The sequence below is a fragment of the Dama dama genome, chromosome X (genome assembly GCF_033118175.1).
Source record: "Dama dama isolate Ldn47 chromosome X, ASM3311817v1, whole genome shotgun sequence".
Classification (NCBI taxonomy): Eukaryota; Metazoa; Chordata; class Mammalia; order Artiodactyla; family Cervidae; genus Dama; species Dama dama.
The window spans coordinates 161,212,658-161,356,836 of NC_083714.1; positions in this window are offsets into that span (position 1 = coordinate 161,212,658).

Genomic DNA, 144,179 nt, shown 5'->3' on the forward strand with positions numbered 1-144,179 from the left:
TCTCATTTTATTACGTGCAGAGTGGGGGCCCTGGGGGTGACGTGATCCCTGGCCGTGCAGAATGGATTTAGATCGTTCTCTGTGATTGAGGGTAAGTGTGACATGCCCTTAGGTTTTCAATTAGAAAAGGCCTTTTCCACCTAGTCAGATATTCAATAGGCACTTTGCACCGTGAAACTGACCGTGGAAAATTATTTTCAAGATCCTCACGCCTCGACATTCATTACCGTCGCTCCAAGTTCTTGAGATGCCCTGACGAGAGAGAGGGCTGTGACTGAACCAAGAATCAGACCTTTGAGTGACAGCAGTGAGGATTTGGACATTGCCTTGGGCTTCCCTGATGGCTCAGTTGGTAAAGAATCCGCCTGCAATGCAGGAGACCCCGGTTCGATTCCTGGGTCAGGAAGATCCGCTGGAGAAGGGACAGGCTACCCACTCCAGTATTCTTCGCCTTCCCTGGTGGCTCAGCTGGTAAAGAATCCGCCTGCAATGTGGGAGACTTGGGTTCAATCCCTGGGTTGGGAAGATGCCCTGGAGAAGGGAAAAGCTACCCACTCCAGTATTCTGGCCTGGAGAATTCCTTGGACTGTATAGCCCACGGGGTTGCAAAGAGTCGGACACGACTGAGCGACTTTCAGTTATTGAGTGATTTAATGCAAAAGGGCCCCTTGATCTTTAATGAAAAGCGTAAGCTCCAACCCCCTGGAGGTTAAATAGAGTCTCTTGTCTCTACCCGACAGCTCTTTGAACTCTTGGAAGCAGGCCTGGGCCGCTACTTGTGATAGCTGATTTAAATTATATCTGATGGAACCTTAATTAAAACCCAGGCAGCTCATCCTGCTGAAAAGATTTCTAGCCTCCTCCATCAAGACAAGCCGTGAAAGGCAGGTAAACGTACAACAGAGGGTTTAGATGGTACTTGAGGGGTGGAAGTTCCACACTCTTCATGATAATGGAAGATGGACAGACTTAGGGAGGCACTAATGTGTTCTGTCATTTACACAACAACACCGCTCTTTTATTGAAACTGGAGCCATGCAAAATAATACATGCCTGGGGAAGGATATGGCAGAATCAAGGCAAAGCAATAATGGGAAGTCCTATTGTGGTTAGGTTGTCTAAGACTGTAGTGGAAGCAGTAGTTTATCAGTTATTCCACTGTTTTTATTTTTATTTTTTTATTAGTTGGAGGCCAATCAGTTATTCCATGCAATAACTTGGAGTTTGAAATCTAACACTCTGGTTCAGTTCACTCACTGAGTCAAGTCTGACTCTTTGTGATTCCCCTGGACTCCAGCACGCCAGGCCTCCCTGTCCCTCACCAACTCCCGGAGTTTACCCAAACTCCTGTCCATTGAGTTGGTGATGCCATCCAGCCATCTCATCCTCTGTCATTTCCTTCTCCTCCCGCCCTCAATCTTCCCCAGCATCAGGGTCTTTTCCAATGAGTCAGCTCTTCGCATCAGGTGGCCAAAGTATTGGAGTTTCCACTTCAGCATCAGTCCTTCCAGTGAATATTCTGGACTGATTTTCTTTAGGATGGACTGGTTGGATCTCCTTGCAGTCCAAGGGACCCTCAAGAGTCTTCTCCAACACCACAGTTCAAAATCATCAATTCTTTGGTGCCCAGCTTTCTTTATGATCCAAGTCTCACATCCATACATGACTACTGGAAGAACCAGAGCTTTAAACCAGGGACAGATAACACTCTAATTTATCTAAGTTAGTTAGAGTTAACACTCTAAGCCAGGGGCAGGTAATGCCTTTTTTTGCCACAGTCGACTCAACTGTGCTTTCTCTCCTACAGAAAAAGTTTGAAACCAGATAGGGGTCTCTTGTCCCCTTTGCGTGGAGTTTAATTGCTTCCCCCCGCCCCTGACATCCTTCTCCCATGATGTTGTTTGATTTCCCTTCTGTAGATGCTGAGACCATTTTCCTCAGCATCACTTGGAAGCTGGGGGGCGGGTCTTCGAGTGGATGCCCAGGCTTTTGGAGCATCGGGGCTTGAAAACCCTTGACAAGCTGCTTTTATCAAGGAGCTTTGGCCGCACCCTGAAGGCTGGGCTAAGGAATTCATTTGCCACTTTCAGCCCCTGGGAGGGGCCAGTCTATTAGGGGCTTCATGATGGATGCCCGTGGATCTGGCTTATTGCACCCGGCACATCAGTGGCCCTCATCAATTGCCTGCGGAGACCTCATTGTCCCCTTCGGCCTCAAAGCCTGCTTCCAGGGCCATATTCTCCTTCCCCAGTGACCCCACGGGAAAGCTCTTCGCATCGTGAGCCCTCCTCCACCCCAGCACTGCAGACACCCCTTCCATGTTGGGAACCCTAAGATGTGCTTCAGAGACCATTTTTGGTGCTCTAGGCTTTTCAAAAAGAAATAGCTTCATGTTCTTTGTGTGTGTGTGTGTGTGTGTGTGTGTGTGTGTGTGTGAGTGAATCATTTAGTGTCTTGACATCTGAGAGAATACCCAAAGGGACGGGAGTTCAAGTAAATATATGATTGTGTCGGGACTTCACTGCACAACTCTGCCCTCTTAAGTACAACTCAGCTTAGAGGGCCGCCCAATTAGAATTATCACGGATTTCAGAACAAGTGGAGAAGGGCATGGCAACCCACTCCAGTATTCTTGCCTGGAGAATCCCATGGACAGAGGAGCCTGGCGGACTACAGTCCATGGGGTTGCAAGGATGCACCTGCGCAACACACAAAGGCATACCCACAGCAGAGTCAACGACTCACTTAGCCACAGGCTGTTGAGAAGACAGTGCACATTTTTGTAGAGAATAGGCCAGAACACATAGGTACATGGGAGGGTAAGGTTAAGTGGCAGTGAAAGTGTTAGTCACTCGGTCCTGACCCTCTGAGACCCCATGTACGATATAGCCCACCAGGCTCTGTCAATGGGATTCTCAGCATCCATTCAGATCCTTCAATATGCCTTCCCAAGGGCTTCCCTGGTGGCTCAGAAGGTAAAGAGTCTGCCTGCAATGCAGGAGACCTGGGTTTGATCCCTGGGTTGGGAAGATCCCCTGGAGAAAGAAATGGCAACCCACTCCAGTATTCTTGCCTGGAGAATCCCACGGATAGAGGAGCCTGGCGGGCTACAGTCCACGGGGTCGAAGGGAGTCTGACATGACTGAGGTACTTCACTATACGCCTTCCCATACTGCAAGCTTATGGCCAACCTAGATAGCATATTAAAAAGCAGAGACATCACTTTGCCAACAAAGGTCTGTCTAGTCAAAGCTATGGTTTTTCCAGTGGTCATGTATGGATATGAGAATTGGACTCTAAAGAAAGCTGAGCACTGAAGAATTGATGCTTTTGAACTGTGGTTTTGGAGAAGACTCTTGTGAGTCCCTTGGACTGCAAGGAGATCAAACCAGTCCATCCTAAAGGAGATCAGCCCTGAATATTCATTGGAAGGCCTGATGCTGAAGCTGAAACTCCAATCCTTTGGCCACCTGATGTGAAGAACGAACTCGTTGGAAAAGACCCTGATGCTGGGAAAGATTGAGGGCAGGAGGAGACGGGGACAGCAAAGGATGAGATGGTTAGATGGCATCATCTAGTCAATGGACATGAGTTTGAGTAAACTCCGGGAGTGGGTGATGGACAGGGAAGCCTGGTGTGCTGCAGTCCATGGAGTCTCAAAGAGTCAGACATGAATGAGCGATTGAACTGATACTGCAAAGCCTGAACTGTCAAAAACTACATTTCCCAGACTCCCCTGCAGCTTGGTTTGGGGCACATGACTTCAGTCCACCAATCAGAGGCATCCTCTTAAAGACAGTTAGGAACTGAGACAGGTGGGGAGAAAAATGGTTGTGTCAGGGTGGTCCAGCGGGTGAAGTAGGTTCCAGGGTGCAGTCACACAGGCAGACAGACGCCTGGTCCCCCATTTGTGGCAGAGTCCACAGCTCCAGGTTCAAGGGCTGCTTTTGTATTTTGGTCTGGGAGGCCTTTGTGGTGGCCTGACTGGTGATTTGTTAACACTTGTTCTGTATTAATTGTTTGCAGCACAAAAGACCAAGAATGCTGCCTATTATCTGCAGCTGAATTCAGCGGACGCATGTACTCAAAATCAAGGTTGCATTAATATGTACTGATATGTAGGGGATGGAGTTTGGGGAAGGGTTACAATTGGTGAACGTCATTTCTTGCCTCATTTTTATATTGGATTTGAAGTTGCAGTGCTCAAACTCTAGTTCAATGAAGAGTAGCTGCTGGGAAGTAAAGAAAGAAAAAAATAAAAAAACTCCAACAATGTATGTTTTCTTATTTTCCTCCAAGTCTCAGAGTCATAACAGGTATTTGACAAGAGAAGCTGTTCTCAGATTTGGGAGATTTTAGTTTTGGTATTGACATTCCGTGTGGTTGCTCAGAGGAAAGGATGCTACAGAATCTTCCGGACAGAAGGAAAGTGAAAGTGAAGTTGCTCAGTCATGTCCGACTCTTTGCAACCCCATGGATGTCCATGGGATTTTTCCAGGCAAGAATGGGCTGGCATTTCCTTCTCCAGGGGAGCTTCTCAACCCAGGGATCGAACCCGGCTCTCCTGCATTGCAGACAGACCCTTTACTGTCTGAGCCAAACGTGGTGATTATTTCAGCCTCCTGGAAGGAGTTTAGTCACTGGTACCAGCGTACCAAGTGAGGAGACACAGTGGGGGAAAGCCGCCGCATAAAAGGCAACTTATGCATGCTAGGAAGAGATGATGGGGCTTGTCTTCCCATTCAGAATATTCGATTGGCATCTAGATGCATCACCGGGTTACAACTTCACACTTCATTGGCCGCATGTAAACACAGCCTATAGTTTCCTACTTTGAGCATCCCTCCCGGCAGCTGGCTTTTTTTACCCCCACACAGTCATTTGATTGACATCTATACTGATAACACAAATCTCTGCCAGACAACCTCTCATCTTCTCACAATATTTACCTATCTATGGATGGTCTGTTTCCTCTATACTTAGCCTGAAACAATTTATGGGGAATTTAGCAGCCAATGATCAGTGTACGCTATTAATACCATCAGATAAGCCTCTTGGTTTCTATGTCTGCTAGGCACACATCAGGTAGTTAACACAACTGGCTTCCATGTCAAGCACATAAGATATTTTTAAAACCTTTAATACAATGGACCCTCCCCCCCCCCCAAAAAAAAAAAAAAAAGAAAATTGAGGGAGAAAGCAATGGCAATTTTTTTGTGGTTAAAAAAATGCTCAGCGTGAGGGGGGGAAGAATCCTAACCATCAAACATTTGAAACGTCGTTGAGCCCAAGGTGTTTAAATGTTGATTTTCTTCTGATTAGTGTTTCACTTAATGCAGAAACAGCCATATATTCTTAGGTGATGTCAGGATTTAATGGAATTTGATGTAATGGCAAGGTACAAGAACAAATTGGTTGCTCCATCTATCTGAGTGACAAGCAGTTTTTGCGGTGCCACTACAAAGAACATAATTGCCTGTTGCCCATGGGTGTTGACAGATTTCTAGTACAGGGTAAGTGTAATAGATGCACGAATTTTTCAGCTCTCAGCACCCTTTTAACATACATAGGATATGACATTATATAATTGCCAATTCATTATTTGATTCCTTTAATGGACTTACTTTGTAAAAAAAAAAAAAAAAAACCTATGAGCCACTGGAACGTAGACTTAATGCAATGCTGCTCATGAACTGGGGGTGAACTGCTCATATTTTTGATGATAAATACATGGTTTTAGGCCATCAGAGTGTCAGCATTTATTGAAGCAAATGTTTACTTGATGGCAATCTGCTAAGCTGAAAGGATTAATTTTCCTTAAAAATAAACACTATTGCCATTTACCTTTTTGCCACGTTATCTTGGAACTAAAGAAGAACAATTGATCCCCTTGCTATCTGTTTTTTAATGAGGAAAACTCAAGAGAAGATGGTATGATGAAACCTACTTAATATGATATATTAGGGATTCCCTGGTGGCTCAGACAGTGAAGCATCTACTTGCAGTGCAGGAGACCTGGGTTCAATCCCTGGGTCGGGAAGATCCCATGGAGAAGGACACAGCAACCCACTCCAGTACCCTTGCCTAGAAAATTCCATGGATGGAGGAGCCTGGCAGGCTACAGTCCATCGGGGTCACAAAGACTCGGACATGACTGAGTGACTTCACTTTCACTTTTTCATGCTGCTAAGTCATTTCAGTTGTGTCCAACTCTGTGCGACCCCATAGACGGCAGCCCACCAGGCTCCCCCATCCCTGGGATTCTCCAGGTGAGAACGCTGGAGTGGGTTGCCATTTCCTTCTCCAATGCATGAAGGTGAAAAATGAAAGTGAAGTCGCTTAGTCGTGTCCAACTCTTAGCGACCCCGTGGACTGCAGCCTACCAGGCTCCTCTGTCCATGGGATTTTTCCAGGCAAAAATACTGGAGTTTTCATGCTACTATATATAAAATTGGAGAAGGAACGAAGTCATGGCTACAGAACTGTGTGATCGTGAGGGTTACAAAATCTTAGGCCTCCTGGAGGGCTGAGTGCAAGCCGACTGTCAGTCAGTCACCCAGCTCAGCCTGCTTTGTGTGTGACTTTCCTGGGATTGATGTTGCAAATCTCGTGTCTGGGAAAAGGTCTTACTCCTGAGATAACGAGGACAGTTGGTCACTCTGAGCTGGCATACAAACTTCCCTCAATGGTTCACCAACTGCGAGGGAGCCGCTAAGTCCTCTAAAAGCGAAAGCGTTAATCACTCAGTCATGTCTGGCTCTCTGTGACCCCATGGACTGTAGCCCCGCCAGGCTCCTCTGTCCGTGGGAGTCTCCAGGCAAGAATACTGGAGTGGGTGGCCATGCCCTCCTCCAGGGGATCTTCCCAACTTGGGGACCGACCTACGTCTTCTGCATTGGCAGGTGGGTTCTCTACCATCTGAGCCACCAGGGAAGCCTCCTAAGGCATCAGATCAGCTCATCAAAGGGGAGAGCCGCTGACCTGGCCTTTGGCGACATGCTGCTAAGTGATCGGGACAGGTCCTGTGAGTGGCTGGCATCCTTCAGGGCTTACTGCAGAGAGGTGCTAAAAAGACTTCCTGTTTCGAAAATGTGTTCCCCCTGGCCCAGCAGAAACCTTAAGGTTCCACTGCCCTTCTGAGCTTTCATAGATTTTCCGTCTCAGAGACCGTTTTAGCTCAGATTCCCTAGGAGCCAGAGCCTGGTCTGAGGAGTCAAGCACCAGTGATTTATTGATGATGTCTCTGGGGAGGAACTTCCCGGGAAATGAGGGGAGCCAGAGGGGCAGGGGGACAAGGTGGAGGGGGGTGATGGCCGCCGAAGTCGCCTCTGCTTGACCCTTTGTGGAGCTCTGCAGCACACGTTTCTACGGACTCGCCCACCTTATTCCACAGGGTAGACCCTAGGACAAAATGCTATTGTTGATATTTTTTAGTTAGAGTATGGTTGACTTCCCTGGAGGAGGGCATGGCAACCCACCCCAGTATTCCTGCCCGGGGCGTCCCATGGACAGAGGCGCCTGGCGGGCTATCGTCCATGGGGTCGCTAAGAGTCAGACACAGCTGAGCGACTTAGCACACACGCATGGTTTCCCTAACAATGTTGCTTGAGTTTCAGGTTTCCAGCAAAGTGACTCAGTTACACGAACACACGCATGCACTCTCTTTTAGACTCCTTTCCCCTAGAGGGCATGAGAAGGGTATTGAGTAGGGCTCCCTGTGCTATAGCGTGCGTCCTCATTAGTTACTTATTTTGTATGTAGCAGTGTGTATATGTCGATCTGAATCTCCTAATTTATCCCTCCCATCCTATCCCCGATCTCAGTCTCCTAATTTATCCCTCCCATCCTATCCCCCTTGATGTTCATGCTTGTTCTCTACATCTCTGACTCAATTTCTGTTTTGTAGAGCCGTTCGTTCCTTTATCCCCCTTGTTTTAGATGTCACATGTAAGTTCTGTCGTACGATACTTGTCTTTCTCTTTCTGACTTCACTTAGTATGATAATCTCTAGGCCTATCCATGTTCCTGCAAAATGGCATTACTTTAATCTTTTATTATGGCCGAGGTATATTCCATTGTGTGTACATATCACATCTTCTTTCTCCATTGCTCTGTCAATGGACATTTAGGTTGCTTCCCAGTCTTGGCTATTGTAAACATTTCCGCAGTGAATGCTGGGGTGTGTGTGTCCTTTCAAACAGTTGTATATGTCATGGTAGAAGTGAAAGTCACTCAGTCGTGTCCGACTCTTTGCCACCCCATGGGCTATACAGTCCTTGGAATTCTGCAGGCCAGAATACCGGAGTGGGTAGCCTTTCCCTCCTCCAGGGGATCTTCCCAACCCAGGGATCGAACCCAGGTCTCCCGTGCTGTGGGCAGATTCTTTACCAGCTGAGCCAGAGTCATGGTAACACCCTCCTTATCAAGAGGTGGGTCTGCCTCCCCTCCCCTTGAATATCGGCAGAACAGTGGTTGTTGCAGCAAATAGACTGTGGTGAAAGTGACAATATAGGACTCAAGAAAATTTTTATTTGTGGTCAGATACACGGAACAGAACATTTACCATCTTAACAGTTCTTAAATGTGCAGTTCAGTGACTTCAGGTACATTCTTATTGTTTTGGATCCATCACCACCATCTTTCTACAGACCTGTTTTCATGTCACAAAACTGAAACTCTCTGTCCATTCAGCATTAACTCAGCAGTACCCTCCCCAAGTCTCTGGCACCCACCACTCTGCTTTCTGACTTTATGAACCTGATTGCTCTGAGTGTCTCATATAAGTGGAACCGCACAGTATGTTTTTGCCTTTTGTGGCCGGCTCACGTCACTGACCCCAGTGTCTTGAAGGCTCGGCACGTTCAAGCCTGTGTCAGAATGTCTTTGCTGGACAAGACTCTGATGTGTGTGCAGACCACACTTTTGCTTCTCTGAGTCTGCTCTCTGCATCAGGGGGCCAGAGTATTGGAACGTCTGCATCGGTCCTTCCAGTGAACAGTCACTGGGCCAGTGTTCCAATGGATGCTCGCTATGCCGAGTCCAAACTCCCATCTGCACAGGTCACAAGCTTCACATGATGGCTTTCGTTTTAGGTTTGTGACTCTGGGGTGGTTTGCTATGTGATAACACAGAGCTGGAACTCACATCAGCCGTTGGTTTGAGCTGTCCCTGGGGAGGAGTGTAACCTCCTGGGTTTGTCCCACATGGCAGAGAGCGGTTGGGGTAGCTAATAGCTGCTAGGATCCAGTGTTTTCAACTGGGGAGTTCAGACCCCAGAGTGGGAGAGAGGGTACCTGGGTGTCACCAAGAGTATCTAATCTGGAACACCTCAGTGACTCCTCGTCCCTGGGTTAGGGAATACCATTTGGCCAGAAAATTAGTGTCGACTTGAAAAAACCTGGGAAAAGTGACCGAGGACTAAGACAAAGAGAAAAAATAAGAGTGCCTGACATGCTGTGCTTCAGTCGTGTCTGACTCTGTGTGACCCCACGGACAAGAGCCCAGCAGGCTCTTCTGTCCATGGGACTCTCCAGGCGAGAATACTGGAGTGGGTTGCCATGCCCTCTCTGCGAGTGAGATGCTAAGTCTGTATTTTTTCTTCCCCCATTTGTCAGTTTTCTCCAGGAGTAAGATTCTGGTTCCTCGTTTAAACACGAAGAGAGCCAAATCAGTAGTTCAAAAATTGCTAGAAAAAGACTGACTGTTGCAGATGCCATAGATTTTTACAGAGATGTTCTTAAGACTACAGACATATGAGAAGACATGAAGTAGGCTTCCTATTTAAAGCAAGCTAATAGGAACAAAAACGCTTTCTGGAGGCCTAAGAAAAGACTGGAGTAGAGAGACAAAGCGAACTTTAACACAAGTCTAAACGCTAGTCTGAATCTCTTGCCTTCCTTAGGGTTTCGGTGATATAGATGATGGGAAAAAAACTGTTATGAGAAATCCTCTAATGTGTGTGTGTGTTAGTCTGTCAGTTGTGTCTGACTCTTTGCGACCCCATGGACTATTGCTCATCAGGCCCCAGTCGCCTCTGTCCGTGGGATTCTCTGGGCAACGATACTGGAGTAGGTTGCTGTTCCCTTCTCCAGGGGATTTTTCTGACCTAGGGATCGAACCTGGGTCTCTTCTATTACAGGTAGATTCTTTACCATCTGAGCTACCAGGGATGCCTAATGTTTGTAGTGTATTAGAATAAGAGGATAGGAAAGACAGCCCATTCATTAAAAATATATATATATATATATATATATATATATATTTATCTATTTATTTGTCTGCCTTGAGTCTTAGTTGAATCACCCAGAATCTTTCTTGTGTCATGCAAGCTCGGTAGTTGTGGCTCTCAGGCTTAATTGCACGTGAGATCTTACTTCACCGGCCAGGGATTGAACCCTTGTCCCCTGCATTGCAAGGCATATTCTTAACCACTGGACCACCAGGGATGTCCCCGAGAGCCTGTTCATATTCTGACCGTAAACGCTGTTTCTAAAAGTCTCTGCTCTGTTGCTGATACCCCTGGGCCTCTGCACATGTTCAGTGAAACCTCACGCATGAATATGGAGCATGGGGTGCCCTTTGCCAGGCCCCTTGGCTTTGAGATATGGGTACAGGTCACTGCTTCTAAGAGGTCTCTCCTGAGTGTTTGTCCAGAATAGGTACGGGGTCCAGGGCATCAGAGCGGGCATATGCCACTTGCTGTGCAGTGCTTAACTGCCTCTGTTCCTTTCCTTGGCACATTTATTTCTTTATTTGTTGCCCTCCTCCACGAACAGTACCACTGCAGTGACCTTCAGCACCTCCTCCATCTCCCCCGACTTTGCCTTCACCAGCGCTTACCTCCCCCTTCATCTCCTTCACCTCCGACACCGCCTCTGGTTCCCCCACGTCCACCAGCAGCACCTCGTCCTTTGTGCCTGCCGCCTCCAACACCGCCTCCAACACCTCCGCCACGCAATTGTCCGCCGCCTCAAACAGAAATCAAAAACACGCCACGCTCTCGTCCGCCGCTTCCAACAGAAATCAGAAACACGCCACGCTCTCGTCCGCCACCTCCAACGGAAATCAGAAACACGCCACGCTCTCGTCCGCCACCTCCAACGGAAATCAGAAACACGCCACGCTCTCGTCCGCCACCTCCAACGGAAATCAGAAACACGCCACGCTCTCGTCCGCCACCTCCAACAGAAATAAAAAACACGCCACGCTCTCGTCCGCCGCATCCAACAGAAATCAGAAACACGCCACGCTCTCGTCCGCCGCCTCCAACAGAAATCAGAAACACGCCACGCTCTCGTCCGCCACCTCCAACAGAAATAACAAACACGCCACGCTCTCGTCCGCCGCCTCCAACAGAAATCAGAAACACGCCACACTCTCGTCCGCCACCTCCAACAGAAATAAAAAACACGCCACGCTCTCGTCCGCCGCCTCCAACAGAAATCAGAAACACGCCATGCTCTCGTCCGCCGCCTCCAACAGAAATCAAAAACACGCCACACTCTCGTCCGCCACCTCTAACAGAAATCAGAAACACGCCACGCTCTCGTCCGCCACATCCAACAGAAATAAAAAACACGCCACGCTCTCGTCCGCCACCTCCAACAGAAATAAAAAACACGCTACGCTCTCGTCCACCACCTCCAAAGGAAATCAGAAACACGCCACGCTCTCGTCCGCCACCTCCAAAGGAAATCAGAAACACGCCACGCTCTCGTCCGCCACCTCCAACAGAAATCAGAAACACACCACGCTCTCGGCCGCGACCTCCAACAGAAATCAGAAACACGCCACGCTCTGGGCCGCCACCTCCAAGAGAAATAAAAAACACGCCACGCTCTCGTCCGCCACCTCCAACAGAAATCAGAAACACGCCACGCTCTCGTACGCCACCTCCAACAGAAATAACAAACACGCCACGCTCTCGTCCGCCACCTCCAACAGAAATAAAAAATACGCCACGCTCTCAGCCGCCACCTCCAACAGAAATCAGAAACACGCCACGCTCTCGTCCGCCACCTCCAACAGAAATAACAAACACGCCACGCTCTCGTCCGCCGCCTCCAACAGAAATCAGAAACACGCCACACTCTCGTCCGCCACCTCCAACAGAAATCAAAAACACGCCACGCTCTCGTCCGCCACCTCCAACAGAAATCAGAAACACGCCACGCTCTCGTCCGCCACATCCAACAGAAATAAAAAACACGCCACGCTCTCGTCCGCCACCTCCAACAGAAATAAAAAACACGCCACGCTCTCGTCCGCCACCTCCAACAGAAATCAGAAACACGCCACGCTCTCGGCCGCCGCCTCGAACAGAAATAAAAAACACGCCACGCTCTCGTCCGCCACCTCCAACAGAAATAAAAAACACGCCACACTCTCGTCCGCCGCCTCCAACAGAAATCAGAAACACGCCACGCTCTCGTCCACCGCCTCCAACAGAAATCAGAAACACGCCACACTCTCGGCCGCCAACTCCAACAGAAATAAAAAACACGCCACGCTGTCGTCCGCCCCCTCCAACAGAAATAAAAAATATGCCACGCTCTCGTCCGCCACCTCCAACAGAAATAAAAAACACGCCACGCTCTCGTCCGCCACCTCCAACAGAAATCAGAAGCACACCACACTCTCGTCCGCCACCTCCACAGAAATCAGAAACACGCCACGCTCTCGTCCGCCACCTCCAACAGAAATAAAAAACACACCACGCTCTCGTCCGCCACCTCCAACAGAAATCAGAAACACGCCACGCTCTCGTCCGCCACCTCCAACAGAAATAAAAAACACACCACGCTCTCGTCCGCATCTCCAACAGAAATCAGAAACACGTCACGCTCTCGTCCGCCACCTCCAACAGAAATAAAAAACACACCACGCTCTCGTCCGCATCTCCAACAGAAATCAGAAACACGCCACGCTCTCGTCCGCCACCTCCAACAGAAATAAAAAACACACCACGCTCTCGTCCGCCACGTCCAACAGAAATAAAAAACACACCACGCTCTCGTCCGCATCTCCAACAGAAATCAGAAACACGTCACGCTCTCGTCCGCCACCTCCAACAGAAATAAAAAACACGCCATGCTCTCGTCCGCCACCTCCAACAGAAATAAAAAACACGCCACGCTCTCGTCCGCCACCTCCAAAGGAAATCAGAAACACGCCACACTCTCGTCCGCCACCTCCAAAGGAAATCAGAAACACGCCACGCTCTCGTCCGCCACCTCCAACAGAAATCAGAAGCACGCCACACTCTCGTTCGCCGCCTCCACAGAAATCAGAAACACGCCACGCTCTCGTCCGCCACCTCCAACAGAAATCAGAAACACGCCACGCTCTCGTCCGCCACCTCCAACAGAAATCAGAAACACGCTACGCTCTTGTTCGCCGCCTCCAACAGAAAGCAAAAACACGCTACGCTTCGTCCGCCACCTCCAACAGAAATCAGAAACACGCCACGCTCTCGTCCGCCACATCCACAGAAATCAGAAACACGCCACGCTCTCGGACGTCGCCTCCAACAGAAATAAAAAACACACCACGCTCTCGTCCGCCATCTCCAACAGAAATCAGAAACACGCCACGCTCTCGTCCGCCACCTCCAACAGAAATCAGAAACATGCCACGCTCTCGTCCACCACCTCCAAAGGAAATCAGAAACACGCCACGCTCTCGTCCGCCACCTCCAACAGAAATCAGAAACACGCCACGCTCTCACCCAACAGAAATCAGAAACACGCCACGCTCTCAGCCGCCACCTCCAACAGAAATCAAAAACACGCCACGCTCTCGTCCGCCACCTCCAACAGAAATCAAAAACACGCCACGCTCTCGTCCGCCGCCTCCAACAGAAATCAGAAACACGCCACGCTCTCGTCCGCCGCCTCCAACAGAAATCAAAAACACGCCACACTCTCGTCCGCCACCTCTAACAGAAATCAGAAACACGCCACGCTCTCGTCCGCCACATCCAACAGAAATAAAAAACACGCCACGCTCTCGTCCGCCACCTCCAACAGAAATAAAAACCACGCCACGCTCTCGTCCGCCACCTCCAACAGAAATCAGAAACACGCCACGCTCTCGGCCGCCGCCTCGAACAGAAATAAAAAACACGCCACGCTCTCGTCCGCCACCTCCAACAGAAATAAAAAACACGCCACACTCTCGTCTGCCGCCTCCAACAGAAATAAAAAACATGCCACGCTCTCGTCCACCGCCTCCAACAGAAATCAGAAACACGCCACGCTCTCGGCCGCCACCTCCAACAGAAATCAGAAACACGCCACGCTCTCGGCCGCCAAGTCCAACAGAAATAAAAAACACGCCACGCTCTCGTCCGCCCCCTCCAACAGAAATAAAAAATATGCCACGCTCTCGTCCGCCACCTCCAAAGGAAATCAGAAACATGCCACGCTCTCGTCCGCCACCTCCAACAGAAATCAGAATCACACCACACTCTCGTCCGCCACCTCCACAGAAATCAGAAACACGCCACACTCTGGTCCGCCACCTCCAACAGAAATCAAAAACACGCCACACTCTCGTCCGCCACCTCTAACAGAAATCAGAAACACGCCACGCTCTCGTCCGCCACATCCAACAGAAATCAGAAACACGCCATGCTCTCGTCCGCCGCCTCGACAGAAATCAGAAACACGCCATGCTCTCGTCCGCCACCTCCAACAGAAATCAGAAACACGCCACACTCTCGTCCGCCGCCTCCAACAGAAATCAAAAACCCGCCACACTCTCGTCCGCCACCTCTAACAGAAATCAGAAACACGCCACGCTCTCGTCCGCCACATCCAAAAGAAATAAAAAACACGCCACGCTCTCGTCCGCCACCTCCAACAGAAATAAAAAACACGCCACGCTCTCGTCCGCCACCTCCAACGGAAATCAGAAACACACCACGCTCTCGTCCGCCGCCTCCACAGAAATCAGAAATACGCCACGCTCTCGTCCGCCACCTCCAACAGAAATCAGAAACACGCCACACTCTCGTCCGCCGCCTCCAACAGAAATCAGAAACACGCCACACTCTCGTCCGCCACCTCTAACAGAAATCAGAAACACGCCACGCTCTCGTCCGCCACATCCAACAGAAATAAAAAACACGCCACGCTCTCGTCCGCCGCCTCCAACAGAAATCAAAAACACGCCACACTCTCGTCCGCCACCTCTAACAGAAATCAGAAACACGCCACGCTCTCTTCCGCCACATCCAACAGAAATAAAAAACACGCCACGCTCTCGTCCGCCACCTCCAACAGAAATAAAAAACACGCCAGGCTCTCGTCCGCCACCTCCAACAGAAATCAGAAACACGCCACGCTCTCGGCCGCCGCCTCGAACAGAAATAAAAAACACGCCACGCTCTCGTCCGCCACCTCCAACAGAAATCAAAAACACGCCACACTCTCGTCTGCCACCTCCAACAGAAATAAAAAACAAGCCACGCTCTCGTCCACCGCCTCCAACAGAAATCAGAAACACGCCACGCTCTCGGCCGCCACCTCCAACAGAAATCAGAAACACGCCACGCTCTCGGCCGCCAACTCCAACAGAAATAAAAAACACGCCACGCTCTCGTCCGCCACCTCCAACAGAAATAAAAAATATGCCACGCTCTCGTCCGCCACCTCCAAAGGAAATCAGAAACACGCCACGCTCTCGTCCGCCACCTCCAACAGAAATCAGAATCACACCACACTCTCGTCCGCCACCTCCACAGAAATCAGAAACACGCCACGCTCTCGTCCGCCACCTCCAACAGAAATAAAAAACACACCACGTTCTCGTCCGCCACCTCCAACAGAAATCAAAAACACACCACGCTCTCGTACGCCACCTCCAACAGAAATAAAAAACACGCCACGCTCTCGTCCGCCACCTCCAAAGGAAATCAGAAACACGCCACGCTCTCGTCCGCCACCTCCAACAGAAATAAAAAACACACCACGCTCTCGTCCGCCGCCTCCAACAGAAATCAGAAACACGCCACGCTCTCGTCCGCCCCCTCCAACAGAAATCTGAAACACGCCACGCTCTCGTCCGCCGCCTCCAACAGAAATCAGAAACACGCCACACTCTCGTCCGCCACCTCCAACAGAAATAAAAAACATGCCACGCTCTCGTCCGCCGCCTCCAACAGAAATCAGAAACACGCCACGCTCTCGTCCGCCGCCTCCAACAGAAATCTGAAACACGCCACGCTCTCGTCCGCCGCCTCCAACAGAAATCAGAAACACGCCACGCTCTCGTCCGCCGCCTCCAACAGAAATCAGAAACACGCCACACTCTCGTCCGCCACCTCCAACAGAAATAACAAACACGCCACGCTCTCGTCCGCCGCCTCCAACAGAAATCAGAAACACGCCACACGCTCGTCCGCCACCTCCAACAGAAATAAAAAACACGCCACGCTCTCCTCCGCCACCTCCAACAGAAATAAAAAACACGCTACGCTCTCGTCCGCCGCCTCCAACGGAAATCAGAAACACGCCACGCTCTCGTCCGCCGCCTCCAACAGAAATCAGAAACACGCCACACTCTCGTCCACCACCTCCAACAGAAATAACAAACACGCCACGCTCTCGTCCGCCGCCTCCAACAGAAATCAGAAACACGCCACACTCTCGTCCGGACCTCCAACAGAAATAAAAAACACGCCATGCTCTCGTCCGCCGCCTCCAACAGAAATCAGAAACACGCCACGCTCTCGTCCGCCGCCTCCAACAGAAATCTGAAACACGCCACGCTCTCGTCCGCCGCCTCCAACAGAAATAAAAAACACGCCATGCTCTCGTCCGCCACCTCCAACAGAAATCAGAAACACGCCACACTCTCGTCCGCCACCTCCAACAGAAATAACAAACACGCCACGCTCTCGTCCGCCGCCTCCAACAGAAATCAGAAACACGCCACACTCTCGTCCGCCACCTCCAAGAGAAATAAAAAACACGCCACGCTCTCGTCCGCCGCCTCCAACAGAAATCAGAAACACGCCACGCTCTCGTCCGCCGCCTCCAACAGAAATAAAAAACACGCCATGCTCTCGTCTGCCACCTCCAACAGAAATCAGAAACACGCCATGCTCTCGTCCGCCACCTCCAACAGAAATCAGAAACACGCCACACTCTCGTCCGCCGCCTCCAACAGAAATCAGAAACACGCCACACTCTCGTCCGCCACCTCCAACAGAAATAAAAAACATGCCACGCTCTCGTCCGCCGCCTCCAACAGAAATCAGAAACACGCCACGCTCTCGTCTGCCGCCACCAACAGAAATCAGAAACACGCCACGCTCTCGTCCGCCGCCTCCAACAGAAATCAGAAACACGCCACACTCTCGTCCGCCACCTCCAACAGAAATAACAAACACGCCACGCTCTCGTCCGCCGCCTCCAACAGAAATCAGAAACTCGCCACACTCTCGTCCGCCACCTCCAACAGAAATAAAAAACACGCCACGCTCTCGTCCGCCACCTCCAACAGAAATAAAAAACACGCTACGCTCTCGTCCGCCGCCTCCAACGGAAATCAGAAACACGCCACGCTCTCGTCCGCCGCCTCCAACAGAAATCAGAAACACGCCACGCTCTCGTCCGCCACCTCCAACAGAAATAACAAACACGCCACGCTCTCGTCCGCCGCCTCCAACAGAAATCAGAAACACGCCACACTCTCGTCCGCCACCTCCAACAGAAATAAAAAACATGACACGCTCTCGTCCGCCGCCTCCAACAGAAATCAGAAAAACGCCATGCTCTCGTCCGCCGCCTCCAACAGAAATCTGAAACACGCCACGCTCTCGTCCGCCGCCTCCAACAGAAATCAGAAACACGCCACGCTCTCGTCCGCCGCCTCCAACAGAAATCAGAAACACGCCACACTCTCGTCCGCCACCTCCTACAGAAATAACAAACACGCCACGCTCTCGTCCGCTGCCTCCAACAGAAATCAGAAACACGCCACACTCTCGTCCGCCACCTCCAACAGAAATAAAAAGCATGCCACGCTCTCGTCCGCCGCCGCCAACAGAAATCAGAAACACGCCACGCTCTCGTCCGCCGCCTCCAACAGAAATCAGAAACACGCCACACTCTCGTCCGCCACCTCCAACAGAAATAACAAACACGCCACGCTCTCGTCCGCCGCCTCCAACAGAAATCAGAAACACGCCACACTCTCGTCCGCCACCTCCAACAGAAATAAAAAACACGCCACGCTCTCGTCCGCCACCTCCAACAGAAATAAAAAACACGCTACGCTCTCGTCCGCCGCCTCCAACGGAAATCAGAAACACGCCACGCTCTCGTCCGCCGCCTCCAACAGAAATCAGAAACACGCCACACTCTCGTCCGCCACCTCCAACAGAAATAACAAACACGCCACGCTCTCGTCCGCCGCCTCCAACAGAAATCAGAAACACGCCACACTCTCGTCCGCCACCTCCAACAGAAATAAAAAACACGCCATGCTCTCGTCCGCAGCCTCCAACAGAAATCAGAAACACGCCACGCTCTCGTCCGCCGCCTCCAACAGAAATCTGAAACACGCCACGCTCTCGTCCGCCGCCTCCAACAGAAATAAAAAACACGCCATGCTCTCGTCCGCCACCTCCAACAGAAATCAGAAACACGCCATGCTCTCGTCCGCCACCTCCAACAGAAATCAGAAACACGCCACACTCTCGTCCGCCGCCTCCAACAGGAATCAGAAACACGCCACCCTCTCGTCCGCCACCTCCAACAGAAATAAAAAATATGCCACGCTCTCGTCCGCCGCCTCCAACAGAAATCAGAAACACGCCACGCTCTCGTCCGCCGCCTCCAACAGAAATCTGAAACACGCCACGCTCTCGTCCGCCGCCTCCAACAGAAATCAGAAACACGCCACGCTCTCGTCCGCCGCCTCCAACAGAAATCAGAAACACGCCACGCTCTCATCCGCCGCCTCCAACAGAAATCTGAAACACGCCACGCTCTCGTCTGCCGCCACCAACAGAAATCAGAAACACGCCACGCTCTCGTCCGCCGCCTCCAACAGAAATCAGAAACACGCCACACTCTCGTCCGCCACCTCCAACAGAAATAACAAACACGCCACGCTCTCGTCCGCCGCCTCCAACAGAAATCAGAAACTCGCCACACTCTCGTCCGCCACCTCCAACAGAAATAAAAAACACGCCACGCTCTCGTCCGCCACCTCCAACAGAAATAAAAAACACGCTACGCTCTCGTCCGCCGCCTCCAACGGAAATCAGAAACACGCCACGCTCTCGTCCGCCGCCTCCAACAGAAATCAGAAACACGCCACGCTCTCGTCCGCCACCTCCAACAGAAATAACAAACACGCCACGCTCTCGTCCGCCGCCTCCAACAGAAATAACAAACACGCCACGCTCTCGTCCGCCACCTCCAACAGAAATAACAAACACGCCACGCTCTCGTCCGCCGCCTCCAACAGAAACCAGAAACACGCCACGCTCTCGTCCGCCACCTCCAACAGAAATAACAAACACGCCACGCTCTCGTCCGCCACCTCCAACAGAAATAACAAACACGCCACGCTCTCGTCCGCCACCTCCAACAGAAATAACAAACACGCCACGCTCTCGTCCGCCGCCTCCAACAGAAATCAGAAACACGCCACGCTCTCGTCCGCCGCCTCCAACAGAAATCAGAAAGACGCCACACTCTCGTCCGCCACCTCCAACAGAAATAACAAACACGCCACGCTCTCGTCCGCCGCCTCCAACAGAAATCAGAAACACGCCACACTCTCGTCCGCCACCTCGAAGAGAAATAAAAAACACGCCACGCTCTCGTCCGCCGCCTCCAACAGAAATCAGAAACACGCCACGCTCTCGTCCGCCGCCTCCAACAGAAATCTGAAACACGCCACGCTCTCGTCCGCCGCCTCCAACAGAAATAAAAAACACGCCATGCTCTCGTCCGCCACCTCCAACAGAAATAAAAAACACGCCACGCTCTCGTCCGCCGCCTCCAACAGAAATCAGAAACACGCCACACTCTCGTCCGCCACCTCCAACAGAAATAAAAAACACACCACGCTCTCGTCCGCCACCTCCAACAGAAATCAGAAACACGCCACGCTCTCGTCCGCCGCCTCCAACCGAAATCAGAAACATGCCACGCTCTCGTCTGCCGCCTCCAACAGAAATCAAAAACACGCCACGCTCTCGTCCGCCGCCTCCAACAGAAATAAAAAACACGCCATGCTCTCGTCCGCCACCTCCAACAGAAATCAGAAACACGCCATGCTCTCGTCCGCCACCTCCAACAGAAATCAGAATCACGCCACACTCTCGTTCGCCGCCTCCAACAGAAATCAGAAACACGCCACACTCTCGTCCGCCACCTCCAACAGAAATAAAAAACATGCCACGCTCTCGTCCGCCGCCTCCAACAGAAATCAGAAACACGCCACGCTCTCGTCCGCCACCTCCAACAGAAATCTGAAACACGCCACGCTATCGTCCGCCGCCTCCAACAGAAATCAGAAACACGCCACGCTCTCGTCCGCCGCCTCCAACAGAAATCAGAAACACGCCACACTCTCGTCCGCCACCTCCAACAGAAATAACAAACACGCCACGCTCTCGTCCGCCGCCTCCAACAGAAATCAGAAACACGCCACACTCTCGTCCGCCACCTCCAACAGAAATAAAAACACGCCACGCTCTCGTCCGCCACCTCCAACAGAAATAAAAAACACACTACGCTCTCGTCCGCCGCCTCCAACGGAAATCAGAAACACGCCACGCTCTCGTCCGCCGCCTCCAACAGAAATCAGAAACACGCCACGCTCTCGTCCGCCACCTCCAACAGAAATAACAAACACGCCACGCTCTCGTCCGCCGCCTCCAACAGAAATCAGAAACACGCCACACTCTCGTCCGCCACCTCCAACAGAAATAAAAAACATGCCACGCTCTCGTCCGCCGCCTCCAACAGAAATCAGAAAAACGCCATGCTCTCGTCCGCCGCCTCCAACAGAAATCTGAAACACGCCACGCTCTCGTCCGCCGCCTCCAACAGAAATCAGAAACACGCCACGCTCTCGTCCGCCGCCTCCAACAGAAATCAGAAACACGCCACACTCTCGTCCGCCACCTCCTACAGAAATAACAAACACGCCACGCTCTCGTCCGCTGCCTCCAACAGAAATCAGAAACACGCCACACTCTCGTCCGCCACATCCAACAGAAATAAAAAGCATGCCCCGCTCTCGTCCGCCGCCGCCAACAGAAATCAGAAATACGCCACGCTCTCGTCCGCCGCCTCCAACAGAAATCAGAAACACGCCACACTCTCGTCCGCCACCTCCAACAGAAATAACAAACACGCCACGCTCTCGTCCGCCGCCTCCAACAGAAATCAGAAACACGCCACACTCTCGTCCGACACCTCCAACAGAAATAAAAAACACGCCACGCTCTCGTCCGCCACCTCCAACAGAAATAAAAAACACGCTACGCTCTCGTCCGCCGCCTCCAACGGAAATCAGAAACACGCCACGCTCTCGTCCGCCGCCTCCAACAGAAATCAGAAACACGCCACACTCTCGTCCGCCACCTCCAACAGAAATAACAAACACGCCACGCTCTCGTCCGCCGCCTCCAACAGAAATCAGAAACACGCCACACTCTCTTCCGCCACCTCCAACAGAAATAAAAAACACGCCATGCTCTCGTCCGCCGCCTCCAACAGAAATCAGAAACACGCCACGCTCTCGTCCGCCGCCTCCAACAGAAATCTGAAACACGCCACGCTCTCGTCCGCCGCCTCCAACAGAAATAAAAAACACGCCGTGCTCTCGTCCGCCACCTCCAACAGAAATCAGAAACACGCCATGCTCTCGTCCGCCACCTCCAACAGAAATCAGAAACACGCCACACTCTCGTCCGCCGCCTCCAACAGGAATCAGAAACACGCCACCCTCTCGTCCGCCACCTCCAACAGAAATAAAAAATATGCCACGCTCTCGTCCGCCGCCTCCGACAGAAATCAGAAACACGCCACGCTCTCGTCCGCCGCCTCCAACAGAAATCTGAAACACGCCACGCTCTCGTCCGCCGCCTCCAACAGAAATCAGAAACACGCCACGCTCTCGTCCGCCGCCTCCAACAGAAATCAGAAACACGCCACGCTCTCATCCGCCGCCTCCAACAGAAATCAGAAACACGCCACGCTCTCGTCCGCCGCCTCCAACAGAAATCAGAAACACGCCACGCTCTCGTCCGCCACCTCCAACAGAAATAAAAAACACGCCACGCTCTCGTCCGCCACCTCCAACAGAAATAAAAAACACGCCACGCTCTCGTCTGCCACCTCCAAAGGAAATCAGAAACACGCCACGCTCTCGTCCGCCACCTCCAACAGAAATAAAAAACACGCTACGCTCTCGTCCGCCGCCTCCAACAGAAATAACAAACACGCCACGCTCTCATCCGCCGCCTCCAACAGAAATCAGAAACACGCCACACTCTCGTCCGCCACCTCCAACAGAAATAACAAACACGCCACGCTCTCGTCCGCTGCTTCCAACAGAAATCAGAAACACGCCACACTCTCGTCCGCCACCTCCAACAGAAATCAGAAACACGCCACACTCTCGTCCGCCGCCTCCAACAGAAATCAGAAACACGCCACGCTCTCGTCCGCCACCTCCAACAGAAATAAAAAACACGCCACGCTCTCGTCCGCCAGCTCCAACAGAAATAAAAAACACGCCACGCTCTCGTCCGCCGCCTCCAACAGAAATCAGAAACACGCCACGCTCTCGTCCGCCACCTCCAACAGAAATAAAAAACACGCCACGCTCTCGTCCGCCGCCTCCAACAGAAATCAGAAACACGCCACGCTCTCGTCCGCCACATCCAACAGAAATAAAAAACACGCCACGCTCTCGTCCGCCACCTCCAACAGAAATAACAAACACGCCACGCTCTCGTCCGCCGCCTCCAACAGAAATCAGAAACACGCCACGCTCTCGGCCGCCGCCTCGAACAGAAATAAAAAACACGCCACGCTCTCGTCCGCCACCTCCAACAGAAATCAGAAACACGCCACGCTCTCGGCCGCCGCCTCGAACAGAAATAAAAAACACGCCACGCTCTCGTCCGCCACCGCCAACAGAAATCAAAAACACGCCACACTCTCGTCTGCCGCCTCCAACAGAAATAAAAAACACGCCACGCTCTCGTCCACCGCCTCCAACAGAAATAAAAAACACGCCACGCTCTCGTCCACCGCCTCCAACAGAAATCAGAAACACGCCACGCTCTCGGCCGCCACCTCCAACAGAAATCAGAAACACGCCACGCTCTCGGCCGCCAACTCCAACAGAAATAAAAAACACGCCACGCTCTCGTCCGCCCCCTCCAACAGAAATAAAAAATATGCCACGCTCTCGTCCGCCACCTCCAAAGGAAATCAGAAACACGCCACGCTCTCGTCCGCCACCTCCAACAGAAATCAGAATCACACCACACTCTCGTCCGCCACCTCCACAGAAATCAGAAACACGCCACGCTCTCGTCCGCCACCTCCAACAGAAATAAAAAACACACCACGCTCTCGTCCGCCACCTCCAACAGAAATCAAAAACACACCACGCTCTCGTCCGCCACCTCCAACAGAAATCAAAAACACACCACGCTCTCGTACGCCACCTCCAACAGAAATAAAAAACACACCACGCTCTCGTCCGCCACCTCCAACAGAAATCAAAAACACACCACGCTCTCGTCCGCCACCTCCAACAGAAATCAGAAACTCGCCAAGCTCTCGTCCGCCGCCTCCAACAGAAATAAAAAACACGCCACGCTCTCGTCCGCCGCCTCCAACATCAATCAGAAACACGCCACGCTCTCGTCCGCCACCTCCAACAGAAATAACAAACACGCCACGCTCTCGTCCGCCGCCTCCAACAGAAATCAGAAACACGCCACACTCTCGTCCGCCACCTCCAACAGAAATAAAAAACATGCCACGCTCTCGTCCGCCGCCTCCAACAGAAATCAGAAACACGCCACGCTCTCGTCCGCCGCCTCCAACAGAAATCTGAAACACGCCACGCTCTCGTCCGCCGCCTCCAACAGAAATCAGAAACACGCCACGCTCTCGTCCGCCGCCTCCAACAGAAATCAGAAACACGCCACACTCTCGTCCGCCACCTCCAACAGAAATAACAAACACGCCACGCTCTCGTCCGCCGCCTCCAACAGAAATCAGAAACACGCCACACTCTCGTCCGCCACCTCCAACAGAAATAAAAAACACGCCACGCTCTCGTCCGCCACCTCCAACAGAAATAAAAAACACGCTATGCTCTCGTCCGCCGCCTCCAACGGAAATCAGAAACACGCCACGCTCTCGTCCGCCGCCTCCAACAGAAATCAGAAACACGCCACACTCTCGTCCGCCACCTCCTACAGAAATATCAAACACGCCACGCTCTCGTCCGCTGCCTCCAACAGAAATCAGAAACACGCCACACTCTCGTCCGCCACCTCCAACAGAAATAAAAAACATGCCACGCTCTCGTCCGCCGCCTCCAACAGAAATCAGAAACACGCCACGCTCTCGTCCGCCGCTTCCAACAGAAATCAGAAACACGCCACACTCTCGTCCGCCACCTCCAACAGAAATAACAAACACGCCACGCTCTCGTCCGCCGCCTCCAACAGAAATCAGAAACACGCCACACTCTCGTCCGCCACCTCCAACAGAAATAAAAAACACGCCACGCTCTCGTCCGCCACCTCCAACAGAAATAAAAAACACGCTACGCTCTCGTCCGCCGCCTCCAACGGAAATCAGAAACACGCCACGCTCTCGTCCGCCGCCTCCAACAGAAATCAGAAACACGCCACGCTCTCGTCCGCCACCTCCAACAGAAATAACAAACACGCCACGCTCTCGTCCGCCGCCTCCAACAGAAATCAGAAACACGCCACATTCTCGTCCGCCACCTCCAACAGAAATAAAAAACACGACATGCTCTCGTCCGCCGCCTCCAACAGAAATCAGAAACACGCCACGCTCTCGTCCGCCGCCTCCAACAGAAATCTGAAACACGCCACGCTCTCGTCCGCCGCCTCCAACAGAAATAAAAAACACGCCATGCTCTCGTCCGCCACCTCCAACAGAAATCAGAAACACGCCATGCTCTCGTCCGCCACCTCCAACAGAAATCAGAAACACGCCACACTCTCGTCCGCCGCCTCCAACAGGAATCAGAAACACGCCACCCTCTCGTCCGCCACCTCCAACAGAAATAAAAAACATGCCACGCTCTCGTCCGCCGCCTCCAACAGAAATCAGAAACACGCCACGCTCTCGTCCGCCGCCTCCAACAGAAATCTGAAACATGCCACGCTCTCGTCCGCCGCCTCCAACAGAAATCAGAAACACGCCACGCTCACGTCCGCCGCCTCCAACAGAAATCAGAAACACGCCACGCTCTCGTCCGCCGCCTCCAACAGAAATCAGAAACACGCCACACTCTCGTCCGCCACCTCCAACAGAAATAACAAACACGCCACGCTCTCGTCCGCCGCCTCCAACAGAAATCAGAAACACGCCACACTCTCGTCCGCCACCTCCAACAGAAATAAAAAACACGCCAGGCTCTCGTCCGCCACCTCCAACAGAAATAAAAAACACGCTACGCTCTCGTCCTCCGCGTCCAACGGAAATCAGAAACACGCCACACTCTCGTCCGCCACCTCCTACAGAAATAACAAACACGCCACGCTCTCGTCCGCTGCCTCCAACAGAAATCAGAAACACGCCACACTCTCGTCCGCCACCTCCAACAGAAATAAAAAACATGCCACGCTCTCGTCCGCCGCCTCCAACAGAAATCAGAAACACGCCACGCTCTCGTCCGCCGCCTCCAACAGAAATCAGAAACACGCCACACTCTCGTCCGCCACCTCCAACAGAAATAACAAACACGCCACGCTCTCGTCCGCCGCCTCCAACAGAAATCAGAAACACGCCACACTCTCGTCCGCCACCTCCAACAGAAATAAAAAACACGCCACGCTCTCGTCCGCCACCTCCAACAGAAATAAAAAACACGCTACGCTCTCGTCCGCCGCGTCCAACGGAAATCAGAAACACGCCACGCTCTCGTCCGCCGCCTCCAACAGAAATCAGAAACACGCCACACTCTCGTCCGCCACCTCCAACAGAAATAACAAACACGCCACGCTCTCGTCCGCCGCCTCCAACAGAAATCAGAAACACGCCACACTCTCGTCCGCCACCTCCAACAGAAATAAAAAACACGCCATGCTCTCGTCCGCCGCCTCCAACAGAAATCAGAAACACGCCACGCTCTCGTCCGCCGCCTCCAACAGAAATCTGAAACACGCCACGCTCTCGTCCGCCGCCTCCAACAGAAATAAAAAACACACCATGCTCTCGTCCGCCACCTCCAACAGAAATCAGAAACACGCCATGCTCTCGTCCGCCACCTCCAACAGAAATCAGAAACACGCCACACTCTCGTCCGCCGCCTCCAACAGGAATCAGAAACACGCCACCCTCTCGTCCGCCACCTCCAACAGAAATAAAAAACATGCCACGCTCTCGTCCGCCGCCTCCAACAGAAATCAGAAACACGCCACGCGCTCGTCCGCCGCCTCCAACAGAAATCTGAAACACGCCACGCTCTCGTCCGCCGCCTCCAACAGAAATCAGAAACACGCCACGCTCTCGTCCGCCGCCTCCAACAGAAATCAGAAACACGCCACGCTCTCGTCCGCCGCCTCCAACAGAAATCAGAAACACGCCACACTCTCGTCCGCCGCCTCCAACAGAAATCAGAAAGACGCCACACTCTCGTCCGCCACCTCCAACAGAAATAAAAAACACGCCACGCTCTCGTCCGCCACCTCCAACATAAATAACAAACACGCCACGCTCTCGTCCGCCGCCTCCAACAGAAATCAGAAACACGCCACACTCTCGTCCGCCACCTCCAACAGAAATAAAAAACACGCCACGCTCTCGTCCGCCACCTCCAACAGAAATAAAAAACACGCTACGCTCTCGTCCGCCGCCTCCAACGGAAATCAGAAACACGCCACGCTCTCGTCCGCCGCCTCCAACAGAAATCAGAAACACGCCACGCTCTCGTCCGCCACCTCCAACAGAAATAACAAACACGCCACGCTCTCGTCCGCCGCCTCCAACAGAAATCAGAAACACGCCACACTCTCGTCCGCCACCTCCAACAGAAATAAAAAACATGCCACGCTCTCGTCCGCCGCCTCCAACAGAAATCAGAAACACGCCATGCTCTCGTCCGCCGCCTCCAACAGAAATCTGAAACACGCCACGCTCTCGTCCGCCGCCTCCAACAGAAATCAGAAACACGCCACGCTCTCGTCCGCCGCCTCCAACAGAAATCAGAAACACGCCACACTCTCGTCCGCCACCTCCAACAGAAATAACAAACACGCCACGCTCTCGTCCGCCGCCTCCAACAGAAATCAGAAACACGCCACACTCTCATCCGCCACCTCCAACAGAAATAAAAAACACGCCACGCTCTCGTCCGCCACCTCCAACAGAAATAAAAAACACGGTACGCTCTCGTCCGCCGCCTCCAACGGAAATCAGAAACACGCCACGCTCTCGTCCGCCGCCTCCAACAGAAATCAGATACACGCCACACTCTCGTCCACCACCTGCAACAGAAATAACAAACACACTACGCTCTCGTCCGCCGCCTCCAACAGAAATCAGAAACACGCCACACTCTCGTCCGCCACCTCCAACAGAAATAAAAAACACGCCACGCTCTCGTCCGCCGCCTCCAACAGAAATCAGAAACACGCCACGCTCTCGTCCGCCGCCTCCAACAGAAATCTGAAACACGCCACGCTCTCGTCCGCCGCCTCCAACAGAAATAAAAAACACGCCATGCTCTCGTCCGCCACCTCCAACAGAAATCAGAAACACGCCATGCTCTCGTCCGCCACCTCCAACAGAAATCAGAAACACGCCACACTCTCGTCCGCCGCCTCCAAGAGAAATCAAAAACACGCCACACTCTCGTCCGCCACCTCTAACAGAAATCAGAAACACGCCACGCTCTCGTCCGCCGCCTCCAATAGAAATCAGAAACACGCCACGCTCTCGTCCGCCGCCTCCAACAGAAATCTGAAACACGCCACGCTCTCGGCCGCCGCCTCCAACAGAAATAAAAAACACGCCACGCTCTCGTCCGCCGCCTCCAACAGAAATCAGAAACACGCCAAGCTCTCGGCCGCCACCTCCCACAGAAATCAGAAACACGCCACACTCTCGTCCTCCGCCTCCAACAGAAATAAAAAACACGCCACACTCTCGTCCGACACCTCCAACAGAAATAAAAAACACACCACGCTCTCGTCCGCCACCTCCAACAGAAATCAGAAACACGCCACGCTCTCGTCCGCCGCCTCCAACAGAAATCAAAAACACGCCACGCTCTCGTCCGCCGCCTCCAACAGAAATAAAAAACACGCCATGCTCTCGTCCGCCACCTCCAACAGAAATCAGAAACACGCCATGCTCTCGTCCGCCACCTCCAACAGAAATCAGAAACACGCCACACTCTCGTCCGCCGCCTCCAACAGAAATCAGAAACACGCCACGCTCTCGTCCGCCGCCTCCAACAGAAATCCGAAACACGCCACGCTCTCGTCCGCCGCCTCCAACAGAAATCAGAAACACGCCACGCTCTCGTCCGCCGCCTCCAACAGAAATCAGAAACACGCCACGCTCTCGTCCGCCGCCTCCAACAGAAATCAGAAACACGCCACACTCTCGTCCGCCACCTCCAACAGAAATAAAAAACACGCTACGCTCTCGTCCGCCGCCTCCAACGTAAATCAGAAACACGCCACGCTCTCGTCCGCCGCCTCCAACAGAAATCAGAAACACGCCACACTCTCGTCCGCCACCTCCAACAGAAATAACAAACACGCCACGCTCTCGTCCGCCGCCTCCAACAGAAATCAGAAACACGCCACACTCTCGTCCGCCACCTCCAACAGAAATAAAAAACATGCCACGCTCTCGTCCGCCGCCTCCAACAGAAATCAGAAACACGCCACGCTCTCGTCCGCCGCCTCCAACAGAAATCTGAAACACGCCACGCTCTCGTCCGCCGCCTCCAACAGAAATCAGAAACACGCCACGCTCTCGTCCGCCGCCTCCAACAGAAATCAGAAACACGCCACGCTCTCGTCCGCCGCCTCCAACAGAAATCAGAAAGACGCCACACTCTCGTCCGCCACCTCCAACAGAAATAACAAACACGCCACGATCTCGTCCACCGCCTCCCACAGAAATCAGAAACACGCCACACTCTCGTCCGCCACCTCCAACAGAAATCAAAAACACGCCACACTCTCGTCCGCCGCCTCCCACAGAAATCAGAAACACGCCACACTCTCGTCCGCCACCTCCAACAGAAATCAAAAACACGCCACACTCTCGTCCGCCGCCTCTAACAGAAATCAGAAACACGCCACGCTCTCGTCCGCCACATCCAACAGAAATAAAAAACACGCCACGCTCTCGTCCGCCACCTCCAACAGAAATAAAAAACACGCCACGCTCTCGTCCGCCACCTCCAACGGAAATCAGAAACACACCACGCTCTCGTCCGCCGCCTCCACAGAAATCAGAAACACGCCATGCTCTCGTCCGCCGCCTCCACAGAAATCAGAAACACGCCATGCTCTCGTCCGCCACCTCCAACAGAAATCAGAAACACGCTACACTCTCGTCCGCCGCCTCCAACAGAAATCAAAAACACGCCACACTCTCGTCCGCCACCTCTAACAGAAATCAGAAACACGCCATGCTCTCGTCCGCCACATCCTACAGAAATAAAAAACACGCCACGCTCTCGTCCGCCACCTCCAACAGAAATAAAAAACACGCCATGCTCTCGTCCGCCACCTCCAACGGAAATCAGAAACACACCACGCTCTCGTCCGCCGCCTCCACAGAAATCAGAAACACGCCACGCTCTCGTCCGCCGCCTCCAACAGAAATCAGAAACACGCCACACTCTCGTCCGCCGCCTCCAACAGAAATCAAAAACACGCCACACTCTCGTCCGCCACCTCTAACAGAAATCAGAAACACGCCACGCTCTCGTCCGCCACATCCAACAGAAATAAAAAACACGCCACGCTCTCGTCCGCCACCTCCAACAGAAATAAAAAACACGCCACGCTCTCGTCCGCCACCTCCAACGGAAATCAGAAACACACCACGCTCTCGTCCGCCGCCTCCACCGGAAATCAGAAACACGCCATGCTCTCGTCCGCCGCCTCCACAGAAATCAGAAACACGCCATGCTCTCGTCCGCCGCCTCCAACAGAAATAAAAAACACGCCACGCTCTCGTCCGCCGCCTCCAACAGAAATAAAAAAGACGCCACGCTCTCGTCCGCCGCCTACAACAGAAATAAAAAACACGCCACGCTCTCTTCCGCCACCTCCAACAGAAATCAGAAACACGCCACACTCTCGTCCGCCGCCTCCAACAGAAATCAGAAACACACCACGCTCTCGTCCGCCACCTCCAACAGAAATCAGAAACACGCCACGCTCTCGTCCGCCACCTCCACAGAAATCAGAAACACGCCACGCTCTCGGCCGCCGCCTCCAACAGAAATCAGAAACACGCCACGCTCTCGTCCGCCACCTCCACAGAAATCAGAAACACGCCACGCTCTCGTCCGCCGCCTCCAACAGAAATCTGAAACACGCCACGCTCTCGGCCGCCGCCTCCAACAGAAATAAAAAATACGCCACGCTCTCGTCCGCCGCCTCCAACAGAAATAAAAAACACGCCACGCTCTCGTCCGCCGCCTCCAACAGAAATCAGAAACACGCCAAGCTCTCGGCCGCCACCTCCCACAGAAATCAGAAACACGCCACGCTCTCGTCCGCCACCTCCAACAGAAATAAAAAACACACCACGCTCTCGTCCGCCACCTCCAACAGAAATCAGAAACACGCCACGCTCTCGTCCGCCGCCTCCAACAGAAATCAAAAACACGCCACGCTCTCGTCCGCCGCCTCCAACAGAAATCAGAAACACGCCACGCTCTCGTCCGCCGCCTCCAACAGAAATCAGAAACACACCATGATCTCGTCCGCCGCCTCCAACAGATTTCAGAAACACGCTATGCTCTCGTCCGCCGCCTCCAACAGAAATCAGAAACACGCCACGCTCTCGTCCGCCACCTCCAACAGAAAGCAAAAACACGCCACGCTCTCGTCCGCCACCTCCAACAGAAATCAGAAACACGCCACGCTCTCGTCCGCCGCCTCCAACAGAAATCTGAAACACGCCACGCTCTCGTCCGCCACCTCCAACAGAAATCAGAAACACGCCACGCTCTCGTCCACCGCCTCCAACAGAAATCAGAAACACGCCACGCTCTCGTCCGCCGCCTCCAACAGAAATCAGAAACACACCACGCTCTCGTCCGCCGCCTCCAACAGAAATCAGAAACACGCCACACTCTCGTCCGCCGCCTCCAACAGAAATCAGAAACACACCACGCTCTCGTCTGCCACCTCCAACAGAAATCAGAAACACGCCACGCTCTCGTCCACCGCCTCCAACAGAAATCAGAAACACGCCAAGCTCTCGGCCCCCACCTCCAACAGAAATAAAAAACACGCCATGCTCTCGTCCTCCACCTCCAACAGAAATCAGAAACATGCCACGCTCTCGTCTACCGCCTCCAACAGAAATAAAAAACACGCCACGCTCTCGTCCGCCACCTCCAACAGAAATAAAAAACACGCCACGCTCTCGTCCGCCACCTCCAACAGATATCAGAAACACGCCACGCTCTCGTCCGCCGCCTCCAACAGAAATCAGAAACACACCACGCTCTCGTCCGCCACCTCCAACAGAAATCAGAAACACGCCACGCTCTCGTCCGCCGCCTCCAACAGAAATCAGAAACACACCACGCTCTCGTCCGCCGCCTCCAACAGAAATCAGAAACACGCCACACTCTCGTCCGCCACCTCCAACAGAAATCAGAAACACACCACGCTCTCGGCCGCCGCCTCCAACAGAAATAAAAAACACGCCACGCTCTCGTCCGCCACCTCCAACAGAAATCAGAAACACACCACGCTCTCGTCCACCGCCTCCAACAGAAATCTGAAACACGCCACGCTCTCGGCCGCCACCTCCCACAGAAATAAAAAACACACCACGCTCTCGTCCGCCGCCTCCAACAGAAATCAGAAACACGCCACGCTCTCGGCCGCCGCCTCCAACAGAAATAAAAAACACGGCGCTCCTTCCTTGCCCCCTGCAGTCCAGCGTCGGCTCCCTTTCATCCTGCCCTCCACACCTTGCCAGCCAGCATTATTTTAGAGTTCTTTTGTGTAAGAATAGCTTCCCTGGCTCTCTTAACCTCGAAGGAATTAAGTATCTACTAGCAATGAATTTTCCTTCTTCAGTGTTTAAAATACACTTTTGTGGGACTTCCCTGGCGGTCCAGTAGTTAAGACTGTGTACTTCACTGGTTAAGACTGTATCCTTCTGCTGTGGGGGCTTCCGGTTCGATGCCTGGTCCAGGAACTAAGATGCCACATTCCTGCAAGGCGTGGCCAAAAGAGTTTTTAAAAATATGCTTTTGCAAGGGTGCTGTCCTCATTGCACATTGAATCTTTTTTTGTTTGATTCAACACTTAGGAATGTTTGAATTTAGTTTTCTACTTAATTTTTTAAAAAGTTTATTAACAATGTACTACTTCATATTCTGTGCTACTGTGTAACTAGCATGAAAAAGCAAACGTGTAAATGTTCCTTTGAAAAAATGGACTTTTCTTCCCATCGCTGTGGATATTTGTTCTGAAAGAGGGACTCACTGGTGGCTCAGTTGGTGAAGAATCCGCCTGCAACACAGAAGACCCGGGTTCAATCCCTGGGTCAGTAAGATCCCCTGGAAAAGGGCATGGCAACCCACTTCAGGATTCCTGCCTGGAGAATCCCATGGACAGAGGAGCCCGGCGGGCTCCAGTCCGTGGGGTTGCAGACAGGCAGACACGACTGAACGACTGAACCACCACCACCGCATGTGACTTCTAGTTACTGATTTACCTCTAACCCCCTCAAGGGAAAAAATTGTGGAATTCTTTCTGAGCTAAATCGACTTCATTGCTATATATATATATCTGTTTTTACTTTTGAGATATGTGTAAATTTGTTCCGTTCTTTGCATTTCTGGCATGATTGAGGTAGCTAAGGGAATTCCCAATCGAATGTCAATTAATTCTTTTCCCTAGAAGACAGGTTACACTCTTTAGTTAAAATTCAGTGACCCATTCACATAATCTTAAAAAAAAAATTATGTGCCTTTCTGATAGTGGAAGCTTCATAGAAAATGTCACTGACGCTAAGAACATTAAGTGTCGAGTGTACTGTTCTGTTCCCCAAATTGACACATTTACCAAGTGAACAAAATTGTGACAGTCTTTCTTGGCATCTCTTCTTCCATATGTCTGTGGGAAGAATCATCAGATGCAACATTTGCCTGCCTGTGAATGAGAGAGAATTTATAAAAACCTGCTGAAAATGATTTTCATGGGAGGGTTGAAGATGGTAGTGTATAGATGATTGCCATCAGCAGAAAGCTAGCTGTTTACTTTAACAATATTTTAGACTTGTAAGAAATCATACGAGTTGATGACAATAGCTATAAAACTGGGATGAGAATGAAAAAGAAATACTAGGTATTAGTTCCCAGTATATTGAAAGTATACCTGTGGTCTGGAAGGGGCTTCCCAGGTGGCGCTAGTGGTAAAGAACCCGCCTGCCAATGCAGGAGACGTGAGACTCGGGTTCGATCCCTGGGTGGGGAAGGTCCCCTGGAGGAGGGCATGGCAACCCACTCCAGTATTATTGCCTGGAGAATCCCGTGGACGGAGGAACTTGGAGGGCTACAGTTCATAGGGGTCGCAAGGAGTCAGACATGACTGAGCGACCAACACTTTGAACTTTTCAAATGTCAGAGTCACTGGGGAAGGGACAGCCTGGGGGATTCGGACCCCCCCCCCCCCAAAACTCTCGGGTGAAGATCACAGACTCGGCTCCTCCGTGCGCGTGTGTGTGTGTGTGTGTGTGCGTGCGTGCGCGTGTTCAGCTGTGTCCGACACTTTGCAAGTCTTTAGGACTCTTGGCTCCTGCAGAGAGGTGATCAGTTACGCACCAGCTGCGGGAGAAGTAGAGGCCATAACCTGAGGAATCTCTCTCATCATCTCGATACTAAAACCGACAGAGCTGGGACCCTCAGGGCTCCTGTCCCGTTGCAATGTGTCTGAGGTGTGAACAGCACTGCAGGGTTCAAGTCAGCTGCAGTTCTCTCTGTGTAAGATCCCGGGAGAAGCACTTGGCTTGTCAGCGAGGAGGATGGCCACGTGCGTGTGTCTGTTCTTTGTATGTGAGCGGCGCCATAGTTTTGTCTGCTTGCCTTTCTCTCTGGAGGGTTGAACGATTTGTGATGATAGACCGTACGCCGTTGAAGTAACAACACTATTGCCTCTATGGGAAGGTGCGGGGATAGCCCAGATAAATATACGCCCCTATATCAGCTGAAGCAGAAGCATGTGGTTACAAGGCACGCTGGATAACGGTGAGACCTGTGTGGGCTTGCCCTGATGGTCCAGTGGTTTAGACTCGATGCTACCCATGCAGGGGGTCGTGGGTTTGAGCCCTGCTCGGGGAACTAAGATCCCACACGTCATGTGACACGGCCACAAGATTAAAAACAACAAGAAGAAGAGGAACTGCCTGGGTTCCACTTCCAGGACCGACCTTGAGCTGCCATCCACCCTCTGGCTCTAACCACAGGAATTAGGGCAGGCCCCCGCGAGACCGCAAGGAGACCATCCTTTCTGTGGAGCCCCCGCACCAAGGTCATAGCGGTGGAGCCCTGTGACCAAGGCCACAGGATAAAAATCCCTGGAATGGACCAAGCCCCACAGCACGTGTTGCCGCGAACTTCTGGATCTAACACGGCCCCTCCGCTGACCCCGTATTAGGTAAAATACCCACTGTGCCTTCCACCACATGGCATCCTAACCTGTCACGTCACGCTGCCATTTCAGCAGGGATTTTCTCTGTCTCAAGGCTATAAAAATTGGCTGCTACCCCATGAAAGGGGTCTGCTCTGCTTTGAGCAGGCCCGCTGTTCTAACAGCCTCTCCTACTCTGATAAACTTTATTCTCCTCTCATTCCACCTCATGTCTGGAAATTCTGTTCCAGCCGCGCACAGACTTACCACACACGGACGCGACATCTATTTCAGACGCGAGCCACACCACGTGAGTCCACAGACCACCTGTACTTTGGACCGATTTGCTATAAATTCAGAGGTTCTCCCGAACCCCTGGTTCTCAGATTCGCTGGAAAGGCTGGTAGCACTCAGGGAAGAACCATACTTAGAGTTTTATTACAAAAGATGCACGCAGGCTGAGGTCGGGGCATGAACCCAGCGCTTCTGAGCCTCTCCCCATGGAATCAAAACGCTCATCCTGCAAAGTGTCAGCAAGGAAGGAGGCTCCTCTGAGGCCCCGTGCCCAGAACCCTCCCGGAGGGGTGTGTGTGTGTGTGTAATTATTTATTTTTAATTGAAGTGCAGTTGCTTCTCAATATTGGTTTCATGTCTGCCATCCATCAGCATGAATCAGCCACATATACATACTTACCCTCCCTCTTGAATCTCCCTCCCTCCCCATCCCACCCCTCTAGGTTGTCACAGAGACCCCGGTTTGAGTCCTCCCACCCACCCCCAGTCATATAGCAAATGGAACACTACTCACTGAGGTTTTTTATGTGGTGGGTACCCGTCAGAGACCGGACGCTTGACTGAATGCAGCCTCCACCCCCTTCTGGGTCCCTGGTGGTGGAGCGGCTGGAAGTCCCAACCTCTTTAGCACGTCAGTAGTTGGTCTTTCTGGTGAGATGCCTCCTTCCTGAATCCACCTGGCAGACTCTGCAGAGTGACCTCCTCAGAGTAAGGAAGACATCCGTATCACTCAGGAACTTCTGGGGGCTTTTCTGTCTCAGGAGCCTGGGACAAAGGCCAGGCCAGATGATTTATTAGCCTGTGTGTGTCAAGAATAAAGGCCAGCACAGGGCTGAGTATACGGCCGCCGGGGTTAGAGGAGGCGGGGGACAGACGTCAGGCGACACTTTGCCTGTCAGCTGTCAGCCTCCTGAATTTGAAGCGTGCCCAGGTGCGTGTAAGCTTTGTCATTCCCACTGTTCTCTCCCCTCAGGAGAAATTCCAGGAGAGTGACTTCAGCGCTTCCTGTGTCCCTGAATACACTTGTCTCTGAAATGAAGTTAGGGTGTTAGTCGCTCAAGCTGTGTCCCACTCTTTGCGACCCCGTGGACTGTAGCCCGCCAGGCTCCTTTGTCGTTGGGATTCCCCAGGCAAGAACACTGGAGAGGGCTGCGATGCCCTCCTCCAGGGGGATCTTCCCCACCCAGGAATCGAACCCAAGTCTCCTGCATTGTAGGTAGATTCTTTACCGTGCCTCTCTTGACTTTTCTCCAATTCACCACGTTGTTTATGTTTACTCTGTCCCTCCACCCCCTCAGCACCCATTCTTTGGGGGACATTTTTTATTCATCTTTCTCCCAGCTCAAGAATACTTCCTGTGCCCCACAGTGAATGATGGGTGGTTTGTTTTTGTTTTTGAACAAGTGAATCAACGGGTTGTTGAATTTCTGCAGGTTTTAACCTTTTGCTTTCACTCTGAGCAGACCTGTACAGAATAGGCGTGCACGTTTTATCATTTCAGATGTCTTTATCTGTAAGGCAGCCAACTGAACGTCATCTGTTTCCTAGTGACTAGGCACCGTCTCCTTCCTCCCGTTGTTTACTACGAAATGCAAGCAGATTTTCATTTCATTTCAATATGTGTCGGTGTCGGAACATCTGACTTCTTCATTGGCTTGTTTAAATCAAAATGTCAGGAATCAGGTAGAAAGTCAAAGCTGAAGCAGATACATGGGGCCCATAGTGGATATGCGTGAGCACTAGCCACTCAGTCATGTCAGACTCTTTGTGACCCCATGGACTGTAGCCCACCAGGCTCCTCTGTCCATGGAATTCTCCAGGCCAGAATACTGCAGCGGGCAGCCTTTCCCTTGTCCAGCAGATTTTCCCTACCCAGGGATCGAACCCAGGTCTCTCCCATTGCAGGCAGATTCTTTAGCAGCTGAGCTACCAGGGGAGCCCAAGAATACTGGAGTGGGTAGTCTTTCCCTTCTCCAGGGGAATCTTCCCAATCCAGGGATCAAACCCTGGTCTCTCACCTTGCGGGCAGATTCCTTACTGCCTGAGCGACCAGGGAAGCCCCTCAGTGGGTATAAATAACCTCTGTTGTGTTTCACGAGACCCCTGACCCATCTTTGCAGAATTATTCCATTTTGCAGACAGGTCTTAAATCTACAAATCGCCGAGAGATGCCACGTTCCATGTTTAGACACGGTAGTATGGTTGTTTTAAGAGGGCCCTCCCCGTGATCAGACTTAAGGTGTGAAATTTCAGATATCACGGGTTGGCGTTGCCAGCGTCTGCCAGTCACTCATTTATGAAGGCAGTTGAGGATGGCCGTGGGTTGCAGGATTAATTCAAGACCAGCACCATCTGGTGGGGTGATGAAACAGGCTGGTGTGAAGTCCTGTGCGCTGACCACCACTCTATTGCCTGTACATGTCCTTCGTGTCTGGATTTCAGAGCTGGAAGAGCTCGGGGCTGATCAGTGACGTTCCGCCAGCCTCCTGGGGGGAGCCTGGGGTGGGAGATATCTAAGGAGGTGTTGTAGGAGAAGGTGGGAGGGTGCATCACGAAGGCGGGAGGAGACCCTCGTTCAAGCTCAAAACAAGCAAGGTTTCCTCTTCCTGTTTCCTGTTGTTTTTCTGCTCCTGTCTTCAGCTGCTCACACGAGGCTCACTCACCCAGGACGGCCATGTGCTTTGTTCACTCTCCTGATAATAGACGTTTGTCTCAGCCACACGCCGCCTTCAGAGACGCGTCCAGAATCATGTTTGACCAAATGTCTCGGTGCCCCGTGGCCCAGTCAGGTTGACCCCCAAGCCTCACAGGTGGAGAGGGGGTTCCGTCCCTTCTGTAGATCGAGCAGCGTTCTCTCCACCCACCTTGCACCTCTCAGAGCTGGTTCATCTCTGCAGCATCTGTTGTGCAGACTTTGCACCTAACGGTGCTGGGACGGAATGTACAAGTTTAGTGATGTTGTTCTGCGAGACTCCAGCATGTCTTCAGCTCCAGATGGACTTTGGGAGGAGCGCAGTGGTCATTGAGCTGGATGGCTGGTCCCGTTCCTGGGGCGGCCGGGGGGTCTCCCGCCCAGCTCCTGTGTCTGCCGAGGGAGCCAGCCATGCCTCGTCCAGCCCAGAGGTCACGTCAGCAGCCCAGGAGAGGACAGCCCGGCAGATGAGGAGGTGTCCCGATCGGTTCACTCACATAGGGGCACATTGGGTACTGATTTGTGGGCTGGCACCTGCCAGGTTGCCCAGGGGGCTGGCCAGTGGGACACCCGGGTCTCCGTGGCTGTCTCTTTATCTTCCCCATCTTCCCCGCAGCGTCGTGGGGCAGGCCCTCCCGGAGTTACCCCAGCCTGTTGTTCAGGTTCAGAGGCTCAGATCGCTGTCCTCTGCGTTGTGATCTCCCCAGCCCTCCCAAGGGAGCAGAGGATGCCGGAAGCTTCCTTCGACAGAAGTGGATAAAGTGGCCTGGCTCTTAAAACGGATGTCCCACCTTCATCGTCCCACACACAGTGGCCCACACTTATCCTCCCAGCGGTTGGAAACTTGTTGTTCAGTCGCTCAGTCGTGTTTGACTCTCTGCGACCCCATGAACTTCAACACGCCAGGGCCCCCTGTCCATCACCAACTCCCCGAGCTTGCTCAAACTCATGTCCATCGGATCTGTGATGCCATCCAACCATCTCATCCTCTGCTGTCCCCTTCTCCTCCCACCTTCCATCTTTCCCAGCATCAGGGTCTTTTCCAACGAGTCAGCTCTTCGCATCAGGTGGTCAAAGTAGTGGAAAAGGTAGATGTTGCTTAAAATAAGGGCGTCGTGGACTTTGAGAGGGTCCCTGGGGGCGGTTTGCGGTTGCTCCATCATTTCACGGAGGGACTCGCTCACGGCTCGGCCAAGGTGTTTTGCGGCTTAGGAAAAAGCAGAACTGCCGTCTGCGGGCCCAGGTTTTTGGACTTGGTGATGCCGTGGATGATGCACGCCCGTGACATCTCTTGTTTCCCAGTGCCGACAGGCCAGCTACCATCTGATGTCCTCACTGTCCTGACCTGTAACCACACCATAGGAGGTCGGTACAGCAGAACTTATCATTTTGCCTGGAGCAGGCTTACAAGGGCTTCCTGGTGCTAGTGACTATGAAATAACATTTCAAGATCATGTAATTAACCAGGTTTATTTTATATGCTGTCTCTCTCTCCCCCCACTCCGCCAAGGAAACTTGGAGTAAAATTCTGCCCACACCTTATTTTCGTGTTGACAAGACACCACCTGCTCTGTGCCCCGTCACCAGCACGTCTGCCGTCTTTGGTAATGAGATTCTGAAGCCGAGAGAGAAGCAAGGATGACGCCTAATTGCTTTTGCTTCTCTGGAGACGCTGAAAGCAGTGTCAACATCTGGCATTGTATCCTTGCTCCAACGGCGATTGGCTTTTCTGAGAGCAGCTCCTCTTTCCTGATGTTGCAATTCCTGCACCCTCTTCAGAGATGCTTCGGAATTCAAGACAGGAAGTGATCGTCTTTTCATGCGAACGTGATTTTGTTTTTTTTCCCCCGATGGGTGGGGGGGGCGGTGTGAGGGTGTAGGTTCTAGGAAGTATGTTTCCTTAAAGAATGCTAATTTTCTAGGGGAAAGGATTTCAGATGCATACCTAGCTGTATGATTATAGAAAGTGAAAGTCACTCAGTCGTGTCTGATTCTTTGCGACCCTATAGACCGTACAGTCCATGGAATTCTCCAGGCTGGTGTGGGTTGCCTTTCCCTTCTCCAGGGGATCTTCCCCACCCAGGGATCGAACCCAGGTCTCCTGCGTTGCAGGCGGATTCTTTAACCAGCTGAGCCACGAGGGAAGCCCAAGAATACTGGAGGGGGTGGCCTATCCCTTCTCCAGGGGATCGTCCCAACCCAGGAATTGGACCCAGGTCTCCCTCATTGCAGGCAGATTCTTTACCAGCTAAGCCACACACATAAGTTAGATGCCTGCAAGATTTTATTAAAAATGAGTGAAAACAGATGATTGCACCTTTTTCCCCCTTTATCTTTTTCCCTAAAGAGGCTACTGCGCTTTTGTCAGATGCAGATTCACAGGGCCGTTCATTTTATTTTTCTATATGACACGTCATGTGTGCAGGCACGGGGTTGTTGGGCTCACCTCATCTTAGTGTTTTTATCTACACCTCCAGAGGGTGACGGTGGGGTGTCAGTGACTTCATTTTAATGGGCTTGTTTGGTCAGAGCTGACATAAGGGACAGGCATCTTTGGGGAGGCCCTGAAGAATTTTCTCTCCTCCAGGGACGCTGAGCAGATACTTGACGAGACTCCAAAGTGTTAGGCTGTAAATTTAGAATAATGTTGTTTATAAGGTAAATTGCTGAAACCAGCATTCTCATTTATTTGTCCTGCTCACGTGGGCCCTCCTGCTGCTAGATACTGCCCGCCTGGTCTGAGATCACAGGTAATTTATCATCTAGATTAATTAAATGCTTCGATTCCATGGTTTCCTTTAGGATCTGTGACGAACTGGTGTTGGCCTGAATTTCAATTTTCAGGCTAAAGACAGTAATCCTTTACCCTGGGACATTGTAATAGCCGCAACCGCAGGCTCCAACCTTGTATGTTAACCCTTTTTTTTTCTTTTTAATTTTATTGAACTAATAGTTGATTATGTTGTGTTTAATTGCTGCTGTATGGCAAAGTAATTCAGTTATACACACACACACATATATACATGTACATCCATGCTCAGTTCCGTTCAGTCTCTCGGTCATGTTTGATTCTTTGCGACCCCATGAATCGCAGCACGCCAGGCTTCCCTGTCCATCACCAACTCCCGGAGTCTACTCAAACTCATGTCCATTGAGTCAGTGATGCCATCCAACCATCTCATCCTCTGTCGTCCCCTTCTCCTCCTGCCCCCAATCCCTCCCAGCATCAGGGTCTTTTCAAATGAGTCAGCTCTTTGCATCAGATGGCCAAAGTATTGGAATTTCAGCTTCAGCATCAGTCCTTCTAGTGAACACCCAGGACTGCTCTCCTTCAGGATGGACTGGTTGGATCTCCTTGCAGTCCAAGGGACCCTCAAGAGTCTTCTCCAACACCACAGTTCAAAAGCATCAATTCTTTGGCGCTCAGCTTTCTTTATGGTCCAACTCTCACATCGACACATGGCTACTGGGTAAACCACAGCTTTGACGAGATGGACCTTTGTTGACAAAGTGATGTCTCTGCTTTTTAATATGCTGTCTAGGTTGGTGATAGCTTTCCTTTCAAGGAGCAAGTGTCTTTTAATCTCATGGCTGCAGTCACCATCTGCAGTGATTCTGGCGCCCCTTCCCCAAAATAAAGTCTGTATTTATATGTGAGTAGTATGCTTTTATACTCTTTTTCCATTGCCGTTTATCACATGATAGTGAATACAGTTCTCCCTGCTCTGGAGTAGGATGTTGAGACTCAGGAAACCCACATATACTGTTTTTCTTCTCCTAACTGGAAAACTCCCAGTCTTTCTCCCCACCTCCACCCCAGTTCCCTCCTCCTTGGAAACCACAAATCTGCAAACAGAACAGATATTTTTTAACGTGCGATGAAAATTCTTATCTTCTCCTTGGCCACAGTGTATTTGAATTTTAGATATTGTGGTAGTTCCTTGAAAAGACTTTCGATTTAAGCAAAACATTGTTATTGTTCTCCCCCCCCCTTTTTTTTTGGGGGGGGGAGGTGTGTGTGGCCAAGCAGAGCTTGAAAATGATTTCTGTTTCAGACCTTTCCATTACTGTTCCTTGGTCTTGAAAAATAGACTTGCATCATCCAATGTCAGCTCCCGACAACCTGCCTTTGAGAATGTTGACGGTGTTTCGGTGACATTTTCATGATTTCTGCTGAATACATTGAGCTCTTATCAGAATTTATATGCTATCCAATGATGCCTGTGAAATCATTCATTTTCCTGTTTAGCAAAGAGCCTCTGCAACTACGTACTTAGAATTCAGATGTCCACAGGTCTTCAGGAAAACTGGCCACCGAGTTTCCTGTAGAGCGTCTTTGTAGTTTCAGGTCCACATGAGTAGACTCAAGAGGGATGATGACCTCCAACTAGGGAAAGATTTAATTATCATTATTGGGTGAAACCAGACATGGTCTTTGGTGAAAATTACGAGTGGCAGAGAAGAAAGAGGGTGAGCTGGTCCCCAAGCCAGCTGGGGGCAGTTATAATCTCTTTGGATTTCATTTCCTCATCCGTAAGATGACTCACTTCCCTGGTGGTTATTAAAGGCTAAAAAAATATAATGTGTACAGAGAACTCTGTAGTGTTGGGAACCTCTCAGACATGCAGGAGGTAGGACCCTTCAGCACGTGCTTTTATCGTCTGGAATTGCAGAGCGTAATGGAGAATTTCAAGGCGAAGGTCAGCGAGTGAAGACAGCGGTGATGGAAGATGGGATGGTCTTGGGGGAGAATTCCCTGAAAGAGGGGGCGTCAGAGGGAGCAGGCATTCGAGGGACCTCAGAACTGTGTACCTGAGTCTTCCTCACCCACAGCCTTGGGGAGATATAGGTAGCACTAGGGCAACGCTTTAAAAAAAAAAGAAGAATTTCCAGTGTTTCATGGATCAACACTTGTGAACCAAGTGGATTATGAGAAGGATGAAGCTACAAAAGCTACAGAGCGTAAGCTTGCGTTTTCACCACGAGAGTCACCAGACAGACCCTTGCTGGATGCGTGGATTCCATGACTGATGGGGTGTCCTCTGGTGGGAGAGAGAGCTAGGGAAATGAAACATGTTACTCAGTATTTTTTTAAAAAATTACTTATTAATTGCTTTACAATATTGTGTCAACTTCTGCCACACACCAACATGAATCAGCTGCAGGGATACATTCGTCCCCTCCCTCTTGAACCCCCCTCCCATCTCCTGTCCCATCCCATCCCACCCATCTAGGTGGTCACAGAGCCCCGGGATGAGCTCCCTGCATCATACAGCTAACTCCCACTGGCTGTCTTTCGTATGGTAGTGTACATGTTCCCGTGTACCTTAGGGTTTAAAAGCTAGAACGTGCTCCTCGGAGAAAGAGGCAGTGAAGAAAGTGTACCGTAAACCCAAGGGTTGAAGGATGCAGTAGCTTAGGTTTTCATCATGATGAGGACGGTTCCACGTGTGCGTGGGACAGCCCCGGGGAAACACGCAAGGATCCTCTGCCCTCCTCTGCCAGGAAGGCTTGACGTACATGATGTAGCATGGATGTGACTGATAGAAAGGGAACCAGACACTTAGGGGAGAAACTCTCCTAATGGGAACCCCCGAGGGGCACAGCGTGATGAGCCATGCACTCGGCTTGGACTTCAACTTCGTCACTCTCCCGATGAAGAAATGCTCAGACCCAGACAAGGTAGAAGGTTTGACAAGCACATTTTGCTGGCAAAATAACAAACAGCTCACAAACAATCCCCAAACAGCGAACTTGCCACTTTCATGCTTCGCCTACTAGAATATTTCACCCTTCCCTAACAGACTGGTATTATTTAACTTAGATGTTGCTGTTATTCAGGTTTGTGTCCGACTCTCTGTGACCCCGTGAACTGCAGCACACCAGGCTTCCCTGTCCATCACCATCTCCTGGAGTTTGCCCAAGTTCATATCCATTGAAGCAGTGATGCCCTCCAACCATCTCATCCTCTGTCGTCCTCTTCTCCTCCCGCCCTCAGTCTTTCCCAGCATCAGGGTCTTTTCTAACAAGTCGGCAGTTCGCATCAGGTGGCCAAAGTATTGGAGCTTCAGCTTCAGCATCAGTCCTTCCAAAGAGTATTGAATCTCGAATGTACTGTACTGTACTGAGTGTAATATACTGATTTTGTGGTGGTCACAGTCAGTCACAAGATGGATTATCATGAGGGTTGAGTGAAACTAGGAAGTCTGGATGAAGAAGCTGAATGTGTCAGAGCCATCTGGAAACTCTTGAAATATACGTATCTTAACCTACACCTGTCCAACCTGGGCAGCTAGAGATGTCATCTACGCAGAGTCCTTCTACCTCATTCTCCCCTAAGTTTCTCAGAGATTGCTGGTCTGAGGTGTCCATGTGACTGTTTTAATTCTGGGAGACAGATGGCAGAGGCGGGAAGCTTTCATCCGCTTGCCTTATTTTGAGCACTTGTCCATGCTCGAAACTGCAGCGTTAAATGGGTTAAGTTGCCTGGATCTTGAAATGTTACTCTAAAGAAGGACGGTAAACATTCTTGGAGGATTTTCTCCTTCCCTACAATTCCATTTTATTTTCTTTCTAAATAATTAAAAAGGCTCTGCAAATACCATTTTGGTGAACAACTCCTCCCGGACAAGGGGTAAAGAACTAACCTCACAGGTCATTTCCATCCTTGGGCTCATGGCTTCACGTGTAACTCTGGCAGCAAAGCGGTGGACGAAACGGTCCTGTCTTTATTTTTATACAAAAGCATGGTTTAATAAGAACCTGAGTGTGTATGCATGTATTTAAATTTTGATTATGCATTTACATTTCTATTGTGTTGAGATAATTATAGAGCACATGCATATGTATGAGGTATATCAAGTCTTAACAAAGAAATATCCAGAAGGTCTTTAGCCACCCCTACTTACACCTCTCAGGTTGCTCTGCCTGCCTGGGTCAGAAGTGGATATATATACAAACAGTTTTTTTGTGCTTGAACTAGAAAAAAAAATCTAGGAGTCAAAGATCACTTTTCTAGTGTATGTCTATATACGGGTACTTAAGTAGGTAGTTGAGATAGATACATAGATTGCTGTTGTTGTTTAGTTACCAAGTCGTGTCTGATTCTTTGAGACCCCATGGACTGCATCACGCCAGGCCTCCCTGTCCATCACCATCTCCTGGAGTTTGCTCAGACTCATGTCCATCGAGTTGGTGATGCCATCCAACCATCTCATCCTCTGTCGCCCCCTTCTCCTCCTGCCTTCAATCTTTCCCAGCATCAGTGGTCCACATACTGTGTGTTGACAGAATTCCATGTTCTAGAGCTGCACGTGTCAACGGTCTGAGCCCCCATGACTTCCCCTCTGAAAGTGCCGGATTCGAGGGCAGAGGAGAAGATAAATACTGAGGCATCCAGAGGGTGAATGGTGCAGCCAGGGTTAGGAAAATGCCCTCCGTGTGTGTGTGTGTGCGCTCAGGAACCCGATCTGCTGAAAGTAGACGTCTTGAGTTTTTTCCAGTGGGACAGAGCTAGCCTCTCGCAAGGAGGAGGAGCCCCACTGTGGAGCTCTGACTCTTCTGCCGTAAAACCTAGATTCATGTTCGCGTGTCTCCACCGCAGTGGTGCCTTCTTCCCTCCATCAGAGCGTCCCTGTCACAACTCAGACAGCTGTGTTGGCAACTCACTTCTCATCGGATGCAAGCCTCTGGGGCTGGCAGAGATTTTTTTTTTTTGCTCAATCCACAGGGCGTGTTGCTTGTCCTTGACTAGAGGTGAAAGATGTAGCCAAAGGTTGGGAGGATCTCCAGGCTGATCGTCTATCCTCTTGGCCACATTTCTAACAGACTACTTGCTTAACTCAATTCACCTCCCACCATCCACAGCCTTGTTGAGACAAGGACATAGAAGCCACAGTTATACGATTGTATGAGCTTAGTGGTGCCAGGATATATGCAGACCAGCTGGGTTTGGATATTGAGATGGCTGATGCAAAGAGTTTCTGCCACCTGCATCTCTTTTCCTTCTTTACCTTGGTCTGCTCACAGACGGCGAGGATGGAAAATAGGAATTGGGGGATACATTGTCTGGTATAACTTTTTGTTTATTTTACAGTAGATCCTTGTTGGCTTTCTGTTTTAAATACAGCAGTGTCTCCATGTCCATCCCAGACTCCCTGACTATCCCTTCCCCCATCCTTCCCCCTGGTGACCATCAGGTTATTACAGAGTATTGAGCAGGGTTCCCTGTGCTGTCCAGCGGGTCCTTGCTGGTTCTCCATGGTAAATACAGCAGTGTGTCCATGTCCATCCCAGACTCCCTGACCATCCCTTCCCCCGTCCTTCCCCCTGGTGACCATCAGGTTATTACAGAGTATTGAGCAGAGTTCCCTGTGCTGTCCAGCAGGTCCTTGCTGGTTCTCCATGGTAAATACAGCAGTGTGTCCATGTCCATCCCAGACTCCCTGACTATCCCTTCCCCCATCCTTCCCCCTGGTGACCATGAGGTTATTACAGAGTATTGAGCAGAGTTCCCTGTGCTGTCCAGCAGGTCCTTGCTGGTTCTCCATGGTAAATACAGCAGTGTGTCCATGTCCATCCCAGACTCCCTGACCATCCCTTCCCCCATCCTTCCCCCCTGGTGACCATAAGGTTATTACAGAGTATTGAGCAGAGTTCCCTGTGCTGTCCAGCAGGTCCTTGCTGGTTCTCCATGGTAAATACAGCCGTGTGTCCATGTCCACCCCAAAGTCCCAATCCGTCTCCACTACCCCCGCGAAAATGTCCTCTCAGTTTGTGACTGTTTCTGTTTTGAAATAGTTTCATTTGTATCGGTGTTTTGTTTGTTTGTTTTTTTAGATTCTGTATTTGAATGGTATCATCCATACTTGTCTTTCTCTGTCTGACTCTCTTCACCGAAGTGCATGATGAGTGAAAGTTTTTTATCAGGACCAATCCGTCCTGGCTTTCTGCCCAGTGTAGACGACACGGCTGATGTCCATGACCTCACACCCAGGACCTGTGAGTATATGCTCCCCTCTCTAGAAAATGGTGCTTTCTTGATGGGCGTGAATCACAAATATTGAGGTGGGGGATATTATACCAGGTCATCCAGGGGGATCCAAACCAATCACACACGTCCTCAGACTGGAGAACCCTTCCTGCACGTGGGCAGAAGGAGAGGAGATTATGGAAAATGATCTGAAAAGATGCAGTGTTGGTGGCTTTGGCGATGACGAAAGTGGGGGCTGCAAACCAGGGAAGGCGTGTGTCCTCTCAAAGCTGGGAAAGGCAGGAAACAGACCCTTTCCTGGGCATCCACAAGGACCAAAGCCCTGCCAACATCTTGATTTTAGTGCCCCGAGACCCACGTCAGCGTTCTGACCTACAAATCTGTCAAGGAGCAAGTTTGCATGTCTCAGCCCCCGGGTTTGTGGTCATTGGATACAGCAGCAACAGAAAATTGATACAGTCAGCTGGAAGGATGGCAGTGAGCTGAGGAAGAAGTTAAAAAGCCAATTATAGATCTGTAACATATTTGGAGGTTATTATTGGATACTCAATGACCATGTGCCTGTGCAGTATAAACACAAACAGATGCAAAAAACGACATCCACAGAAAAGGCAACATTTAACATTGTATTCCTAGAATGTACAAGTTATGTTGTTATATATTGTTATAGACCCTACGCAGTTGCATTACTGTTAGTTACAGTGTTAGCCACTCACTGTATTGCAGCCCTTTGTGACCCCATGGACTGTAGCCCGCCAGGCTCCTCGGTCCATGGGATTTCCCAGGCAAGAATCCTGGAGTGGGTTGACATTCCCTTCTCCAGGGGATCTTCCCAACCCAGGGATCGAACCTGAGTCTCCTGCATTGCAGGCAGGTTCTTTACCGTCTGAATCACCAGGGAAGCCCTAGTATTATTGTTACTTAGTTATGGTTACAATTCGTGACTGGTGGAATTAGTCTGTACCGTGGTGAAGGAGACGGAATCTTGCTTTCTTCCTTGGGAGAGTCAACATGTTTGTTTCTCATGGGCAAGAGTCATATTTCTCAGGAAATAGCTGCTTCATTGTTGTCAATTCCATTTTAACTAGATTTCTCATACTTCTTCTTTTATACTTTTATTTATGTATGATTTGGCTGCACTGGGTCCTAGTTGTGGCACATGGGATCTAGTTCCCTGACCAGGGATTGAAGCCTGGCCCCCTTCATTGGGAGCTTGGAGTCTTAGCCACTGGACCATCAGGGAAGTCCCTCTCATACATCTTTACTTAGAAATATTCCATGCTATAATGTGTAACATTACCCTATTCATTTTCCTTTGCTGCCTTAACAAGGAGGCACAAGCTTTGGAGTTTGCACCAGTTTTGAATTTACTATTTAGAGTTCTCCAGGTTTTCAGTGACACGGCTGGGTTCTGTGCTCACGGGTGTCATGAGCCTAAATCAAGGTCTTTGCCAGCCAGCTGACCTCTTATACGAAGATTCTGCTGAGTTAAGAATCAGCTTCTTAACTCACTCAGCTTAAGTCCAGATTCAGTTCCACGTACCACGGGAGAGCCGTCTCTCTCTCGGTCCGTGCTGACTATCACCTGAGGTTGTTCCTGGTTTCTGGAGAGCCCAGAATTCTTGGCCTTCCAAGGTGGCCACCACAGGTAGAATGCCTTTCAGGCTTCCAGGTTGTCAGACCCCCAGTGGTCTCATGCCTTCCTATAGCTAGATCCTCTGTGTGTAACCTTTTCCCAGTAGTCAAGCGTGGATGTGAGAGTTGGACTCTAAAGAAAGCTGAGCGCCGAAGAATGGATGCTTTTGAACTGTGGTGTTGGAGAAGACTCTTGAGAGTCCCTTGGACTGCATGGAGATCCAACCAGTCCATCCTGAAGGACATCAGTCCTGGGTGTTCATTGGAAGGACTGATGCTGAAGCTGAAATTCCAATACTTTGGCCACCTCATGTGAAGAGCTGACTCATTGGAAAAGACCTTGATGCTGGGAGGGATTGAGGGCAGGCAGAGAAGGGGATGACAGAGGATGAGATGGTTGGATGGCATCACCGACTCAATGGACATGAGTCTGGGTAGACTCTGGGAGTTGGTGATGGACAGGGAGGCCTGGCGTGCTGCAGTCCATGGGATCACAAAGAGTCGGACACGACTAAGTGACTGAACTGAACTGCTTGTAACCACATGAAGCCACACAGCGAATCCACGATGAAATTCCTGTCTTCGGATTAATGCCATCTTAAGGTTGAAGCTGTTTGCAGGTCCGTCATGCCACGTGAGGTCCCAGGGTCTCACTCTGGGGGATCAAGGCATGGGCTCTTCTTGGGGACTGCAGTTTTATCGATATCATACATGAAACACAGTCTGGAGTCCCCGACGAGCCAAGCCATAGGTTGCAAAGGCAGCTTCCTCTTCAGCCTTTCCCTGCCGGATTATTTTAGAAAGCAGGAACTTAGGGCTGTTAATAAAAGGGTCTGGTTGGCTGCAGAACAAGAAGGAAGCTCTAAATTCAGCTCTAAATGAGGTGATCGTTGCAGCATTTCATGCAGCTGGTGGTTGCACCCCGCCCCCTTCAGAGGGAGTGCCTATTACTGACTGTATTGGGTCATTGTAACAAATGAAAAGTGAGCCCTGCATTTTCCCCTTGTTTTGCTTCATGCCCGGCCTTAGAAAGGTAATCTTGATCTGTTTATGGTCTAATTTTCTGCGGATTCCAGTTTTTTCTTTTCTGCGAAGATATACCCTTACGTAATACTTCTGGCTATCTCAGACAACGTTCTTAAAATATAATGCATAATTATAGGATGGGTGTATTTACAATTTGGGATTAGATTTTCCTGGGCTCCAAAATGGTCCGTGATTTAATGCTACTTTTTTTCTTTTTTTTCCCACCAGTGTCTTTCTGGGTACATGTAAGTCTAAATTGGATGAGGCAGAAACTATTATTTATTGAAAATCTTTGATAGGTCAAGTTTGTGACAGGTGATAGCATCTGATCTTTATAAGAATTTGCTGAGTATGCAGTTAATATTTCTACCTTACAGGTGAGGAGACTTGAGTTGAGAGATTCAGTTGGGTCCTTTTCTCTAGGTCACTGAGCGGTCCATTATAATTAGGTTCACAAGTGACTCCAGAGAGACACAGATACAGACGAACGTCTGTCTGTCAGTCTGTATCCATAGATTCCTCTCTCTCCCACTCTCTCTGTCCATCCATCTCTCTCTCTGGGTTTACCTGTCTATCTCTGTGTATCATCCATACAGCTGTCCATCGACATTATATCTGTCCATTAGGGATGTGCTTCTTACAGAACTGGTGTTGTGAAGATGTAGTTCTGCATTGCCCTCCCATCTTTACGTGGTTGTCAAGGCCCCTTTTTAACAGTTTGTTATCTAAATACGCCTGTGGGTGTGTGTCTGTGCATCTTTGTGTGTGTGTGTATGTGTGTGTCTGTGTATATGTGTGTGGGTGTCTGTGTGTGTGTGTGTTAGAGAGAGGAGGAGCTCCCAGCTGAGCCCATCTGCATCTGTCCTCAGCGGGACCCCGGTTCCACTCGGGTCTGTACCGGGTCCAGTGACCCACGAGCATTGGGCCATGGGCACCTGGAGAGTCGCCCCCGGGCAGACTGGGGCGCTCAGCCCCTGAGTGCTGCAGGCCGGTCCAGCCCCGAGGCCCACAGGACGGGGCCTGCGCCCCAGCACTCAGCCGCTGTGGGCTCCGCCTGGAGACGCAGGGGCGGCTCCTGCTCGGGGACAGACCCACATTTATGGATGCACGTCCTGCGGCTGTCTCTCTGCGCTTCCGGGAGTGGCCCCAAGAGACACGGTTTGCATCTGGCACAGTGAGCTCTTGGTTCCAGATCCAGGATTCTCATCACCTCCCACCCCCAATCCCCTCTTTCACCCTAAACGGGGGAGCCACAGGTTGCTGTTAATAGCCGCTTTAGAGAAACATTGTAAGCCATCACCGATTCCGCATTCCCTGTTTGACCCGTTGGCCTGCTACCCCAACCATCGGGGCTTTATTCACCTCTTGAGAAGCCCTGCCCTCTGTAGGTCCAACACATAGAACGCTGTGGGAGCTTCCCAGACCATCTTCCACGTGTTTCTCAGCGGATGGCACCTGCTTCTCGGGAGGGAGAGTGTTGAACTGCTCCTGGTTGCCTCGTGAATCCGGGCCGCGTTGCTCTCAACAGGACACACTTTGCTTGGACCAGGTGGCATTTTTTTTTTTTGCTACCCTTTGCTGCTTTGGGTATCACCACTGTTTCTCTTCTCTCTGTGTTTCCTTTGGTAACTTTCATCAGGTTCTAGAGGTTTTGTTAAATATGACTAGAGGGCTGAGTTCTCTTCTGAAGCGTTTATATTCCCCCAAATGTTTGGACTTGTTTTTTTAGCCCAATCTGAGAGAGGTGGGAGGTGAACCTTGTCTCCCTTCAGACACAATAACTTGGGTGATTGGCTCCGCTTCTGTCTCCTTGCTAATGAGGCATTGCCAGCATCTCTTGCTGTTTCCTTTGTTTTTGGTCTTTTGTCATATGATTATTGTCTTATTTGCGTGTATCTTACAGATTGGAAAGCAGATCCTCCTTTTAAAAATATGCTTGTGATTCTGTTTTCGTTTCTTTTTTTTTTTACATATTTATTTTATAGTGGAGTATACTTAATTAACAATGTAGTGATCGTTTTAGGTGTTCAGCAAAGTGATTCAGTTGATACGTATCCATGTACCCATTCTTTTCAGATTAATTTCCCATTTAGGTTATTACATAATATCCAACAGAGTTCCCTGTGCTGTCCAGCAGGTCCTTGCTGGTTCTCCATGGTAAATACAGCCGTGTGTCCATGTCCGTCCCAGACTCCCTGACTATCCCTTCCCCCATCCTTCTCCCTGGTGACCATCAGGTTATTACAGAGTATTGAGCAGAGTTCCCCGTGCTGTCCAACAGGTCCTTGCTGGTTCTCCATGGTAAATACAGCGGTGTGTCCATGTCCATCCCAGACTCCCTGACTATCCCTTCCTCCAGCCTTCCTCCTTGGTAACCATAAGTTCATTCTGTAAGTCTGTGAGTCTCTTTCTGTTTTATAAACAAGTCATTTTAGTTTCTCAAGAATATAATTGCTGTAGATGGCTCTCCCAGCCTCTCCCAAATTCACATGTTGAAATTCTCACCCACTGTGGGATGCTGTTAGGAAGTGGGGCCTTTGGGAGGTGATGAAGTCACGGGGTGGAGCTCACGTGAATGGCCTTCCTGCCTTTATAAATGACACCCAGAGAGCCCCCCGATCCCTTCCAACACAGCAAGGAGACCTCCGTCTGTGAACCAGGAAGCTGGTCCTCACCAGACATGGAACCCGCCAGCACCTTCACCTTGGACTTCCCAGCTCTGTTAACTGTGAGAAGGAGATGTCTGTTCTTTATAATCCATCTGCTCTGTGGCCTTTTGTTATAGCCGCCCAGACCGACTGAGACAGTCATCTACCCTGTATTACAAACCTGCATGAACTGTGCTGGGAAGAATGCCTGGCTCCTAACAAGTGTCTCAGAAATATCAGTTGTTTTCATTATTGTCGATACTGACATTGTTCAAGATCTCAAACGACGCAGTTGTCTTTTACCTCATACTGTATCCAGTGAGGGCAAGTTATATTTTATAGACTCGTACCTTCATATTCTTTTCTATGAAAAGATGGGATTTTGGAAGATTTTAGAAGATGGGATTTTAAGTCCAAAGTATTATCATTATTATTTTTTTGGTACTAATTGTGTTACAACAAATAGACCCATTTGCAGAAACTAAATCATAGCATTTAATTCTTTTGGGTAACCACATTTGGCACTTTTTTGGGGGCATAAAACGCTGTGCTTCTCTGGTGTTAGTAGATTTGGGCCTTGGATCCCATAATTTGGACTCCCCTGATGAGTCAGCCTGTAAAGAATCCACCTGCCAGTGATGGAGACCCGGCTTCGATCCCTGGGTCGGGAAGATCCCCTGGAGGAGAACGTGGCAACCCACCCAAGTATTCTTGCCTGGAGAATTCCCATGGACAGAGGGGCCTGGTGGGTTACAGCCCATGGGGTCAGAAAGAGCTGGATGCAACTGATCCAGTGAGCACAGCGGCGCATCTCATAATTTATACATTCCCGAGTTGTTCTTTGGGTTTCATCTCTGATGAACTAAAGTGGATTTTATTTTTGAGAGACGTGTTTGGGCTATTAGAAAACTTCGTGAATTTGTAGAAGTCTTTTCTTCTTTGCTTTTCTTTAGGACAAGACTTCTTGGTTGAATAGAAATGTCTTTGGATATCCATTTTTTTCTACTCTAAGAGGAAAAAGACATTTTGAATCCAGGCTTCCACATGAAATATCTGAGCACCCCATGATTTTGGCTGCTTAGAGATAGCCTCTTTTTTATTTTATTTTTTTCTGCCTGAATTCTTGAAGAATGCTTTCCCTTTATCCTCATACTTCAGAAACATTCCAGATTACATCTTGGTCCCAGTGAATCTTAATCTCCACATTGACACTATGCTTCCTTGTGACTGTCTTTTTTTTTTCTTTCTTCCATACATCTGTAGATTTTGACTTCTTTTCTTAAGTCTTTGAATGAAGAGAGATTTATCTAGGCCTGATTTGTGCCAACACACTGGATCCGTGGCTTTTTTTTGGCCCTGCTCTCTCCTTCTGGGGGAAGAGGTTTAATACTATTTTGGGTTGACACGACAGAGGTGTGGTTCCTGGCACCAAGAGGCGCTATCTCACACAGGTGATAATCCTGTTTTCTGTGAACATTGTCTTTACCCCATGACTAGATTTTTTTTTTTTTATTCTCCATTCTGAATTAATTTTTTTTCTGCTTCCTAAGGGTACTGATGTCAGAGCTCTACCTACCCCCACCCATGTAGCATCCTGTATCCCAGACTCATTCTTCCTAGGACCCCATGCCGCTACTGTGTGTATCTATGTAAGATTAGATGCCCTGTATCTACACTTGAGTTTTTGCTACTCTGTATGTCCATAAAGTCTATCAATATACTTGCATACATGCACATAATACCCCTGTAACTGTTCAGTGGCTATTCACCTAGAGTCTTCTTTATCCCTCCTTGCATTCCAGTTGGCCTCCCCCTGGTGATCTGGTTGCAGAGAAGGGAGTCCGGAGAGTGAGTGGTTTGAGAACCATCTTCTTGAATACAACGTTAAATCCCTCTGCAGGGATTCCCGTGGCTCCCCAGTAAAGGCAGAAATGAAGCGAGCATCCTTCCTGTCTGATATAGCTTGCATATTCGTGACAGTCTTGCGTCAGCTTCTTATAGGTATTATTTTTTTCGTGTCAACTTTGCAATAAAGATCATCTTTTGAGGTATGTTATAAAGTCAAGTACAGACTGTCCATTTGAAAGTTCACAGTAGAAATTTCTTAAGGGCCCAACGATGATCATCTTCCCTTTGGAAGTAAGTGGAGATGAAAGTGAAGTCTTTCAGTTGTGTCCGACTCCTTGTGACCCCATGGACCATACAGTCCGTGGAATTCTCCAGGCCAGAATACTGGAGTGGGTAGCCTTTCCCTTCTCCAGAGAATCTTCCCAGCCCAGGGATCGAACCCAGGGCTCCCATATAGCAGGCAGATTCTTTACCAACTGTGTCACCAGGGAAGCCCAAGAAGAATACTGGAGTGGGTAGCCTATCCCTTCTCCAGTGGATCTTCCCAACCCAGGGATCGAACCCGGGTCTTGAACACAAGAGAAGGTGCTACTCTATATATGGGAGGGTTTTCAAAGTATTGAATACTGCTTCTCATGACCTGAAGAGAATTTATATAAAAGCACTAGCAGATATTTTGGATGAGAATATGTGTTAGATCAGAAACATTTTTGTAATGACAGTGAGAATTGACTCCATGAGTTTTTTTTTCTTTTTAATTGTTAGTATTAATTGCACTTGATTTTTGTTAAGTCACATCAAGTCAGTGTGCTGATTTTGATCACGTGCCCGTAGTCCCAGCCACTACTATCTCCTTTGAGTCTTTGAGAAGGAAATAGCAACCCACTCTAGTATTCTTGCCTGGGGAATCCCATGGACAGAGGAACCTGGTGGGTTACCGTCCACGGGGTTGCAAAGAGTCGGATGCAACTGAGCTCACGCACACACTGCAAACACACGTCTCAGAAATCTGTCCTGTGTGAAGGGGTGGGAGGAGAGGGGATTCTGTGGGAAACTCCAGAACCCCTGCAGTCTCAGCCCAGGTGTTCCTCCGCTAGATGCCGCCCAGCGTGGGTGATGCTGAGAACCTACCACTCTGCCCCCCTCAACTCCTCTCCCCTCTACAGGAGTCTCAGTCCAGGAGGAGCCAGAAATGCACTCACCCCCACCCGCAGTGGCCCCTAGGAGAAGAAACTGTGGCCTCTGGTATCTCACCCCTGCAGCCCTGCCTTACTGCTCAGCACCTAACCCACCGCCCTCCCATGAGAGCCCTCGGACAGCTGCCTGGTCAATACCACGGGATCACGGAGCTGTCTCTTTCTGCCCCTATTCTCCCCGGCCACCTGGAAGCCGCTGTGCCCCAGGGGTGACGTGTGCTTTTTATTCGTCTGGGATCAGAGAAGCCTGATGGGAGTTTCCCAGGGGGCTCTGCAGCAGCTCTGAAGCATCTTGTGGGGTCAACTGCCCAGGTCTTTCCCCTGTCGCCTTCTGGGGTCCATAGACGTTCTGTGCTGTAGGGATTGTGAGTCTTGCATGCATCCTTTTACCAGGGCCTGCTTGAACCCCCTGAAGCCCCCACTCCAGGGTCCCCTTTGCAGAAACCATCCCCCACCCTCAGAACCTCCAGGGTCCCCTTTCCAGTAACCATCTCCACCCTCAGCATCTCCAGGGCCCCCTTTCCAGTAACCATCCCCCACCCTCAGCATCTCCAGGCTTCCCTTTCTAGTAACCATCTCCCATCCTCAGAATCTCCAGGATTCCCTTTCCAGTAACTGTCTCCCACCCTCAGAATATCCAGGGTCCCCTTTCCAGTAACCCGCTCCCCACCCATGGAATATCTCTTGAACCTGCAGAACTGTGGGTTTTTCAGACATGTTTGGAATCCACGTTAACGTTTAGAATTTCACATTCAGATTTATTCTCGTAACGCGTATGCCCACAGTATGCACTGCTTTATTGAAAAGAGCATGAACGTAATTGCAGACACGCTGTCCATACCATCCCTTGATTCCTCGTTTTTACATGGCGCTGACATCCCCCTGGGTTCCCTGCAACCTCCGCCACCTCAGGGAGGTCGTGCGCCTGTACTTGAACCCCACCTCCATCCCCACCTCCAACCCACTCCCTCTCTGCTCAGACCACCAGACGCTGTGTGATGACGCTGGCCCAGACCTCATCACGGTGCACACCTGGGAGACTGACCTCAAGAAGTCCTACTGGTCTAGGCAAGGGTTTTTCACCCACGGCAGCCCACTCTTGTTCTCTAACGTATCCTTCCCCGTGGGTCCTGTCTTCCCCTCTCAATGTATGATGCCAATCCCAGAGGCATCAAACGTGGTAACAAGTGCACCTCGTCTGGGACTAAACACAGACATGGGCTGAAAGCGGAAAACTCTCTTATAAAAGCGAGGAGACCACACAGTCCTCTTCCAGGGCCCAGACACAAATGATGGTCCCCGAGGGCTTGGTTTTAGAAAACAAGTGAGTCCAGTGAAACTAGCGAAATCAGTGAATCCAAGAAGCCTTTTTTTTTTTTTCCCCCCAACTGTGGTTTTGAGCAAATCCACTGTTCCTTTGCTTTATTCATTCTACGAAGGTAGAAAGAAATTACAGATGTCAGTCAGCAGCACAAATCCTTACACTAGGGATGCTGTAAATGCTTTTGGGCCGCCTCGCCCCGGATCGGCATTCAGGGTGGAGTGAGACAAGGAGGGGCGGAGTGGGAGAGACAGACAGACAGAGAGAGGTGATGGTAAGACTCAAGTTGAGGAAACACACAGCCGTGGGAGTTGAGCTTTCGTGGCAAGCGGTGAGTGCTTTTCAGAATCCTGTTTCCCTCTTGCCTAGGAGACCCATCTTCACGGTCCTAACCGACCTTAGAATGGCATCGGAATCCTTCCTTTCTTCCAAAGTATGCTGAGATTTTCATTCTCCCTTCATAATTAAGTGATGCCCTTCAAGTGTTAAACTCTTGGGGATCTGAGCACATTGGATCAATTATCTACAGTAATAGGAATGTCTTTCTGGGAGAAATTTTTTTTTTTTTTTTTACAATTTGTACTATAGTTAATTTACAGCGTTGCATTGGTTTCCGCCGTACGACAGTGTGAATCAGGCATGTGTGTGCGTAGATCTCCTCCATCTTGAGTCTCCCTCCCACCCCCATCCACCCGTCTAGGTCATCACAGAAGACCGAGCTGACATCTCTGTGTTTATTTCCTGGGGCTGTGCAGTCGTTCCTTGTTACTTGGCAGGAATTCCTTAGCAAACTCCAGAAACAGCGGAGGGAAAGGCAAGAGACAACGTTTGGATATGTTTTGTTCTTGGCTTAACTGAACTTTTGAACTCTCACCACCGCCATCATAAAAAGTCTTACATTTCTTAAATGATAACGAGATAGAGTTAGAAAGAATGAATTATTTGCACATACTTCACAAGTGCTTTATTTAAGCTCACTTACACACCCAAAACTGTGTAACTCTAAAGCACATGAATTTTTTTTAGTTAAAAAAATTTTTTTAACCATAATATCTGGGTTCTATGTTTTACCTGTGTTAGGTGATACAAGGGAAGCAAGCAAGCAGGCATCGTAAAGTCTCATACATGCCAGCTGCATTCCGGTTTATTCCCAAGGCACATTCATTGTCTAAACACCCAAAGTTAAGTCCTGTATGGATTTACCAATAAAAATGCTAATGACAGTGCTTTGTATTCCTGTTTCGGTGGGGAAGGCCGCCAGTGGACATTGATAAATTTGGTGTCGTTGGTTTTTAATACACGAACTCCCATGTGGTGTGGAGGAAATTGGAAAAGCGGAGATTTTGTTCTGTGTCCAAGGAGCCCAGCGTGGTTATAAATCCATTCTCTTCCAGGAGTTGGGAACCTACGGCTGGCAGATAAACACATCTATCGAATCTTAAATGTTTTGGCTGTATCCGTACAGCGGGAGTCTGTCTGCGACTCAAAACAGACCAAAGGAAACTAAAAATAAAATCCTCTAGCCCAGGGTCCCCGTTAAGATAATCTCTGTCGGTTCTTCGGAGAGTTACTCAGCGGCTGCATTCCAGAGAGCTGGGATTTCGAAGCGTTCCAAACAGTCTGAAGGATGCTCTGGAGGTTGGCTGTGGGATACCACGGGGTTCTGTCTGCCTCTGAAACTTCAAGGCTACTGGAGAACAAAGCCTTCTTGGCTTGAGCGGAGATGGTCCATATATAACACAGGTTTCGAGACATCAAGCGGGACCCGGGAGACCAAGAAGCATGCCAGCTCAGTGGGTGTCAGAGCACATGAGTTCACACACCTGTTCATCTCTTCTGGGTAGGCTCACCGGCTTACACCGAAAAGACCTTGATGGTTGTGGGCAGATCGAAACACACGTTCCTAAAATAAAACAACTGGGACTTGCGGGGGAAAGAAGAGACACAGAGAGACTCTGCTTGTTTTCATTCTGTAAGAGATTTATTTATGCGTTTAATTTTTTTTTTTCTCTGCTGGGTCTTCGTTGCTGAGTGGACTTCTCTGTAGTTGTGGTCCACTGGCTTCTTCATTGCAGTGGCTTCTCTTTCCCTTGGGCCGCAGCCTCTAGGCACAAAGGCTTCAGTGGTTGGGGGTTCTGAGCTCTAGGGTACTTGGGCTTAGTTGCTCCATGGCATGTGAGGTCTTCCCAGACCAGGAATAGAACCCGTGTCTCCTGCATTGTAACGGGCTAAGTTGCTTCAGTCATGTCCGGCTCTTTGCAGTCCTGTAGATCGTAGCCTGCCAGGCTCCTCTATCCATGGGGATTCTCCAGGCAAGAAGACTGGACTGGGTCACCATGCCCTCCTTCAGGGGATCTTCTGGACCCAGGGGTCGAACCCACGTTTGCTGCATTGCAGGCAGATTCTTTGCCACTAGCACCACCTGGGAAGCCCTCCTGCATTGTAAGGCAGATGCTTAACCACTGGACCACCAGGGAAGCCTTTGTTTTCATTTTGAAATGATGAATAGCCATGACCAAAGATTCAAGGGCAACGCAAAGACCAGTCCATGGGATGAAGACATGCAAACACAGCTTTTATGAGAGGTTAAGTGAAACGGGGACCTGCAGAAACAAAAGCCCAGAACCGTGTGTGTGGAAGCAGGCCGGCCGAAGGGATCCCAGTGAGTCTTGCCTCCTGATAATCACGCCCTTGTTTAAATCCTTCCATCTTTGTGTGGAAAGGCCTCCTAGGACTGCGTCTCAATGAACAGAGTCCAGAGAAAAGGTACAGAGATGAGGTTTTTTTTGGTTATAACTGCTCGGGCTGCCATAACCAAGCACCATGGATTTGGGTGGTGTAGTGGACAGACACATATTTGTCAAGGTGTTGGAGGCTGGGAAGTTCTTCACCAAGGTCCTGGACAGACCTTCTTGCTGTGTCCTCAGATGACGGAGGGAAAGTGGACTATGCTGTCTCCTCCTCTTCATGTAAGGGCACTAATCCTGTTATGGGGGCCCCACCCTCATAACCTCATCTATCCCATCATGTGCCTCCTGCCCCTTATGACTTCATCTAAACCTAAGGACCTCACAAAGCCTCCACCTCCATGAAGGCTTAGGGCTTTGGTGTGTGAATTTGTGGTGGGGAGGGGGGCAGGGTGGATGCAAACATTCAGGTCCTAACAGTTATCAAAGACCGGGACTCTCTGCTGTTAAGAGACTCTGGACTCTTTTCTGTTGCCACCCTGGCTTGATGAGTCGGACTGCCATATTGGAGGGGTCCACAGGTCAGGGAACCAAGCAAAGCCTTCGGCCAACAGGGCATGGAAGCGACAAGGCTCTCTATCCATCAATTCATGAGGAGTTGGATCCTTCCAACAGCACCGGGAAGCTTGAGGGTGAGTCCTTCCCACATGGTTTCTGGGAGGTAGCACCACAGCCCTGACTGGAAGTTTGAGTTTTATCCTGTGAGAGAGCCATCCCTGCCTCCAAAGTAGAGGACCCAGCAGAGCCTCCATCTGCAGAAAGTGGCAACAAACGTCATTGTTTCAGGTAACTGGATGATTTGGTATGCAAATTTGAGATAACGTGACAATTGGATACATGTCAGCAGATGATCAACACAACATGGTAGCCCTTTTCAGATACTTCAAGGGCTCCCAGTGATGAGAACGGTTTAGATTTGTTCCACTGATTCTCCAAGAGCATATCACTGCCAAATGAATGAACGTTGTGAGGGATTTTGCTCTTGCTGTTTAGTTGATGAGTCCTGTCTGACATTTTTCAACCCCGTGGACTGTAGCCCACTAGGCTCGCCTGTCCATGGGCTTCTCCAGGCAAGAATACTGGAGTGGGTTGTCATTCCCTTCTCCAGGGGAACTTCCTGACCCAGAGATGGAACCCAGGTCTCCTGTGTCTCCTGCAGGCAGATTCTTTACCCGCTGAGCCAACTCCTTGTGTAGTTCCCACATACATGGAAAGGCATAAAATATTCCGTTCAAGTCATCTCTTCAAGGGATATCATTCTCCGTACTCCCAGTGAAGGGGGTGTCCATAAGCTCTGAATCCACCCCCACCCCACCACCCTAGAATTAGCAGACACCTTGGGGATGGTAATATGCCCACTGATGGAAGAACACGGCTCCCCTTGTTTTAAAGAGGGGCTTACAGGCACTTTTGCTTAAGCCTCAAAAGGTTTGACAGAGTTGTCAGAACTCCCCGGGTTCAGCTCTGCAAGTGGAGCCCTTCAAAGTGATGTGTGAGACATCTGAATCTCTGGGTCTCAGGGCGGGAGATTAAAGTGTCTGTGAACACCTCTCTCACCATCATTTACAGCCGTGATGCTCACTCAGGGATGCAAGTCTGTCTCCTTGGAGGAGCCGCAGGAGGTCACAGGGTCACCCCGGTGCTGTCTCCTGGCAGGGGGGCCAAGCCCTGGAACATCTCAGGGTTACGCTTGACACTGTTAGTCTCCACCTTCTCTCCCCACTCCCATGTTCTGTTCTCTGCTCTGTCTCTCCCCGAGACCTCTTTTCCTGGAACTCCCTTCTCCTCTGTTTTAGTTCTGACTGTTGCTTGGTCACGGCAGCTCAGGGGCTCCTGGCCACTCCCCCTGCACATTCCCATGGAGAGTGTCCATGGACCCTCAGGTATGCCTTCTCCTCCTTTTTGCCTTTTCATGCTGTTCATGGGGTTCTGGCAGCAAGAATACTGGAGTGGTTTGCCGTCCCCTCGTCCAGTGGATCGCTGGATCCAGTTCTGTCAGAAGTCTCTACTGTGACCCGTCCATCTCGATTGACCCTGCATCTCGTGGGTCATTGCGTCATGGAGTTATGCAAACCCATTTGCCACTATAAGGCTGTGATCCATGAAGGGGGAAAGGACACCACTGATGAAAATGCTTATCCGCCCCACACTCCAAATTTAATTTGCATTGTTCTAATATGAAACGGTCCTGAAGGAAATCAACCCTGAATATTCATTGGAAGGGCTGATGCTGAAGCTGAAGCTCCAATACTTGGTCCACCTGACGGAAAGAGCCGACTCGTTGTAAAAGACCGTGATGCTGGGAAAGATGGAGGGCAGGAGGAGAAGGGGGCGACAGAGGATGAGATGGCTGGATGGCATCACCGACTCTATGGACATGAGTTTGAGCAAGCTCCAGGAGATGGTGATGGACAGGGACGACTGGCGTGCTGCAGTCCCTGGGGTCGCAAAGAGTCGGACATGACTGAGCATCACCAGCCTCCTCCTTTGTCTGAGCTGGAAGTGGTAACAGATGAAAACGACAGGCAGAGAGAATGGTTCTCATGGGAGAAGTTCCCTGTTTCCAGGTCCACGTGTATCTGCTCACATGGGTCAGTCCATCCTCCCCAGACTCTGAAGACGCAGAAGTAACTTCATCCATGCAAGTGTTATGTCAATCATACACAGGTAGACTCGTATTTTTCTGACTGTAAAGGCGATTGATTATTTGACCTGGGAGTAAGGCAGAGGGGCTCATAGTTTTGCTGGAAGAGCATCAAGGAGACTCACCAGCACCCTGGCTGAGAGGGGAGTCTAGTCTGGGACTGGGGGAAGCATGGTAATCCCCCTAGGGTCTAGTGTGGCCCCAGGTTATAGGGTCATCACATGTCTTCCACCCTCAGCATCCCTTCATGTCCCTAGTGCCAAACACCCGCGTCCAGCAAGTGTCCATTCACTCAGCCGCCGATGACTTGTTCTTAGGGGGCAGCCTCTGGGCAGGTTGGTTCTTTCCCAGCTGCCTGGCAGTGACTTGTTTCCTGGGGTAGCTCTGCAGCCATATTCCCTTTGTGGGTGGGGAATAGCTCTCGTTCACCTCCGTGACCTTGGGCTTGAGCTCTGGAAACGCCAAGGTGCTTCAGGCACGTTTGCAGACTCAATGCAGTATTCAAATCGTATGCATATCCCAAGGGGTAGGTAAGTTGGCGTCTCTATTTTCCTTGCCTTCAGGTGGACGAATTCTTAGTAGCCATGTCGTGCTTAACTTTAAAAAATGAACACAAACCCGCTTTGGTACCACGGTGGTTATTACAATACTCCTTTCTTTTGGTGATTCTATGTGAAAGAGAAGGAAAACAGGGAGGGACTTAGGTCAAGGCAAGCTCTGTTTCCGATCTCTGGGTGACAGCATCAGAGTGTAAGCATGATGCAGCTCTCTGCATATAAAGGGTCGTTTCCCGCAGGCACACATCATAAGCGCGGAATAGAATTTACATCCCTGCAGGCTTTAATTTCATATTTATGAAATTTTTATAGGCTCTCTAATAGAGACGACGCCTCGAGTTTTTTGCCAAGGTGTGAAAAATAGTTGATAGCAGGTGGATGTACCCACCACTGTCCTTCAGACGTGAGAGTAGAAATATAAATATTCGAGACATTTTCTGATGAAAGCCTGAACTCTCGTGGCAGGGGGGAGGGTGAATCCCATGCCCCACCAGGCTATTAGGCACTTTGATGTATATATTATCCTATTTAATGCTTATAAAACCCTCTAGATAGGACGCAGGCTAGCCTGGTGGCTCAGATGGAAAAGAATCTGCCTACAGTGCTGGAGACCCGGGTTCGATTCCTGGGTGGGGAAGTTCCCCTGGAGAAGGGAATAGCTACCCACTTCAGTATTCTTGCCTGGAGAACCCCCATGGACACAGGAGCCTGGCAGGCTACAGTCCATGGGGTTGCAAAGTGTTGGATGAGACTGAGTGACTAATGGGTTCTCAGGGTAGAACTCAATGACATTTTCATGCACAAGGGGACAGGGGCTCAGAGCTGTGGTCACAGTGCTTGTAAATGATGTGTGTGTCAGAGCCTGGTTCCCCTGACGCTGAGAACGTTTCTCTACCAGGCTCATCCCCTCACATATATATGAGAAGGAAATGGCAACCCACTCCAGTATCCTTGCCTGGAAAATTCCGTAGACAGAGGAACCTGGCAGACTACAATCCATGGGATCGCAAAGAGTCAGACATGACTGAGCACATCAACACACACACACACACACACACACACACACACACACACACACACACACACATATTTTAACCTGACTTTCTTTTCCTAAATGCACCCGATACCATCTTTTTGGCTTATGCTTGTCATGAACCTGTTTTTCCACGGTCCAATTTAGCCACTTGTACTTGTCTGCCGTGGGTAACAAATGCTTCCCGGTACCTATTATAGAGACGCATATATTTCCATCTATCTGCATACGAAGCAGGGAGACTCCAGCCAGTCAGAGGGTCGCTTCAAATAACCTACCCTCATGCATCAAGATGAGGACAGACGCCGAGCACCGGCCAGCCATGGCCAGCCTCGGAAGTCCCCACTCTGACCTTCGAGCTGGCCGCTGCCCTTCCTCTCGGACGTGACTCCCCTGTTCTTGTTGTCCTGAAGGGGAAATGTATGTGTCTACTCCCCACAAGCCCTTACACACCACACTCCCGTTCCAGTGTCATATGCGTTAAACATCCACAGACTAGAAATGCCAGGAGCCAGGACACCCAAGTTCTTGGCTTTGCCCTTTGCCTTTGTGCGAACGTATACCTGGTTTTTCCTTCTGTCTGGTCTTTTTATCTCCAGCACACCTAAAGAGGCCTTCCCTGGTGTCTCAGATGGTAAAGAATCTACCCGTGATGCAGGAGACCTGGGTTCAATCCCTGGGTCAGAAAGATCCCCTGGGGAAGGGAATGGCAACCCCCTCCAGTATTCTTGCCTTGAGAATCTCATGGACAGAGGAGCCTGGTGGACTACAGTCCAGGGGGTCACAAAGACTTGGACACGACTGAGTGACTTAACACTCAACACTCCTAAGAAAGCTAGCACAGAGTGCCAAAGAAGGGGTCACACAGCTCTTCCTATGGGTTAGTCTGCTTGGCCACCGTGAGCCATTCATGGAACGACACCGGTGAGGACTTAGAAGGACCACAAAAGACACAAAGGCAGGCCAGAAACAAACACACACAAAGGCAACATCCTTTTGAGATTCTTGAGTGGAAGTGGCACTGGGGCATAGCTGCAAAGATGACCTAGTTCAGTTCAGTGCAGTTCAGTCTCTCAGTCGTGTCTGACTCTTTGCAACCCCGTAGACTGCAGCACACCAGGCCTTCTCTGTCCTTCACCAACTCGTGGAGCTTACTCAAACTCATGTCCATCGAGTCAGTGATGCCATCCAACCATCTCATCCTCTGTCGTCCCCTTCTCCTCCTGCCTTCAATCCTTCCCAGCATCAGGGTCTTTTCAAATGAGTCAGTTCTTTGCATCAGGTGACCAAAGGATTGGAGTTTCAGCTTCAGCATCAGTCCTTCCAATGAATATTCAGGACTGATTTCCTTTCGGATGGACTGGTTGGATCTCCTTGCAGTGCAAGGGACTCTCAAGAGTCTTTTCCAATACCCCAGTTCAAAAGCATCAATTCTTCAGTGCTCAGATTTCTTTAGAGTCCAACTCTCACACCCATACATGACCACTGGAAAAATCATAGCCTTGACTAGACAGACCTTTGTTGGCAAAGTCATGTCTCTGCTTTAAGATGACCTAGGCTGTTCAAAATAAAGCAGATACGGAAACTTGCCAATGATCCCCTTTCGGCCAGCTCCTTCTCAGCCTCCGTTGCCTGTCCTGCCCAGTAACCCCCGCCATTGCCAGAGCCTGGCTCTGTGTCTGCTGGTTGGTGGTGCTTGTCCCCGTACCGTCTGCCTGTCAACAGAACCCTCCCTGCACGCGTCCCATCCAGTCTCTGTGGACAACTCCCACACGGCACATGGTCCTGCCTGACTCGCATCACCCACTTGCGTGCCTTGGGTGAATTCCAGCCTAAACGAAGTCCCCGGTAGGATTCATGAACCTCTCCCTTCTACCCATCCATCGCTCCAGGCTCACCCTGCTGCCTTTTTGTCTCCCTGAAGAAAGACGCACTCATCGATCCAGCCCTTGCGTTACCTGGGGTTCATCGCTCCCCTCCCAGCCTGAAGTCTCCAGTAAAATCTTGCCTGGTTGGCTCTCTAGATGCCCCCTGGTTTGGGGGCGAAGGCATGGCTGCAAGAAGCTTGGAGAGGGAGACGCGCATTCAACAGAAGCAGCACGGAGACTTGGGTGGTGATTAATCAGGGCCACGGCTTTCTTGTCCCGCTCCTTTCCCTTGGGAAGTGAGGCAGGCAGGAAGAAAAGTCAGTCTGTTTCTCCTCTGTCTGTTCCATGTGTGTGTGAGTTGCTCAGTCGTGTCCGACTCTTTGCAACCGCACAGACTGGGTGTGTGTGTGTATATGTATATGTGTGTGTGTGTGTGTATTTTTGTTCCTGTTTCAATTGCTCAATCGTGTCTGACTCTTTGCGACACCATGGGCTGTAGCCCTCCAGGCTCCTCTCCACAGGATTCTCCAGGCAAGAACACTGGAGTGGCTTGCCATGCCCTTCATACTGCGTGGTAAGCACCCAGGGGGATGTTCACGAAGGCTGACGGTGATGCCTGACCGATGCTGTAGTTACAGAGTCGTTGCAGGTTGAAGGCTCTTGAGCAAAGGGTCCGTAGCCGTGGCAGAACACGGGCTCAGCTGCCCTGCGGCATGTAGGGGGGGATCTTCGTGGACCAGGGTGCAAACCCGTGTTCCCAGCAGGTGGATTCTTAACCACTGAAACCGTCAGGGAAGACCTGATTCCAGCTTTGCACTCTTCCCTGGGCACCTTCCAGCAGAGACAGAACGTCCGTCCGATGGGTAAATTAAGACCAAGAAGGCCCGTGTATCGTGAGCACGCCCGATATTCAGGTTGTCTGAATACCCACTCTCCTCTGCCGCCCACCGATTACCAGCCGTGGTCTGTATCCACACGTGTGGACATCCTCCCCGGTGTGTGTGCTTAAACACTTCCTGCGGCTCACAGCATTCCCGGACCCTCCTTTATGTGTCATTACTTCTGGAGCCTCTGGAGTCACATCTCCCCTAAAGTCAAAATCATCAACGAAGAAATGCGGTATCCAGTGCCAAAGTCCTGAAGGCACTCCCCCAGAATTAGTCCTCGCACGTATCATTAAGGCATCACAGAGGAAAGAACACGAGTCTCCTCACCTCGGAGCTATGGCTCTGTGAGACAGTGTGTGGGATTGTGCAGTAATCTAGTCCACTGGTCACTGCACACGTTTATCTGAAGGTCTCAGGCCCACCTGCCCCCAGCCTATTTTTACTTACGTCCTCTTATGTACATCCTTCAGCCATGTAAAATAGGATTGTGCCTTTTTCTTGCCCAAGGAACGATGCATCAGACTCGGGAGACATGTAAATCTCTGATTAAAATTTTAGCAATCATCCCGTTCCTAAGAGAGGAGGTCAAGATAAGCCTGGCTTCCCATGGGACAGTGCTCAAGAGAGGACCACGGTTGCCCTTGTCTGGTCCTTCACCTACCTGCCTTCTCCCACTTAAACCTGGCTGATGGGCAGAGCAGCTGCCCTGGAGTGGTGAGGAGGACTTCCCTGGTGGTCCAGTTACGTAAAGAGCCAATGCAGGGGACACGGGTTTCAGTCCCTGGTCCAGGGAGACCCCACGTGCCTCGGGGCAACGAAGCCCGCTCGCCACAACCACTGAGCTTGTGCTCTGGAGCCCAGGAACCGCACCTACTGAGCCCGAGGGCCACAAGGACTGAAGCCGGAGCACCCCTGAGCCCTGGCTTCTCAACGAGAAAGCACCGCAGTGAGAAGCCGGCACACCACAACGGAAGAGTAGCCCCCGTCTCAGCACAACTAGAGAAAAGGCCGAACGCGGCAATGAAGACCCAGCGCAGCTACAAATTCTTTAATTAAAAATAAAAGAAGTGGCAATGAGGTTGGGACGCTGAGGTCCTTTCTTCCTCTCCCCACAGACGCCACCCTTCCTAAGATTCCTGCCAGCAGTGATTAGTCGTGTGTTTCTGCGGGAGCTCCGTATTTCCTGTCCCAGAGGTCATGTCTGGATGTGAGAGTTGGACTATAAAGAAAGCTGAGCGCCAAAGAATTGATGCTTTTGAGCTGTGGTGCTGGAGAAGGACTTCGAGAGTCCCTTGGACTGCAAGAAGATCCAACCAGTCCGTCCAAAAGGGATTAGTCCTGGGTTTTCATTGGAAGGACTGATGCTGAAGCTGAAACTCCAATACTTTGGCCACCTGATACAAAGAGCTGACTCACTGGAAAAGACCCTGATGCTGGGAAGGATTGAAGGTGGGAGGAGAAGGGGACGACAGAGGATGAGACGGTTGGATGGCATCACCGACTCGATGGACATGAGTTTGAATAAACTCTGGGAGTCAGTGATGGACAGGGAGGCCTGGCACGCTGCAGTCCACGGGGTCGCAAAGAGTTGGATACGACTGAGCGACTGAGCTGAGCTGAAGACAACGTTTCTTTGCATCAGCTCCCATAGAGAAAGGGGTCCTGGTGGGCTGGGCCATCGTGACAGTCTTCTGGGAGACGCCAGTGTCGGCCTTGTAACAGAGGGCTGACTTTTTAACTCCCTTAGCGTAGGTGGTATCTGGCCCTAACGGCAGTGTGTGTGTGTATGTCTGTGTGTGAGGGGGTTCTTTGTGAGAATGGCGGCCAGGAAAGAAAGGACATAAGGACATTGCATATTCTTTTCTTTCTCAGTAAGTGTGGAGTGGGGTTACATTAAATTAGGCTCCATGTCCTCATTCTTCTATGCCGTGCTGAGTCACTCGGTCGTGTCTGACTCTTTGCGACCCCATGGACCGTAGACCGCCAGGCTCTTCTGTCCATGGGATTCTCCAGGCAAGAACACTGGAGTGAATTGCCATGTCCTCCTCCAGGAGACCTTCCTGACTCAGGGATCGAACCCGGGTCTCCCACATTGCAGGCGGATTCTTTACTGTCTGAGCCACCACGGAAGCCCTCCTTCTCCTGGGGCCTCATCCAACAAGCTCACGTCTTGGGGTCAGACAGCAGGTCTGTGCTGGTTCTGTCTGCCATGTGACCTCTGCATCCATCAACTCCCAGCTTGGAAGGCAGGGGCGGCATGGAGGTGGTAGCATGGAGCACAGTTCCCTCCTCCACTTCCCCTAAACCCCCCCAACACCCCCACCCAACCCAGCTGTGGGTGGGAAACCAGGGGCAAGGTGGGCAGCGTGGGCAAGGCAAGCGTGGGCAAGGCAAGCACACGCTGTGAGTTTAGGCGCGTCTGGGCTGTTAAGGAGAAGGGCACCCTGATCCTGATCAGAAGCCCACCTAATTGCCAGACAGAGCTGCCTGAGCCGTGAGCATCGATCAGCCGCCCTTACCGGAGGGTTTGCGGTTGTGGTCCTGAGAGGCTTCGTTAACAGAGGCTGGCTTGCTGAATGAGATACAATTCAGTGCTGCCAAAATTAATGCGCTGCTGTCTGAGCATCCTTCAGCTGGTAACACAAAATCAAGTTTACAAGGTAGGAAACAGGACTCCTGTTGAGAGCTGAAACATTTCAGAGGCGAAAAGAAGAAGGCGGTTTTAAAGAGTTTGTGGGGGTGAGTCAGAGGAACAAATGCTTTGTGTCTCTCCTGATGGCTCAGAGCCACTTTTTAAATGTAACTACTGAATGTGACCCTGATGCTGGGAAAGATTGGAGGCGGGAGGAGAAGAGGTCGACCTGAGGATGAGATGGTTAGATGGCATCACCGACTCGATGGACAGGAGTTTGAGCAAGCTCCGGGAGATGGTGATGGACAGGGAAGCCTGGCGTGCTGCAGTCCATGGGGTCACGAAGAGTCAGACACGACTGAGCGACTGAACAACAAAATGTGATCTGGCAAGAGTTAAGTAGTTATGGTGGCTATTTTCTTTTCCTCCACTGAGGTTTAAGATTTTTTTCCCATTGGATAAAGTGAAAGTGTTAGTCGCTGAGTTGTGTCCAACTCTTTGCGACCCCAAGGACTGTAGCCCGCCAGGCTCTTCCATCCATGGGATTTTCCGGGCAAGAGTACTGGAGTGGGTTGCCATGCCCTTTTCCAGAGGACCTTCCGCACCCAGGGATCAAACCCAGGTCTCCCTCATTGGGAATACCAATATACCACAGTTTGGTAGCCCTGGGAAAGAAGACTCTAAGAAATGAAAGTTCAGCATTCAAGCCTTAGAGAGGCTGAGTGGGGAAGGTTGTTTCCAAGTGTTGGTTTCTATTAGAATCTGAAAGAAGAAAGTTTAATCAACTATCTCACTGTTTCAGATGCCAGACTTGCTTCTGCATCTGAGATGTGTATAGAATACACTCTTCTCCCACTCAATTCCAGCTTTTCAATGATGTGAAAGTCACTCAGTCGTGTCCGACTCTTTGCGACCCTGTGGACTATACAGCCCATGGAATTCTCCAGGCCAGAATACTGCAGTGCGTAGCCTTTCCCTTCTCCAGGGGATCTTCCTGACCCAGGAATCAAACCAGGATCTTCTGCATTGCAGGCAGATTCTTTACCAGCTGAGTCACAAGGGAAGCCCAAGAAGACTGGAGTGGGTAGCCTATCCCTTCTCCAGCAGACCTTCCTGACCCAGGAGTGGAACCAGGGTCTCCTGAATTGCAGGCAGATTCTTTACCAACTGAGTTATGAAGGAAGTCCCTTTTTGATGATAAAAGATTTTAATTAAGTAACTCCCCTCTGTTAAAATTTCAGAGGCTTTACCAAAAAGAAAAAAAGAATCCTTGATCTTCTGTATAGCACTGTTCAAATAGGTTTCTGTTTCATCTTTCTTGAGCAACTAATTAAGAAATTGTTATTCCTAAAATGATATTAGTGGATGGACTATAATTTGTGGATCTTAGTTTTAAAGCCCATTTCTCAAAAATCTTTCATGGAATAGGGATACCATTTAAAAAAAAATCAGTGTATGTATAATTTATTTCTTTCTTCTCAAGACATTTTTAGAAATGAACCACACAGAGTATTACCATGTTTATTCCAAGGCTTGTTTGATGGCCAAATATGGTACTCATCTTGTGATTTAGTAATGTCTATGAGCATCTAGAAATAAAGACCTTAAAAAAAAACTTCAGATGGTGTCTTAAATATATAGAGGTCATTAAATCTTAAAATCTGTATTTATTTATTTTGCAAGTTTATCCAGGTGTGTTTTGAACTTTTAAAGACTGAAATCTATCTGAACCACTAAAACTTATCACCTCGCAAATCTACACTTCCTCTAAGTTGTTTAGGTAAATAAAATTAAACTGTAGTAAAGAATCTTCAATGTGAACCCAAAATCTGTTCTTATAGAAACAAGAGTAAAATTTAGCAGTTAACCACATAGTATGTCTGTGGGTCATCCATTTTACATCTGATTTTAGCCACAAAAAGTGATCACTTGGAGATTGCCTTGTAATTATGCTGAGAAGCTTTACTTTTTAAATGCTTGCATGGTATTTTATCAAACGTTGTTGTTTAGTCACTAAGTCGTGTCTGACTCTTTGTGACCCCATGGATTGCAGCATGCCAGGCCTCCCAGTCCTTCACCAACTCCTGGAGCTTGCTCAAACTCATGTCCATGGAGTCAGTGACGCCATCCAACCGTCTCATCGTCTGTTGCCCCCTTCTCCTCCCACCTTCAATCTTTCCCAGCATCAAGGTCTTTTCTAGTGAGTTGGCCCTTTGCATCAGGGGGCCAAAGCATTGGAGTTTCAGCATCAGTCCTTCCAGTGAATATTCAGGGTTGATTTCCTTTGGGATTGCCTGATTTGATTTGCATATACTGCAACTTTCCTCACCATTATTCTATTGGTGGACATTTAAATTATTTCCAAGCTTTTTCTTGTTTTAGTTGCTCAGTCATGTCTGACTCTGCCACCCCATGGACTGTAGCCCATCAGGCCCCTCTGTCCATGGGATTCTCCAGGCAAGAATACTGGATTGGGTTGCCATTTCCTTCTCCATAGGATCTTCCTGACTCAGGGATTGAACCTGTGTCTGCTGCATTGGCAGGTGGATTCTTTACCAGCTGAGCCACTAAGGAGTCCCCTCCAAAGCTTTAACTGCTATAAATACACACAGAGTAAGAGTTCTTATCATATTTTATGAACCAGAACACACTGTTATGAAATCATATTTTAAAGCAATACTTATCAGTGAGGCATCATGTTCACCCTTAGTTAACTTTCTTTTCCTGAATTTTACTGGCTCTTTTGGGCATGTTTTCCCCCCCCTCTTAGAATCAGCTTGCCTCGTTCAAACAAAATCTGATTATCTTTTTCTCAAGGGCAAAGGTGAGACCTGTGAGAATGATGAAAAGATAAAATCTTTCATCCTCTGATACCCCCAGTTTGAGAGATTCCACATTGTAGTCCATTGGATACAGTATCTGTGAGAGTGGGTTTAAGCCAACTGATGACTTATACATGTGAGATTATCGTGGTAATCTCACCATCAAAGTCATTGACACCAATTTCATTGAATGCCAATATCAGGCACCGTGTGGGATACTGAAAATACTTCTCATCTCAGCCGCAGTCTTGTTGCTGAGTCAAACTCGGGTCCTCCCAGCCCCAGATAGCAAAGCCCTTCTCCTCAAACCAGGTTGTGGTGAAGGAGAGTGCAGTATTTCCTTCAGGAGCCAAGCAAGGGGTCCAGGCAGCTCGTGCTTAAAAGACCCCAATGCAAAAAAAAAAAAAAAAAAACAAAAAAACCCCAATGCCCCCAAAGACTCTAAGGGAAAGGTTTTCAAGGACAGGGTGAGGGAAGGGAGTTGTGGAATGTGCGGTCAGCTTGTGGACATCCTTCTGACTGGCTGGTGGTGAGGGAATCGGGGGATCAGCATCATTAACGTTCTGATTCCAAGGTCTGGGGTCTGTGCGCTGATGGCCAGCATTATAGTTAACTCCTTCTGTCTGGCGGCGGCTTTAGAACCTGCAAAATAGCTCAAAGGGACATTGCTCAGAATATTATCTACAGCCCTTGAGGAGGAAGTTAAGGCCTTGGCTTTGTTCAATGGATAAACTATTAAGTGTTTCATCTTGCTTGACTGTTCTCCCTTGCTTTTGCCTTCTCTCACTTCTCTGACTTAATTTGCTCTTTAGAACTTAGAGAAGGTCTAGGAGGCTCCAGGTTTCCTACAAACAAGAGGTGGTGGACATGAGGGGAGGGGGGCGGGCGTCTGTCCACAAGACCTCCCTGAAAGGTCCTCCTTGGTTTCCATCTCAGTATTTTCATCTTGTTTCTAGTGTAGAAGAAGGTGTTGGTGTTTATAGCCCTCAGTAATCTGCTGAGGTGTAACACAGCAATGCAAAGTGCAAAGGCTTACGCGGGTGCACATTCATTTTCTCAGTCTCAGTGGCTTGGTGGCCTTCAGGAGGCTGAGCTGGGTATTTCCAGCTTCAGGGTATCTCGTGATGTCAGCTAGGACTGCACGCATATGGAGGCCTGCCTGGGACTGGATGGTCAGCTTGCAAGACGGCTTACCTGCGTGGTTGTTGGGCTGGGGGTCATGGTTCTGTACTGTCTGCTAGAAGAAGGTCTCAGAACCTCACCACTCAGCCATCTCCACAGGGCTGCTTGCGTGTCCTTCCGTGATGGCTGCTGGGTATCTTCAGCACGGGAGAACCAAGACAGAAGCCAAAATGCGCTGTATGAGCTGACCTGGGGAGTCGTGCACCATCCTCGTATAAAGAGGAGTTCTCTACTGGTTATGCAAGCCCCTCTGATACAGGGTAGCGAAGGTCTGTATAAGGTCTGTATAAGGGTGTGACTAGCAGCATGCAGGGATGGTTGGGGGCCACTTAGAGCTGTTTGAATAGCTGATACTTTGAGTTCTCACTCTGCAGCCAGAGATGCTGTTGTTCAGTCGCTATGCTGTTTCCGACTCTTTACAACTCCATGGATTGTAGCACGCCAGACTCCTCTGTCCTCCACTATCTCCCAGAGCTTGCTCAGACTCATGTCAATTGAGTTGGTGATGCCATCCAACCATCCCACCCTCTGTCTTCCCCTTCTCCTGCCTTCAATCTTTCCCAGCATCAGGGTCTTTTCCAGTGAGACTCGTTGGAAAAGATTCATTGGAAAAAAAGATGATTCTTCATCTAAATTTCCACTGCATGTGGTCCGGTAAATTCTTCTTATAATTTGGTCCCATCACCAATATGTGCAATTTAGTATGTTCGATGACCACGATTTAGAAGGTGGGCACTCTAGTAACCTTCAGGGTGACTCTAACAGTGGTCTTTTCATTTATCACCTTCCTTTTATTTTAGCATAATTCTTTAAAGAATTTAAAAACTTAGTGTCTTTCCCTCCTCCATAGTGAATTCCTCATTTGGGTTGAAAATTATTTCCTGAAACCAGCAGAGTTCCAATTGTTTGCATGCAGGGCACCAGAGAGTATACCATCTGTCGTATACCCAACAGGGCTGCACAGTGAATATTTGCATCAATCTGGAGGAAATGTCCTTTTTTACTGAGCACATCTTACCCATTTACCAGATCTCTGCTTGGTTCCAGAAAACTCGGACGAGGGGAAATAACTTTGGAATGATTGAGTGATATGACCGCTTGTGCTTTTAATCTCTCTGTGTGTGTTATTTGGTCTTAGGTTACAAATATACACACATCAGTATATAATCTAGAAGGAATCGAATGTTTTACTGATTCCATCAGATATAAACTACAAAACACAACATGTTTTAAAGCAAATTCTTTACCCAACTCTGCTTGCCCTAGGTAGGATCCTTGAGATGATGAATTGGTGGAAAAAGCAACTGAGTAGAAAAATTAAAAACAGTAAGACAGAGGAAGCACTTTGGGGTGTTTTACCACATTGCCCAGGAAACTTTGGGTTTTTCTTTTTATTCATTCTTCTCTAGCCATGATTTGATTGCTCTTAAGCAGCACTTTTGGGACTTCCTTGATTGCTCAGCGGTAAAGAACCTGTCTGCCAAGGCAGGAGATACAGGAGACGTGAGTTCGATCCCTGGGTTGGGAAGATCCCCTGGAGTAGGAAACGGCAACCCATTCCAGTAGTCTTGCCTGGAGAATCCCATGGACAGAGGGGTCTGGTGGGCTACAGGACACAGGGCCACAAAGAGTCAGACACAACTTGGCGATTAAACAACAGCAAGAATTAACTGTAGTCCAAAGTATCAGTCATGATAAAGGGACCTGCTGCTAAAGACTGCTCACCAGTACGCATGCACGTGCATGCTCTCTGAACCTCAACCGTCATCAGTTTCCATTCCTCAGGCCTGTTTAGAGAGATAAAAATAATCACATTTGATAATGGCCTTCCCTTCAGGGCTCCTTAAGGTCTACAAAGCTGGCACCCACATAGACAGGAGGACATTGACTTGGGTTTGCTGTTGTCTGTCCCCAGCACTTAAAACACGTGTTTGATGCTCATTCAACATTTATCATTTGATTTTCTAAAAGATTTTTTAAATGAATGAATTAATTAAAATGTTTGGATGGCAATCGCTTTACCGTGTTCTGTTGGTATCTGCCGTACCACAGCGTGAATCCGCCAGACGTAGACGTATATGCCCTCCCTCTTGATTCACACCTCATCCCACTCGGTCATCACAGAGCCCGGAGCTGAGGTCCCTGTGCTCACCGCAGCTTCCCGCCAGCTCTCTCTTTTATGCACGGTGGTGTATATATGTCAGCGCTGCCCTCTTAATTCATCCCACCCTCTCCTTCCCCCGCTGAGTACACAAGTCTGTTCTCTGCGTCGGCATCTCTATTCCTGCCCTGCAAATAGGCTCACCAGGCATGGAGTATTTATTGAATGATGATTTGATTATTTTCCCATGAAGTAAGATATTGTAAACAAATGTAAAAAAAAAAAAAAAAAACTACATGTAAACTAGTATTTTTTTTTCATTAGCACAAGCTTTAGTGGTCAAAGTGTAACAGGCATTAGTCTCCTTCAAGAATTACAAATGCAACTTTCCCCAAGCTTTTGATAATAACTACAAAGATAAGCTGTTTGAGTCCAATGATCAAAATAAGAACAAACAGTTTACCCATATGTATATAATAAGTTCAAGTATCAAAGACAATTCGTCTTGAGAAGAAAGTCGTTAATGACCGCACTGTTCCATTCGCAGCAGATAAATGATGTTCCAACCTTGGTCTCCGGTAATTATGCTATAAATGCTAGAAAAATTGTATAAAAGGGTTTCAGGGGAAAATAGTTACCTGCAGTTGCATGAAGGATTGTGTAGAACAGGGAAAATGAATTTCACCCTGCACCTTCTTTGTTCTCTTCAGAGATGCTTGTGATAATAGAGAAATACAGAGAAGTTCATCGCCTGCCTGCCTCGTGTCTACATAGGGGGGCTACCCAGGGGCGAGCTTTTGGGGGAGGCAAAGCTCCCCAAGGCAGCTTTTGGGGGAGGCACAGTGCAATGTGGCCCTCTTTGGGGAGATGAAATTGTTTTCAGGAGAGATGACCAGGCCTCAGGAGGGTGGATGAGAAAGGGGCCTGTTTGTGATGAAGCGTGTCTGGGTGTGAAGAGGACCACACCTCAGTCTTCATGTCTCTCCTCTACACTGCAGAGGTAGGTGACTTTATCGCTAGGCGCTGCTCATGTGATGGGCGTCAAGCCTGCCTGGCTGATGACACCCCCAGTGCGGGGACGGGTGACCCCTGGGCTCCTCTGGGAGGGTGTGTCTTTAGGAGATGAAACGGGGTTAGAGAGAGCTTCGCCCTGCATTTGCTGAGTCCCACATGCCTACAGCTCAAAGTCATCATGACACTAAAGTGTGTATTTTGGGGTGACATATTCTGAACCCCTACAGCCACATCTTTGGGGTTGTGAATACCTGAGTCACATTTGGGGTGTCATGTTCTGAATCCCTGAGTCACATCTCTGGGGTAACATGTACTGAGCCCGTACAGCCACATATTTGGGGTGACAAGCCCTGAGGTCCCTAAGTCACATTTGGGGTAACATGTTCTGAGACCCCTAAGTCACATCTTGGGGTTACACGTCCTCAGCCTCCTAAGTCACATTTGCAGTGACACATCCTGAACCTACTAAGTCACATTTGGGGTTACATGTCCTCGGCCCCCTAAGTCACGTTTGGGGTGACACATTCTCCTCCACTTCAGTTACATCCTTTGGATTGGATTCTGTGCAAATGCTACAGCATCTTAGAAAGTAATATTTCACAGCACAAAAAGCAAAACACAGTATGACAGTAGAGACTCTGGCGTGAGGACCTTCTCTCCAACCAGGAGACACTTGCGGACTCAGTGCTTACTTCCCCGGCTCTCTACCTAAGTATAGACTGCCTGCAGTGGGCTTTGCTAGCTGATCCGTGCCAACACTCACAGCTGCCAACAGGAGACACAGAGATGCTTCCACTTCTGTCTAGACCCCGGCCCAAGGTCGCAAGGGCGCGCATTCGTCTGAGGCCACCGCGAGGAGCTGCATGTGCTGTCTTGTCGTAAGTCACCTTGCGTTTCCTTCTAGGTTGTTCGGGACGCTCGCGACATGTGGGTGGATTCCTGCATGGATTCGGGACCAGCCGTCAGGTCATTTCTGAGCTCTGTCTCCTGCGAGGAAGCCACCTCAACCAGGTAAACTGTGAAAATGGACCAGCGGCTTGCTGGCAGACCATTGTCATCATCTTCCAGAGTGAATCCGTGAGAGAGGGAGAGAGAGAGATCAAGAAAGAGACGGAGCGAGAGAGAGAGGGATGGGATGGAAGTAGCTGTGTTGGAAATCCCTGCATCGCAGGACAGAGGAGGAAATGGAGAAAAGCATCAGTTTTGAAATGAGTACAACAGGTTTCTCTGGACTTCAGAAGATGTGGGAAGTGGTGGTGGAGTGTTTTTTTTCTAACAAGATGAGCAACAAGTCCCAGGATGTAATTTAATGCAGGCTCCAGGGGGGAAAAAAAAACGGCAGTGATGGTGACACAGGTGGAACAGATGAGGGACGTCCAATTTTTAGTGGGTCGGGAGCCTTAATTTTGGTGTCCACAGAGTTCAGGGCACACTCCTGTCCTTCTCAGAAGGTGCTGTGTGCACCACGTGGCAAAGAATGCCTAAAATATAGAAAATCTGAGCCACATATTTTGATAGCAGGACTCCCCAGGAAGGCGGGCAATGTTACAGAGAAAAGGAGTCAACGTCTGTAGACACTAACAGAAAGGATTCATGCACAGCGTGTCTTAGTCTTTTCTTTCCTTTTGTTTCCTTTCTTTGATTCTTTCCTTCTCTCTCTGTTTCCCTTCGAGCAGCTGCAGGGAATTTCACTCCAGGAAGCCATGACAGCTTCATATAGTGTTGCTTATACAGATACCATATTCTTTATTTTTTTTGTCAATTCTGTATTTCCTCTTTCTTTTTCAAATTATGAAAGTATCATAACACATATGCAGGAGACTTGGAAAATACAAAACAGAGTTACATATAGCCCCACTGTATAGTACAATTATCTTTTTAAGTAGCTAACTTACGATTTTTAGTTGGAGTTTTAGTATCATGAACTTCCCTTGTGGCTCAGCTAGTAAAGAATCCACCAGCAATGTGGGAGACCTGGGTTTGATCCCCTGGGTTGGGAAGATCCCCTGGAGAATAGAAAGGCTACCCACTTCAGTATTCTGGCCTGGAGAATTCCATGGACTGTATAGTGCATGGGGTCGCAAAGGGTCGGACACGACTGAGCGACTTTCACTTTTCACTTTCACTTTTCAATAGCAAATCCTCAAAAATTAATAGAATGCATATATAGAAGAGTAGAAGGATATAATAGACCTGGAAAGCACCATGAACCAATTTAACATAGTGAAGATATATACAATTTTCACACAATAGCAGGATACAAATTCTATTCAAGTTCCCATACACTGTAAACCAGGAGACATTGGAACATATCCAGGGACATAAAACAACGTGCAAAAATTTCATGGTCTGATGGTATTGAAATCATAAGAGTATCTGTTCTCAGATCACTGTGGGATTATGTTAGAAATCAGTATCACAAGAAATTAGAAAAAAATAACCCACATATTTTCAAGGGCAATGTGACTTTTACCAAGAGAACTCTTTGACTGTGTCATTGAAAGTCTTAATAAAGTTAGAGGACTGAAAAAGTACAGAGCGTGATGGCAGAGAAGAGAGCATGTAAATGAGAAATTAATATCAAAATGAGAAGTTAATACCAAAATGAGAAGTTAATATCAAAACGAGAGATTAATATAAAAGATACTTTATATTTAAAAGACCCCGTGCATTTGGAAATTACACGTCCACTTTTAAACCATGGGTGTCAGATGTCACGCTCTTGACATGGGCTGTTATTAAATTGATGCCTCCTGTGTTTCTCTGCTGAGTGTCTGTTTCCACATCCAGAGTTTTAAACTCCACGACCCAGGCACTGAGCACTTCTCCTGCACTCCTCTGCCCCTCGGGCTGCGCATTGTTGGAATCATAGTAGATAGCTAATAAACAGTTACTGAGGAAGGCAGTGGAACGTGAAATGGCCTTGAGTTGACTCACCAAGGAGCCTGTGTCACGAGCGTCAAGGGGCTTTGCAACAGGAGGGGGCAGGGGGCTGTGCATTCATGGCGTTGGTTGGATCCGGTGGGGGCCTGGAAGGAGGGGTGAGATTTCTAGAGAAAGAACCTGGACAGGGGCAGGGGAAAGCTCCCCCGTCACACAGAACCAGCACATACCTCTCTTTCACTTGAAAGCGAGTATATCAGAGATCAAAGAGACTGTGAGGTATTAGAGAGCAGAACCATACAAAAACCCACATCTGTTCATTCTAGCCGCCACTGTTATTGCGTTGCTATATGTTCACCTTCTTGACATGGGACTCAGGCTCTTAATAAATTCATGCCTATATGTCATTGTGCCATATGTCATTGCTATATGTCAATGCTATAGGTCATTGTGTTGCCCTGCTAACAAACTGACTGTGGTGTTTTACTTGTTGGGAGGGGTGCGCAGTGGATCGAGTGATGGAAACAGAAAGACACAAGCATTTGACACATCGACCATGTCTTGTCCCAGGTCAATGAACTGAGGGGAAGCTAACTTAACACACAGCTTCCCTTGTGGCTCAAGGGGTTAAAGAATCTGCCTGCAACACAGGAGACCCGGGTATGATCCCTGGGTAGGGAAGGTCCCCTGGAGAAGGGAATGGCAACCCACTCCAGGATTCTTGCCTGGAGAATCCCACCGACAGAGGAGCCTGGTGGGCTGCGGTTCATGGGGTCGCAAAGAGTCGTTCACGACTGGGTGGCTAACACTAACTTAAAACACAGGTTTGTAACAGTAAAGAATGAAAATGAGATTTTTTTTAAAAAAATTGCGTTTATTTAATTATTTGGCTACACTGGGTCTCCGTGCCTGCTCAGGCTTTGCCCTAGTAGCAGCGAGCAGGATCTCCTCTCTCGTTGTGGCGTATGGGGTTCACATTGCCATGGGTTCTCTTGTTGGGAAGCGTGGGCTCTAGAGACCATGGGCTTCAGTAGCTGTGGAGCACGGGCTTATTTGCCCTGAGGCATGTGGGGTCTTCCCGGATGAGGGCTCAAACCTGTGTCTCCTGCCTTGGCAGGTGGATTCTTAACCAATGGACCACCAGGGAAGTCCATGAAAGTCAGATATATATATTTATTTTTGGACAGTCAACTTACCTAATGATTACAGTTCCATGGGAACACATATCCAGCCTATGAGATGTGTGTAAGATAGGAACTCTATCCTGGGAGATAACGCAATAGTGTGTGTTAGTCTCTCAGTCGTGTCTGACTCTTTGTGACCCTATAGACTGTAACCCACCAGGCTCCTCCGTCCATGGGATTCTCCAGACAAGAATACCAGAGTGGGGTTGCCATTTCCTTCTCCAGTGGATCTTCCCGACCCAGGGATCGAACCCAGGCCTCCCGCATTGCAGGCACAGTCTTCACTGTCTGAGCCACCAGGGAAGCCCAATGATTTGTATGAAAATGAAAAATGTTAAGAAAGGAAATATAATTTGAAGAGGCAGGTTCAAATACCAAAATGGAAAATCGCTTGGAAATGCATCCCTGGGTAGTCAGGAAATTAGCTAATGAATTTTCTTACCCATTTGCCGAGTGAAGGAACGTTAAAGGCAAAATAAAACCACGGGTAATGCAGCATCCTTTGAGTTACTAATTTAAGCAGGTGATGGTAGAGAGAAGCCTGCCTCTAAAATTGGCTAATAGTGGCTGTAAAGAGGAAAAACCCTGTTGAGTTATCACTGGTTGAATCAGCTCTCAACAGCAATAATGAATTGCTCTCTGATAAAATGTTCAAATTGGTGGAATGAGGAATGGCTGTAGCTTTGTATCCAGGAGAGGGGGATTAAATGCTATTGTTGGTGTGTGTGTTTGCTCAGTGGTGTCTGACTTTTGTGACCCCAAGGGCTGTAGCCCGCCAGGATCCTCTGTCCATGGGGTTCTCCAGGCCAGAATACTGGAGAGGGTTGCCATTTCCTCCTCCAGGGGATCTCCCCCACCCAGGGATTGAACCCAGGTCTTCTGCATTGGCAGGTGGATTCTTGACCACTGAGCAACCTGGGAAGCCCTCTATAGTCCTTGAGGAGGAGATTAATGTCTTTGAGTTTGCCTAATGAGTACGGTATTATTATTTTGTCTGTCTTGAGTGTTTTCCTTTGCTTCTGCATCTTCCCACTTCTCTGATTAGATTTATTCTTTGACTGATGTTTTTTTCTGCAGATGAGAGGCAGGAGGAGGACGTGGTGGGGGTGGGGAGGGGATGTCTGTCCTGGGAAGGTCCCATAGGGTCCTGCTCAATCACAGTAACACCGAGAGCTTTTATTAATTATGGTTCTTTCATACGATGCTTTCAGAGATGACCAGGCTGCTGTTTGCTGTCTCCTAGACTGGCTCTCGTGTTTTGCAAGATGGGGCAACAGGGAGAGGCCAGTCCTGGGGCAGAGGCCATTAGCACGTGTGCTCAGAAATCTTTGTGTCTTTCCAGATGTCCGTGGTGCCCAGGGATGGGGTTGTAATGTTCTAGGCAGGACGTGTTTCCTGCAGAGGGAAAGGGGAAAGGACTCAGGCATCTGAACTTCCCTGCCATGTACAGACCAGAAACTTCCACTAAACCTGCATTCCCAGGAATCACAGGCATGTCTCTACCACTCTGGAGAGCCTCAGTCTTGTCCTAGGTGAGGCTGACCTGGTTCAGCTTTATGGGTTTATACAGCACATTCGATCCTGGTTGGGGAAGGTCCCCTGGAGGAGGACATGGCAACCCACTCCAGTGTTCTTGCCTGGAGAACCCCAGGGACAGAGGAGCCTGGTGGGCTACGGTCGTGGGGTTGCAAAGAGTCAGACACGACTGAGCGCCTGAACAGCAACCACGCTTGCCTCTGAGATGAGACACTCGCTTGGATTCACACGTCATCCTTAACAAAGTGAACCCCACAAACACACGAACGTACCACAGAATATTAGGTCAGTGAGCCGTCCTTCCCTGAGGGTCAGGGCGACACCGCAGTAAAAAAGGTGCCTCGGTTCTGCTGGGTGGGGAGAGAGGGTCATCCACGTGGCACCCAGACTGGTCCAGGGGCCGCTGAAAGGCTTGGGACCTGAGCTTGAGTTCTGGTGGGGAGCTGAAGATGGGGCGCTGAGTGATCCCAGGGGAGGGTGCTGGAATCCACCTGCCCGACAGTCCCCGGGTTGCTGGAGTGGAAGGCAGACTTGTACCTACCCTCAGTCCCCATCATCCTGGTCTTTAGCACCCCAGTAGCCCTTCCGGGCTCCTGGCTCCTCCTCCTCCGCCTGCAGCAGGGTTTCCAGATCGGCAGGCCGAGAGCTAATTCATCTCCCCTCACCCGCGCCCCAGCACCCTGCATCACGACTGACAAGTTGGTACCCAGGCTCCAGCAAGTACCAACTGGAGGAACGTGACCTCAAGACTGACCCCACTCTTTCCACGGAAGCCTGCCTTTGTCAGCTCCTTGAAAAGCTTTGCAACTGTGTTGCAAGTTGGCTTTATTATCATTATTAGTGTTATTTTTCTCCCTCTGCCCCTCCGAGTGTGAAACCAAAGGAAGGGTTCCCCTGTCACTTCAAAAGCGTCCTGAGGGTATGTGCCTAACGGTGGGATGGCTGGGTCACATGGTGGTTTTATTCCTAGTTTTTTGAAGGAATCACCATACCATCTTCCATAGTGTTTGTATCAATTTACATTCCCACCAGCAGTGCAAGAACCTTCCATTTCCTCCACCCCAGCTTATGGGAATTAGCTGTTTGGCTCAGGAAACTCAAATAGGGGCTGTGTATCGACTGAGAGGGGTGGGATGGGGAGAGAGATGGGAGGGAGATTCAAGAGGGAGGAGACATATGTATACCTATGGCTGATGCAAAGAACTTACTCATTGGAACAGACCCTGATGCTGGGAAAGATTGAAGGTGGGAGGAGAAGGGGATGACAGAGGATGAGATGGTTGGATAGCATCACCGACTTGATGGACATGAGTTTGAGCAAACTCTGGGAGTTGATGATGGACAGGGAGGCCTGGCGTGCTGCAGTCCATGGGGTCGCAAAGAGTCGGACACGACTGAGCAACTGAACTGAACTGATGGCTGATTCACGCTGAGGTTTGACAGATAACAAAACTCTGTCAAGCAATTATCCTTCAACAAAAAAATAAATTAATTAAAAAAATAATAAGCATCCTGAGCCGAGGGAAGTAAGATGCCAAGGATGGATTCTGTTCCTCTGAGTCGTTCATCACAGCTCCTCACGGCCAATGCCACCCCCCACCCCAGGACTCCCCCTGGTCCTTCCAGGCTGACGGAGCTGCAGAGGGGAACAGGGGCCAGGTGTCGCGTCCTCAAATCCATGTGGTAGGCTGAGCCGTGAGCGCTGGACAAGGGTGCAGGTGGCCCTGCATCCGTCTTCCTCCTGGTGACTCATCTCCATCCTCCTTGAGAGGCACGTGTCTCCCCTCCTCCTGCAGGTAAAGGGGGTCTGCAGTCTTACCCAGGCTTCCCTGGCGGCTCAGACAGTAAAGAATCTCCCTGCAATGCAGGAGACTCAGGTTCGACCCCTGGGTCGGGAAGATCCCCTGGGGGAGGAAATGGCTACCCACTCCAGTGTTCTTGCCTGGAGAATCCCATGGACAGAGGAGCCTGGCCAGCTATGGTCCATAGGGTCAAAAAGAGTTGGACACAACTGAAGCGACATAGCAGACATGCACCCTCAAGATGAATACAGTGGAAACTGTGTCAGAAAATCAGTGGATGTGAAAAACATGAGGGTTAACCACCAATATCAGCTCTTCCTGTCAACTCTGGGAGTCAGGCGATAAAAAGAGAAGGCGGAGTTACCGCTATTTTTGATATCCTAGAAATTTGCAACAGAACTGGGAGTTCCTTGTCATAGCTGGGATATCTTTTGATGTTCATTGTGCCGGGACCTTGATCAGGGTTTTTGATTTTGCAAACTGGGAAGGATGTTTACCTTTAGGGTATTCCTACCTTAAAAAAAATTGCATTTATTCACTTGTTTGTGTGTTTATCTGGCTGAGCTGGGTCTTAGTTGCAGCATGCAAACTCTTGACTGTGGCCTGTGGGCTCTCGTGGCGTGTGAGAGCTAGTTCCCCTGACCAGGGAGAGAAGCCAGCCCCCTGCTTTGGGAGTGCACAGTCTTAGCCACTGGGTCACCAGAGAAGTCCCGAGCATGTTTCTCCGTTTTATGTCAGACCCAACACCATCCATGTTTCTTCATTTTGTGAGACAGCATCAAAAGATCCCCTGGAGAAGGAGCTGGCAACCCACCCCAGTATACTTGCCTGGAGAATCCCAAGGACAGAGGAGCCTGGTGGGCTACAGTCCGTGGGGTCACAAAGAGTTGGATACAACTGAACGACTTCTCTTTCACTTTTCATCAAAAGAGACGGACTTGACCCACCTCTCTAGAGTTCACATAACCCCACTTTAGGCTCCCGAGGTTTGTAGGGCTTAGCCCTCAACTGCTTGTCTCCCTACATTTTCTTATTTGTGCTTGTCCATCATATAAAGCAACGAGAGAGTAAAATTGTATTCGAATGGGAATACACAACTGGCAGACTTTTGCAGTCACTCCAGGTCCCGTCACAGGATGACTCATGTCCTTATCTATGGGTTTTTTTTTTTTTTTTTTTTTTTTTGAGAAATGGAAATAAAAGCCAGATCTTTACAAAATCTAACCGAGGTGCACCAACGCCCAGCTCTTTCAGGAGGGTGTTCAAACAGTCCCCACAATATGCACACGACAAGAGCTGGCCTCTTAAGAATTCAGAGCCAATAAGACAACATGGGTCAGGCTCATGGCAGCGTCAGCTTGAAGTGAATGAGGACATTTCCATTGGGGCACCTCTAGGAGGGAGACTTTCAAAGCAGTGAATGTAGTTATGAACACACCTCACACGTGCGCCCTGCTCTGCGATTACAGCATGCTTTCCCCCACGTGTACCTCCTCTCCTCCGCTGGTTCTGATCAGAGCCTGTGAAGGAGGCAGTGTGCATTCCCTCCACCCTTCCGTTGTGGATAGAGAGAGAGGATGGAGAATTTTAACGACTGCCTCAACCATCTTAGATGCTCAAGAAGCAGAGGGATGCTGGTAGAATCCTGGAGAATAAATCTGACTCTGCATTGATACTCAGGAAGCAGAGGGAGGCTGGAAAATTCCTGGAGAGTAAATATGACTCTGCACTGGTATTCAAGAAACAGAGAGATGCAAAAATTCCTGTAGAGTAAATCTGACTCTGCACTGATGCTCAAATAAGAGAGGGAGGCTGGAAAAATCCTGGAGAATAAATCTGACTCTGCACTGATACTCAAGAAACAGAGGGAGGCTGGAAGAATCCTGGAGAATAAATCTGACTCTGTATTGGTATTCAAAAAACAGAGTGATGCAAACATTCTTGTAGAATAAATCTGACTCTGCACTGATACTCAAATAGCAGAGGGAGGCTGGAAGAATCCTGGAGATAAATATGACTCTGTAGTGGTATTCAAATCGTGGAAAAATCCTGGAGAATGAATATGACTCTGTATTGACACTCAGGAAGCAGAAGGAGGCTGAAAAAATCCTGGAGAGTAAATATGACTCTGTATTGATACTCAGGAAGGAGAGGAAGGCTGAAAAAAATCCTTGACAGTAAATATGACTCTGTATTGATGCTCAGGAAGCAGAGTGATTCTGGAAAAATCCTGGAGAGTAAATCTGACTCTGTGTTGATACTCAAGTAGTAGAGGAAGACTGGGAAAACCCTGGCGAATAAAGATGACTGTATTGATACTCAAGTAGCAGAGGCATGCTGGAAAAATCCTGGGGAATAAATCTGACTCTACGTTGATACTCAGGAAACACAGGGAGACTGGAAAAATCCTGTACGGTAAATATGACTCTGTATTTATCCCCCACCCTCCCTAGTTTGGGAGGAGAATCAACTCATCATTCGTGACACCACAATATTTGCAACATACACAGCGTAACCGGTAATTCATCTCTTCCTCCTTGTGCGTGATGTGTGGATTTCCATTTTTGCAACACACGCAACATAACCAGTAATTCATTTCTTCCTAGTGCGTGATGTGTATGATTTCCATCCACAACGTACCCAGCCCAAATCAGGATAAAGAGGACAATGTGCAAACTCTACAATCTGCTCAGTAGAATTCTAAAGGGAACCAAAGGTACTGTTCAGAGAGGTGGGCAAAGGAATTATTATCTGGAGCATTCATTGAGTGCTTGTTTGTATTTGGGAAAAAACGGGAAAGGCCAACACCCTCCTCCTACGTGGTTAAGTGAGTCACGGTCTTGTTCTGTGTTACAGTATCATGAAGGACTGATGCTGAAGCTGAAACTCCAATACTTTGGCTGCTTAATGCGAAGAGCTGACTCATTTGAAAAGACCCTAATGCTGGGAAAGATTGAAGGCAGGAGGAGAAGGGGATGACAGAGGATGAGATGGTTGGATGGCATCATTGAGTCAATGGACATGAGTTTGAGCAAGCTCTAGGACTTGGTGATGGACAGGGAGGCCTGGAATGCTGCAGTCCATGGGGTCACAAAGAGTCGGACATGACTGAGCAACTGAACTGAACTGAACTGATTAAGAGGTACCGGATTTCTTTTGGGGGTGATGAAAATGTTCAGAAACATCTCAGTGGTGATGGTTACACTACCTGGTGAGTGTACTAGAAGCTGCTGGATGGTACATTTGAACATAGTTAAAATTTTTCATTGTTGTTCAATTGCTGAGTCATGTCCAACTATTTCCGACCCCGTGGACTGCTGCCTGCCAAGCTCCCCTGTCCTTCACCAACTCCCAGAGTTTGCTCAAACTCATGTCCATCGAGTCGGTGATGCCATCCATCCATCTCATCCTCTGTCATCCCCTTCTCATCCTGCACTCAATCCTTCCCAGCATCAGGGTCTTTTCCAATGAGTCAGTTCTTTGCATCAGGTGGCCAAAGTATTGGAGCTTTAGCTTCAGCATCAGTCCTTCCAATGAATATCCAGTGTTGATCTCCTTTATGTTCTGCTAATTGTATCTCACTTTTCAAAAGCATGTCCAGGCAGCATCCCGGAGCATCTGATTCCACCGTGCTGGGATGAGGTTTCTTGCAGAGCTTCCCGGGTGATTCTGAGGTGCAGCTGGGACTGACTGGAGACCACTGACCAGATGGGGATTCCAGCAGTGGTGACTGAGGGTGGGCAGCCCTGAGCGAGGGGAATGGAGCTTGGGAAGGGGAAGGGGCAGCTGTAGCAGGTGGACTCTGTGCCTTTGCTACTCAGCATCCATGTTCCAGCAGCATCCGTCCACCTGGGGGCTTGTCAGAAATGTTGGCACCTGTCAGCCCCACCCCAGACCTTCCAAGCTATTATCTGACTTTCAACAAGAGCCCCATGGTTTGCTACTCACTGAACCCAGAAGCATGGGAGCAATCACATGGCCTCTCCAGCATCAACTGTCATCCAATGAGTTATTGTTCCTTCCAGTGAGATGAAGGGCTTCTACCATCCATCTGGTTTCAGAATTGCTGGCGGGAAGAAAGCTGTTCACGTTCCTATCCTTCTCTCTGAGAACCTCCTGCATCTCACAGCTCTCTATGAGCGTCGTGGGGTTTCATACACATTCCTGTCTCAAATTCTTTGAAAAGTGAAAGTGAAAGTGAAGTCACTCAGTTATGTCTGACTCTTGGCGACCCTACGAACTGTAGCCCACCAGGCTCCTCCATCCATGGGATTTTCCAGGCAAGAGTACTGGTGTGGGTTGCCTTGTCCTGCTCCAAGGGAATCTTCCCACCCCAGGGATCGAACCCGGGTCCCACACTGTAGGCCGACACTTTACCATCTGAGCCATCAGGGAAGTCCCTTTGGAAAATGAAACTCCTTTAAAAGAACCTCCTTATGATGCTGACGGATGCTCGTCTTATACAAGGATGATCTGGGAACTGCTGTTCCAGGACAGTTTTGAATCTTGTGGACCTGCTCCATCCAGTAAAGCTTCAGAGACCGCCTTGAATGTTGTGAGGCTTCTAGAGTATCCCTACATTTCAGCATCCAGGGAAATGAAGAAGCAGCAGATATAGACAAGCCACAGACTTCACTGAAATGTGACTGTTTAAGACAAGAGGAGGGGACTTCCCTGGCAGCCCCATGGTTAAGACTGCACCTTCTAAAGCAGGGGGTGTGGGTTCAATCCCTGGTCAGGAACCTAAGATCCCACACAGCCAGAACAACCCAAAACACAGAACAGAAGGAATATTGCAACAGATTCCAGGAAGATTTTAAAAGCTGGGTCCACATCAAAAAAATTAAAAAAAAAAAAAAAAAAAAAAAAGAGAAGAGATGTTGCAGGTGGACAGGGTTCCTTGCCCAAGATGACTCTTTGTCATCCCAAGTCAGGAAAACTCAAATGTCAGCCCTCAGTGAGGCTAAACCAGAAAGGTCAGGTTGCTAACAGAAGTCTCAACTCCTCACTCATCTCCCAGCACCCTGACTTTTTTCTATCAAATTCCTCCAGGTGACATTCATCTCAACTAATAATGTCTAAGAAAAAGTTTAATATGTGGTTTTGAAATCCATCTAGAGATGAACTCAATTTCTATAAAGAATAAAACTCTGCAGACAGGAAAGAAAACTCATAAACTTGTGGGTGGGGGAAATGTCAACAGCCCTCTTTGTCCTACTGATAGACTTTCCCCTCCCCTCTGAGTATTTCTCTGAATATCTGATAAATCATACTCAAATTTACTTTTCTGGAAATGGCTTGAAATAGCGATGTATGTTTTAACCCGATGCGATTTCGTTCAAGAAATTGTGTGGATGGGGAACTCAGAGGGCAGACATGAGCCTGGTTCCAGGAACGAGCTGATGAAAAATGATTTTCCTGTTCTTTGCATCAATCTTTTAATATTAGCTCATAGATGGGATGAGGACTAGATTGGTAGCCCCTTCTTAAACCAAAACTTTCACTTCTGATCAACATTTCATGAATCGATGACAATAACCATGGGGAAAAAAAAGGTGGACAGTTTTCTCCCCCCATTTTAATATAGTCAAAAGAAGAATTTCCAACCCGAGCCTGCATTTCTGAATTCCGTTGATTGCCACAGGTTCAATGGTTCCATGAAACAAGTGATTCGCAAACGAGCAGTACTAATAAACAGCAGAATCAAATAAAGTGAGGGGAAATGATGTTCATTGCCTTTAGCCTCCAAGGCTAAAAAAAAATTTTTTTAAGCCGTTATTGTGAGAAAATTACCATCTGCTTATTTATTTATTTCCTGGATAGAGAACATATGTCAAGGCATCTTCTGTTCAACGTGCGTTTGGTGCTGCGTTCCTGGGAACACACACCGTTTCCCAGTTGAGTTTTTGGAAGGATATTTGAGTGCTAACCTGTGACCCAGATGCAACCACCACCTGGTTTTGTTGGGTTCTATTGGGTCAGTAGACAGATTTCCTCTTCCTGGGGTCTAAAATCACCACGGATGGTGACTGCAGCCTTGAAATCAGAAGACGATGGCTTCTTGGCAGGAAAACCATGATAAATCTAGATAGTGTGTTGAAAAGCCAGAGATGTTACTCCATCAACAAGGGTCCGTATAGTCAAGGCTACGGTCTTCGCAGTGGTCACGTATGGTTGTGAGAGTTGGACTTCCAAGAAGGCAGAACTCCACAAAATTGATGCCTGTGGTGTTGGAGAAGACTCCCAAGAGTCCCTTGGACAGCAAGGAGATCAAACCAGTCAATCTTAAGGGAAATCAACCCTGAAAGCTCATTAGAAGGACTGATGCTGAAGCTGAAGCTCCAGAACTTTGGCCGCCTGATGCAAAGAACAGACTCTTTGGAAAAGACCTTGATGTTGGGAAAGATGGAAGGCAGGAGGATAAGAGGGCATCAGAAGATGAGATGGCTGGATGGCACCACGATGCAATGGACATGAACTTGGGCAAACTTCGGGAGATAGTGAAGGACAAAGAAGTCTGGTGTGCTGCAGTCCATGGGGTCTCAATGAGTTGGACACCACTGGGCGGTTGAACAAACAACACCATTAAGTCACAGCCCCACTTGCTCACTTGCTAACTGTCTGTGGCTCCTTTCACTTCTCACAGCAGTTGTGTAGCTGTGACAGAGACCAGCAGAACGTAAAGTAGCCAGTATCTGGCCCTTTACTAGAATACTGCACATGAGGTCCTTTCTGCCTGCACTCCACGCAGGAGGAAGCATGCAGTGGGATGGAATCGGGTGGAACCACTCCCATCCACCTGTGCTTCAAGCTGGCCGTGCCCCACGCTGACTTTGGAAGGGCTTCCGGCATCATCTTAGAGCAGACCGTGCTTCCAGCATCCCTGCCTTTTGTATCACTGCCTGGGCTCTGCGGGTGCACATGGACCCCAGCAAGCGACTGAAAACTGCTGCTCCCCGGCAGAGTTTTCTTGCCATCACAATCGCCGTTTGTCTGAGAACGTCTGAGAACGCAGCTGCCAGGCTTCCTGTCCAACAGCCTCAATGAGCCCCTGATTGTTGCATAAAGCAGTTCTCCAAGCCACAAGAAGGCGTAACAGTGGTTACCCACGTCTGCCATTCCCTCCCAAGCAGCGGGAAAAACATACTCCTTGCGTGAGCCATCAGACCGAAGCCTTCCTGACAACCTCAAGGAGCGAGCAAGCCAGCGAGAAGGGGGAAACCTCTTCCTGATGTTTCTTTTCTTTCTCATCACAGGGTTGAAATTGAGGCCCCTGACAATCCCGCCTTGTTGCCAGGGGTGTCTTGGTGATGAAGAATTACCTGCCTGCCGCCTGTCCCCGGGGACTGATGAAGGCCCAGACAGGAGATGCAGAAGCATCAGGCAGAGCGACCTCGCCTAATAAGCTCGTCCTGCCTTCCCTGGTGAGGGTGAGGAAGGGCGTGCAGCGGGCGGCCCATTGTTTCCCCTGCGCCTTATTGAGAAAAATTGACCTGCTCGGGTCTCCAGCTGTCTCCGCGGTGTCTAATCCAGGCCATTTCTGCAAAGCTTGTCCTCTGCTCACACATCAGAATCAGGCCAAAGTCCCTGAGGATGGCAGGTCTCAGGCAGATGGCACAGAATCAGGCCGCAGGAGTAACAGAGCGGCCGGGACACCAGCAGGCTTTTACACCCCGGGCTCAAGACCCACTCTGAGGATGGCGAGTGTGATCTATACCATGCCTCAAGCCCTGTGCACCTTTCACCAGCCCCCTGCACACTCAGATGTGGTACTTTAGCCTTCCATGTTTGGCTCATCCTCAACGTGCGTGCTAAGTTGCTTTGGTCGTCTCTGACTCTTGGCAACATAGGGACTGTAGCCCGCCAGGCTCCTCTGTCCATGGGATTCTCCCAGGCAAGAATACTGGAGTGGGTTGTCACTTCCTCCTTCAGGGGATCTTCGAGACCCAAGGATCGAACCCATGTCTCTTACATCTCCTGCATGGGCAGAAGCGTTCTTTACCACTAACACCAACTGGGAAGCTGGACTACTCAACTACAGCCCGTGCCAGTTTCCAGAGGGTGGCCATCCATCTGGAGCAATAGTAAAGAAGGCAAATAAGACTCACGGCTTTCCTGTGACCAGCTAGCTTTCCATGTGTGAAACGTGTATAGTGATGTTCTGCCCTTGTGAACTTCCTGTTGAAAAATTATTTACCTTTTGAATATGCAGGTATGCTGGTTAAAGGGAATGACATCTACTGGGGGCGTCACAAACAAACACAAACGGGGACCCGATGTCAATGTCCACAATCTGGGTATGTCTGATGAATTTTGTGTGAATTCTGGTCCGTGCTGTTTTTATTTCAAAAATAATCCTATAGGTAATAATAGCCACTAGCTCCCCAGGTGTCTTAGTGGTAAAGAATCCGCCTGCCAATGCAGGAGACCTGGGTTCGATCCCTGGGTGGGGAAGATCCCCTGGAAAAGGGCATGGCAACCCGATCCAGTCTTCTTGCCTGGAGAATCCCAAGGACAGAGGAGCCTGGGGGGCTACAGCCCGCAGATAGCCAAGAGTCAGACAGGACTAAGCGACTGAGACGTCAGTGTTGTCAATGCCAGGAAGTTACCTGTATTTACTCACTCAGTCTTCCCTGCAACCCTGAGGCAGGAATCATTACTATTAGCATTTTAGGGGAGGCACTCAAGCAGACACCAGCAGTAAGTGGAGAGGCGGCTGCAAGCAGGCAGAGTGGCTTCAAGGCCCTGTTCTTAAATCCTCTTTGTATTCAGGACAACCCAGGCATCCTCAGCTCAGCCCTGCTGACATCCGGGGCCAGGTGACTCTCTGCTGTGGGCATCCTGTGCCCTGTTGGGTGTGGAGCAGCGTCCCCCATGTCCACCCCCTCCTTGATAGTAGCTCCTCCCTCCCCACTTGGGACACCAAAGAATATCTCCGGACACAGCCAATTGTCTACTGGTGGGGGAAGGGGAAAGGGGAATGCAGAATGGCCCATGTTTTCAAAATACTTAAGTTAAGATGCATGTGTGTGTGTGTATGTGTGTGTGTGTGTGTGTGCATGCTAAGTCACTTCAGTCATGTCAGACTCTTTGTGACCCCATGGACTGTAGCCCACCAGGCTCCTCTGTCCATGGGATTCTCCAGGCAAGAGCACTGGGGTGGGTTGCCATGCCCTTCTCCAAGGGATCTTCTTGACCCAGGAGGGCTCAAACCCACATCTCTTATGTCTCCTGCATTGGCAGGCAGATTGTTTACCACTAACACCACCTGGGAAGCCCTAAGTCACGGTATTCTTCAGAATCAGAATTGTCAACTGAGATGTGTGCAGGGGTCAAGCAGATCACATGAACAAGGGAGCAGGCTCTTAGTAACCAGGGTTTTAGTTGACTGCGCGATGATCTCTCTGGTTACCATACAGTTGAGAGCAATTATTGCATGCATGCTCGTCTGACTCTTTCTGACCCCATGGACTGTAGCCCTCCAGGCTCCTCTGTCCCTGGGCTTCTCCAGGAAAAAAGACTGGAGTGGAGAATTTCCTTCTCCTTCTACTTAGAACAATAGAGAGGGCAAACAAAGCGACTTGCAGGAATGACGTTTGGTCCACGGGTTGCCTTTTTGTGATTCCGTGAACTAAAGCAGGGTTTCTTCGCCTTGGCGTATTGACCTGTGAGTCTGGGTGAGTCTTTGCATCACTGGTGGTGGGGTGACATTCTGTGCATTGTAAACTGTTGAGCAGAAGCCATGGTCTCAACTCACCAAATTTCAGTCTCACCCCACCCCCACCCCGTCCCAGTTCTGACAACACAAAATGAGTGCAAACATTGCCCACTGTTCCCAGATAGGAGAGAATTGCCAGGATGGAGAAACCCCTGAGATGAACCATGTGAAACTGCCAACCTTTGTTTATTTCTGACCTGCAGATATGGTGACTTCGCAGCGAGCCCCTCAGCTTGCCTGATAGGTTAGCTTTTCAGGTGGGACAGTGTGGGAGTAGGTCACATATAAGCAGAAGTGGAGACCCAGGGGGCCTGGCAAGACCCAGGAATCCTGTCTGTGCAGTAGTCTCAAAGACACCCCCAGTTCTGGACAGACTCAAAGAGAACCACATGGTTTTGAAATCACAGTGTTTCGAGGCACAGATAGAGATGAAGTGTCCACCAGGAAGGCTGAAGGTGGGCCTTAACACAGGTCCCAAGCAGTTTCTTAAAGGCTAAAACCAATAATAGACTTGAGCCAGCTTGTTCCTTGCCCATCGCGACATCCAAGCTCATCACGAAAGAGACCCTCGATCTCAATAGATTCTTTTGCGTCCCTGACGAACCTCTGGGTCAGGCCATGGATGTGGGTTCTGAGACCCACCTGTGCCGCGGGGCTGGGTGTGAAGCGACCCACGTGGTCAAGGGCGCCTGTGACTCAGGGTGAAGGGGTGCAGTCCTGGGTCCTCATGAGGACAAGGCGAGCCCGTTAAAAGACGTCGCCGTTCCCATCCGGCCGCCGACAGCTAATGAGGGAAACAAAAGAGAAAGCGGCTCCCCTCCTGGGAGGTCTTCCTTGGGGACCATGCAGGGCCTCATTAGTGAGCTTGCTCTGTCACAGAGCGGGAGCTTGGACGGATGGCAGGGCTCGTCAGGGGCATGCCTCTGTGCAGCAGGTGCGTGTCACACGGCGAAAGTGTGCTAACCACAGACCCCACGCGTGTTGCTCTTGACCCCATTCTTCATGTCCCGGTAGCCTGCCTGTGCTAAGTAACAGCTCCCCACAGTTCCAGGGGAGGACCATCTTCTAATTTTATTTTTCTGTTGATGAAACTGGAGCCTATTTTACAGAAAGAAAAACACCAAATACAGTGTGTTTAAGCGTACATATGGAATTTAGAAAGATGGTAATGATGACCCTATATGCAAGGTAGCAAAAGAGACACAGATGTAAAGAACAGAGTTTTGGACTCTGTGGGAGAAGGTGAGGGTGGGATGATTTGAGAGAATAGCATCGAAACACGTGTCTGACCATATGTGCAATAGATGACCAGTCCAAGTTTGATGCATGAAAGAGGACACTCAAAGCTGGTGTTCTGGGACAACCCAGAGGGATGGGATGGGGAGGGAAGTGGGAGAGAGGTTCAGGATGGGGAACACATGTACACCCATGGCTGATTCATGTCGGTGTATGGCAAAAACCACCACAATGTTGTAAAGCTATTAGCCTCCAATGGGAGTTGGACTATAAAGAAAGCTGAGCGCTGAAGAATTGATGCTTTTGAACTGTGGTGTTGGAGAAGACTCTTGAGAGCACCCTTGGACTGCAAGGAGATCCAACCAGTCCATCCTAAAGGAAATCAGTCCTGAATATTCATTGGAAGGACTGTTGCAGAAGCTGAAATTCCAATATTTTGCTACCTGATGTGAAGAATGGACTCGTTGGAAAAGACCCTGATGCTGGGAAAGATTGAGGGCAGGAGGAGAAGGGGACGACAGAGGATGAGATGTTTGGATGGCATCACTGACTCAGTGGACATGAGTTTGGGTAAACTCTGGGAGCTGGTGATGGACAGGGAGGCCTGGTGTGCTGCAGTCCATGGGGTGGCAAAGAGTCGGACACGACTGAGCGACTGAACTGAACTTAACTATAACAAATTAATTAATTAAAATAATTTTTATTGGAGTAGAGTTGCTCTGCAATGCTTTGTTAGTTTCTGCTGTAGAGCAGAGTGAGTCAGCTTGTACATACACATATATCCCACCCCCCCTTTTTGGATTTCCTTCCTGTTTCGGTCACCACAGAGCATTGAGTAGAGTTCTCTGAGCTGTATAGTAGGTCTCATTAGTCATTTATTTTATGCACAGTATCAATATTTTGTATATGTCAGTCCCAATCTCCCAGTTCATCCCACCCCTTCCCCGCTTTCTGTCCATACATTTGTTCTGCACGTCTGCGTCACTATTTCAGCTTTGCACATACATTCATCTGTACCATGTTCCTAGATTCCACATATATGCATTAGTATACAATACATACTTTTCTCTTGCTGACTTACTTCACTCTGTGTGACAGTCTCTAGGTCCAATTACATCTCTGCAAATGACCCAGTGTTGTTCGTTTCTATGGCTGAATGTTATTCCATTGTATGTATGTACCACGTCTTCTTTATAACCTCCTCTGTTGATGGACATTTAAGTAGCTTCAGTTCAGTTCAGTCACTCAGTCGTGTCTGACTCTTTGTGACCCCATGGACTGCAGCACGCCAGGCCTCCCTGTCCATTACCAACTCCCAGAGTCCACCCAAACTCATGTCCATTGTGTAGGTAATGCCATCCAACCATCTCATCCTCTGTCGTCCCCTTCTCCTCCCGCCCTCAATCTTTCCCAGCATCAGGGTCTCTTCAAATGAGTCAGCTCTCTGCATCAGATGGCCAAAGGATTGGAGTTTCAGCTTCAACATCAGTCCTTCCAATGAACACCCAGGACTGATCTCCTTTAGGAAGCTTAGCTATTGTGAATAGTGCAGCTGTGAACATTTGGGGGTGCATGTGGTTCTTTGAATTACTGCTTTCTCAGGGTATGTGTCCAGTAGTGGGATTGTTGGGGCATATGGTTTTTAGTTCTGTTTTTGGTTTTTAAAGGGACCTCCGTACTGTTCTCCATCATTGCTGCACCAACAGTGCAGGAGGGTGCCCCTTTTCCACACCCTTTCCAGCACTTATTGTTTGTAGATGATTTGGTAATGGCCGTTATGACTGGTGGGAGGAGATAAGACATTGTAGCTTTAACCTCTTGATGGAAAGATAAGTCAGTGAAGAAGAAAATGTCACACATTTTTGGTAAAGTTTAGATGTGTTCTTCGGATAAGGCAATGGCACCCCACTCCAGTACTCTTGCCTGGAAAATCCCATGGATGGAGGAGCCTGGTGGTCTGCGGTCCATGGGGTCGCTAAGAGTCGGACACGACTGAGCGACTTCACTTTCACTTTTCACTTTCATGCGTTGGAGAAGGAAATGGCAACCCACTCCAGTGTTCTTGCCTGGAGAATCCCAGGGACTGGGGAGCCTGCTGGGCTGCCGTCTATGGGGGCTGCACAGGGTCGGACACGACTGAAGTGACTTAGCAGCAGTTGTATTCTTACAGTTCTTAAAGTCGTATATACCATTTACGTCAACATGATATGCATGTTCCTCCATCTTATTGAAAGCTCTTTTGTTGCTATTATAATGTGGACGGTAACTTTATTCTATTTATTGAACTCAATATTTTATATCAACACCATTGTACACCCAGTGTTATAAGAAATGAAAGAGACATGACATGTGCTATGTATCCGGTTTCCGGCAGCAGCGTTATTTTGCAAAGCTGTAGTATACCAGGCTATCGGTAGAATCAATATGTTGAGTGTTTCCATCACTACAGGAGTCCCTCATGTTACCCTGTGATATCAATACCAACACCTGGTTCTTTCCTGCTCCCACCCTCTCCTTCACTCCTGGAAACCACTGATTTATTCTCCATTTCCACAGTCCTGTTATTTCAGGAACATTATGCACATGGAATCATGACCTTTGGGGTTGTCTTTTTGCCTTCAGCATCCTTCTCTGGCGATTCATGAGATTGCCCTGTGTATCAGTCATTTGCTCCTTCTTATTTCTGGATGCTGTTCTGCATTTTTTTTAAGCCACTAACCCACTGAAGGAAAACTGACTTGTTTCACTTGTTGACTATTACAAATAAAGCTGCCTTAAACATGTGTACACAGGGTTTTAATGTGACCATAAGTCTTTATTTCTTTGGAATGAACGCCCAGGAATAAAATTGCTGGTTTCTAGGTTAGTTGCATCGTCAGTTATTTAACCAACTATCGATTCGTTTTCCAGAACTTCAAGGCTTTATATTTTTTACATTTTTCAGAGTTTTGAGGCTTTATATTTTTATGTTTCCAATGATAATGTACGAGGGATTCTTATTCTCTGCATCCTTGCCAGCATTTACTACGGTCAATATTTTATTTCAGCCATTTTGATAGGGGTATAGTGATAGCTTATTGTAGTTTTAATTTGCATTTCTCTGATGGCTAATAATGTTGAACATCTTTCCATGTTCTTATATGCCATTTGTAATGTCTTCTTCAGTGCAATGTCTGTTTATGACTTTTCTCCATATTCTAACTGAACTGTTTACATTTTCACTGCCATGTTTTGAAGGTTCTTTATATATTCCAGACATAAGTTTTTTTTTTTTTTTGTTAACTATATAGTTTGCAAATATTTTCTCCCACTCTATAGTTTGTTTTTTAATTCTCTAAACAGAGCTAAAGGTTTAAACTTTGATGACAAACAAATTATTTGTTATATGAATCCTGCTTCTGGTGTTAGGTCTAAGAATAGTTTTATTTCTTCCTTTCTGACCTATATGCCTTTTACTTTCTTACTGCACTGACCAGAACTTCCAGTTCCATGCTGAATAAGGGTTGTGAAAGTGGGCATCTTTGCCTTGTCCCCTATTTTATTTTATTTTTTTCATTTATTTTCTTGTCCGCTATTTTAGATGAAAGCATTCAGCTTTCAGCTTTTCACCTTTAAGTATAATGCCAGCTACAAGTAGTTTATATCTGCTCTTTATACAGGTGAGATGTTTCCTTCCGGTTCTACATTTCTGAGAGTATTTAACATGAATGGATGTCACTGTGTCTTTTAATTGGAATATTTAGACCATTTACATTTAATATGATTTTTATAAGTTAGGGCTCAGTTACGTGCTACATTTTTGTTACCTCTGCTTTTCATTTCCCTATTTTCTTTTTCGGCCTTCCTGTGGGTTACTTAAACATTATTTGAAATCCTGTTTTAGTTCATTTGTAGTGTCTTTAGAGTGTCTGTCTATATGAATTTTCAGTGGTTTCTCCATGATGTAAGTTTGTAACTATCAGTTTGCTGATGTCACCATTTACAAACATTAGTGCTCTGTAGAAGTCTTACCTCTTTTCCTTCACCCACTTATATTACAATGATCTTATGTACTTTTTCATCGGACACTTAGAACCCCATGAGACGATGTTCTAGGTTTTGCTTCAACCCTCCAATGTGATTTTTAGAAAACTCAAAAGGAGAAGAAATTGTCATTTACTGCCGGTCCCACTTCTCTGAGACATTTTAGGTCCCACCCCTTCTTGAATCACACCTGAGCAAATAGCCAAATCACCTTCACGCTGTTGTTTTAGTAGCTAAGTCATGTCTGACTCTTAGTAACCCCCTGGACTGTAGCCCACCAGGTTCCTCTGTCCGTGGAATTTTCCAGGCAAGAATTCTGCAGTGGGTTGCCATTTCTTTCTCCAGGGGATCTGCCTGACCCAGGGATTGAACATGTGTCTCCTGCATTGGCAGGCAAATTCTTTACCACTGAGCTACTAAGGAATTAATAAAAGCATAATCATCCACATGTTTGCATATTGTGTTTCTTTTTCCCTTCATGATGTTCCAGTATTTCTTCTTTTATCACTTCCCTTCTAGTTAGAGAATTTCTTGTAGCATTTTAGTGTAGATTTGCCATTGTCATGTTCTCTTCTTCAACTGAGAATGTCTTCATTTCCCTTTCATTTCAAAATGATTTTTCAGCATGCAAAAAATATTGTGCCACCTCCAGATGATATCCTTGGTTTCTGCTGAGAAGTCTGCTCTTTTCTTTTTTCCTCTTTCTAGGTAAGGTGTTGTTTTGTGGCTCCTTCCCAGACTTTTCTTTGGTTTGGCTGTCTGGAGTTATGAAGATGTATCTTGACATAGATTGCTTGAGGTTTGGTATTCTTTGCTCTTTGAATCTTGAATCTGTAGGTTTATATCTCTTGTCAGACTTGAGCAGCTTTCAATCACTGTTTCTTCAAGGACTCTTTCAGCCTTCCCCATCTGGGACTTTGTCCATCCTGTGGTCTCTAATTGGAAGCTACAGCTCGCTGAGTTTGGACAAAGAGGGATTATGTTATCTCTTCTTGGCTTCATCGGGGTGAATTTTCTATGGTCCTTTATAGATAAAATAGTTTTCTATCTCACCTTAGTCTTCTCAATAATTTTAAAACTTTCATAGATAGGATCATTTACTAATTATTTCAGATTACTTTTGGGGAATAAAAAACTTATTCTAAAGATTCTAAAAATATCCATTAAGAATGTATCTTGTCATACAAATCTGCAATTTATTTGGGAAAATGGAAATAGTCAAAATATTATATTTTAAATCCTGGAACACGCTTTTCTGTTCATTGCTACAAGTGTAATTTTAGAGTATATTGCTTGGTAAAGCTTTATGATTTAATTTCTAGCTTTTACATATTTCTCATTAAAGTTATTTCTTGATTTTTTTTTGTTTGTTTTGCTATTGGAATTCAACCTTATCAGATGATATCATGAAATTAATTGGTTTTTACACATAAGGAAACTTGTTTTGTTGTATTTATATTGTATTTAGCCATTTTATGAAGCTTCTAATTTATGCTAGTTTTTTCAGTAGGATTTTGTCTCTTTTAGAATATTTCTGATATATCTCCTGCTTCCTACCACAGATTCCCATATTTTGCCATAAAAAAGTTAAAGCGTATAATGAAAGATGGCTAATAAATACAGTTTCCCATTGTCAATAATTTTGGGAAATGTCACATCTTAATTCCCCACTTACTGATTCACAATTCACCACATCAAATTGGCCTTGAGAAGTCTGGCTTTAAACAGTCTTGTTTAACCTTGCTTAATCTGGTATTCTCCATTTGCAAGTCATACACAGCAAAAACCGGTGGAAATCCTGCATAAATTGGATTTAAGAGGAAAAAGGCAGTTATTAATCTTAAAATATACAGAGGTCTTTCAAAGTCGTACAAAAAACTATGAACTCCTTGCTAGAAAAAATGGGCAGCTAACGGGAACAACACCGATGACCAATATACCCCTTTCCTCCGACAGATTAAGAAAGCAGACCGTGATGGTATCCAGCGTTGCCTCTCTTTCACACACTCTGCAGATAGAGTGGAGAGATTCGCCTTGCACTGAAATTTAAAGTGAAAGTGAAGTCACTCAGTCGTGTCCAGCTCTTTGTGACACCATGGACTGTAACCTACCAGGCTTCTCCATCCATGGAAATTCCCAGGCAAGAGTCCTGGAGTGGGTTGCCATTTCCTTCTCCAGGGGATCTTCCCGACCCAGGGATCGAACCTGGGTCTTCCGCATTGCAGGCAGACACTTTACCCTCTGAGCCACCAGGAAGATCTTTATAATTGCTTGTCGTCCTGGCTGCCCAGCCCAGGATGGGGAAGCACCTGCCTTGCATTCTCCTCTGTGAGCAGTTGGCTGCATCAGTCTGTCTGCTCCGCCGCCTTCTCGGCGATCTCTCCGGTGTTCTTATTCTAATTCCTGATGCCTGTCTGGACGGACTGCTGGTCTCACCAGCCAGAGTGTCTGCCGGGTGTAAAGTGAAGGTTTAGCTGCACTCCTTGGGCGTGGGACAGGTGGATGCAAGCCATTTCCTGGCTACCAGCACTCTGAGAAAGAGCGGGAAGGATGCCAGACGAGAAAGACACCAGCTAATCATTTCCTAGTTCCGTGGTGTCTGGGGATGATAAACCTGTGGGGCTTCCCCCCTGATTCAGTCCTTGAAGAGCCCTCCTGCCAATGCAGGAGACATGAATTTGATGCCCGAGTCGGGAAGATTCACTGGGGAATGGAAACCCTCTCCAGTGTTCTTGCCTGGGAAATCCTATGGGCAGAGAAGCCAGGTGGAATGTAGTCCATGGGGTCACAAGAGTTGGGCACGACAGAGGATCTGAATCACCACCGCCACAAGGAGACTCTATGGCGCTGATCCAGAGCTCCCATTTCTCGGAAGCTTCCTTGGTGTAAAACAGGATGTACTCTCTGCCTTTCTGGAGAAGAGAAGATCAGGAGGTTTAAAAATACCCGTGACCTTTGGTCCATGATGAATTACCCAGAAGGATATTCAGAGACGTCACCCACGGTTCAGGTCAGGAAAAGTCACCACACTGTTATCTGAAATAGCAAGGGAAAACTCCACAGTGCTCCATAATAAGGAAACATTTAATTATCAAAGATGAAAATCTGATAAAATGTATGAATTATGATATTTGCAGAGGTTACACAATTATGTAGCTCAGCGGTCAGCAAACTTTTTCTGTAAGAAGCCAGAGAGTATGAATAAATATTTCAGGCTTTGAGGATCATAGCGTCTCCATCACAATTTTCCAACTGCCCTTATGTGGCAAAAAGCAATCACAGTCCGTGTGAAAGCAATGTGTGTGACTGTGTTCCAATAAAATTCATGTAGAGACACTGAAATCTGAATTCCATATTTTTTTAATGTGTCCTAAAAGAGTGGGTTTTTTTTTTTCAAGCATTCACTCTTAGCTTGAAAACTGCACCCGAAAAAGGTGCTGGTCAGTATTCTCATGGGTTTCTATTTGTTCTTTTCTGGTACAGCTAATAAAAGTCATGGTTTTGAATGTTACTTTACATGAGAAAACACTCACAACATAATACTGATTGGAGAGAAAGTACGGTGTAAAATCATTTTTAGAATATGCCTCCATTTTGTAAAATTCAAGGCATACAAAAAGGACTGGAAAGAAATAGCCCCAAAACATTTAAAACGCATTTCTTGTTAGAGCGGCCTCTGCATGATTTTTATTCCCTTTGTAGGCTTTTCCGTATTTGCTAAGTGTTTTACAGAGAGTGCGTGTTGTCCTTCCAATAAGTAGCATTACTTTGAAAAATGCTCTCTAAACCATTGTTCTCAAGCTGGCTCTTTCTCCTGGCATTTTAAGGATTCATTTTCCACATTCTGTAATTTATTCCCTTTCTCTGTCATTTGTTTTCTTCTTTCGGGGATGTTTGTCTTCTGTTTTGAGAACTTCCTTCATTTGTTTCCTTACTCACTCTTCTCCTGTTTCCCCCCCGCCTCTCTCTCAACGATCTTTCTCACGTGTGACATTTTTCAAAGTTATTCTGAGCCCAAAGGGGGAAAATATTAAGCATAGCCATGATACTGGAACTACGCTTTCAAACACCACAGATTTAATTTTAACATTTAGGGGATCAAGAGATTGCTCAGTGTTGTGACCCTGATGTTTTCAAGAGAAAATTAAATCTGAATTGAAAGATCTAATTAAATGATTAAAAGCAGATTTCTCCTGAATGTGCACCGACCCCCACAAAGTCCATCGGGCCACGATTCCCTTATCCGAGGTGGAAGATGAGTGGCTTTAAATGGGTCCCCCTTCTTTTATTGTGTAGTCTTCTGGTACTGCAAACCCAAGTACCCCTCAATCCTGTTCCCCCAGGGGTAGTCTTCTTAGAATAAGCTTCACATCCAATCAGAATATAGACTCACAGGCCAGGCAGGTGTACCCGGGACATTCAGAAGTTTCCTACTCAAGAGGCATAGCTGGTGGTTTCCGTGGCCAGTGGTTCCTGAGGGCCTGCTTGGGAACAGACACTGTTCCAAGGACTAGAAGTTCATGGTTGCACTCTTGGGCGTTTACCCGGACAAGGCACTAACTTGAAAAGATGTGTGCACCTCTGTGTTCCCGCTGCTGCTAAGTCGCTTCAGTCGTGTCCGACTCTGTGTGACCCCATAGACGGCAGCCCAGCAGGCTTCCCCATCCCTGGGATTCTCCAGGCAAGAACACTGGAGTGGGTTGCCATTTCCTTCTCCAGTGCATGAAAATGAAAAGGAAAAGTGAAGACACTCAGTTGTGTCTGACTCTTCGCGACCCCATGGACTGTAGCCCACCAGGCTTCTCTGTCCATGGGATTTTCCAGGCAAGAGTACTGGAGTGGGGTGCCATTGCCTTCTGTCTGTGTTCCTAGCAGCACTAATTACAGGTGCCAGACATGGGAATCACCTAGATATCCATCAGCAGAGAAATGGATACAGAAGACGTGGTACATAGATAACCACAGAATATGACTCAGTCATAAAAAGGAGCAGAATTGTACCATTGGCAACAAGGACCTAGAGATTATCACAGTGAGTGAAGTAAATCTGAAAGAGACAAATACCATATGATATCACTTCAATGAGGAATCTAAAGTATGACAAAAATGAATTTATCTGTGAAAGAGAAACAGACTCACAGACATAGAACACGGACTTGTGGTTTCCAAAGGGGAAGGAGTGGAAAGACGGATGGACTGGGAGTTTGGGATTACTAGATGCAAGGTATTCTATGTCGGATGGATAAACCACAAGGTCCTACTATAGAGCACAGAGAGCTATATTCAGTATCCTGTGATAAACCATCACTGAAAAGAACATATTAAAAAAAAGAACATATACATAATGCACACCTGAATCATTTTTCCATACAGCAGAAATTAACACAATATTGTAGATCAAGAATATGCTGTGTGTGCGCTAAGTAGCTTCAGTCACGTCCAACTCTTTGCAGCCCTATGGACTGTACCCCACCAGGCTCCTCTGTCCATGAGGATTCTCCAGGCAGGAATACTGGAGTGGGTTGCCATTTCCTTCTCCAGGGAATCTTCCCAACCCAGGGATCGAAGCTGCATCTCTTATGTCTCTGGCATTGGCAGGCGGGTTGTTTAGCAACCAGTGCCACCTGGCTATGCTTCAAGTATACCAGTGCACTTCAGATTTAGACGAAAGAAATGTAGGGATGGAGGAGGTTGGCAAGACAGCTGCCCTGTGCAAGCACGCCCTCTATTACAGCCTCCAGGGACCTACAGTCGAGAGAAACTGGGGCACAATTGCACCGTCACCATTAAGAGTCAAGGTGCGGACTTAAATAGAGGGACCATGGCATGTTCACGATGGCGCCAGAAAGCAGCGCAAAAGTGAAAAAGTGAAAGTCGCTCAGTTGTGTCCAACTCTTTGTGACCCCGTGGACTGTACAGCCCAGGGAATTCTCCAGGCCAGAATCCTGCAGTGGGTAGCCTTTCCCTTCTCCAGGTCATCTTCCCAACCCAGGGATCGAACCCAGATCTCCCTAATTGCAAGTGGATTCTTTACCAGCTGGGCCAGCAGGGAAGCCCAAGAATACTGGAGTGGGTAGCCTATCCCTTCTCCAGGGGATCTTCCCAACCCAGGAATCGAACCTGGGTCTTCTGCATTGCAGGTGGATTCTTTACCAACTGAGCCATCAGGGAAGCCCCAGCATGGAGGAAGTCACAAATAAGGAGGGATTCTGGGGATCCGTCCTCGGTGGGAGCCGGATAGTCGTCACACAGTTTGTGTGTTACTGGTCAGAAACACCATCTCCTGTAGGTCCCTACAGAGGGCCTCGGTCCCTTGTCTTACATGCCATGGTAGGGGGAAGGCCATGGAGGAGGATGGAAGAGGGCCCTGCGGGAATAATGCAGGAATTCATCCCTATCATCTGCTAGGACTTCCTATGCCCTTTAGAAGAACCATCTCCCCAGACTGTCAGAAGAACCACAGGGGGCCAGTGCTGGCTTTCCGTCATCTGTACTAGTCACGGTTCAGAGAGAGGCGGATTTACTGTAGAAATCGGCTCAGTGGTAATGGCAACCAAAAATTCCTACAGTCTGCTCCCTGCAAGTTGCAGAGCTAGGTGTCATGGCTTGAGAGTGTGTGTCCTTCCAAAATCCATACGTTGACATCCTAAGCCCCGTGTGACGGTATCAGGAGGCGAGGCCCTTGGCAGGTGCTTCGGTCATGAGGGTGGAGATCCATGAATGTATTTAGCATCTTTATAAGGGACCCCAGAGAGCTCCCCCAGCTCTCCCGCCTGTGAAGACACAGCAAGAAGACAAGGGCTCTAAACTAGGAAGAGAGCCCTCATCGGTTCTCACGCATGCTGCCATCATCTTGATCTTGAACTTCCCAGAACTAGGAGAAGGCAATTTCTATCATTCTAAACTCCCCAGTTTGCGGCAATTTGTTGCCACCACTGGAACAAGCTGAGACCCTCCCAGGAAAACCAGTGTTTCCCTCGTTCCAGTCCAGAGGCCCAGGAAACAGACTGGACAGTAGCTAAGGGCAGGAGTAGGGGGTGGCCAGGCTAAAGAGAGAGGGAGGTTCCCCTCCCGCAGCCTCCTCTTCTGTCCTTGTCAGGGGACTGGACGAAGCTCACTCACATTGGAGGAGGCATCTGCTTCACTCAGGTCTATGGGGTCAAGCACTGACTTCTTCCAAAAATCCTTCCAGAAACAGCTCTTACACTCAATAATTAGTCCATCTAGTCAAAGCTATCGTTTTTCCAGTGGTCATGTATGGATGTGAGAGTTGGACTATAAAGAAAGCTGAGCACCGAAGAATTGATGCTATTGAACTGTGGTGTTGGAGAAGACTCTTGAGAGTCCTTTGGACTGCAAGGAGACCCAACAAGTCCATCTTAAAGGAAATCAGTCCTGGGTGTTCATTGGAAGGACTGATGGTGAAACTGAAATTCTAATCCTTGGGTCAATTGATGTGAAGAACTGACTCACTGGAAAAGACCCTGATGCTGGGAAATATTGAAGGCGGGAGGAGGAGGGGAGGACAGAGGATGAGATGGTTGGATGGCATCACGGACTCAAAGGACATGAGTTTGAGCAAGCTCCAGGAGTTGGCGATGGACAGGGAGGTCTGGCGTGCTGCAGTTCATGGAGTCGCAAAGAGTCGGACAGGACTGAGCAATGGAACTGAACTGTACTGAACAGTTGGATAGGAGGAATGTGTCCACTGGAGTCCTGATAGACTGGTCATGTTGAATCTACCTTGTTCCTGGGCTGAGAGCTCTCCTTCAAGTCTCCATCAACCCACAGGGACGTCACCTTTCTTACCTTGCATCCCAGCACTTATGGCTTTTCAGGACGATTAAAAACCACAGTGGGATGGTTTGGGGCAGACCCTCCAGGACTCAGAAGAAATACAATCGCTTCATCATAGTCAACCCAGAGATTGGCTGCCAGATGGGAGTGGAATCCACTTATTTCCAGGGGTGCAGGAAGGACTGATGAGCATGTTAGACTCCAATGAGCACAATAGATTGCTCTCTCTGCCAGGAGAGAATAGTCCCTGGACGTGGAACCCATCTTGCTGGTGCTCTGAATTGAATTCACTTTGCAGAAACATCACATTGCCTGGCAGATGGATCCACCAGCCTCCAGTAATTCACCTAGGAAACATAAACGAAAATAGATGATTCAGTGGAAGGATCACTGAGACAGGAGCTTCTGTCAACACCTCACTGTGTTTCTTCTGAGTGGACGTCCAGGGGCCTTTTGGACACTGAGAGCATCCAGGACCTTGATGAGAGAGGCCCCGTGTTGCCATGGCAACCCAGGAGGCGTGCACACCATCACCCTTGCCCGCAGCACAGTTGTCTATAGCCCGGTGAAGGTCGGTAGCTATTTTAGCCGTAGTCATGCATCTGCATGTTGCACATTGAGCTCTCTTGGAGCTGGGGGGAGTGTCCGAAGCCTAGGAAAGGAATTCATCAGAAAAGGATAAAAGCAAAGGAGGAGATTATCTGTGCATTGAAATGTCAGCATACTCCATGCCTCCAGCATACTCCATTCAGGAAATCAGCTCCTGAATATTCATTGGAAGGACTGACGCTGAAGCTGAAGCTCCAATACTTTGGCCACCTGATTTAAGAACTGAATCACTGGAAAAGACCCTGATGCTGGGAAAGACTGAAGGCGGGAGGAGAAGGGGATGACAGAGGGTGAGATGGTTGGATGGCATCATGGACTCGATGGATATGAGTTTGAGCAAACTCCAGGAATTGGTGATGGACAGGGGAGCCTGGTGTGCTGCAGTCCATGGGGTTGCGAAGAGTTTGGAACAACTGAACAGCTGAGCTCAACTGATACTCCATGCTGCTGGGTCTCAGCAGGGAGTAGATTTTTCCTCGGGGGACATCTGGCAATGTCTGGATTCGTTTTTGATCGTCACAGCTGGGGAGAAGGCAGTGGAAGTGCTGGTGTCTGTTACTGGTGGGTCAGAGTTGCTAAACCTCTTAAGACAGCTCTCTCCATAAATGGGATTGTGCGTTCATCTGTGCGTGCTCAGTCTCTCCAGTCATGCCTGACTGTTTGTGACCCCACGGACTATAGCCCACCAGGCTCGTGTGTCCATGGGGTTCTCCAGGCAAGAATACTGGAGCAGGTTGCCACACCCTCCTCCAGGGGATCTTCCCCATCCAGGGATCAAAGCTGCCTCTCCTGACCAAAAAAAAGAAATGATCTGGTCCCAAATGTCAACAGTACTGACATTGATAAACCATGTTCTGTACAGGGGAGAGCTCTTTGTGCAAACCAATTATAAGTCCCTTGGAGGAGGAAATGGGAGCCCACTCCAGTATTCTTGCCTGGGAAAAATCCTGTGGACACAGGAGCCTGGTGGGCTAGAGTTCACAGGGTCACAAAGAGTCAGACACGCTGATGATGCGGGAAACCCCAAAATAAGCACTCAGCACAATGACCCATCTCATGAGTGGACAAGCGAGTCTTAGGGTCTGATCATCTGAAAACATAGGAGTATCTCTAAGGTCATGGGCTTCCCTCATAGCTCAATTGGTAAAGAATCTGCCTGCAATGCAGGAGGCTCCTGTTTGATTCCTGAGTTGGAAAGATCCCCTGGAGAAGGGATAGGCCACCCCACTCCAGTATTCTTGAGCTTCCCCGGTGGCTCAGCTGGTAAAGAATCCACCCACAATGACTGAGACCTGGGTTCCATCCCTGGGTTGGGAAGATGCCCTGGAGAAGGGAAAGGCTACCCACTCCAGTATTCTTGAGCTTCCCTGGTGGCTCAGCTGGTAAAGAATCCACCCACAATCACGGAGACCTGGGTTCCATCCCTGGGTTGGGAAGATGCCCTGGAGAAGGGAAAGGCTACCCACTCCAGTATTCTGGCCTGGAGAAGTCCATGGACTGTAGAGTCCACGGGGGAAGCAAAGAGTCGGACACGACTGAGCGACTTTTCACTTTCACAGTTACCCTCCGGAGTCAGAGCTGCTGTGTGGGCAGGATGCTTGCAGACAAGAGCACGTCCCACATCCAGGTCACCTGTCCTGCGCGGCAGCTGTGAACACCTGCCTCTGGACAGAGTTGGCTCCTTGGAGCTGCTGTGTGATGCTTGTCTCTGGGACCAGCCACTTGAGCTGGGATGGCAACTGTACAGCCTGACTCCTCCAGAGCTGTTTCCTCAGTGTGGTCCATGTCCGTGTCACCAGGCAGATGCAATTTCATTAAGCCCCTTGCCACGCCCCCCAGAGCCACCTCGATGGTGTGGCTTCCCAGTGCCTTTGCCCAGAGCCCCCGTAATCACCCGACACCTGTCTCATCCATCCTTTGACGGACTCGAAGCCGGGGCCCCCGGAGGGCTCACCGTTCACCCAGGTAGATGCATGCTGCTCTTGGATTTTGTTTGTGAGTCTCCCCTTGCTTGACGAGGATCGATTCGCAATATGGTAGAAACCCCACGGCACGTCCCTGGGTCGTGCTCATGTGGCCCATCATTTCATTTCACCTTCATCATGTGAAGGACACTCTCAGCTTTGGATGCTGGCCAAGCAGATGATGAGCCTGTTTGCGGCGTGTGCTATCGTCTGGTGACTGCTTAACCGAGATGGCTTGATGCTGTGATTTTGTTTTTAAGGATAGATATTTATCTGAGAGCTTAGTGTGTGGTCTTGGCCATCTTTAAATTGACACAATTATTTGCCAAAGCCGTTCATGTGAGAACGTGCCTCTCGGAAAATCCCTCTCGGCGGTAGAGAAAAATAGCTCTTGATTGTCCACAAAGAGTTTCTCCCAGAACGAAAAAAAAAAGGTATCCGTCTTGAGAACTGACAGCGTCTCGTTTAACTGAGACAACTCAATGGTGGAAGTGTCGGATGTCCTCGGAGACCGAGTAAATTGACTTGAGGGCTGGTCCGTGGAGCTCAGAAAAGACGGTCCTACGGCCTCACTTGTTCAGAACAGGTCCTGCCTGTCATCAGCTCAGAACTTACCGCTCCTTGAAACTCAAAACTTATACTTTGGGGATTCGTATGCATGTAGCCATCAACTGTCCCTCTCTTCCCTGTCAAGCACCGTCAGTCCCTATTATTCATCGAGAAGTCCATGTCTCCTTTTGAGGATCCACAGCTTCCTGTATCAGCTTGTTCAGATTTTATAATTCAGACATCAAAATAAAATAGCCTGGGGCTTCCCTGGCAGTCCAGTGGTTAAGACTTCACCTTTCAATGCAGGAGAAATGAATTGGGTCCCTGGTCTGGGAACTAAGATCCCAGATGTTCTAAGTTGCTGCAGGCATGTCTGACTCTGCGACCCCATGGACTATAGCCCACCAGGCTCCTCTGTCCATGGGATTCTCCAGGCAAGAATAGTGGAGTGGCTTGCCATTTCCTCCTCCAGGAGATCTTCCCAACTCAGGGATTGATCCCGAGTCTCCTGCATTGGCAGATGGATTCTTTATCCTCTGAGCCACCGGAGTTGATGCTTGACCATAATTCTTCTTCTCTAAACCTCTCTCGAGGCTTCAGAAACACCAACCCTGCTTCTGCTTAAGTGCTCACTAAATTCCTCCTCCTGTAAAAATATCTTGCATAATTTATAAGTTTTCACGGTTAAAATATGACTCACACAAACATGGGAATTTCTGGGGTAAAAAGCAACAAGAAGTACCCATCTAAGCATCTCTGATAATGAGCTTTCTGTGTCTGACACCTCTTAAAGTGAGACGAAAGGTCGCCCTTCTATCTTGAAAAATGATGGACCCTCAAAAAGCTTCTCCTTACCTAGTAAGAATTTTGGCTTCGTGCTGCGTTACTTCTTTTCCTTTTTAAAGGAAGCATTCTGTGTTTTCATTGCTAAAGTATTGATGAGCAAGCTGTTTACTAAATAAATTCGTAGGGTGGAGAGCTGGAGGAGGTAATTACGAAAACATGACGAGGGACCAAAATTTTCCTCCATCGCCAGCTTCTGTGATGTCTTTATGGGAAGCCAGAGAGCTTGCAAAGAGATTTGCAAAGTGAGTCAGGAAGAGAAATCATGAAGAACGGGGCAGGCGTGGGTTCCACTTCCTTCCTCTTCTTCCGGTGTGTGAAAGACACAGCAAGCTTTCTTGAGGTTTTTACGCTCCGGTGGTAGACCCGCTGTTGTGTCACTAACCTGGAAACTCCCCAGGGTGTCACTGAGACAGGATCTCCATCTCCCCTGCGGGTCTCCGGGTTGAAGTAGCTACTGGGTTAATTACGAAATCTCAACCGTTGTAAGTGAGTGCGCCTGCAAGGCCTGTGGCTCATCTCACGGTTGGGATGGAGACCTCCCCATGACTTCCTTGACATTTTTAATTTAGTTGTCTCTTTGAAGGAAATGTAAAAGCTCACCGCTTTCCAGCATGGCAAGGAGCAGTCACGGATTCCAACAGAGACATCCAGCTGCCTGCACTCAGCCAAGTCAGCAGCCATCACCTGGCACCTGATGTGCAGAAAATACATCTGTACCACATGCGGGAGCAGATCAGGGAAGAGACAACGTGTGTTGTCTTTGATCGTGAACAGCATACGTGTCTGCATGCACACATGCATTCACTCACACACACACACACACACACACGCACAAACACAGTGCCTTTGGTGACCAAAACTCCCCAGGAGATGCAATCACCCAGAACACCTTCAATGTGATGATGACATTCTTTCCAGGTTCCCTCCCTTTTACACGTTATGTTTGGGAAGCTCGGACCAAGCCCCGTGCTCATGGAGGGCTCTGGGCTCCAACACGACACTTGCAGTCATTCCCTGCATGTCGCCTTGACCTTGTCAAGCCCCTTGATGGAAGGAGCCACAAACATCCAAGAGGCATGCCTCCCGTCCCCTTCACATGTTCTTACTGGGCTGAGTTGTGCCTGTTTAATGTCGTGTGTGTGTTAAGTCACTTCAGTCAAGTCCGACTGCAGCCCACCAGGCTCCTCCATCCATGGGGATTCTCCAGGCAGGAATACTGGGGTGGGGTGCCATGCCCTCCTCCGGAGCTGTTTAATGTCATGACTTATTTGTCATGAGTTATACTGGACTCAGACTTCTGGTATCTGCCTATGGTTTAGTCAGTAGCCTATTTCATGATCAAATCTCATGCCTCGGGGCCAAAATTATTGCTGGAAGAAAAGGAGAAGAAAAAAATTACGTGTGTCATCTCTGTGGTCCCCAGCCAGACTGAAAGGGCAATTTTCACAGTGTGGTGAGAGGTTCCAGTGTAAGGGATGATGCTAGTAACTCATGTTGTTCATTTCCTTCCAAGATGTAGGAAGGTGATTCTTTCTTTCTTTTTTAAAAATCTTTCTTTCTTTCTTTCTTTGGTTGCTCTGGGTCTTCATGAAAACTCTTAGTTGTGGCATGTGGGATCTAGTTCCCTGACCAGGGATCAAACCCTGGTCTCCCTGCCTTGGGAGCACAGAGTCTTAGCCATTGGACCGCCAGGGAGGTCTCATGGAAGCTGATTCTTAAGTGGCTTGTTGGAGGAGATGTGTACTTGCAGAAATAGCTCATGAGAAGGATCACTTCCCACGTCATAAGCAAAGCCATCATGCAAGCAAAATATGGAACACGGACCTAAAAGTCAGCCCTCATAGAAAACTCATCATGGTTTGTTTACTGTTTCAGGGACCTCAACGCTCACCCCTTTATTAACTGTCCACCGTGAATGAGAGACTTAAGTTCTTCCTCTCTGCAGAAATTTCCCTAACAGTCCCCTTTCCATCTGACTTCAGTTGCTACCATCACCTCTCTAGACCGCCAAGGTCTAACCTCTACACCCTTCTCATTCATCCCTTGTTCTTTCACCAAATCAGCTCCATCTCACCAATCCCCAATCCCAGGTCAATCTTCTGATGAAAGGGGAAAAGAGTCATTATCAAGGAGTAACCTTCCTTGGTTTTTCGTATCCCCTGCACAATGATGTATATATCTGCCTCCTTTCTTCTCTCTAGTCCCCAGGGAACCATGGACCAAATCCATCCTTTCCCCCCTCTCTCACTGCCAACCTTTTAAAGAAGAACAAGAGCGTCTATAAACGAATGAGTTCCCCATGTGTCCCAACGTGGTTGCCAAACACCATCTGTCAGTGTTCCGCCGGTTTTAGCATCATCTACACTCACGGTCGCAACTCTCACCTCCTACTTATTTCTGAACCTACCCTACATCTATTGTTACTGTTCAGTCTCAGATATTGTCAAGGTCAGTCACCAGTGACCTTCTAAACACAAGCGTAATGACCTCTCTTAGGGCATATTTCTGGGCTTCCCTGTTGGCTCCCTGGTAAAGAATTCGCCTGCCAATATAGGAGACATAGGTTCGATCCCTGGTCTGGGAAGACACCCTGGAGAAGAAAACAGCCACCCACTCAAGTATTCTTGCCTGGAGAATCCCACAGTCAGAGGAGCCTGGTGGGCTATGGTCCATGGCTTTGCAAAGAGTCGGACACAACTGAGCTATTAAAACACCTACAAGGGCATATTGCTACCTGGTCTCCATGCATAGGCTATGTGATGATACATGATCACAGAGTGGACACTTGTTTTTCTTTTTTTCTAAGTGTCTTTCTCTTTTGGAAAGGAGTTAACACTCTTACTTGTTCAAGCAACAAGCTCTTCTAGAATTTCTTTTGTGTGCGTGTGTGTGTTTGTTCCAGCTCTGCCTGGAGAGGCAGTGTGGAGCCCCGAGAGACACAGAACAATGAGTCCATTCAGGGGTGTTTGCCAGAGTCCCGCCCGCCCTGGTCTATGAGCAGTGGGTACCCAGGATGTGACGATTTGAGATGGAGGGATTATTCTGGCAACGGTCACAGGGCCACGGTTGTGCAGCAAGGCTCTCTGCATGAAAGCTTTAGGGTTCAACATAAAAAGAAGCTTGCAGGAAACCCGAGAGTTCTTCTGATCGCACGCTGAAGATGACGGAAGCATGACTCTGATAAGGAGATGCTTCTTGTCTGACTGAAAGTGGAGTCCCTCTGCTCTCGTCTCAGAAGCCATTAGAGAGGACAGGTTGGTAGAAAGGAAGGTATATTTTGGATGCTGGCAACCAGAGGGGAAAGGGGTAAGGGTATGCTCCCATTGAGAGGCCAAGTCCCCCATCATTGATAGTCAGGGGGCAAGAGATTTTATAGGCAGAAGTGAGGGGGGTACATGCAGAAATAAAGCATTCAGCTCTGATGTTCATGTTGAAGTTGGCCGCCGGTGGCCTGATCAGCGTCATCTTGATTCTTTCAAGTACAGTTGGTCTTCCCTTCCAGAGTTGGTTTGCTCCCATTTCCTTGAGGCCAGTTCTCGGAATGACGTCCGCTTTTGTCTAGGTGTTAGTCTGGACATCGTGTAGTTAACTTCTCCAGCTGCTGGGGGTTTCAGTATCTGTGAGACAGCTCACAGGATATGGCTCAGAATATCGTCTATAGCCCTGGAGGAAGAGCTAGACGTCCTTGACTGTGCTTCATGACTAAACGCTTTAGTCTTGTTGAACTGTTTTCCTCTGCTTCTGCATTTTTTTTTTTTTTTTTCACTTCTCTCAGGTTGAAACTTACTCTTTGGCTGAAGTTTTTCTACAGACAAGATAGGCAAAAGACATGGAGGACAAACTCCATTTCAGTTTGGATCCCCAAATCTACCCTACACTCACAGACTCAGTCTGTGACCCTTGAGCTGGGTGTGCAGCTAACATGACCGGGTTTCATGTTTGTGTGTAGCCTTTTTCTGGAGGAGTCCTCCGGAGCTGTCCTCCCAGGCAGAGATCCTAGTATCTACAGGCAGCCTCTCCCATAATGGACGGCAGAGCTGTGGTTCCCTCCACAGTTTTCCCCTTCTTTGTCAGTCGGCTGAGCTGAAGGACACGTGATAACCTACCATGATTTTCATGCACCGTCTCCACACACATTTTTCTCTTATACTCTCTGCCACTCATTCTGCAGATTTTAAGATATGAGTCTAAAAATAAAGACGTGTGAAAATTCAATCACCACTATTCTTTTATTTAAAGCTCTGGACAATTACTGAGAAAAAAAAAAAAACCCAAGGGGATGAAAAATAGAGATTAGAAAAATTGAATAAGAAAGTCATTATGTACAATACATCATTTGGTATATGCTGCACTGCAATCTTGAATTTTAATAATGAGTCAGAGAATAGTTAGGATTTTTACTGAGTATTATGACCCTGTAAAATTATTCCCATAAGGGCAGTTTCCTAAGTACCTCAGAGATTAAATAGATACTTAAACATACCTTTCTAAAGCGGATATTATTTCCTATGTATTTTAAAACAATTATGGCTGTCTAATTAACATTAGCCAATGATCAATATGCTCGTCACTAATTGGATGAACCTCCAAAATGATGCATGCAGTTAATTGGACAGCAACTCCGTAATGTCTCTTTGTATTATCTAAAGAGTATTTAAATATTGACAAATGTCTCATGCATATGTATGTACCTGAAAAGGTCAAGATGACTCAGAATATGGCAGCTTACTACTTGAGAATGAGGTTGAAAAAAAATACATGTAATGCACTTCTCCAGGCCACAGGTCAGATGGACAAATGCAAGCACAGACACTGACTCCATACCCGATCCAGTGGGAAACCTAACACCCAACTTGGGGCACCCTTAAATCATTTATTCATGCATGCATTACAAAAAAGCCTGCAATACAGGAGGCCCAGGTTCGATCCCTGGGTCAGGAAGACCCCTTGGAGAAGGGAATGGCAATCCACTCCAGTATCTGCCAGGAGAATTTCATGGACAGAGAAGCCAGACGGGCTACAGTCCATGGGGTCACAAAGAGTCAGACACGACTGAGCGACTTACACTTTCACTTTTCATGTGTCAGTGAAGGTGAGGTACTGAGGAGTGAGAAAGGAGACAGTCCCTGTCTCCAGCCACTTACCGCCCACAGGAAAGCAATGGAGAACTTAAGTGTGGGCACGGGGATTGAATCTGTTGTCTGAGGTCAATGCTCTCCACTCGCAATAGAGTTTAAAGGGCTGGAGTGCAACCCTGTTCTTTTGAGATGTGTGTGTGTGTGCGCGCCCAGTCGTGTCTGACTCTTTGCGACCCCATGGACTATGATAGCCCACCAGGCTCCTCTGTCTGGGGGATTTCCCAGGCAAGAATACTGGAGTGGGTTTCCATTTCCTTCTCCAGGGGATCTTCCTGACCCAGGGACTGAACCTGCATCTTCCACGTCTCCTGTGTGGGCAGGCAGATTCTTTACCAACTGTGCCAACTGGGATACCTCAGGGCCATTAAGCTTCTATGTCCTGAGTATCTCTGCTGATTTTTGAAGGATGAGCGAGAGTCCTTCCTGATGCATGAGGTTGGGAAGGTCGTCCATGGCACAGGGACCAGCAATGTCCAGCACAGGGTCTTGAGGGAGACACTTAGTGGCCTGTGGCCACATAGGAGTCTTCAAGCTATAGACCATAGAGCTAAGAATGGTGCTCACCTTTACAAGTGATTGAAAAGGTCGGAAGAAGATGAGTGTTTTGTGACTCATGAAAATTACACAAAACTCAAATTTCAGTGTCCGTCAGTGACGTTTTACTGGAAGGCAGCCATCCGCGTCGTCTTACATTATTTGTGATGTTGACAACTGTTTTCACCCTACAGCAACCGAGGTGACTGGTAGTAATAGTGACCATGTGGTCCTGTCTGTCCCGGGACAGAAAAAGAATTTGCTGATCCCTGGACTCGACCAGCAGACCCCTCCATGGGAGTGGGCAGAGGCGAACCATAAAGGTGAGCCCCAGATGGTGGAGAGTCTTGTGTGGAGACCAGGAAATTGGATTTTATTCTTTGCTGATTGAAAGACATGGAAAGCAGGGAAGTGAGTCTATTACAGAGGATGAGCGTTTTAGGAAGCTCGCTTGGGTCAGCACACGAGTGAAGATCTGAGTAGGAAAACCAGGATGGAACTAGGGAGGTGTGGCAGTAACCTCACCAGGAGCAAAAGAAGAATCGGTGTGCAGGCAGTGACCTGGAAGGTCCAACCGCGGAGGGAGGGATAAGCAAGACAGAGTAGAATATTCCCAGAATAGTTTTGTGTGTTGGCCAGTGGCATCATTGTCTTCTGGTTACCTGGACCCTCTTGAATACTGTCTGCTATACCTGGAGGAGCAGACTCAACCTGCATGTGAACAGACTTGATGATCGGAGTGGAGACAGTCTCTGGGCCATTCCCGCCGCCTTTGCACCCACCTCTACATGCCACAAGCTCTTCACTGCTGGCTCAGATGGTAAAGAATCTGCCTGCAGTGCAGGAGACAGAGGTTCGATCCCCGGGTCGGGAAGATCCCCTGGAGGAGGGCATGGCAACCCACTCCAGGATTCTTGCCTGGAGAATCCTATGGACAGAGGAGGCTGTGGGGCTACAGTCCATGGGGTCGCAAAGAGTCAGACACGCCTGAATGAGTTTCACTCAGTCACTCATTTCATGTCACAAGTTGCTCACTGTCAATACCCCTGTTTCTCTTCTTGGAGTATCTTTCTCGCCATGGGAAGCATGCTGGGACCAAGTACAGGATAGTCAGAGGTTCTAGAGAGATGCTGGCCTCATTAGCATCCCTCAGACCATGACATATGAGGTAAGTACATACCCAGCATCCTTATCCATCCATCGGGTGGGATGAGTCTGGAGTATGTCTTTCAGATAGTTTACTAGGCTTCTGTTGTCTACATGGTTGGCTGCCCTGAGAAGCCATCCCTGTATTTGTTTTCTTTTTGCAACAAGTGATACATCCAACTGCTCAGTTCATAGTGGTCTTTGGCCAGAGGGCATGGACTAGCAAGAGGAAGTCCCAGATTTGGTATAAGGAGATGACTTACGGGGGTTCAGACAGTAAAGAATCCACCTGCAATGCAAGAGACCCGGATTCGATCCCTGGGTCGGGAAGATCCCGTGGAGGAGGAGATGGCCACCCACTCCAACATTCTTGCCTGGAGAATCCCATGGACAGAGGAGCCTGGTGGGCTACAGTCCCTGGGGTCACAGGGTCAGATGCTACAGAGTGACTAACACTTTCACTTTGTACTGCACCCACAACATAGTCCGTTTAGAACAAGAGGACATTGCTCACACATGTAGGATGTTTGCAGGAATGAATGCCTACCTGCTTAGTGATGGCATCGCCAAGGCTAAATGCATCAAAAGTCCCCATCCCCAAATCCCTCGGCCCTTCACATCCTCTCCTGGGTGAACTGAAAGACCTGGGCTCCTTAACACTGAATGACATTTTATCATCAAAAATCAATGCATCCCTCAGTCGTACAAAGTAAAAGCAGTAAGATTCAAATTCTAAGTCATGCATAGTGTGGGCATGTACACACATGTGCTGAAAGAGTGAAACACACATCCTAAGACACACGCGCGTGCGCACACACACACACACACACACACACACACACACACAGCTTGGAAAACGGTCCCATGAAAACACAGGCATCACGGTAACCATCTGTAGCTCTGATTCTCCTTAGTCATGAAGGCTGAACTGTCGTGATTCAACTCAGCTCTTGGGGACCCACGAAAGCAGCAGCCCATGGCACCCGGGAGATGGTTGTCAGCGATGTGTCTAAAAAATAAATGCACTGGCCGTTTTCAGGAAGAGAACCCTCTGAGTGACTTCCACCGAGGTGCAGGACTCGACTCGTCTTTTCCCGATTTTTGACAGCAGCCAGTTTAAGGATATCTGACTTTGCTCCTGAGTGGAAGCTATGTGTTTCAGTCTCCTTATTACTCTAAACGTTTCCTTATTATCCCTTATTCCTTAAACAGCAGAACTTGGTTCTCTTGAGTCTGTATTAGTGAAAGTGAACGTGAAGTCGCTCAGTCGTGTCCGACTCTTTGCGACCCCATGGACTGCAGCCTACCAGGCTCCTCTGTCCATGGGATTTTCCAGGCAAGAGTACTGGAGTGGGGTGCCATTGCCTTCTCCGCTACCCTACCTAGAAGCTGTCAAATTCTGCGACAAAAAATTACTAACAGCCCAGAGTCTGTATTAGGGGTAGGCAAAAGTTTTCCTGTACAGGGGCAAATAGTAAATATTTTGCCTTTTTGACCCACACAGTCTATGTCACACATACCTTTGTTCCAGACAGTATCTATGTGAACAGGTATGGTCACGCGCTAATAAAACTTTATTTATTAAAAAAAAAAAAGACAGGCAATACAGCCTGGGGACTGCAGTTTGCTGAGCCTGCTTTAAATTAACCTACCTAATATCCAAATCAGAAGAGAGATTTGCTAGTTAATTCAATAAATCCACTTATATCATCTCTCTGATACTTATCTAGAGTCTACCATACATCAACCTTAAAAATAAAAGACAGAAATATTTCTATTAGTTTGCAGAAGTCCATTTTGAAGAGAGGGGGGAAAAAAAACGGCATGAAAGCAAGCTGATATCAAGGATTTACTTGTATTTAAAAACTTCAGGATGTATCATGGGATGTAGGTATGTATACATGTATGGATATATACATGTATGGATATGTATATGTATATATGTGGGGCTTCCCGGGTGGTTTAGCAGTAAAAAATCCCGCCTGTCAATACAGGAGACACAAGTTCGGTCCCTGGGTGGGGAAGGTCCCCTGGAGAAGGAAATGGTAAACCACTCCAGTGTTCTTGCCTAGAGAATCCCCATGGACAGAGGAGCCTGGCGGGCTGCAGTCCATGGGGTCGCAGGAGTCGGACATGATTGAGTGATTAAACAGTAGCAAAAAATGCACGTATGTATCATTTCTACCTATACTGTTATACTATTAGTCGCTCAGTCGTGTCTGACTCTTTGCATCCAACCATCTCATCCTCTGTCGCCCCCTTCTCCTCCCGCCCTCAATCTTTCCCAGCATCAGGGTCTTTTCCAGTGACTCAGCTCTTCGCATCAGGCGGCCAAAGTATCGGAGCTTCAGCTTCAGCATCAGTCCTTCCTATGAATATTCAGGACTGATTTCCTGTTCTGGATGGTAGCATGCTAATCACCCAATTAGACTTTGGCAGGATATGCAGATGAAACATCCCCCCTCCCCCTCCATCTCTCCCTTCCATCCTCCCCCACCCACGAAAAAAAAAAAAGCTACTTGAAAAACCAGTTCTAAGGAATGCAGGGTGACCCCAGCATTGGGAGTGTCCCAGGACTGGAGGCTGGGGAAGCCAGGATAAAAGGGACCCCAGCTTTGGAGTTGGAAACAGTGGGGGTCTACCCTGAAAGAGCAGTCAGTGTTCAAACACGTCACAAAAATGCTGGCTTAAATCATAGCCGACTGTTGTTTTCAGGGTAACCGTTCACAGAGTCTCAATAGGCCACTTGATAAATGAGGTGAATGTTCTTCAGGTGTCCCATATGACCAAGTCATTGCTGTCTAGTTGCTCAACTGTGTCCAACTCTGAGACCCCCTGCACTGTAGCCCGCCAGGCTACACTGTCCATGGGATTCTCCAGGCAAGAATCCTGGAGTGGGTTGCCATGCCCTCCTCCAGGGGATCTTCCCGACCCAGGGATCGAACCTCTGTCTCCTGCACTGCCGGCAGATTCTTTCCTGCCTGAGCCATCTAGTGGAAGCCCCACTAGCAAGTACCAAAACACCCCCCAGAGGGTGGCTAAGTATTCCATTGCAGCCCAGCTTGACATTTTGTTGTAAAACCCACTGGTGGAGCGTGATTGTTAGGACAGCAGATAACTAGGCAGCAAGTATTTGGAGAGAGGATGTCAGTACGTAAGTAAATCACTGTTTTTTTTTTTTTTTATTGAACGATGAGGATGGGATGGTTGGATGGCATCACGGACTCGATGGACATGAGTTTGAGTAAACTCCGGGAGCTGGTGATGGACAGGGAGGCCTGGCGTGCTGCGGTCCATGGGGTCGCAAAGAGTCGGACACGACTGAGCGACTGAACTGAACTGAATGGATTTACAGGGTTTTGTTGTTTTCTGCGAAACCTCAACATGAATCAGCCATAGGTATACATAAAGATTATTAATAGGGCTGCTCATCTTTTTCTTTATCCTACCTGCTCTTTCTAGGGTTTCTCAACCTCAGCATCACTGACATTTAGGCTGGATTCTTTTTTTTTGTTTTTTTCATGTTTTACAGCTTTTTACTATGGAAAAAGAAGCCAAATTTACAAAAAAAAGTGAAAGAATACTGAAATGAGCACCATATGCACACAACTTAAATTCAGAATTGTTAATGTTTGTGTTACTTTGGTGTAGGTATCATCCATGCTCTTGGTTTTTGCTCTGCTATTTGAAATTAAGTTTTAGACATCCAGTTCTTTAATAGGTATCTCCTACAGACGAGGACTTGAGTGCGTGCTTGCTGTTGCTTTAGTCGTGTGCAACTTTTTGTGACCCTGTGGACTGTCCTCTGTCCATGGGATTCTCCAGGCAAGAATACTGGAGTGGGTTGTCATGCCCTCCTCCAGGGGATCTTCCCCACCCAGGGATCAAAGTTGCATCTCTTAAGCCTCCTGAATTGGCAGGCAGGTTTCTTTACCACTGGCATTGCCTGGGAAGCCCAGTTCAGTTCTGTCACTCAGTCATGCCCGACTCTTTGCAACCCCATGGACTGCAGCATGCCAGGCTTCCCTGTCCATCACCATCTCCTGGAGCTTGCTCAAACTCATGTCCATCGTGTCGGTGATGCCATCCAACCATTCCCTCATCTGGAAAGCCCGGATAAGGACATATTTCTACATAATCAGACTTTAATATATATCTCTGACACTCCTACATAATCACAATAGCCTTGTTATAGCTAAGATAATCACGTAATAATTCATAATGTGACCTAATAGCCATACTTCCGTAATAGGGTCTAATGCCTGGTTTCATTCTGCAGTGTCTTCACCTTGGGGGGCCGTCCTGTGCACGCTGGGACGTTGGGCAGGGTCCCTGCTGTCCCACTGCACAACAATAGTACTCCCACCCCCCAGTTTGCAAAGAGCAGAAAAGTACCCAGAGGGGCTCGGTCGCCTCCGGCCGACAACCCCTTGGGACCACTCCAGACAGTGGACCATCTGCAAACAGAGAAGCAGTCAGGAGGTCTGCTGGTCAGACCTGCACAGCCACGTGAGGACCTCCTCTTGGGTCGCCACCCAGTCATCTGCCGTTTCCAGAAGGATGCTGTGGCATCTTCGCACGTGGAGACGCCCTGTCTGCCCACGTGTGTGATTTCACTGATGAACCCACCCTTCGGTACTGATGAAGCTTGGTTCCAAACCTCGATGGAGCAAAGACCTTGGGTCCGACCTCAACACCGAGCGTGTCCTTGAAACTTAGCAGATCATTAACTCAGCTCTCACAGACACAATTCAGGCAGGAAAGGAGTATGCAAATAGTTGCTTCCCCTTGTCCTCAAAAACTGCTAATTGTCCCCCTGACGAACCTCCTAGAGGCACTTGTGTGTGTGCGGGAGGCGGTGATTCAGCCCAGGTGTTTCCACTACTCAGCACTCCCTTCCTTCCACCCACCACCTTCAGACTGTCAGTTACAGTCCAAAGTGGCAAAAAAAAAAAAAAAAGGATGTGCAAGAGTCTGGCAGTTACTCATGGACTCAGGAAGGCAGTAATAAAATTTCCCAGGGTTTGGGACAAAGTATGTCAGCCTCTGCATTGTTGATGCTTGGGGTTGGGTGGTTCTCTGTGCTGGGGACCATCCTGGGTGTTGTAGGGCATCGAGCAGCGTCCCTGGACTCGAGGGTGTGTGTGCGCTCAGTCATGTCCGACTCTTTGCAACCCCGTGGACTGTGGCCTGCCAGGCTCCTCTGTCCATGGGATTCTCCAGGCAAGAATACTGAAGTGTGTTGCCATCTCCTTCTCCAGGAGATCTTCCCTACCCAGGAGCCAGCTAGGAAGCTCATACTATAGGGTATAGTAGGATGCTAATTAGGTTATGGCAACCATGAATTGCCATCTCTGTAAGGAGATCCAACCAGTCCATCCTAAAGGAAATCAGTCCTGAGCATTCATTGGAAGGACTGATGCTGAAGCTGAAACCCCAATACTTTGGCCACCTGATGAGAAGAACTGACTCCTTGGGAAAGACCCTGATGCTGGGAAAGGTTGAAGGCGGGAAGCGAAGGGGACGACAGAGGATGAGATTGTTGGGTGGCATCAACGACTCGATGGACATGAGTTTGAGCAAGCTCCAGGAGTTGGTGATGGAGAGGGAGGCCTGGTGTGCTGCGATTCATGGGGTTGGAAACAGTCGCACGTGACTGAACTGAACCACGAAAATCTCCTGACATTGCACTGTATCCCTGGCCAGGGGAATCCCCCCAGCTGTGTATAATGGTTTGAGGCAGGGGTCCCCAGCCTCCGAGATCTCATGCCTGATGACGTGAGGTGGAGCTGATGTCATAATAATAGAAATAAAGCACACCATAAATGTGATACACTTGAATATTCAGCAACCATCCTCTCCCCGCCCTGCCCCAATCCATGGAAAAACTGTATTCCACAAAACCGGTCCCTGCTGCAAAAAAGGTTGGGGATCACTGGTTTAGGAGATAAAGACTAACAGATAAGGAAGGACACAGACATGAAACATTTGGGGAAGGGTCTGACTGGAACTTTCAAAAATACCTCCGCCTGGGTCCCACCCTTGGAGATTTGGAAATAATTGGGGTTCAGCTTGAGTACCGGGTTTTTCAAAACTTCCATGTTGATTCTAACACACAGACCAGCCTGAGAGCCTCCTGATCTAGGAAAAGATAATCGTGACCTGAGTTCAAGGGAAGCTTTGCCAACCCTCTCAGAAGTCAGTACACAGGTCTCCACCCGATCCCACTGGATGGCTTAAAATGTCGCAACATGGTTTGATAGAACTCTCGTGGTGCAGTTGGTAAAGAACCCACCTGCCAGTTCCCAGGGTGGGGTGGGGAAGATCCCCTGGAGGAGGGCATGGTGACCCTCTCCAGTATCCTTGCCTGGAGAATCCCATGGACAGAGGAGCCTGGTGGGCTACAGTCCCTGAGGTCACAAAGAGTCAGACATGACTGAGCACACACACAGAACCCTTGTTAGTTTGGGGACACACATCAGTCCTAAAGCACTGCTATGTCCACAGGTTGAAGCTGACGTTGTGGGGTGGGAGATGAAAATGCATCAGCCACCCTTTTTGCATCCACTTGCTAGAGCTGGCCAGACTTTTCCAGGCTGTCATGATGGCATGTTCATCGACTCTCCATCACATGTCCCATCTACTGAAATTTCACAGTTTACCCAGATGACCTCTTCTCCTGATGCCCACTTCTGTCCTTCTAGAAACTTCCACCATTATCTCCATTAGGATAATAAAAATGATTGCTGCTACTGTTATACGTATTATTCTATTAATGCATTCTTCGTACATAGTTAAAATATATTTATACAGTTACTTCTTCCCCTCCTCCATCTCCTTCTTTTTCTTTTTTTTTTTCTTGTTTGATTACCACTAGCATCACTACAGGGGCTTCCCAGGTGGCTTCATGGTCAAGCATCCACCTGCAAATGCAGGAGACGTGGGTTTGATCCCTGAGGCGGGAAGACCCCCTGGAGGAGGAGATGGCAACCCACTCCAGTATTCTTGCCTGGAGAGTCCCATGGACAGAGGAGCCTGGCGGGCTATAGTCCACAGGGTAGCAAAGAGTTGGGCATGACTTAGCAGCTAAAAGGCAATGCAATCAAATTGCCAGGAACTTGGGGTGTGGTGCCTTAAAACCCACAGAAATTTATTCTCTAACCTTTCAGAAGGCTCAAAGTCAGAATTCAAGGTGTCCCAGGTCTGGGCTCTAACTGGAGACCCCGAGGGAGGTTCCCTCCCCCCTCTTCTAGCTTCTGGGGGGCTCCAGGCGCCCTCGCTCTTGTGGTCGTATCTGTCGCGTCTTTGAGATCAACATCTTCAAATCCCTCGCCTCTCCGCCTTCACAGTGTCTTGCTTCCTGTCCGTGTAAATCGCTCTCTGCCTTCTTGACGCACGTGACATGTTCAGAGCCCACCTGCTTAATCCACAGTAATCTCTCCATCTCAAGACCCCAAATCACATTTTCAAAGACCTTGTTTCCATACAGAATTTGCAGGTTCCAGGGGCTTAAGAATTGATTGCTTTCTTTTTTTTTTTTTTAATTAATTTTATCAGAGTAGAGTTGATTTACAGTGTGGTGTTAGTTGCAGGCATACAGCAAATTGAATCTGTTACACACATACATATACCCACTCTTTTTTCAGTTTCTTTTGCTGTATAAATCATTACAGTGTTGAGTAGAGTTCCCTCTGGTATCCAGGAGCTTTCCATCAGTTGGAGCTGATTTCTTGAAGAGTTCCAGTTATTCTACCTACAGCTCCACTGATTTGATTTTTCATGTTTATTGTATATTTCCTCTACTATGATTTAAAATTCATTAGGGCCAAAGGCTCTTTAAAATTTCTTATTCCACTGTGTTCCCGCACCGTATTGCCTCACATAGTATTATAATAACTCCATTCCACACCCCATCTAAAATATAGAACTTCAGTAAATTTTAAAATCTTTTTTTTAGATGAAGGGATAAACAGATCTGTGTGTGTGAAATGTAGTATTACTGACCTCAAAGTACCTTCATGGATTAGATATGAATCAAAGGGAAACCTCCATGGATTACATATCACTGAGCATTGAATGATACTTCTGACAAGATGACCCAGAATGTAACACCAGCAGAAAAAAAAAAAAAAAGAGTTGTCAAATAGGAGACAGGAAGGAAGAGCCCTTAGAGGATAAATGCAGGCCTTTGCATGGGACTCACTGGGGATGCGGACGAAGAAATCAAAATAAGAGACTGAGCGAACAGGCCCAGCACTCAACAGGCGGTTCAGTCCCTAGCACTCCTTTCTGCCCTGGGCCGTCTCTCCCCTCTGGGGCTTGGCATGCCTTCTGGAGCGCAGTCCGAAAGTCAGAAGCCATCACCCTCTCTGACATGTGCATTTATGGCCAGTGCCGGCCACTGCTCCTTCCCTGGAGCTGGACCGCTCATGTAGCTTTGCAGCCAGACTGCAGTGCACGAAAGAAAAATGGTGCTCCACAACTGCTAGACTCGTTTTATAAATATATATATATATGTGTATGTATATGATTTGTGCAAATAATGCAGGACAGATTGATCAGAGCGCTCAGATTGCAACTTTATTAATTCATGACTTCAGTTATATTCCCAGCCATCCTTATTTAGAAAGTTCTCCATCCTCCCATCTCCGCCCCCTCCCCCGCCCCCGCCACTTTCTATAAAGTAACTCACCCACCCCCTCCTACTTTGCAGAAGGAACAACTTCTAACAATTAGTGGTGTGTCTTCCCTTAGCTGTTGTCTGTTTTGCTCTTTTTAAAAAATACACAATACGTGACGTTACACACGGGAATCTCTCAGTGTTATTTTGTGACATCTCTTTTATCTAGCAATCCATCTTGGGCATGTTCCACTGTCATCCCACTGAGACACTCGGAAAGTCAGAGAGTGTCAAGCACGCTAGGATTTGATTGGATAACGGTACTGATGGGCACTTACATTGTTTCCGGTTTTTTGCTACTGTAAACAGTTCAGTTCAGTTCAGTTCAATTGCTCACTCTTGTCCGACTCTCTGCAACCCCTTGGACTGCGGCACACCAGGCCTCCCTGTCAATCACCAGCTCCTGGAGTTTACCCAAACTCATGTCCATCGAGTCGGTGATGCCATCCAGCCATCTCATCGTCTGCCGTCCCCTTCTCCTCCCCACAAAAAAATCACGGTATAAATCTATTTGCATACTTGGGAGAGTATGTATGTGGCTTTTCCAATAGGCTATGCTATGATAATGGCATTATTATTTCAAAGGACATATGCATTTTGTATGTTGATTAGGAACAACCAAGCATGATATTTTCAACAGTATTTTTTAATGTCTTAATCTTTGCCATTTTGGTGAGTGACTGTTGCTATCACATTTGGAAGTGGATGATGTCAACATTAGGGGAAAGTGGAGTGAGATAGGCAGCAATGCTTTGTGATAGCTTGTCCAATTTCCTGTAATGGCAAAAATGCATTCTAGAATTAAAGACTCACGCCGTGCATTTTACCAGCTGTGTGACCTTCGGCAAGACACTTAACCTCTCTGTGGCTCAGTTTTCTCATCTGTAAAGTAGAGCTAGCATCGCTGACTGGGATTAAAGACCTTAGAACTGTTTCTGGGACATCATAAGACAAAAAATAAACATGTTTTGGTATTGTGTGATGTCATTATATATTAAAATTGTGTGACTCTAATGTATCATGTTTATTAGATCTTGACACTCAAATTCATTTACAGTAAAGATTTGTTGTTGTTCAGTCACTAAGTCATGTCCTATTCTTTGTGACCCCATGGCCTGCAAGACGCCAGGCTCCCCTGTCCTTCACCATCTCCCGGAATTTGCTCTAACTCATGTCTGTTGAGTCAGTGGTGCCATCCAACCGTCTCATCCTCTGTCGTCCCCTTCTCCTCCTGCCTTCAATCCTTCCCAGCATCAGGGTCTTTTCCAATCAGTCAGCTTTTCACAAAATGCGGCCAAAGTATTGGAGTGTCAGCTTCAGCATCAGTTCTTCCAATGAATATTCGGGACTGATCTCCCTTAGGATGGGCTGGTTGGATCTCCTTGCAGCCCAAGGGAGTCTCAAGAGTCTTCTCCAACACCACAGTTCAAAAGCATCAGTTCTTCAATGCTCAGCCTTCTTTATGGTCCAACTCTCACATCCATACATGACTACTGGAAAAACCATAGCTTTGACTAGACGGACCTTTGTTGACAGAGTAACAACAAGGGTCTCTGCCTTTTAATATGCTGTCTGGGTTGGTCATAACTTTTCTTCCAAGGAGCAAGCGTCTGTTAATTTCATGGCTGTACTCACCATCTGCAGTGATTTTGGAGCCCAAGAAAATAAAATCTGCCATGGTTCCCACTTTTTACCCATCTGTTTGCCATGAAATGATAGGACTGGAGCAAGGTTTAGTAATGTCCTTCAACGGATAAATGGGTGGATTAAATGCAAGAACAGATCAGGATCTTCAGGGATGGAGATCATAAGAATGCTAGATGTTTTATCATCAAAAAGCAACAGCAAAAAAACAAAACAAAACAAAAACAAAAACACCTAGGAAAACAAAACACCCACTCGAAGATGCTTTATAGGGGAAAGAAGTGATTTTGCTACACAATTTCCTCATTGCAGGGGCCGGATCAAGATAATTTGGAACGTTCTTATGGCAGGCTTTATCAGTAACAAACCTGGCTCTAGCAAAACTCTCTAGATAACGGTATGACATTAGTATGATTTCCAAGCAATAAATTGTGTCTCTAAACTTCCCAGAATAAATGATCAGCTAAATGGCAAGCAAATGAATTAGCTCCTGGCCACGGGTTATCAGAAATGAGTCAATTAAATCTTTCATGGCATCTGGCAAAAATGATGATGTTTATTCACAAGTACTGAGTAATAAATCATTTTTTTTTTCCCCCTGACAACTTTGAGACCGCAGGAGCAGTTATCTGTGGAGGCAACTCCTTATTTTGAATAAATAGCATGCTGTGCATGTAGGGAATCTTTCTAGAAGATTCCCAAAGTGCTTTCACACCACTAAAATAAGAAGCCAGACGGGAGAGCTTGGAGAACATTCCCTGCTTATTTGTACAACTTAACTATGACTAAGTCATCTGTTGAGAAACCATATATGCTTGCTCCATCTTACCCATGAGTGTGCGTGCTCAATCAGTTGTGTCCGACTCTCTGGGACCCCCATGGCCTACAGCCCATCAGGCTCCTCTGTCCATGGGATTCTGAGGCAAGAACCCTGGGGTCGGTTGCCATTCCCTTCTCCAGGGGATCTACCCGACCCAGGGAATGAACCTCGGTCTCTTGAATTGGCAGGCAGATTCTTTACCACCAGGAAACGCTCCCAGTTACCTAGCGGTGTTAGATTTCAGGTTTCATGGCCTTGGCAAATAGCTCACAGTCTACACCTGTTTGTTCAGCTCCAGAGTACCTTTTGCATCCTGGGTCACCTGCATCTGGGGAACACCTTCTCTGAGGACTGGGGGCTGCCTACCTCTTTTTGAGATCGGTAGCTCCAGGTAGTTCTTTAGCTTCAGGTAATTCCCACACTGAAACCATTGTACTTTGAAAACAAACAGCAGGCATCTACCTAAGGCATCTGGCTTTGGAATGAGTTTTTCTCTACCTTGACCATCTCCCTCTTTAATTTTTTTGAAAGATGTTATTGGAGCTCAGTTGATTTGCAACCGTGTGTTAGGTTTCATGTGTATAGCACAGTGAATCGGTTATCCATATACATGTGTGCTAAGTCATTTCAGTCATGTCTGACTCTTTGCGGCCCTGTGGACTGTAGCCCGCCAGCCTCCTCTGTCCTTGGGATTCTCCAGGCAAGAATACTGGGATGGATTGCCATTTCTTCCTCCAGGGGATATTCCCAACCCAGGGATCCAGCCTGTGTCTCTTCAGTTCAGTTCAGTCGCTCAATCCTGTCTGACTCTCTGCGACCCCAAGGAGTGCAGCACGCCAGTCCTCCCTGTCCATCACCAACTCCCGGAGTATACCCAAACTCATGTCCATCCAGTCCGTGATGCCATCCAGCCATCTCATCCTCTGTCATCTCCTTCTCCTCCTGCCCTCAATCTTTCCCAGCATCAGGGTCTTTTCCAATGACTCAGTTCTTCACATCAGGTGGCCAAAGCATTGGAGTTTCAGCTTCAGTGTCAGTCCTTCCAATGAATATTCAGGACTGATTTCCTTTAGGATGGACTGGTTGGATCTCCTTACCGTCCAAGGGACTCTTAAGAGTCTTCTCCAACACCACAGTTCAAAAGCATCAATTCTTCAGCGCTCAGCTTTCTTTGTGGTCCAACTCTCACATCCATACATGACCACTGGGAAAACCACAGCCTTGACTAGACGGACCTGCGTCTCTTATGTCTCCTGCATTGTTAGATGGATTATTTATGACTAGAGCCCCCGGGAAGCTCCCACATATGTATATATATATCTACTCTATGTTTAGATTCTTTTCCCATATAGCTCATTACAGAGTATTGAGTAGGGTTCCCTGTGTTATAAGCAGGTCCTTATTAGTTATCTATTTTATATTGACTATTTTCCTTTTTCTCATACTTCATTGGCCTTCCCACTAAGCCACCTGGATACAACATGACAAGAGAACACATCTCATAGAAAAGGTTACGTGGCAGCCTGGATCGGGGGGGAGTGTGGGGGAGAATGGATGCATGTACGTCTATGACTGAGTCCCTTTCCCCTCCACCTGAAACCACTGCAGCATTGTTGATTGACTATATACCCTGATACTAAATAAAAAGTTCAGAAAAAGAAAAAAAAAATGAACAGGTCATTTGTGGAAGGTAAACACTGCCTTATTTGAAGCCCAGTTGCTTGACTATACGTTGAATTTCTTCTTTGATTGAGTGGCCTTTTCGGTTTCTCTAAATTTTCTTAACGTATGAACTGCATGTTTTAATCATGAATTTTTGTAAAGATTTTCAAACTTCATAGAAGAGTATTCTGTTTAGTACTTTTAAGATTAATTCATCCTTATCTTTGGTTATAGCCCATGTCCCAATTCCAAGATTTTATATTCTAACATTTATCTCTCTCTCTCCCTCTCCCTATTCCCCCACCCCACCCCATCTCTAAGTTTTATCTATTTCTGAAATGTTTTAGGGAGAGTAACAGATTTATGTGTTGAATTTATCCATCAGTTCAACAACTGTCTCATTTTGTAATCCATTAAATTTAATCCATGTGTTATCACTGTTTCTTCTCCTTTCCAAATGATTTTGTTCCTACGTTTAAAAAATTGTTTCATCATCATTTATTCCATGACTATAAGTTGTTTCAAGAATCTAACATTTGCATGCTATTTCACGATGGTATTTGTCACCATTGGTGGGGGCCCACCAGGCTCCTCTGTCCAAGGAGTTCTCCAAGCAAGAATCCTTAGAGTGGGTTGCCACTGCATTCTCCAGGGGATCTTCCCGACCCAGGGATCAAAGCCAGTTCTCCTGCTTTGGGAGGCAGACTCTTGACCATCTGAGTCACCACGGAAGCCCTATTTGTCACCATTCCTTATACTTAATTCTATTTTTTTAATTATCATTTTTTAATACTTAATTCTATAGTTAGCTTCCTGTTTGCTGCCTTTCTTATCATGCCTTTAATGTTTAGTCGTAAATTTCGGCTTTGATTGATCTCACCTTTCACTGGAGTACGTCTGCAAATGTTTATTTATTTCCAGGAAGACTTATGGGTGATATATTTTCCATGTCTTTGCACATTAAAAAAAAAAAATCTCTTTCAGCTAGTTTTTACATGGGTGACATTTCCTGAAGTGTGTGTTTTATGACCATCTCCACTCGAGAAGAAAGGGACGTGTAAATCATGTTAGGATTTGCTTTAGAATATATATTTTTTAACATACATACCAGAGATGACGTTGTGACACGGGGCCATAGATATCTTGATTCCTAAGAGCTGTTAAGATTTGTCATCTGAAACATGATCGGGAGCAAACACCGATGATGTCTCTGTCTCCTACCTCTCTGAAGTTGGATACAGAAATAAGCCAGGCGGGCAGAAGGACTCAGCTGCGGTATTGAGAGAACGGGAAATGGAGGGCAAGCTTGCTTCTTGGGTTCAGACGCTACTGTTCAATCACCCAGTCATGCCTGACGCCTTGTGACCCCATGGACTGTAGCCCGCCAGGCTCCTCTGTCCGTGGGATTCTCCAGGCCAGAACCACTGGAGTGGATTGCCATGCCCTTCTGCAGGGGATCTCCCCGACCCAGGGATCGAACCTGCATCTCTTGCTTCTCCTGCATTGACAGGTGGGTGCTTTCCCACCAGTGCCACCTGGGAAGCCCTTAACTCCCAGTGAAAGTCACTCAGTCATGTCTCACTCTTTGCAACCCATGGACTGTAGTCGATGGAACTGTCCGGGCCAGAATACTGGAGTGGGCAGCCTTTGCCTTCTCCAGGGCATCTTCCCAACCCAGGGATGGAACCCAGGTCTCCCGCATTGCAGGCGGATTCTTGACCAGCTGAGGCACCAGGGAAGCCCAAGAATACTGGAGTGGGTAGCCTATCCCTTCTCCAGGGGATCTTCCCGACCCAGAAATCGAACAGGAGTCTCCTGCATTGCAGGCGGATTCTTTACCAGCTTAGTCACAAGGGAAGCCCAAGAATACTGGAGTGGGTAGCCTATCCCTTCTCCAGGGGATCTTCCCGACCCAGAAATCGAACAGGAGTCTCCTGCATTGCAGGCGGATTCTTTACCAGCTTAGTCACAAGGGAAGCCTCAGCAGCTAGAAAAGAACCTGAGCACCATCAGATCTTAGGGCACATCCCACCCATCTGGACAGAGCTCCCCATTCTCTCAGCTGAGCCTCGATGGCATTATTCGTGAGAGAACATACCTGTGCTGTGTGGTCCCTAACAGACCATGGCCCGGTCTCCGGGGACCAGACACTCCAGAACCCAGGAAGAAATACCTGCAGACAGTGATGAGCAGTGACGATCAGGGGCCAGGACAAGCTCTGCCATCCCTTCCCTCGTCCATTCATTTAAAAAGAAATATTTTCCCTTTTCAAGTGCCTGGTGCGTGTTCAGAATGCTCAGCTTTTGTTAGCTCGCAGAGCTGGGTCTTTAAAACAGACTGTTTGAAGTTCCTCGGATCCATGTGGAGGAGCCGTGTCTGGGGTGGTGGGTGAGGATGGAATCCTTACTGTTACAAATATTTCCCCAGGCTTTAATAGATGGGAGATCCGGTTAACCAGTTCTGCATAATGGACGGATTCTTTGTTGCATTCTGAGCCTTGTTTAACTAATGAATTATTGCAGTGTAACAACTGGAAGATCAAACTGACTTCTTTTTAAGTCCTGAAATAACAGCTTTGCTTCATCTTGCAATGAGTGCCTTTCTGGCAGGAAATTTCTTGTGTAAGAGGTGAGCTTATGTCCATATCTGGGATTCCCAGGTGGCTCAGCAGTCAAGATTCTGCCTGCTAATCAGGAGAGGCAAGAGATGTGGGTTCGATCCCTTGGTCGGGAAGATCCCCTGGAGCAGGAAATGACAACCCACTCCAGTATTCCTGCCTGGAGAATCCCATGGACAGAGGAGCCTGGTGGGCTATGGTCTAGGGAGTTGCAAAGAGTTGGACACGACTGAGCATGCACGCGTCCATTCATTCAAGCCTTTAGTTATTGCATTATTTTTTTCTGCAGATGGATCATTTCTTATTCATGACTCTGTCTTTTCAAACATCGTGAAAATGTCATGAAAAATAGAAAAGGGAAAGAAAATTGTGGAGCATACGTTTGCAAACAGCTGATGCGCGTCAGTTTTGGGGAACGCACATTCATTTCTTTGTAGTAAGCGCATAATGAGACGGTTTTATTATTCCTTGACCTTTCAAAGTTTGAGGATATCCACTTTCTTCTATAAGATATTGTAACTCTGGAAATGTCTTTTTGGCGAGAATGCTAAAATGGTCCTTTTTAAGAAAGTCTTTGCCGTGGGGTGTGACTTTTGATGTTACTGCAGATTAAATTACATGTGAAGTTACTTTTGTTTGAGGCTGTTATGTTTTAGGTCGTTTGGCTTAATGCAAGTAAAGGTATAAGGGAAAGGGATGAAAATGCAAGAAAAAAAAATAAAAATAATGCTACTCTGAGATGGGGGGAACAGCAGATTTCTTTCCCGTTTTGAGTCAAATTTGCCATCAGCATGTTTTGTTAAATCCAATCAGCGTGAGTTTTTACATTAAAAAAAAAAAAATGGATAGTGGGAAGCTGCTTTATAATACAGGGAGCTGGTGCTCTGTGATGACCTAGAGGGGTAAGATACGGGGAGAGGAGGAGGGCTGAAGAGGGAGGGGATAGATATATATAATATATAATTATGACTGATTCACGTTGTAAGGCAAAAACCAATACAACATTGTAAACCATTTTTTCACCAATTAGAAAGTAAATTTTAAAAAGTGAAATATTTCAGAATTCAGTTCAGTTCAGTCACTCAATCACGTCCAACACACCAGGCCTCCCTGTTCATCACCAACTCCTGGAGTCCACCCAAACCCATGCCCATCGAGTCGGTGATGCCATCCAGCCATCTCATCCTCTGTCATCCCCTTCTCCTCCTGCCTTCAGTCTTTCCCAGCATCAGGGTCTTTTCCAGTGACTCAGTTCTTCGCATCAGGTGGGCAAAGCATTGGAGTTTCAGCTTCAATGTCAGTCCTTCCAATGAATATTCAGGACTGATTTCCTTTAGGATGGACTGGTTGGATCTCCTTGCCGTCCAAGGGACTCTCAAGAGTCTTCTCCAACACCACAGTTCAAAAGCATCAATTCTTTGGCACTCAGCTTTCTTTATAGTCCGACTCGCACATCCATACATGACTACTGGAAAAGCCATAGCCTTGACGAGACAGACCTTTGTTGGCAAAGTAATGTCTCTGCTTTACAGACTTATGAGAGTATTAAAAATTCCATTTTCCACAACCTTAAGAGCACTTGATGTTGCCTTTTCTTATAATTTTTTGACCAGTCTATCTGGTGTCATAGGCTAGTTCCCTGACATTTCAAGGCATACTTTCTTAATTTTCAGAGTTTGAACACATTTTTACAATGCTTTTTGATATTCAGTCCCTTGGACTATAAATCACCTTCTTATACTAATTGATCCCTTTTTCCTTGAGTGCTCTCTTTCTGAGCTGTAAGACCTCTTTGCTGAGGCAGGAAGTAATCCACGTTGGGTTTGGATGTGAGAGTTGGACTATAAAGAAAGCGGAGCGCTGAAGAACTGATGCTTTTGAACTGTGGTGTTGGAGAAGACTCTTGAGAGTCCCTAGGACTGCAAGGAGATCCAGCCGGTCCATCCTTTGAAAGTCTCTCCCTCAGTCCATGGCCTGTCTCTTAAACCAGTTTTCAACGTCGTCTACAGAGCAGAAATTCTGGCTTTAATGTGACTTGACATACCAGTATCTGGGCTTCCCAGGTGGCTCAGTGATGAAGAATCTGCCTGCCAATGCAGGAGAGACAGGAGACTCTGGTTCAATCCCTGGTTCGTGAAGATCCCCTGGAGAAGGAAGGGACAACCCACTCCAGTATTCTTGCCTGGAGAATCCCGTGGACAGAGGAGCCCGGTGGGCTACAGTCCATGGGGTTGCGGAAGAGTTGGACACAACTTAGCAATTAAACAACAGGAAAATGCCAATATTTCCCTGACATAAGGTTTGTATATTGAGTGCCTTTGGGAAATTTTCTTAGTTCGAGGTCTTACACATATTTTCATTACTTTCTTCTAATTGTTGGGACACTTCCATTTTCAAGTTAGATATACTTTTTTTTTTAGTTATTCAGCATATTGGTTTTTAGTAGGGCAATGCAGGAATCTCTCTTCTCTTTCTGTCCCATCTACCCCACAGAAGTTTTCCAGCACCATTTATTGAGCAGCCTGTCTATATCTCACCCCATCAGTTTGCCCTGAATTTTTGTCATATTATGTTTCTTTTTTTTTCTTAATGTTTGTTTATTTTGGGCTGCTCTGGGTAGTCATTGCTTCAGTTCAGTCGCTCAGTCGTGTCCGACCCTCTGCGACCCCATGAACCGCAGCACGCCAGGCCTCCCTGTCCGTCACCAACTCCCGGGGTTTACCCAAACTCATGTCCATTGACGTGCGTGGGCTTTATCTAATTGCAGAGGGTGGGGACTGCTCCCTGCCTGTGGTGTATGGTCTGGTGGCTTGCCTGGTTGCAGGGCGCGGGGCACACGGGCTTAGTTGCTCTGTGGCAGGCGGGATCTTCACGGAGCAGGGATCAGACTCAGGTATCCTGCATTGGCAGGCAGATTCCTGACCACTGGACCACCAGGAAACCCTCATATTATGTTCCTATTAACACCTCCATCAACTTCTCATCTCTCTTCTCTGTTCCTTTAGTCAAGCTGAATGTCCGGCAGCACATGGATTTAATTATATAAACCTTCTAATGTGGTGTATCCTGTTGTAATGCGGTTTAGTAGGAGAATTGCCCCCAACTTTTATTATCCTTCCAAATAGCATTGGCAGTTCTTGTACACTCACTGTCCCTGTGAAAAAAATCACCACTGTTTCCAGTGTAAAGAAATACTCTATCGCGGTTATGCTAGCTGATTTGCGTTGAACTGATGGCTTACTCCGAGGATAATAAACATCTTTAAAGATTATTGCATCTTCCCTTTAGTGGAAAGTGAAAGTTGCCCAGTCGTGTCCAACTCTTTGAGACTCCATGGATTGTCCATAGAATTCTCCAGGCCAGAATACTAGAGTGGGTAGCCTTTTCCTTCTCCGGGGGAATCTTCCCAACCCAGGAATCAAACCCAGGTCTCCCACATTGCAAGCAGATTCTTTACCAGCTGAGCCACAAGGGAAGCCCAAGAATACTGGAGTGGGTAGCCTATCCCTTCTCTAGTAGATCTTCTCGGCCCAGGAATTGAACCAGGGTCTCCTGCATTGCAGGCAGATTCTTTACCAACTGAGCTCACGGTCTATCTAGTCATTTGTTACATCTTTTATGGTCTTCATAAACATGGTCTTGTTCGTCTCTCTTTATAATGGGCTCTCATGTCTTATGATAGGTGTACTTTAGGTATTTTATAATTGATAGCTTAACTATAAATTGTATTTGTAATATAATGCTTGCTAAGGGATGTTTTCTAATGCTGTGTTGCTGGTGTAAAGGGATGCATATTTCTTTCTTTGTGTATTGTTCTTGTCTTCTTCAGCTTTGCAGAACACTCTTCTTCATCGATTCCCTAAAGATGCTCTTGAATTTCCATGTAGATAATCACACTGTCTGTGCATCATGGTATTTCTTTCCTCTTCTACACTCTTATCATTGCTTTGAACATTTTTGCCTAATTGCCCAGCTTTCCCTTCCCATGAAATTCTGAGTGGATGGCGTGTCTTCAATTGTATCACGTGACATTTTGTGTGGAATGTGACTTTCGAATCAATTCACTCAAGTACTGGGGGCTTCCCAGGTGGCTCAGTGGTGAAGAATCCTCCTGCCACTGCAGGATAAATGCAAGAGACTCCGGTTCAATCCCTTGTCGGGAAGATGCCCTGGAGTAGGAAATGGCAACCCCACTCCAGTATTCTCGCCTGGCATGAAAAATTGTACTTTAAACTGTTACGTGGTTAATCACATCAGGGAGGGAAAAGGTTTTGCTCCACCCTGTGCGTTCCATCACTAAGATGGTGCCAATTTCACCGACAAAAGACAGAGGAATGAAAGGAAGAACAGTGTTTATTCACATACATACACTCCTGGGAACTCACACAGCCAGGCGGTTCTAGGTCCTGGCATTTAGAGCTGATAGATCATCTTTGTAGGGGAAGGGGAGGCAGGGGGAAAGATATTTATGGGGGTATAAATAACATTTAGGAGGGATTAATGGCCCTTCAGGAGCATTCATCGCAGGTTGGATAGATTTGTGACAACATCCATTCAGGTGGTTTCCCTTCTTGCTGCCTTGCTGATGGGAGTTCATTTTCCGGGGTGCAGGAAGCCTTCCTCGAAGGGGAATTTACCGAAGTTGACATCTTTTGGGAGACTCTTTTCGGTGCAGCGAGGGAGGGTTCCAACAGAGCCCCTTACCTACATCTGTTCATTGTCAAATGTCTTCAGCTCAAAATAACTTTATTTAGCGGGGGTGTGTTCTGGATTTCTTCATCCACATTAGTAAATTTAATGAGCTTCCATCTGGCCATCAAAACCCTTCCATCTGGTCTAAAGAGCCTACTTCCCCCAAGTGGGTCTTCCTCTCTGGTTCTGCATCATCAAGGCCAAGTTCAAGGGTCCTCAGCCCAAACCAGCCCTGCCTCTGTCGCTGTTGGAATTTCCATGTCTCACAAGTCATCTCCTGGTGAGTGAGTGAGTGAGTGAAGTCACTCAGGCATGTCCGACTCTTTGCAACCCCGTGGACTATAGCCTACCAGGCTCCTCCATCCATGGGGTTCTCCAGGCAAGAATACTGGAGTGGGTTGCCATTTCCTTCTCCAGGGTATCTTCCCAACCCAGGGATTGAACCTGGGTCTCCCGCCTTGCATCTCCTGGTAGCACCTCACTTATCTGTGTTTTGACATGTCTGTTTGTGGTCTGTTTCATCCTCCAGAATTCAAGCCGGGAGGAAGTGCACATGCCCTGAAACAACCCTGACCTTACATTAGTTCCCCTGTGTATGTTGTAGCCATCTTTCCACAGTTCACTGCCCTTAGACATTTACACTGCCTTCCTCCAGTCATTTCTCCACAAATTCATCCTGCTTTTAAGAAAAATGCATGTAAGTCCTAAGCTCTTTTTTACGTCTTGATTGTTCCTATGAAAGCTCCTCTGCGCATGCAAAATATTAATTAACATGTTCATGGTGTTGCCCTGTTAATCTGCCTTATGTCAGTTTAATTCACAGGCTCCCATTTCAGAATCTAAAAAGACAGAGGTTTTCTTCTCTTACAATAGCCACCCAGTGGAATGCTATTTGGTTGATTAAAATGATGCAAAATTATTTTTTGAGATGGGAAAATGATTATGATCCACTGTTAAGTTAGAAGAAAATGATCAGTGTGAACTCCCTTTTGGAAAGGAAACTGTGTATGCATATATAATATTAAATGCATATTATATGCATATTTGGGCTTCCATGTGGCTCAGCTGGTAAAGAATCCACCTGCAATGCAGAAGACCTGGGTTCCATCCCTGGGTTGGAAAGATCCCCTGGAGAAGGGAAAGGCTACCCACTCCAGCATTCTGGCCTGGAGAATTCCATGGACTGTATAGTCCATGGGGTTGCAAAGAATCGTACACGACTGAGTGACTTTCACTTTCACTTTCGTGCGTATTATAATGTGCATGTAAATATAATACATATAAATTTATATTGGTTTGCACATGTGCACGTGTGCACACACACACATAGACACATATGGTTTTTGAATGTAGTATCTATGTAACTGGAACAGGTAGCCAATTTAGGACATTGGCAATGTGATGATCATATGTTAAAAGAAGATTGGATGAAGTTTGTTTTGAAGATTCAGTTATATTTTCTTTTTAGAGATTTTTAGCTTTACTTTTATATGGTTTCCCATTCAAGGTTGAGCAATATATATCCAAAATTTGGCTTATATTTATATGTTATATGAAGTTATATTTATATATTTAGATAGGATATATCTGTACACACCTATATATCTATTATCCATCTATCTATAACTATACCTATCTTTCTATCTCTGTCATCTGTCTATCAGTTCAGTTCAGTCGCTCAGCCATGTCTGACTCTTTGCAATCCCATGGACTGCGGCACGCCAGGCCTCCCTGTCCATCACCAACTCCCAGAGTTTGCTCAAACTCATGTCCATCGAGTCAGTGATGCCATCCAACCATCTCATCCTCTGTCATCCCCTTCTTCTCCCGCCTTCAATCTTTCCTAGCATCTGTCTATATTAACATCTCTAGCTAGCAAGCTCATCTGTCCGTGTTTCTATCTCTGTATCTGTCTGTCTAAACATCTGTGTCTGTGTCTTTTGTCACTGCCTCTGTGTATCTGCCCATTTACTATATGCCTGTCGCTTGTCCGTCTATAAATTTGTCCATGGTCATCACTACACGGTTGAATTATTGACTATCTAGATTTTTGCATTTCTCTGTAATTAACATACAGTAAGTTTCCTGTAAAATGAAAAGCTGTTGCAGACTCTGGTCACCTGCCTTATGAGTTTGAAGTGAGAGTTGATCCCTGTGGGACCTGGTTCTTCTCTTTCCCCTCTGGGAGACTCCTTTATGTCCAGCTCTTTGGACCCAGCGTCCCTGACACATAGCCCTTCCTGCACCTAGCTGCCTCCCACCGCCCACCTCCCCCTTCACCACAAAGGCTATCATCCCGCTAGAGTCTGCCTCATTCTGTGTCTCCGACAAGCTATTTGAAATGCTGCCCTGTTCCGGGATACTGTGCTTGAGTGAAAAAGACAAAGCTAAACAAGTAACTTCGGCGTATCAGTCACACCATTGTGCTCATTGCCTGTAGCATACAGCTGAAAAAGCATGATTCCTGGCTGACAGGAGCTTGCATTCTTGGAAAGCCCAACCACCCTTTGGTGTTTCTCGCAAAGATCCGATAAAGACTTTCCAATCTGGGGCATCTGACTCTTCTGAAGCTTGGGGGTCCCAACCCTCTGGGGCTCCTCCCGAAAGCATCATGGATGCCCTGTATAGTACAGAGGAATTGCGGGTCATCATGACCTGTTCCTCTAGTGAAATCCACAATCCTTGTCCAGCCCACTGCCTGTGGCAGAGAGAGTTGACCTCCTCATCATAGATGAATGCAAACTACAGGGAATCTCAAAGAAATATGTCTGATATCATCACCAAGAACTCTTGGCCCACTAGCTTGACAGCATCCTGAGTTGGGCTGCCCACCCTGCATTTGTAGACAGGGCACAATTATTTTTCTGAGCCTGGAAGCAGCTTAGAGATGAGCCAGAGGGCCAGAGTGCTGACCCAGGGCTGCACATGGTGTGGGTTAATCACCTGGGGCTGTGACAACCAGTGGTCAGATGGGTGGGCAGAATATGTGCTGTGTCTGTCTGAGTCAGCCAGAACCCATGAGCAGGGCTTGCACTGGAGGGGTATTTCCTGGCCTTGGTAGAATATCAAGGGGTTGGACAAATAGTTTTGTGCAGTCTGCAAAATGACCCAGTGTTTAAAACACAGAGAAACATTAAGTCTCCTCCTCTAGCCTACAAGTATGTTTCTATGCAGCAGTGGCATAAAAAAAAAAGCAAAGTAATCCATTCCTTTCAACCAGGGAGCCCAATGCATAGCATACTTTTTTCTCTCTGCCATTTATAGTGACCTGGCATATAAATGACAAGATCTGTGCTGGTTTTAAGATCTTTTGAGCAAGGTGGTTTCCAGTGTTTGAGCAACACACAGCAATGACCACAAGGATGGGGGAAAGGCTGCAAACACACCTTGCCTCTTATGTGTTTGAGATGAAATCAGATAGCTAAAGTAATTGCAAGAAAAACAGGGAAACAGGAACTTTGTGCAGTCATAAGCCCCTGGTCATTGATGGTGCCATGGATGTGTGGGGGTGATGGAGAAATGGATGATGGGTGGGGAGATGGGTGGGCCATGGAGACATGGGACCGTGGATAGATGGGGTGATGCGGGAGTAAATACTTGGGGTGATGGATAGATGGGCAGATAGATAGAGGGGGGATGGGAAGATGGATAGATGGGGGATGGGAAGATGGATAGATGGGGGAAGGGGAGATGGATAGATGGGGGATGCATAGATGGGGAGATGGATAGATGTATAGACGTGGCGATGGATAGATGAATAGGTGGGGAGATGGATAGATGAATAGATGGTGAGAAGGATAGATGAATAGATGGGGAGATGGAAAGATGTATGGATGGGGAGATGGATACATGGGGAGATTGATAGATGGGGACAAGAATAGATGGGGAGATGGAGAGAAGGCTAGATGGAGGATGGATAAATGGATAGATGGGGCGATGGCTAGATGGCAAGATGGGAAGATGAGGTGATGGCTAGATGGGGAGATGGATAGATCAGAAATGGATAGATGGATAATTGAAAGATGGATAGATGGGGAGATGGATGGATGGGTTGATGTGGAGACAGATGGATGGATGAATGGATTACAAGATGGAGAGATGGATAACTGGATAATTGGGAGACAGATGGGGAGATGGATAGATGGGTAGATGAATAGATGGGGAGATCCAGGATGGATAGATGGGGAGATGGATATATGGGGTGATGGATGGATGAATAGACTGGGAGATGGATAGATAAATAGATGGGGCAATGGGTAGATGAAAAGATGTGAATAGATGCAGAGATGGGATGATGGATGGATGGATGGATGGATGGGGAGATGAATAAATGGATAGACAGGGAAATGGATGGATGGATAGATGGGGAGATGGATAGATGAATAGATGGTGAGATGGATAGGTGGGGAGGTGGATAAATGAATAGATGGGGAGATCCAAGATGGATAGACAGATAGATGGGGAGATGGATGACTGGGTAATTGGGAGATGAATAGATGGGCAGATGGATAGATAGACAGGGAGATGGATAGATGTATAGATGGGGTGATAGATGAATAGATGGATAGATGGGGAGATGGATAGATGGATAATGGGGAGATGGATACATGAATAGATGTATTGATAGGGAGATATAGATGGATAGATGAATAGATGGGGAGATGGATAGATACATAGGTGGAACAATGGATAGATGAATAGATGCAGAGATGGATAGATGAGGGGAGATGGATAGAGGTATAGATGGGGAGATGGTTAGATGGACAATGTGGGGATGTATATACGGGGAGATAGATAGATGGGTAGATGGGATAGAACCTGTGCCCCCTGCATGAGAGGCACAGAGTCTTTATCACTGGACTACCGGGAAAGTCCTATCCCATGATTTGAGCCCTGGAATCCATCATGTTTAGGACACTATTCATATATAACCCACTCCACCCAAGCAGCCCTTGTTGAGGGCTGCTCATAAGCCAGGCTCTGTGCTGATCCCAGGAAGCAAGAGCTGATACCTCTGTCAGATGGAACTAATATTCGAGAGGGTGTCGGTGGGTGGCCTACTGGACCAGTGGGGGAAACACCTTACCTCGTCTTGAGTGAGGCAAACACAGCGGAGGGAAGTGTTCCTTTTGTCTTGGGCATCCAGAACCTTTCCAAAGAGGATTGTCATGGTGTGTGCGCAAGGCATAAAAGGATTTCCAGACATGACATGAAATGAGAGGAGAATAGACTTTATTAGAGTGGGAGATGCTGGGGGGACAGCAGGTGGGCTCAAGGGAGAGACAGCCCCTTTTGCGAGCTCATAGCCCGTTCTTATAGCCCTAAGTCTCCCCTGGTGGCTCAGTCGTAATGAATCTGCCTGCAGTGGAGGAGAGCCAGGTTCAATCCCTGGGTCGGGAAGACCCCCTGGAGGAGGAAATGGCAGCCTCAATGCAGTATTCTTGCTGAGAAATACCATGGACAGAGGCTACAGTCCATGGGGTTGCACAGAGGTGGATACGGCTGAGCACACAGCACGCTCAATAGCCTCAAGACAGAGAAAGGGCTTCCCAGCTTTTGCTAGTGGTAAAAGAATCTATCTGCCAATGTGAGGAGACACCCTGATGGTGTCTCAGGCTCGATCCCTGGGTCAGGAAGATTCCCAGAAGTAGGAAACGGCGTGGGTCACCACGGAGTTGCAAAGACTCGGATCAGACGGAGCGCAAGATAAAAAATTTCCTACTGGAAGGGTGGCATTAGGTGGCTGGTTAGATGCTGCAGGGTGGGTAATAGAGTGGATATTTTACCTCATATGGAGTTTGGGAACTGGCTGGTTTCTATCCAGAGGCTCAATGCAACAGTTGCCACGGGCTTGGTCAGCTCCACGTGAGGAGGGGCGGCTCTGAGAGGCAGAGGCTGGGAGAGGCTGAGTGCTATGCTGAGCACTCGGGTTTCATTTCCTTGGCTCTTCAGGGTGCCTCGGGCATGGGAGGAGGGAAGGGACATTCCCTCATCCTAATCTCTTAAGGGGATGATCCTAGTGGGGCCTGGGGAAATGCTCTGGAGGATGAGCTTCTATTCCGAGCTCCAGGTCCCTTGAGCTGTGCTCCTCTTTCAGTGTTTGGGGAGAATGGACTCTGCATCCGGTGCCGGGTCTACCAGCATTTTCCCGTGCCCGGCAGGGAGGAGGAAGGCTGGCTGCCTTGGAACCACCCTGTGGCTCCGGGTCTGTGTTGCTGCCTTTTGAACTGCAGTAACTGGCCCTGATCCCTCTTTCCCGAGTAGTTTACATGGTGGAACAGGAAGCCAGCATCATCAGGGGGCACCTTGACACAGGTTAAGAACCCCCTGGGTGCCTGGCCTCAGCCGATTCCTGGAGATGCTGTTTATCCTCATGTGACTCTCATACGGGGGTGGGGGTGGGGGGGGACCTGGGTCATAGACAGGTGATGGCTATGATCTGAGAGTAATCAGCATAAAGGCAGCTAAAGGACCGATCTGCAGAGATCATTTCCTGAAAGGAGAAAGCATGGGAGAAGGACTTAACAGTTTCCTGCCCTGGGTTAAGTCATCCATTTAGCACAAACCCTGGTACTGAGGAGGTTGCTGTCAGAAGCCTCTCATTTCTGTGTGTGCAAGACGTTTTCTCAAAACCCCCAAGGACCGCCTGGAGGTCATCCTATTCATCTCCTCAGCAATTTTAGGAGCTGTCTGACAGGCCTGGGGACATGGTTTACAGATTAGGGAAACAGGTGGGGGACAGAGAGGGTCTTCCCTCAGGCTGCAGACTCTATTTCTGTCCTGGCAGAGAGACAAGTCTTATTTTGGAAAATGCTCTCCACATAGCTGTCCTTACACTGCTTTGGGGGACAGA